The 115,525-nt window shown below is 42.2% G+C and overlaps 6 protein-coding genes and 11 non-coding genes across 27 annotated transcripts; 14 read left to right on the top strand and 3 right to left on the bottom strand.

Moving 5' to 3' along the window:
• Nucleotides 1-11,195: 11,195 nt before the first annotated feature.
• Nucleotides 11,196-29,903, bottom strand: usp20 (ubiquitin specific peptidase 20). 4 transcript variants are annotated; one of them, XM_034238868.1, is made up of 25 exons: nucleotides 29,738-29,903; nucleotides 29,327-29,429; nucleotides 28,647-28,700; nucleotides 27,503-27,565; nucleotides 27,279-27,419; nucleotides 27,064-27,166; nucleotides 25,538-25,607; nucleotides 25,329-25,442; nucleotides 25,129-25,207; nucleotides 23,748-23,844; nucleotides 22,268-22,417; nucleotides 21,599-21,711; nucleotides 21,176-21,348; nucleotides 19,774-19,868; nucleotides 19,609-19,642; nucleotides 19,438-19,483; nucleotides 19,163-19,343; nucleotides 18,365-18,491; nucleotides 18,106-18,275; nucleotides 16,195-16,276; nucleotides 15,800-15,908; nucleotides 15,602-15,704; nucleotides 15,137-15,205; nucleotides 14,650-14,818; nucleotides 11,196-14,361 (listed from the first exon to the last, which is right to left on the bottom strand). In XM_034238868.1, exons 2-24 carry the CDS (start codon nucleotides 29,402-29,404, stop codon nucleotides 14,661-14,663), a joined length of 2,409 nt encoding a protein of 802 aa, XP_034094759.1. In that variant the 5' UTR covers nucleotides 29,405-29,429; nucleotides 29,738-29,903; the 3' UTR covers nucleotides 11,196-14,361; nucleotides 14,650-14,660. The 4 variants fall into 4 exon arrangements, with proteins under 4 accessions (XP_034094759.1, XP_034094757.1, XP_034094758.1 ...); XM_034238866.1 differs by having other exon boundaries at nucleotides 23,316-23,844; XM_034238867.1 differs by having other exon boundaries at nucleotides 25,108-25,207.
• Nucleotides 29,904-30,464: 561 nt separating this feature from the next.
• LOC117561532 (60S ribosomal protein L7a) lies at nucleotides 30,465-33,886 on the top strand. The gene is made up of 8 exons (XM_034239023.1): nucleotides 30,465-30,470; nucleotides 31,659-31,779; nucleotides 31,972-32,121; nucleotides 32,343-32,483; nucleotides 32,736-32,815; nucleotides 33,046-33,176; nucleotides 33,531-33,600; nucleotides 33,707-33,886. Exons 1-8 carry the CDS (start codon nucleotides 30,465-30,467, stop codon nucleotides 33,809-33,811), a joined length of 804 nt encoding a protein of 267 aa, XP_034094914.1. The 3' UTR covers nucleotides 33,812-33,886.
• Nucleotides 31,825-31,898, top strand: LOC117561550. Its single transcript, XR_004571391.1, has one exon. It is a non-coding gene; the product is annotated as a small nucleolar RNA SNORD24 (small nucleolar RNA).
• LOC117561553 lies at nucleotides 32,187-32,256 on the top strand. The gene has a single exon (XR_004571394.1). It is a non-coding gene; the product is annotated as a small nucleolar RNA SNORD24 (small nucleolar RNA).
• Nucleotides 32,584-32,651, top strand: LOC117561558. Its single transcript, XR_004571399.1, has one exon. It is a non-coding gene; the product is annotated as a small nucleolar RNA SNORD36 (small nucleolar RNA).
• LOC117561555 lies at nucleotides 32,859-32,932 on the top strand. Its single transcript, XR_004571396.1, has one exon. It is a non-coding gene; the product is annotated as a small nucleolar RNA SNORD36 (small nucleolar RNA).
• Nucleotides 33,887-37,114: 3,228 nt separating the features above from the next.
• LOC117561533 (60S ribosomal protein L7a-like) lies at nucleotides 37,115-41,310 on the top strand. Its single transcript, XM_034239024.1, has 9 exons — nucleotides 37,115-37,139; nucleotides 37,451-37,510; nucleotides 37,703-37,758; nucleotides 38,474-38,567; nucleotides 38,789-38,929; nucleotides 39,182-39,261; nucleotides 39,492-39,622; nucleotides 40,944-41,018; nucleotides 41,255-41,310. Exons 1-8 carry the CDS (start codon nucleotides 37,115-37,117, stop codon nucleotides 40,945-40,947), a joined length of 591 nt encoding a protein of 196 aa, XP_034094915.1. The 3' UTR covers nucleotides 40,948-41,018; nucleotides 41,255-41,310.
• Nucleotides 37,556-37,629, top strand: LOC117561551. The gene has a single exon (XR_004571392.1). It is a non-coding gene; the product is annotated as a small nucleolar RNA SNORD24 (small nucleolar RNA).
• On the top strand, nucleotides 38,273-38,346 carry LOC117561552. Its single transcript, XR_004571393.1, has one exon. It is a non-coding gene; the product is annotated as a small nucleolar RNA SNORD24 (small nucleolar RNA).
• On the top strand, nucleotides 38,633-38,702 carry LOC117561554. Its single transcript, XR_004571395.1, has one exon. It is a non-coding gene; the product is annotated as a small nucleolar RNA SNORD24 (small nucleolar RNA).
• Nucleotides 39,030-39,097, top strand: LOC117561549. The gene has a single exon (XR_004571390.1). It is a non-coding gene; the product is annotated as a small nucleolar RNA SNORD36 (small nucleolar RNA).
• Nucleotides 39,305-39,378, top strand: LOC117561556. The gene has a single exon (XR_004571397.1). It is a non-coding gene; the product is annotated as a small nucleolar RNA SNORD36 (small nucleolar RNA).
• Nucleotides 40,792-40,858, top strand: LOC117561557. Its single transcript, XR_004571398.1, has one exon. It is a non-coding gene; the product is annotated as a small nucleolar RNA SNORD36 (small nucleolar RNA).
• LOC117561548 lies at nucleotides 41,083-41,158 on the top strand. Its single transcript, XR_004571389.1, has one exon. It is a non-coding gene; the product is annotated as a small nucleolar RNA SNORD36 (small nucleolar RNA).
• Nucleotides 41,311-42,915: 1,605 nt separating the features above from the next.
• Nucleotides 42,916-50,294, bottom strand: LOC117561450 (phospholipase D beta 1-like). Its single transcript, XM_034238887.1, has 4 exons — nucleotides 50,239-50,294; nucleotides 49,613-49,698; nucleotides 48,804-48,897; nucleotides 42,916-46,531 (listed from the first exon to the last, which is right to left on the bottom strand). Exons 2-4 carry the CDS (start codon nucleotides 49,631-49,633, stop codon nucleotides 45,699-45,701), a joined length of 948 nt encoding a protein of 315 aa, XP_034094778.1. The 5' UTR covers nucleotides 49,634-49,698; nucleotides 50,239-50,294; the 3' UTR covers nucleotides 42,916-45,698.
• A 1,571-nt stretch (nucleotides 50,295-51,865) lies between these two features.
• On the top strand, nucleotides 51,866-67,002 carry srek1 (splicing regulatory glutamine/lysine-rich protein 1). 4 transcript variants are annotated; one of them, XM_034238880.1, is made up of 11 exons: nucleotides 51,866-52,135; nucleotides 52,284-52,417; nucleotides 54,406-54,521; nucleotides 54,611-54,757; nucleotides 60,831-61,009; nucleotides 61,177-61,307; nucleotides 61,398-61,512; nucleotides 61,597-61,704; nucleotides 63,269-63,340; nucleotides 63,467-63,581; nucleotides 64,756-67,002. In XM_034238880.1, the coding sequence occupies exons 1-11, from the start codon at nucleotides 52,008-52,010 to the stop codon at nucleotides 64,936-64,938; spliced, it is 1,428 nt and encodes a 475-aa protein (XP_034094771.1). In that variant the 5' UTR covers nucleotides 51,866-52,007; the 3' UTR covers nucleotides 64,939-67,002. The 4 variants fall into 4 exon arrangements, with proteins under 4 accessions (XP_034094771.1, XP_034094772.1, XP_034094773.1 ...); XM_034238881.1 differs by having other exon boundaries at nucleotides 61,600-61,704; XM_034238882.1 differs by having other exon boundaries at nucleotides 51,999-52,135; nucleotides 52,284-54,070.
• A 268-nt stretch (nucleotides 67,003-67,270) lies between these two features.
• On the bottom strand, nucleotides 67,271-82,597 carry LOC117561440 (interleukin-31 receptor subunit alpha). Of its 5 annotated transcripts, none has more exons than XR_004571375.1 (17): nucleotides 82,318-82,597; nucleotides 82,078-82,131; nucleotides 81,765-81,821; nucleotides 81,567-81,678; nucleotides 81,313-81,479; nucleotides 81,066-81,211; nucleotides 80,049-80,190; nucleotides 79,789-79,877; nucleotides 79,460-79,667; nucleotides 79,171-79,356; nucleotides 77,547-77,678; nucleotides 76,923-77,084; nucleotides 68,489-68,632; nucleotides 68,305-68,386; nucleotides 68,134-68,215; nucleotides 67,498-68,023; nucleotides 67,271-67,442 (listed from the first exon to the last, which is right to left on the bottom strand). XR_004571375.1 is itself a non-coding variant. In XM_034238870.1 (16 exons), the coding sequence occupies exons 1-16, from the start codon at nucleotides 82,397-82,399 to the stop codon at nucleotides 67,550-67,552; spliced, it is 2,304 nt and encodes a 767-aa protein (XP_034094761.1). In that variant the 5' UTR covers nucleotides 82,400-82,597; the 3' UTR covers nucleotides 67,271-67,549. The 5 variants fall into 5 exon arrangements, 3 of the variants coding, with proteins under 3 accessions (XP_034094761.1, XP_034094760.1, XP_034094762.1); XR_004571374.1 differs by having other exon boundaries at nucleotides 67,494-68,023; XM_034238870.1 differs by having other exon boundaries at nucleotides 67,271-68,023; nucleotides 81,313-81,464.
• Between the last annotated feature and the right edge of the window lie 32,928 nt (nucleotides 82,598-115,525).

Here is a 115,525-nt window from a genome sequence, read left to right on the forward strand (position 1 = left end):
GTGTGAGGGACGGGCGGAGGCGGTTGATGTTACGTATATGGACATAAGAAGACCAAATGACATTACTGATGTGAGTTTTGAAGGAAAGTGTGCTGTCTAGGATGACACCCAGACTCTTAACCTGAGGGAAGGGTGGGACTGAGGAGTTGTCGATGGAAATGGAGAAACTTTGGATTTGGAACCAATGAGGAGAACCTCGGTTTTATCACTGTTAAGTTTGAGGAAGTTGTAGGATAACCAGGATTTGATTTAGAACTAGAGAATGCAATTCCTGAAGAAATTGCTAGTGGGAATGCTTTATGCTGAAAAGCTGACGCTAAACTGCTATGCTGAAATGTAACGTGTAAGAAGAAAGTGAATAATTTAGATTGGAATGACACATGAACACTGGGGGCTTGAATGTGTGATGAGAGAAGAAAAGAAAGTAAAAAGGCTTGGAAAAGCAGCAGAATATTTGAACTGCAAACTTTTGAACTAACTTGATAGTGAATGATCTGTCGCCATGCCAACGGCATTTGATGACATTGCATAATACGCTTAGATGCGTTGATGGCTGCATCGTTACCAAACCTGTGAAGTTTTGGGCCGTTTGGAGCATTTTCACTGAAGTTATGAGAAAACCGTGTTTCATGGCGAGCATTGTGTTGCCATGGCAACGGCATTTGAAGAAATCTCAAAACTGTCCCCTTAGATGTCTTCACGGCTGAACTGTTAGCACACATGTGAAGTTTGAGCACTTTTGACCATTTTCATAGGAGTTATAGCGACATCGTCTTTTATGGCGAGGGATGCGTTTCCATGGAAACGGCATATGATGAAACCCCATAATTGACGTAGAGCTGTTGAGGGCTTTTTTTATCTTTCAAGCTACGAGATGTTTTCCTACGTTTCTCATGAACAATTACATCTCAGGAATGTAGGGTTTGGGAATTATGGCAGGTTTAAAAGAAAATATGAAGGCAAAATTAAATCTGTCCTCCACTCTAGCTGTGACATCACGCACTCTAAAATCTGAAGAAGGCCTCTTTACCAAGGTCTGAACAATGTTTAATATCTCTAAAAGTAAGAATCAGATTTAAAAGTTGTGTTACACGAATAATGTCAGAAAGATGTGTAACATTTTAAAGTTGGAATGAGGTTTCTGAGTGAAAGTATAAAGGAGCAGTTAGCAGTTGAAGTTGCATGAAGATTGTTGAAGTCTGAAGAGTTTCTCCATTGACTTCCATGTTAAAAATGTGATGAATTATGGGATATATCTCTGGAATTATGAAAGTTATGAATAAGAAAAGTAATAGCCATCGATTTCCGACCGAGCTGAACGTTTTGATGTTTGAACGGAGTTTCTGCGATGTTCAATGTGGGAGAAGAAGAGGCGCAAAATAACCTGGCGGAATAATAAAGAATTGTGTGCGTAGCATAACAGATAGTTGGAATGCTGTGTCAGCATTCCCACTAAATTAGGATTGGAGGATGAAACCCTCTTTAATTGTCACACATACATGCACAATGTCAGTCCGGTGCCTTGCTCAAGGCCACCACGGCAGGGCCCAGGAGGTGAACTGGGACCTCTCCAAGTACCAGTCCACACTACATAGTTTAATCTGTTCGGGGACTTGGACCGGCGACCCTACGGCTCACGTCCCAGTACAGACTTAAAATATGGAGTTCCTGTAAGCAATCGGAGAGGGAGAAGAGAGGGAGGATGGAGGACAGGTAGAGCTGGGTGTCATCCGCGTAGCAATGAAGGTAAATGTTGAAATGATGGAAGATACGGCTACAGAAGTATAAGTACAATAAACTTGAGTATTTTCATTTCATGGTACTTCATTCTACTCTTACTACTCCACATTTACATCAATGGTTACTGATTATGCATATTAAGATTTTACATACAGTACAATCATAGGATTTCATGTACTAATGCATATCATTTGGAAAATAAGAAATATTGTTATTGATTACTAAGCAGTATATAGTTCTATCCTGCATTATGTAAAAAGATCATCCAAACATTTTATTTTTAGACTATAATGTTTCTACTTTTACTGAAGATAAGTATCTGAGAACTTCAACGTCAAATATCAAATGATATGCACCAAAATCCATCGGAAGAATCAAACAGGTTATCTAATAAAGCGGAAATTGTGAAAAACAAGCATCTCTCACATCACATCCTATTTCTTATCAGATCGTATTGCAAAACACCATTATATTATAGTGAAATGTATCTTAGTGGTCAAAGCAGAACCATACAATTTGTTTGTAATAATATAGCACTGTCAAGGGAGACATGTTCTATAACTTTTGATAACTTTCTTTACTTTTACATTTCACTGATAATACTTTTCTGCTTTGATTAATTTAAAATGTTAAAGTTAGGACTTTAACCTGAAAGTATTTTTAAGAATATGGTATTTCTACTTGTATTTAGGATCCCAGTATGTAGCTGTATGTATAATCACATACATATTTTTATTTTAATCAGAATATGATGACGTAAAAAACAAACAGATGTCATAATTAGTTCACCACATTTATTGCAATTGCACACATCCTGCGTATTTCATCATTTAAACCTCAGAATCAGTGCAGGTGGAGTGTCAGCCGTCAGCGGTGTGTGTGTGAGCGGTGTGTGTGTGAGCGTCTAAAGACAGCGAGCTGCCGGAGCTGCTGTCGTCGCAGACGTCCTCTGCGTCGGAGAAGGAGGACATGTAGTGCAGTCCGGTGACTTGGTGGTACTCGCCCTGCAGCATCTGAGGGAACGCAGTGAGCTCCATCGCCCTGCGGCCCCCCCGCCTCACCCTCACCGTCCACCTGTCACACAGCTGCGAACACATGGTGCAGCCCATAGTGTGTGTGTGTGTGTGTGTGTGTGTGTGTGTGTGTGTGTGTGTGTGTGTGTGTGTGTGTGTGTGTGTGTGTGTGTGTGTGTGTGTGTGTGTGTGTGTGTGTGTGTGTGTGTGTGTGTGTGTGTGTGTGTGTGTGTGTGTGTGTGTGTGTGTGTGTGTGTGTGTGTGTGTGTGTGTGTGTGTGTGTGTGTGTGTGTGTGTGTGTGTGTGGCAGCCAGTGAAGTTGCTGAACAACAGGAGTGATGTGGGTAATGGAGGGGGTTGTGGTGATGATGCGGGGGGGCAGAGTTCTGGACCAATTGAAGTTTGTGATGGACTTGAGAGGGAGACCAAAACAAACAGAGTTGCAGTAGTCGATGCGTGAAGTGACCAGGATGGGAACTAGAATGGCGGAGCTGTTAGGTGTGAGGGACGGGCGGAGGCAGTTGATGTTACGTATATGGACATAAGAAGACCAAATGACATTACTGATGTGAGTTTTGAAGGAAAGTGTGCTGTCTAGGATGACACCCAGACTCTTAACCTGAGGGAAGGGTGGGACTGAGGAGTTGTCGATGGAAATGGAGAAACTTTGGATTTGGAACCAATGAGGAGAACCTCGGTTTTATCACTGTTAAGTTTGAGGAAGTTGTAGGATAACCAGGATTTGATTTAGAACTAGAGAATGCAATTCCTGAAGAAATTGCTAGTGGGAATGCTTTATGCTGAAAAGCTGACGCTAAACTGCTATGCTGAAATGTAACGTGTAAGAAGAAAGTGAATAATTTAGATTGGAATGACACATGAACACTGGGGTCTTGAATGTGTGATGAGAGAAGAAAGTAAAAAGGCTTGGAAAAGCAGCAGAATATTTGAACTGCAAACTTTTGAACTAACTTGATAGTGAATGATCTGTCGCCATGCCAACGGCATTTGATGACATTGCATAATACGCTTAGATGCGTTGATGGCTGCATCGTTACCAAACCTGTGAAGTTTTGGGCCGTTTGGAGCATTTTCACTGAAGTTATGAGAAAACCGTGTTTCATGGCGAGCATTGTGTTGCCATGGCAACGGCATTTGAAGAAATCTCAAAACTGTCCCTTAGATGTCTTCACGGCTGAACTGTTAGCACACATGTGAAGTTTGAGCACTTTTGACCATTTTCATAGGAGTTATAGCGACATCGTCTTTTATGGCGAGGGATGCGTTTCCATGGAAACGGCATATGATGAAACCCCATAATTGACGTAGAGCTGTTGAGGGCTTTTTTTTATCTTTCAAGCTACGAGATGTTTTCCTACGTTTCTCATGAACAATTACATCTCAGGAATGTAGGGTTTGGGAATTATGGCAGGTTTAAAAGAAAATATGAAGGCAAAATTAAATCTGTCCTCCACTCTAGCTGTGACATCACGCACTCTAAAATCTGAAGAAGGCCTCTTTACCAAGGTCTGAACAATGTTTAATATCTCTAAAAGTAAGAATCAGATTTAAAAGTTGTGTTACACGAATAATGTCAGAAAGATGTGTAACATTTTAAAGTTGGAATGAGGTTTCTGAGTGAAAGTATAAAGGAGCAGTTAGCAGTTGAAGTTGCATGAAGATTGTTGAAGTCTGAAGAGTTTCTCCATTGACTTCCATGTTAAAAATTTGATGAATTATGGGATATATCTCTGGAGTTATGAATAAGAAAAGTAATAGCCATCGATTTCCGACCGAGCTGAACGTTTTGATGTTTGAACGGAGTTTCTGCGATGTTCAATGTGGGAGAAGAAGAGGCGCAAAATAACCTGGCGGAATAATAAAGAATTGTGTGCGTAGCATAACAGATAGTTGGAATGCTGTGTCAGCATTCCCACTAAATTAGGATTGGAGGATGAAACCCTCTTTAATTGTCACACATACATGCACAATGTCAGTCCGGTGCCTTGCTCAAGGCCACCACGGCAGGGCCCAGGAGGTGAACTGGGACCTCTCCAAGTACCAGTCCACACTACATAGTTTAATCTGTTCGGGGACTTGGACCGGCGACCCTACGGCTCACGTCCCAGTACAGACTTAAAATATGGAGTTCCTGTAAGCAATCGGAGAGGGAGAAGAGAGGGAGGATGGAGGACAGGTAGAGCTGGGTGTCATCCGCGTAGCAATGAAGGTAAATGTTGAAATGATGGAAGATACGGCTACAGAAGTATAACTACAATAAACTTGAGTATTTTCATTTCATGGTACTTCATTCTACTCTTACTACTCCACATTTACATCAATGGTTACTGATTATGCATATTAAGATTTTACATACAGTACAATCATAGGATTTCATGTACTAATGCATATCATTTGGAAAATAAGAAATATTGTTATTGATTACTAAGCAGTATATAGTTCTATCCTGCATTATGTAAAAAGATCATCCAAACATTTTATTTTTAGACTATAATGTTTCTACTTTTACTGAAGATAAGTATCTGAGAACTTCAACGTCAAATATCAAATGATATGCACCAAAATCCATCGGAAGAATCAAACAGGTTATCTAATAAAGCGGAAATTGTGGAAAAACAAGCATCTCTCACATCACATCCTATTTCTTATCAGATCGTATTGCAAAACACCATTATATTATAGTGAAATGTATCTTAGTGGTCAAAGCAGAACCATACAATTTGTTTGTAATAATATAGCACTGTCAAGGGAGACATGTTCTATAACTTTTGATAACTTTCTTTACTTTTACATTTCACTGATAATACTTTTCTGCTTTGATTAATTTAAAATGTTAAAGTTAGGACTTTAACCTGAAAGTATTTTTAAGAATATGGTATTTCTACTTGTATTTAGGATCCCAGTATGTAGCTGTATGTATAATCACATACATATTTTTATTTTAATCAGAATATGATGACGTAGAAAAACAAACAGATTGTCATAATTAGTCACCACATTATTGTCAAGTTGGGCACACAATCCTGGCGTATTTCAGCATTTAAACCTCAGAATCAGTGCAGGGTGGAGTGTCAGCCGTCAGCGGTGGGTTGTGGAGCGGTGTGTGTGTGATGAGCTGTCTAAAGACAGCGAGCCTTGCCGGAGGCTGCTGTCGTCGCAGAACGTCCTCTGCGTCGGAGAAGGAGGACATGTAGTGCAGCAGTCCGGTGAACTTGGTGGTACTCGCCCTGCAAGCAATCTGAGGGAACGCAGTGAGCTCCATCGCCCTGCGGCCTCCACCGCCTCACCCATCACCGTGCCACCTGTCACACAGCTGCGAACACAAATGGTGCGTGCCCATAGTGTGGGTGGTGGTGTGGTGTGTTGTGTGGTGTGTGTGTTGTGTGTGTGTGTGTGGTGTGTGTGTGTGTGTGTGTGGTGTGTGGTGTGTGTGTGTGTGTGTGTGGTGTTTGTGTGTGTGTGTGGTGTGTGTGTGTGTGTGTGTGTGTGTGGTGTGTGTGTGTGTGTGTGTGTGTGTGTGTGTGTGTGGTGTGTGTGTGTGTGTGTGTGTGTGTGTGTGTGTGTGTGTGTGTGTGTGTGTGTGTGTGGTGTGTGTGTGTGGTGTGTGTGTGTGTGTGTGTGTGTGTGTGTGTGTGTGTGTGTGTGTGTGTGTGTGTGTGTGTGTGTAAAGTTCAGGAGAGATTATACAGGTGTACAGTTATTCTACACCCAGGTGATGGATGTAGGGCTCCCACAATTGATTAGAATGTTATCGAAATATGGACTAGTGCAATATCCACATCATAGGAGGTGCAATATGAATCATTGTATCCTAAATCTCATTATTATCATTGATATTTGTATTTTACATACAATTATTTCTAAATTGAGATTGTAAATAAGGATTAATTACCTATAATAGTCATTATGGTCATATGCAAATGAAATTTCAATCAATATAAGATTAGATTATACTCTATTGATCCCATATTGGGAATTTTCTATTTTTTGTTATAATTTCTTCTCAATAAATATATGTTTTCAATTGTGCAGCCCTAATAGCATGCATACTCATCCTCATAATGCAACAGCTTCACCAAGACATTTTGCAGGCGAGAAAAACATCATTGCAGGTCTCCCTTGAAAAAGAGATCATTGATCTCAATGGGATTTTACCTGGATAAATAAAGGTTTTGAATTGAATTGAATCATTAACTTAACCAAGGAGGGTCATATATGTCACTCTGTTTCTTACACTCAACTATATTTTGACTGTAGACAACACAAAATACAGTGACAGTAAAAGAAGTGCATCTTTACCTCTTCATCAAAGCGTATAAATATGTATATTCAGTGGACATATTTGTCTATGTATCTGTTTCAAAGAGGTTGCATTGCACCAGTCAAGAGTCTCATCAAGTTGGAGGACTAAGGAGGGACACCTTTTTAATAGATTGGTCTATATCTAGGCAGGAGAGGACAACATGTGCAACCCCCAATAAGTTTGTTGTTGGTTAGTTTGTGGGTAGTATTACAGAAAAACTACTGGCCTGATTGTAATGAAACTTTGAAGAGGGTTGTGGATTCAACTTTGAATGGCAGATCAGCCTTGGTGGAGTTCTCTTCTAGGTTATAATATATACGGATCTAACATTTTAGCTTACATTAAACAATCCAGTGTAATTGTACTGTATTGTAGAATGTACTGAATAGTATACCTAACCTTTTATGTTTAACATATTGCTGTTTGATACATTGCAAAAACATGATCACACATTTATCATATAATTCCCAGCTAAATATAAGATGTATGACTGTGAAATTGTGCAATTATTCATGTAATAGCAATGTTGGCACTACATGAAAGGTGTTTCCCAGGAATGTGGGATTCCTCCTATAACACAGTTGCACTTAGAAGACAAAAAATAGACACGCGAAAAAAGGGAGGTGCAGCACGAATTACCACACAACAAGGAGCTACTGGATGTTTCCATGTGTTTTTAGCAACCGAAAAACCACAAACGGCTCACATCCAGCCCTGCCTGCAGGCCTCAGCCAGGATTAGCATGAGTTAAACAGTTCACACAGTCAGATCATCTCAAGGTGTTCTCCGTCTCTAACAGCTGCCAGACACGGCATGTCAATATTTACAGCCGCAGAGAGAGGAGCTGAATCAGAGCGGACTGCAGTGCTTCTTCCAGGATTTCTTTGTGGTGACTCGCTCCTCTGAAGATACTGCTGCAGCACTTTGATCTTCTGCTTTAGATGTGTGCAGGATCACCTTCAGGACTGCTCATGTCGGAGCTTCCATGAATGAATTGGCTTCTCTGTCATGTTAGTTATCCTGTCTTCAGCTTGATGAAGCATGGCTGTCAGATAGGATGCAACATATTCCTGAGGAAAGAAATGGAGGTTAGATGGCAGCAGATCAAGACATTGCACTGTCACTTTTCCAGAAGTTAAAGGACATGTTTCACGAGTCTGATGAGAAGACAGTATACATGTAGAAAGCATGCACTCAAGAAGTAAAACATTTACAAACAACAAACAATTAAATAGATAATGGTTAATTAAAACTAAAAACATTTTAAAACATGATTACTATTAAATAAGGCCATATAACATTCTAAATGAAAAGCCAGGCTGCAGATTTTGTTTTTAAATGTAAAGATGCCAATCATTTGAGCTGCTCTCAGATCCCCTGAGAAGAACCTTTTTTAATTTGTTGAAAGAAAAAGATTTAAAACTGCCTCACTAAAACCCTATCTCCTGCACTTTGAAATAATAAAAAGCTTTGTGCAAGATCATACATTGAAAATATGTCAAGTAGGCAAGTGCAAGACCATGAAGAGCTTCAAAAACAAGCAAAATACATATATTTTCTCTTACATATAGTACTATTTATCAATCATAGTTGTGGTGTGAGATAACAAGTGTTGGTGCTATCCGCTGTAAAGATGTCTACCTTCACTCTACGTGTTTTAAAACACAAAATAATTTGAAACTACTCGACATCAACATGTCTTTTCAGAAAACCCGGCTAATCAAGATAATCCACAAACCTTGTTTCAAGTAGGAACTATTTTCTGTCTACCAAATCCTGAATGCCATCAAGTTCAATTATATTGGCGACAAAGCAGACTTTTTTACAACTTGTTTATTGTTTTATGGCCTCAAAATGCATCTAGCGGTTGAAAAACATCCCTGTATACATTCAATTGAAACATAAATCAATCATTCAAATATTTGAGAAGTAGCCATAAATGAAGTAGCACTAAAGTTAGGTGTAATATTAAGATGGTGAACTGTCCCTTTTAAAAAACAAGTGTAATGTTCTCCATTTCTACTCTAGTCAGCACTACTTCATGACTCTAGCTCACAGTGATGTGAGCTCAGCAGGAGAGAGAGGGGTAACAAGTGCAAACTGAGGTAAAACGGGGGAACCATACAACTGTCCCTAATCTGGAATATTAAATATGTATAAACCCTGATACAATCCATCTTTTTTTTACTGCCGGAGGGACACACAAATACTTATTTAGCAAATACACTGAAGAAAACCCATGCAGCTGATTCACATTAGCACAGATATTTCCATGCATGATTGGTAATTATTCCACTTCATTAGTGCCAATCTCAACCATCCCTCCTACTGTAAATCTGTGATGTTGACCTTCATCACACAGGGCTGAGAGCCAGTAGCAGGAGTGTGAATGACATTAATGAAGAGGATGGAGTGGTCTGCCGCTGCCCGCCACACCCATCCCTGTCCTGGATCCTCCGTATTCAACGTCCTATAAAACTACTGCTCTGGGATGATGAATTATTAAACAGTATTTATGGTGTGTCACCAAAAGCATCCCTTAAAGCGTCCAGTTTGCCGAAACACACACACAGACTAGGAAACATGCCATTGTTTTTAGGTAATGTGATGTACTGTAAGCTGCAGCTGCATTTATGTCCTCTCAGCCAATTTTAGTTTTGGTCTCTTACCTGCACAGATTGTCTGCTGTCCTGTGTTGCAGAAGGCTCTCAGTGTGCATGATATCCTCCCATCTGCCGGCTGTGTTTTCCTCTCCGTCTGCCTCTGTCTGGATGCAGCTCGGCATACGTACGGTGGACTTGAGATGACATCACAGCTGCACACTGGAGAGTTGTCCCCACTCCTTTTAAATAACAAGTAAACCCTGTCACTCTGGGTCTAACACTTAACTATAGGTCTATTTGGACCGTAGACTAAATAAGTTACAATAACAGTAAAAGAAGTGCAGCTTTATTTTTTTTTATTCTAGAGAAGTAATGATCAAACTGAAGTCAGTGTCTCAAGGGAAGTTGATACACATTTAGATAGTTATATGATTTATCTGGAGACTTTATTTACGTATCTATTTTAATTGCACCAATGAAGAGTCCCGTTAAGTTGTACGATTCAGAAAAACTGATTTCATTCTTTTTTGTATTGGTTCAAATCAATGCAGCACAAATGTATGCCATTTTTAAGACAAATGTTTTTTTATCAGTAGGATTATGGAAAAATTAGCTGCCTGATTTTTGTGAAACTTAGTGGAAGGATGTATTGGCCAATGATGAGTCTGGAATTTTTGGATTGGATCCAAAGTATCTTCAGCAATTATTATCGTATACACAAACAGCTTAGACATTGTGCTTATTAACCTTAATGTATAGAGTAAGATGATGAATTTGATACCACTCTTGTGTCTGCATGTTAAATATGGAGCTGGAGTCAGTTAGCTTAGCTTAGCATAAAGACTGGGTTCAGGGACAAACAGTTAGCCTAGCTCTCTGTCAATACATTTTTGTTTTTGTATAGATTATAAAAAACGTATCTGATATGTAAACCAGAAGGACTCTCAGAGAGTTTAGATGTCTACCAAGTCTGATTTCATAATTGATGTTTCCTCTCTGTGATTCAGATCTTCTTCAGAATTGTATCATTTATGGGCCCTTGCTGCATCCTTCCAAATGTTACGAGCAGTAGTTTTTCCCAAATGCTGCTGACAAACAAACGGGCAAACCCAAGAAAATAATGTCCTTAGGGGAGCTAGGTAACTGTCACCTTCGTATTTTACACACACTTATGAATGTTTTCCCTCTTCTTAACTGACTTTCAGCCAGGCAGTGCATGATCACATTTTCTGAAATTACTATTACAATTTTTCCGCCTAAACTCAATGCCCCTGGGTTATAATGTATGACTTTACATAATTAACATACTTCATAAAGTATACTTTGCAAGGTAGCGGGGTATAGGAGGCAGCCTGTTGCAGCAGCTCCAGGTGGTTGTTTTCTTATTTGTTTGTGTGTAGCCTACTATTCCTATCCTGTGTATGAATGACGATGGCCACTTGTTGTCCCAATTTGGGATGAATAAAGTGTGTCTAATCCAATGTTATTTATATCACAGCAAAAAGAAAACGCAGATGAAATCAAAGACCAGGCAATTTTAATCATTAAACCAGTCATGAGTAATTACATCAGTTACACAGACATTAAGACATATCATTTAAGACTTAAGTCCTGTGTTATCACCATGATCATGACACAGCCACACACTGTAAAAAATGGGGAAAACATGAGTCAGCGGAAATCTGTTGGGCTGTCTCCGGGCTGTCACGATATTCCTGATGAACGTTCTCAAACTACAGCAATGCTTGAATTTCCCTGTGAAATAGAAATCTCACACGCATAGCTACGTGTTGTAACAGAAGCAAACAAACTCCCGGGTGGGGATAATTAAGTAATTACCACGCAACGCTTCTTAACACCACATTGCACAAAGATTTGTCATTTTTTTTCATTGCACTTAATCCCCCAAAAATCTAAACATAGCACACACTCACAATTCTCTATAGCATCAATATCATCTCTGCTGGATACAGACTGGACACGTGTAAAACGAAAATGCTACAAAACAGTTTTTCTTAAGACAAATTACTAAAATTGGTGAATTGCTCTTTGGACACATCAACAACAACAAAAGAAAACATGGAGATCATTTTAGACCATGGTCTGGAATAAAGTGAAAATAAAGGAACATTTGAAGTAGAATTATAATCATGATGGCTTTTTTCCGTTAAGTATTAAATGGTTTTGCTCACAGGATATTCAGTATGACGACTCTGTCTGAACTATGAGGATTTTCCTTTTTATTTAATGTTTTTTTTCTTTCTTTGAAAGTAAAAATGATATTCCTAAAGGTAGTGTATATTTATCTTTGTAATAATATGAATTAATAAGAAAGGGGTTGTGGTGATGAAGCTAAACAATGTGCAGCTTCACTCTGGTTTACGCAGCTTTATAGTTCTAGCTCATTGTTTAGCTTTCTGTGCCGCTATTTCACTTTTTCAGGGTAAACGATGTAAAAATCATCTTTAACTACCTGTTCCTAACTAAACAGACATAGTAAGTGACTAGCTGATAAATATATAGAAGGATTTGGTACATGAAAAGGCAGGTATTTCCCTAAAGTGTTTAAAAACGGAGCCAAAACAGTAAACATTGCTATCCTTTTTATCAGAAACGTGACTCTATATGATTGAAAATGTTCGTATGGGACGTTTGAATGTGTCAATTAGCCACGGTTTGCTAACATCAACTTGAATAGTTATGCCTGTCTTTTGTTCCCAAATTGTTTTCCATGTCTTCAAGTGACCAAAAAGCAGTTATTTAAAATGTAACTTTGCAAAAAACTGAAAAAACAAGAACCAAAAACTGTCAAATAAACCAAAAAGTAAAGTTCACTCGCAACATCAGCTTCTGGTGTCAGCTCCTATATCTGTCATACTTTAATTTATTATATATAGATTGTAAATGGTACTCGTAACTTTTCCTGCTAAGACATGTCAAAATATTTACAGTGAGAAATGTCTGTTGGGTATTTTTAATTACCGTCTGCTCCGAGTCATTTTATAAACAGTTTAAAGTAATTGTGCTATTTAAACATAATTTAATGCAACAGAAAGATCATTTAATGGGTACTCTAGATTGGTATGTTTTATAAAAATAAGAGAAACACTCGACATTCTTGTTTCCCATCGCTCACTCTACCACAACAGCAGGCTTCAAATGTGTCGGCACACTCAGCAGGTCTGTACAGTAAAAAAAGGCAAGCATGTGATTCGTCTACAATGAGAAAGAGGAGGACGTGTTTTTTATGTATTTTTCCCCCAAAGTTTCGACTGGCTTCGTGCCATTTCTCCTAGATTTTACCCTGGTACTTTAATCGCAATTTATGCTGTAAAAGAAGGAATCTGCAGAACAATATTTAGTGTGATATTTCAGATTTAAACAAAGTAACTGCTCTTAGCAACTCTGCATGTTCGCTGCTTTAAATGGAAGTCAGAGGCTGGTATTTGGAGGTCTTTGTAGTGTCTCATTGTTTTTAAATTGCACAACACACGGTTTGAGTAGTATCTGTGATCCAAGGATATAAAAAAAAAAGCAAAAAATCTTAATACATATTTCTCGATTAAAGAGTGTTGCGGTTAGAGGAATGTGTTGATTCATCGCTTCCTGTGTGGGTGGAAGTGTTCAAACATATTAAGATTTAACGAGTAAACGAGCTATAGTGAAGACGTGTGTTTTTACATATCATTTTAAAATGCATCTTCAAGAAGAATGCAACTTGCAGATGCACAGATATTTATAGCAGTGTGAGTATAGCTTATTTTTCTGATGACAAAACATGCACAAGATTGTTTGTGGAAATAAGAAATATACTTGATCAATCAAATAATCATAACTTCTGGATTTGTGCATTTTGTGCTGATCATTTTTTAATTTTGAAATGATTTTTTGCAAATGTACCGCTACTGCATCAAATGTATACTCATCCTCTTCCTGCCCTTCTGCCATGTTTTAAAATTGTTCTAAAAAATCAGCTATTTCTGTACTCCAGCCATTTATCTTTATGCCCGTACTCTTTATGGGTAGTGCCGGACAAGAGGGACAACACATTTCAATCAATTTGACCACAGAAAATAGATTGGGTTGAACTAAAGGAATAGCAAATTCATGCGTTTTGAAGCTATTGAAGTGTTTGTTTGTTTTTGGACACATGCATGTTTCCTGGTACCTGCTGCGGTATTTTCTTGAAGATCTGATCATTTCCCCTGGCTTAACCAAACAACAGACCTCCATTCCTGAGGGCTCAGTTATACTGTGTATTTAAGGTTGGGGGTGCAAGAGTATGATTTATGTGACATCTCTCACATGATGCCTGAATGTGTTGCTATGTAACTAGTAAACAGGCAAACAGAAAGCTCGTTAACGTCTCTTGGGTCTTTGCTTCCAGTGAAGTCCTCAGTTCTCCTCCTCAGCAGTATCTGACAGCTACTGACACACCATAGCTACCAAAAACACCTCCAGAGATGTGACACGACAGCTGTTTTTGTACACATCTTAACATTGAGGATCAGAGTTATCCAATAAATAATGTGACATTTAAAGTACCGTTTCACTCTCTTTGCAACACGGCGTCAGAGTAAGCGTTGCTACATTTACAAAGTGCTCGCGACGACGTTTCTCCACCACGGTGCAAATTCCGCAGCTTCCTGCGAGAACAGGAGTGGAAAGAGAATCAGAAGACCTGTGGGAAATGAGAAGCAAAGAGAAAAATGGACTCTTAAACCAAGAAGCAGTGTCGATTGGAATCACATATGTTTGGCCACATGTGCTATCTTACTCTCTGCTGACCAAAAGGAATTTATGAGCTTATGTGGGTGGAAAAAAGGGGCCTGATCCAAGACCGGCTTCCAGGAAAGTGTTACACATCTCCCTGCAGTATATTTATTGTATGGAAGTCTGTGTATATGCCTGGTGAATGTTAGGGATTATAGTGATTTAAAAGTGTTTCCCAACAAGTAAACATTCAGACCTGTTTTTATCTCAAAGTGCTCTGGTTTCTGCCTCGATCTTCCTCTCCCCGTGGAGGCTGTCGGGGTCGGCCGGGGCCACCGTCTGCCTCACTGCGATCTCCGGCCCTCCGCCATAAATTCCCAACAAGTACTGCCATGTCTCCTCTGAGATCTGACCGTAGTCTGCACCTAAATGAGGAGAGACGCACATAAAATGGTTTATTGACTAATTTGTTTATTTCATTTCCACCTTTTTCTTTATTTTGATATACTTTATTAATCCCCGTGGGGAAATTGTTTCTCTGCATTTGACCCATCCTAGTGTTAGGAGCAGTGTGCTGCCATTTTGAACGGCGCCCGGGGAGCAGTGTAGGGAACGGTGCCTTGCTCAGGGACACCTCAGTAGCACTTGGTCTTGCCGGGACTTGAACTGGTGACCTTCCAGTTGCCAAGCCAAGTCCCTATCGACTTCGCCACCACCGCCCAACAACCAGGGCTGAGATTTACCTTGCTTGAGTTGTATGTGCCCTCCTTTCATAACACCGATTTTGCTGTTGTCGATGGGACCAGGTGGCTCTGAGAAAACACAATTCAAATATATATAAAATGATGATGTAGTATTTTATTTCTCTGTACAGCATTTCATTTTACGTTCTATTTTTAGCTCATCTTATTCTAATCTACTTGTATATAGTTAACTTCTTCTGCATTACTTCACTACTAAACATTCACTTGCATTGTTTTATTCCTCCTATGTTTCTTTTATGCACTATTTATATTGTCTTTTAATTTTTTTAATGGTTTTATGTCTTATATTTATGCTGCATTGTTAGTGGAGCCTGGGACTAACGTTTTTTACTACACTGTAGCTATTGTGCATATCCCAATAAAGCCTTTGAACTTGAAGATATTTTGTAAAGCTAGAAAATAGCTTGAATTGATGATTGTGCTTGTGTTCCTGCAGGGTCGTACCGTTGTCTTTGCCCTTCACGAAGCCCTCCCACTCTCTGAACCACTGCATGCTGATGCACAGGATCACCGTCGGAGCCTCTTCAGCCTGAAACTCTTTGTTCAGCTGCAGACAGGAGAAAAAGTGCTCGCTCAACCCCAAACATGGAGATACGTTTATGCACAGGTACCGGTAAACTCATGCAGAATACAGGCTGTTACCTTGATGAAGGTGTCTATTTCAGTTTTTCTGCGTTTAGCCAGAGCTTCAATCTCTACCTGGCAGATGGCGCACATATACAGGTGGTTCACTGCAGGGCCCCCTCCAAAACTGAGGAACACCAACATTAAAACAACACAATATAATGTGATGTAATGTCAACAAATACAAATGAGTTAATAAAATGTCAGCTAAGACCTTTGTCTATGATGACTTAATTATTTTCCTTTATTATGACATGTTTTAGCTACATATGTTCCGTCTGCAGGGACATTTGATACATATGTCTTCAGCTGTGATTAAAACTATATCACTAGAGCAGCAAAAGTGTGCCATTTGATCCATGAGTGTACACATTTTGACACATTTTAAATATCAAATATTGTTGCATATTCACCTGTTGTAAAGATACTCCCACACATTCTGAGGAACAATCACAACCAAGTCATCCACGTAGTTGTATTTATTAGGAGGGATTCCTGTGCAGAGGTGAAACACATTTAAGTTAAAGCATCTATTCACTTCTCTCCTCATACACAAACTCCACAACCTTCTCCCTGCCAACTATCGTTCAAATCTTAACAGGAATACTTTTTTCTATTGCTGAAATGCCTTGAGAGGCCACAAACCTCCTCCATCATTTAACAGCTGAATAATATGGTTAAAATAAACAGCTTTTGGGAAACTGTGAGTGGGTTGAATACAGTGTTGGCAGTAACGCGTTACTGTAACGCCGTTATTTTTGGCAGTAACTAGTACTCTAACGCATTACTTTTACATTCAGTAACTCAGTTACCGTTACTACATGGTGCGTTACTCCGTTAGTTTTTTTTATATAGGCAACAGCCAGGCGAACAGAGATGAGAACTGCACTTAAGTACAGTACTTGAGTAAATGTACTTAGATACTTCCTGTGTCACATGCGGAGACGGGCTGTGGGCGTGTTTGTGTTGTTTACTAACAAGACTAGCATGGCGGCGGCGGAGCTCAAGTCTAGTTTCTCCACCTGGAGATATTCTCACTATTTCACTTTTGTCGAGCACAAAGAAAAGAACGTTTTAGTTCAATGTAAGTTGTGTCCTGGCGGGTCAAAGATCCTATCTACTACCCAAACCAGTAATTCAAATCTCTTAAAACATCTGCAAAAACAACATGCTGGGACGAAGCTAGTAGCTAAGACCACAGAGACTCAGCCGACGCCACTCCACCTCCACCTAAGCAACAGCGGCTGGATTTTAACCAAGGGACTGCTGGCCAGGGAAAAGTCGATAAAGCCATTGCACGGTATGTAGAACACATGCAGGCTATTGCTACAGTGGAGTCACCCGCTTTCAGGGAGCTAGTTAGCATGATAGCATGTCCGGGCGGCACACGGCATATGGGACGGAAAACTTTTTCCAACTACCTGGAGAAAGAATATACAAAAATGGAAAGCCAGCTAATATCGATGCAATCCAGATTGCATATAATGCATGTCAAGTTGATCAACAGATTGTATTATTCTCCAATGCAATAACAGTACTGAAATGAAGGCTATAAGGGCAGTAATGGGAGCCCTATTCGTAAGTAACTAAAACGTTAACAGTAACGCATTACGTTTGGGTGTAAGTAACTAGTAAAGTAACGGAGTTACTTTTGAAATGAAGTAACTAGTAATGGTAACTAGTTACTGGTTTTCAGTAACTAGCACAACACTGGTTGAATATATTGATTTGTCCTAAAACTTCATGTAAAACCTTAAATTCAACACCTCAAAGAATTAGAATGATTCTTTAATGTTAATATGACTGTTAACATTACAAATGAAGCGTCCAAGTTACAAGCTCTTTTGTACAGCTCTTTAAGAAACTTTGGTTTATTTTAATTGGTAAAAAATTAAAGAGTACATATTCTGCTCATTTTCAGGTTCATATCAGTATGTAGTGTCTCTACATGTCTCCATGCTCTAATGTTCACAAAGCTCTTTATTTATCTCATACTGCCTGTGCTGCAGCACCTCTTTTCACCCTCTGTCTGAAACCAGAGACCAGCCTGCTCCGATTGATTAGATGACCTGCTCTGTTGTGATTTGTCAACTGCTTAGAAAAGTCCCGCCCCTTAGACTAGCGCTAGCCAATAGAAGTGCTAGTGTGACATAGTGATGTCACTATGTTCCGGAAGTAAACAAAGGAGTCCAATGGAGGCGTTTCAGGCAGGGGAGTGTGAAGGAGAGAAAGTCCCTCTGGAGGGAACACAGGGATTTTAGCCTTTGCAGACCATTTACATGCATGACACACTACAGGAAAGGGAAAGCTCTCTTGCCACCCACCTCCGTGCTGACAGAGGAAGGTGTGGTTGCTGATGGGGCCCGGTTCGGTGAAGGTGTTGAACTTGTTCAGCCACTCTCTGGAGATGTAGAACTGCAGCAGGCTGGGCTCCTTCATGCTGGCCAGAGCCACCACCTTCTGCCGCTCTCTCACAGACTCCTCGCTGCTTTTCCTGCAGGAAATAAAAACAGTCAGTGACAACATTTAGAATAAATAGTCTCAGTATAAATGTTTGAAATGATGGGATCTTTGAGTGCTTACCTATAGAACAACACGTAGGCCTCTGCATTCTGCACCACCGTCTCATGGACCTCTGTCACATACTGGTCATCAAACTCATACCACTGACCATTAATCACGTTCTGACAGTACGCTATGTAGTGTCCACCTGCAACAACAGAAAACATTTAGATACAGAGAGTGTGAATGCGTGACCCATAGTACTGTCGGGCCTATTAATGGACATGGAACACTTTTGTATACAGTTGGATTAAACTTGTTCTGAAATATGTTCATGTGCAAATGCAACTTTAATATTTAGTAGGTCAAGTGACGGTTATAATAAGTAAAGGAGTCCTAGCTAGGAGTCCTAAAGGTGAGACGCAGAAGCACCAGATGCATCATGCATTAGACCTAGCCTACAGTGTTAAGCTACATTGTAGTGATTTGCCTTTTTTTCCTGTATTTCCAGGTAAGAAAAAGCAATGACAGATTTAAAATGAACGTGTAAGTGTAACAAACTAGCGGTAATGCTAATATGATATTTACATTACATTTTTTTATAGTTTAAACAGTGAAATGACGAGTGTGTCATGTGAAACAGTGCGTCACCTAAATATTTACAGATGCATCATTTATTAGACCTAGCCGACAGTATGACGGCTACATGCTTTTTTTTGTGTGTGTGTTTTTGTATTTTCAGAACTATACAAAGTATAGCATGGAAGTCCTTTTTGTGTGCAACATGAAGAAAAAAATAAACACCTCTGCTGATTCTGACTCTACATGGAGATAACTTTTGATGTGCTTTTATCTGTAGGAAATGAAGTAACTTCGTACTTCCTGCAGTGCCGTGGTGACAGATGACTGACAGCAGGTCGTAGGTGGTGACCTGGGACGGACTCTCTTTGGCCAGGAAAGGCCTCATGTCCAGGCCCTCCAGCGGGAAGGACACGTGGCTGCTGATCTTAAACGAATACATGACCTCGTGCCGGAAGCGTTTCAGGTGAATGCAAAGAATCTACAAAAGAAAGCACACGTTATGAAGCCAAACACAAGCCAAACTGAACTTGGTATATGCAGAAAGAAGGAGATCAGACAATAGAAATGCGTACCTCTGGAAGCCTAAGTACTTTGCAAAATTTGACACCATTTCTCAACCTGTAGAAAAAAAAAAAACCTTGTCAATAATTCTAAATGGAAAACACCCTTGGTTAATGCATTAAATAGGATCATTTCTCAAAGAAATACTAAAGTATTCTCCTAGATTTACTATGCATACTCACTTTTTACATCTCTCACAGCTGTACATGTTGTCCCCTATCAAAAGAAAGGATTTACATGTGAATTGTGACACATTTTCACAACACAACACCGGCTGCTGTCTTCTCTGCAGTTTCATTTTCTCGACAAGAAAGCATAGTACATTTTGCACAGTGTAGCCTGTTTACCTTTGAGCTCATCTGCAGCAAAGAAAGCAGCGAGGCAGTCCTCCAGGGTCACCATGGGCCCCCAAAACCATGTGGGGATACATGAGACTACGAACCTGTTATAACATGAAGAGACGTGATCATTATGGTGACAGAGACCCCTTAACTTCGTTCCCTCATGCGGAGAAAAAATGACCTTCATGAAGGTCAGAAACCTGTAATGATTAAATGACCCTGAAAGCATCGCTGCCTGGAGCTCCTGAAAGGGTCTTTGATGGTAGGTTTAAAGGGCGGCTTTTACCTTTAAACAGTGTCTTGAAAGCGTTGCTCCTTAAACGGTCGCATATGCACACATAGTGCACCCTTTTTTTCAAATTGAATATGCCCAGCAACCAGGCTCTCTGACAAAACAGGGAGGTGGGAGGAGGATACATGGTGGTGATTGTTAAAGGGGGCAGTTCACCCACAAATCTGAAATACATGTTTCTTCTCATAACTCTGGTGCTATTTATGTTATTTAGCTAAGAGTCCCCAAGGGTTGGAGATATCTGCCACAAAGATGTCTGCCTTTTTCTCTAAACAAATCAAACTACATGGCACTTGACTTGTGGTTCTACAAGCACAACAAAATCAATTTGAAGAACTAAACAGATGTGTCTCTTTCCAGAAGTCCTGACACTGGAACTCAAGATAATCCACGGACATGTTGTGAGCAGTTCATGAAGTAAAATGATCTATCATCACATCCACTCATTGACGATCAATGCATAAATGCACACTTCCCTCTGTGCGGTGATACGGCTAGTGGGTGTAGTTGGGTAAAAGGAAAAGTAATTTCTACATGAAGCTGCTCGCAACAAGGTTTGTAGATCATCTTGAGTATCTGGGTCATAATATCTGGAAGGAGACATTGCTTTAAAAGTGTGAAACATAACACTAATGTTTGCATCGAAGGTATTCCTGATTCTGTCAGGGCAGAAGTCTAACAGCAGCCTGCCTCATCATGTCATTGGACCATATCAAACAACTGGAAACATGAAACCAACAATAGGGACATTCACTACATATATTCAAGAGAAGGTGATTTCACATCGAAGGAAATTAATCATGGTATCTCTTTTCCCTGTTAATAGCAAAGTCCCAACATGCCCTCAAACGCATCATTTGCACTTGATTTTCAGAGCTAATGTGGAGTGATAATCAAGTGAGCATCACTATCTATTACTCATGATTCCACTTGCCTCCTTTTACTGTAAGGAACTCCCTAAGTATATCATACAGTGATGAAATAATCTGGATTACCATCTAGATGTATAACCTTGAATCAGAGACCTGCCTAGAGATGATCTCAATGACCCCAGCATATCAGTGTGCTATCAGACAACTTCTTTTCAAATCATTTGTTCTAAAGTGCTCCACTGACCGGCGTATGGAGTCCATGAAGAAGGTGACCCAGCCCTGCGAGCCGTAAGTGTCGGGACACACCCCGGTCTTTACCGGGAGGTTCTGATGTATGGACGAATGGAGCTTTGCCAAGTCCTCTTTACCCGGAATAGGGAGGGACAAGTCCTGGAACGTTTCCACTGTAGTAGAGACCTGTCATACATAAAACATAAAGGATATGTTAATACTAGGGCTGCATGATTTGGAAGAAGTTTTAGTAGACAGATATTGCAATTGCAGTATTAAAGCATGATCATTTTTTAAACATCGTCATTCAAAATATAACGAAACGATCATGGTGGCCTTTTTAAATCTCACATGGAAACGTAAAAGTAAATATACTGTGGTTTCTGACTAAATATGTAGCCCCCCCTGCTGTTTAAACAGCTGAAGTGCAGCTCACCCTGTCGCAGGTCAAACACTGGACCAGACTGAGGATGGAGCCATCGAAGATGTCTGAGATCACACTACGGAAGTGAGACTGTTTCTTCTTCTTGGCACTGAGCAGCAGCTGAGCTGAAAGATTCATGTAGGCAAGGCAGATAATAACATTAAACTGTTGATTTAACAAAGGCATCTTAATCATTGCTACCTGCAATACTGTGTTTGGATAAAGGCAAAGCAAGCAAGTCTATAGTATATTGTGATGGCAGGCACACTTTATGAAATAGAATTAAATTCCCTGATATACTGTGTGTGATTCTGAAATAAAATAAAGTTCTCCAGTACAGGCTATTTCACAATACATAAATATATAATTGTAAATGCATATGTATAAAAGAGGCGTGCTGTATATGTGAAACATAAGGAACTCTTACTGAAGAATCAAATTCACATCAAAATCAATAAGGATCCTAGCAGGTGGTGCCTTGACTTCCTTTTTCACTAAAACTCCAGCATAGATCCCACTGTCTGTAACAACTCAATTGACTCTGTCATGCAATTGCAAACATCCAATGCAGAGGTTTAAATAACTGGAACTCCCCAGGAGTCTGTAGAAATGATAGTGTGTTATCAAGTGTGTTATATGGGCAGTGAAACGTATTTTCTCTTCTCTGGGATGTGTCCTTGCCTTTTTTGAAGGCGTACGCAGGCCCTGCAGAGCGCAAGGGGCTGGAGCGAGGCGGGCTGGAGGACAGTTTGGGATGCAGCTCCTGAAGCGTCCTCACAGGACTGCAGGGAGTGGACTGAGTCTGGCTCATTGTCACCTCATTGTCTGGCTCTAGAAAACAGTATGTTAAAGGCAAAAATTGACAGTTCAGAGACAAATGATGCACATGTTAGATATAAAAAAACAAAACAACAGAAAAATCCATGTTAAAGAGATAGCTTGCATTGTTTTAAGTTGGGTGACATGAGGTACTTATTACTAGACAGTGGAAGTTAATGTTGGTCGGCACCGCTTTAGTTTGGATAAGCAGATAGGAGTACTAGCATGGGCTCTAAACAATACAGTATATGCTGCTATGGAAGGGGGCAACAGCAACAATTAAAAATAAAAAGACGGTTTAAATGAAAACTGTATTAGGAATATTTTCCCTGCCTTATCTTCTGTTCAGTCGACAACTATAGCCGTTATCTTTCGTCTCGTCAAAGCCACCAGACTCCATTGATAAAAACAGTACCACACAGAACTAAAAGGTAGCTGGTCTATCACTCCATCTATCGATTAGTTCTTTGTGTTATTCGATTACTTTCTGGTGTATTTAAGTTGTTCATTTGGATTAACACAAACAAACTAATCAATGCAGCGGTAGACCAGCAACTCCCCCAGTATGTGAGATAAAGATTTTGTCCACAGAGTCTAGTGGATTTGAAGAAAACATAGAAAAGGTTCAGTTCCTCATCAAAAAGGACCGTCTAACTGCAAGGTAAAGCACTGACAATATTATAAATAAAGCGTAAACCCAATCTGATATTGATTCTCTTATGTGGCTTGAAAAAGTTTTATCCGGCCCCCATCCACAGCAGAAAGTTGCTTCGCTTCCGTGCCGGTGCTCCTGTCTGTTTGTCCAATCTTGGGGTGTGCCGACCATCATCTACTGTAGGTGATACACCGACTATGAAAAAGTGACTCACACAGCCCCACTTCAAACACTCCGAACTATCCCTTTAATAACCTGAGGTGCTGCTGCTCTGGCTGCTCTGCCCTTGCCCAGTATCAGATAACTGGTTGTTCTCTTGGTTCTCGGCCTCAGTGTTTGTGGTGGGCGTTAACTCCTCTTCGTCTTCCCGCTCGGGAGCCCCCTCCTCCTCAGCGGCCGTATCCACATCGGCGTCTTCGTCCATCTCCTGCGAGCCTCCGCGAAGAGGAGAGCCTGACACCCTCCTCTCCTTCAGCCTCTCCTTCTCCGAGATCACCCCTCCGGTACTGACGCCCACCACCCCTCCTCCGGTCGGCGCCCTCACCCCGTCGCACTCATCCTGCAGGAGCAGCTCTCCGTCGCCCACGCCTCCCCCCCCCCCCTCCCCCCGGTCACTGCTGGAGCCAGAGTCACATGATAGGAATTCATCCTCAGATGGGGAGCGCTCTCCATCTCTTATCTCCTCACCATCACTGCCCTCCCCGCTCATGCTGCACTCTGTCAGCGGCTCCTTCAGTTCCTCGTGCAGCTGGTCCATCAGGCAGCGCAGGAACTCCTGAGTGTCCTGCAGCAGGAAAACATATTGCATTCAGTCAGAGGCAGGATGCATTACAGCTGATGCATAAACACACAGTCAGGAGCTTTGCAAAGAAGTTCATTTTTGGACAGAAATGTGAGTAATGGTGCATTTCTTATTTACAGCACAAAAGCATTTTGTATAATGGTAAGAAGTGGTACAAGGAGAACCTAATCAGACGCAACAAACACTATTATTGTCAACATTTTGCCAAGGTAATTACAATACAACAAACCAGATAGGCTACTTTCAATCAAACGTGCACTTAGCCTGAACCAAATTCAAAACATTTCTAAACTAGAGTGTCATACAAAGAATTAGACCATCTCAAAGGCTTGATTTTAGTTGTTTATCAAAAATTATGTTTTTACTTCAATAGAGCTACTTCAAAGTCACAGATGTTTTTTAATGTTTAAGCGGGCAGTTTGAAGGTATGTTGAGGTATCAGTTTAGCCTCTTTTAGCTCAAGTAGTGGATGCCACCTGGATCAAGTAGTCTCTCTTAAGTTAAAGGATATTGTATGTGACATGGGAAATAAACTTATTTTTGTTTTCTTGCCATGGTTAGATAAGAATATCAATATCATTCATGTTGTGCACAAAATATAAAGCTGCAGCCATGGGTTCAGTTAGCTTAGCATAAAGATTGAAAGCAGGGGGAAACAGCTCAACTGTTGAAAGGTAACAATATTAATATAACTCGCACATTTCAAGCTCACTAATTATCACCTTTTATATTTTTATTGTGTAATGTACAAAAACTGAATTAAAGAAATGACATGTTGCGGCTAGCTAGCTTCCCTCTGCTGTGCTAAGTTATGCTAACTGCTTCTCTGCAAGAAAGCAACAAAGTGTCAAAAGTAGCCTATTATATAAAAACACTAATTTTAAGAAGGTTGGCTGGATTAAGAAAAACAAATTGTAGTTTAAGCAATTCAAAAGTCACTAATGCAATAATATCCAGATAAAAAGTATCTAACTTCTCCTAGAGTTTCTCTCCACTGTTTTCTACTGAGAGACTTAGAAATACATCTATGACTTTGTCTGGTTTTGGGACATGTAAGAAAAATACTTCACTGAAGTAGAAGTAAACAATCTAGTCAAGCCTTTGATTAGTATTAAAAAATGTAGTGGTTAATAGCAGATAGAAGTCATGTTTAGGGAATGTGTGAGGAACATACACAGGGGTTGAGAGTTTAAAAACAAAGGACAAGACCGTGTCAGGCTGTAGAGTGATGCCAGGTGTAGTTACCTGCTGGGTGCTTGCCCCTACCTGCTGAGCGTAACCACGAAACATGGGGTTTACTAGTTTGATGCCATGAGACAGACTGGTAGGCACGACATAGCTGGGCCTGCAGGAGGGAGCCATGACAGTTAGTTAAATAAACAGTAAAGGATTCATTAGCACACAATCGTCTCGTATAGCTGCATTCTGTCTGTGTCGATTTATGTCTCTTCTCGTGTGTTTATTACCGTTTTTTATGCCAGAGTTCGGAGATGAGTTTCTGGTAGCTCTTGCAGAGAGCGGGTTTCTTATCGGTCCGGACCAAGCCACTGCAGTCCAGGAAGAACTGAGTGAGAGGAGGACTGGGGAGGAAAATATGCATCAGCACAAGTGTTTAACTCAAGAGGAGACACTTCCCCAGTAATGGATTAAACGTAATGACAGGAAGTGACCTCACCAGTTGGACAGAGCTTGAAGAGCTGCATTCATGTAGCAGGAGTTACCTATATTTTTCATTCCTGTCAGGCCTACAAACAGTGGAAACAAGAGCCATACAGTTATTTTATCCCCAGAAATACAAAAGTTTACAAACCAAGCATATTTCTTTTAAAATATGTATTTATTAAAGGTGGGGTAGGTACATTTGAGAAACCAGCTCGAGATACACTTTTTGTTATATTCCATGGAATGCTCTTAACGTCCCGATAGCAATGAATATATTAAATGCTTTGACAATAAATACATTAAAAAAATGTCATCTGTGGAAACCGTAGTACTGTAAAAAGCACGACCAATCATTTTAGCCGGCCCGGCTAAAATAACTGGATGGCCTACCTGCCTGTCAGCCTTCCATCTGTGCACAAACTTATCTCGTACCCTTATAGAGTGGCGAAGTCCCTCCCCTTCCGGTTGAGCTCATGGGACCTTATTTCGGAAAAGTTATGCATTGAAGTCAATGGAGAGAGAAAGATTATCTTTCCATCCCGTTTGAATTGTGCCACGAATTACACATATGATGTTTGTCAATTTAAAAGATAATTTTGCAATTAAAAAAATAAAAATGTGTCGTAAAACTGTGAAGTAACACTTTTTTTGTGAAAGCTCCAATGAACTACATCTTCCGTCTCGCACCACACACCAAGACGGCCGTCACGTTGGTACATTTCACTTCTTTCTTTCAGAATGAGGCGGAAAGTATTAAAAGAGGTGAAAATCACTACAAGTCTGGGCACGTTGAGAACTGTACATACACACAAGGGGAGTTAGTCAGGACCGGGATTCTGGGATTTGTAGTCTTTCTAGTTGCGTATTTTTCATAGTCTTATATTTCAACAGTTTTACGACAAACTGTGACTTTTTTGACATGGAAATTATTATTTAAGATTGACAAACATCATATCTGTAATTCATGGCACAATTCAAACGGGATCAAAAGATAATCTTTCTCTCTCCATTGACTTCAATACAAACTTTTTCCGAAATAAGGTCCCATGAGTCCCACCGGAAGGGGAGGGACTTCGCCTCTCTATTGGTCATGTGCGCGTTTGTGTGTGTTGGAGGAGGGGCTCTGTAAGGAAGTGGCAGATTTTTTCCGGCTGTGTATTTTCAAATTCTAGCACACCCAAACTGGTTTCTCCAAAATTACCTACCCCACCTTTAATGCCAATCTGGATTATAGGAAACAGCTCCAGTACCTAGTTTTAGGACTCAAAGCAATTGTATCTACAGATTGTATTGAAGATGGCCCCTATGACCTAATTGAATGAGCTCTATCTACAAGGAGTTTGATAATACAAATAAAAAGATTTATTCCGAGCAGAATAATGTTTACGGAGTAATTTGACAGTGTATGAGGGCAATTGTAAGTAAATCAAAACAATTGTAGAAATGGGGGGGATTGAAATTAGAAAATACAAAATTATTGGAAATGTTAGGAAATGTATGTTTACTGGAGAAAAAGTGTTCACAGCACACATTTTGTACCTCTGGGTTTAACCTCATCCTCCTCTGACTCTGAACCCTCATCTTCAGCCACAGCAATCGGTACTCCTTTCAGTGGGTGACTAAGTGGCTGAGGAGGCGCTTCCTTTGAGGTTAAAAGATACTATTAATATGGTGGTGAGTATGAAACAGGTTTGGCATCAATTGCACTTGTTTTTTCCTTTTAAATCAAAGGATGTTGATGTGCAAGGTGTTACCTGCTCTGAGGCTTTACAGGTGTGAGGAGCAGCGTGGACAGGCAGCAGCGCCGGCCTGTGCTCCAGAAACACCTCCCGCTCACACACATAGCACCAGATCCTGAACGTGGTCAGGTTCACCGTCAGGTTGTGCTTCTCAGCCTGAAGGAAACACACTCACAATCATTCAAGGGACATTTTTCCAGGAGGAGGTGAAATGTTATATTCAATGTGAGGGGTTTTACCTGAGCATGCAGGGTGCTGTGATCGGAGAACGACTCTCCACAACCAACATACTGGCAGTCGCTCTACAGAGAAAGACTTCTTATTTTATCTTGAAAGGAATTACATCTTCCTGTCTTATCTCTATGAATCGGCAGTTCCCTAAACAATACATATTTATTTATCTTACTTGCACATATTTGGTAGTTGCTTACCTGCCTTAGTTCAAAAGCTACTTCATTTATAATTACATTTATGCCCCACATAATCATGAATTATTAAGCATCCACCTGGCCTCCACCCACAGTATCACTCAACTATTTTCCCGAGTGGCATCTTAACACTCTCTCACCCTACGCTTGGTATTGCTTACTGACATTTCCAATAACGCCATTTGCATACTCTGTGCATAAGGTAATTGTTTAATTGTTTCACAAAACTTCAGGTCTGCTGCAGCTCTTTAAAATCAAGACTGAAGACTTTTCTGTTTGCCACTTACTTCAAATCATTATTTGTTTTATACATCTAAACAAACTCTTTTATAGTACATCCGTTGGTTTTGTTTAATTTGTTTTACTCGTATTGTGTTGGGTTTCGCAGTTCTGCACTGTCTTGATGCGTTGATGTTTTATGTAGAGCACTATCAAATGCCTTGTCACTGAAATGTGCTTTATAAATACACTTGCCCTGCCTTGCATAATAAATGGATCCCTGACAGAATGTTGGCAGAATGTCAGACCCATTCTTCTTCTCAAAGAGCCCTGAATGATTGATCACTTATTTGAGCAACATTAACTATTACTTAATGTTTTATAATGTTATGTTGTTATGACCATTAAACATGTATTTTGTATTGTAATATTAATTCAATGTATGTATCAATGTCATTGTTCCCCTGTTGTTTTGTACTGTTTGTCCCATGTTTTGTCCTCACTTGATTTGGATTGTTTTCATATTGCACCTTCACCATTGTACTGTGTTGACCAAATGTTAATGTTATTTTATTATTTAGGTTGAAAAAAAACTAAAAACATTCACCTAGCCTTCTTATTTAAAATGCAGCAGTACTAGCACTTGGTCATAATTTATGGGACAAGTTGCAAAAGCCTCACTGATTATTACCCTTCAGAAAACAAAGATTTAAACATGGTATATCGGGTTTTTTACCTGCAGACAGGCCCACAGGTTTGGGCCACCCGCTCCACAGGACTGGCATGTTCCCTGCAGATGTATTCAAATAGAAAGGAACAGATTAAAATATTGCAAAACATGTTGGGTCACTTTGACACATCAAGGATGCTTCCATAGATACCTTATTAACAGCAGTAGTGGAGGAAGTATTCCGCTAATTAAAAAATACTTAACACTTTGATAGTATACTGTCACACATAAAGGTCCGTGTTTAAGTAAAAGTGTGTACTTATAAAAGTAAAAGTACTCAGATGCAATGCATAACAATCCAAACTATACTAATATCAGAAATATTTAAACTAGATTTAAACAACTAATAGAAAGACCAACCAGATGTGTGAATCTGGAAGCATAAATATAACCAAAGTACTTTCCAAATAATTTCAAGTCAATGGGTGTTTAACCAAACATACCGTTTTTTATAAGCTATTTTGATGTTTAGCGGACAAAATTCTCTATTTTTAAAGTATCCAAAAGCTTTCAGGTAAATGTGTGGTAAAACTACAACATAACAGAGCATAAATTCCAGCTCATGCTTTTTTATTGGAGTGGAATAAGGCTGCTACAACAACCTTATGGGATGTGTAGGCCATGGAAAACAGCCAATGACCTGAACATGGCATCTTTTATTTCCCAGTGAATGAATAAAAACCCACCTTGGATTTCTCGAGGAGGTCCTCCTTGGTCACCTCTCCTATGGAGTCCAGGTGTGGACACATTTCTGGTTCAGCCATAGCTACTCTTCAGGGGAACGTCTTGCTAATTTGACAGGACAGTAATAATAAAACTGTAGTGATACAGATGAAAAGCTGTTGTAGCTAAAGCTAGCTTTATACAATAATCTAAACACAATAGCAGGATATGTGCATCAATCACATGCACCTCTTCTATGACTGATAACTGGAGGAATAGTTGGATACATATTGTTTTTTTAGCCCATCTTTTCACAGTAAACCCCCACATAATGTAACATCTGAAAGGCCTTATGTTTAACAAACGAGAGCTCAGAAATCATCTCCTCACTGCAGCGATGACAGCAGCACATTTTATGAATGAGTCGTATTTACCAACAGAAGCAGCTGACACGATGATCATCCATTTTTCTCGTTAACAATCCATAGTGGTTGCGGGGCAGGCTATAGTATGCTAGCAAGATATTGGAGAAGCCGAGCCGAGAGACGGACGCGATACCCCCGGCCCACCAACCCCAAACAACTCGCCCCCTCCTCCAATCCTCCGCACCGCACGGCACGGAGCGGAACGACGCAGGTCTGGAGGAGGAGGAGCGACACGGAGCGACGTCAGTGTAACAAATCCAGCCCATCCAGTATCTTTACAATGAAGGCATATTTGTTTCATTTAATTTAATACAATTAATTATTATATATACGAAAAGACGTTTATTTATTGTGCTTTTGCTAAATTGAACGTTTGTATTGATTAACGTTAAAAAGAATACCTGTTTACGGAAGTGACGCAATATTGTACGTCGTTTAAATGCCCCCCCCCCCCCCCCCCCCCCCCCCGAGCCCACGGATGAACACAGAAAACACTTATTTAATACATAGAAAACCACCCAATATATGGTATGTTTCGTCCCGTCCAAATATAGGAAGACTATCATGACAATACATGTGTCACTTATTTTAATGTATTCTTATTACTGAACGATTTATTCTGTTTCTTTGTATTTATGTTGCCCGTTGTCATTATTTTATTATGATCGTCAATCGATATCAGTAATATGTCGTATGAATGCAATTTCCAATAATATGGAAATTATTAAATAACAAAATGACGGTAAAAACGCATTAACACTGTTAATTGTAACACTGATCCTGAGTCAGTAATTTATATTTTAAAACATCAAAGCAGAAGCGGGTAGGCATCCGTCACATCTGACTCCAGATCGGTGCGTAAAGAGGCCGCGTAATCACGGCGCAAACCTCGCGGTATTTAGGCTACCCAGAATCCCTAGGTCTTCCTTTCTGTCTGAACCAACATGGTGGGTGCATAGCTGATTCTTCTGTTGCTGTTCTATCTGTTTGCATCCTTTAATGTATGCATATTTCAACATCGTATAATGTTACAATGGCTTATATGAAGTATGTCCGTTAGTTTAATGTAAGAATTGTCCGTCGATGTTTTGTTGTTTTCGGGTAAAACTTGGTTAAGTGGAAGCTAGTCTAGTCGGTACGAATATCACCACGACAGAAGCTAACGCTGGTTTGCACGCTTGTTTTTAGGAGCAGTTTTGCTGTTATTTAGCATTTTCCAAACACGTTTGAACTAGTAGTACTAACCTTGCTGACTTAAATTTAATATTGTGACTAAAGTAATTGCACTGGGACGTGTAACTTTTATCCTGGTGATATACCCGGTAGTGTTGAGATAGCTTAAGGGCCTGAGAAGTGCTTCTGTTTGCTTGAATGGTAACGTTACAGTTAATAGTCATGGGTCAACTCTAGTCCACGTTTTAGTGACTTTGGTGTCTTGTTAGTGATGCAATGTGAGGTTGTCTTTGTGTATTTTTAGTGTCTTGGTTGTTTAAAGTATAGCTCTTCAGTGGTGGCGGCTAAGCTAATAGTATCCACTGTAACTGTATGGCATGCTGACTGTAGACCAGTCAACATGGAGATTTTGCTAACTCCATTCAGGGCACTGTTTTGGAGACTAACTCCTACATGTAGACTTAACATTATTGACAACTTGCTGGTCTTCAGATTTGGCTTAAACTGTATAGTGGAGAAAATAGTTGTAAGGAGGATAACCTGCATGCTTAGCCATTGATGCAAAAGCCATGTTATGTTAATCAGAGCTGAAGTTATTGCTCGATTTTTAAAGCTGAACAATGCCTAAAGAGTCTAACGACTGTCATAGTAGGATGATGCACTTCAATCATTGTAGATGCATATCTTGAGGCTTTAATTTTGTGTAGTTTGTATGTTGTACTTCAATGCATCCTATCACTTGTTTTCTTTTTGACAGCCTAAGGGAAAGAAGCCTAAGGGGAAGAAGGTGGCACCTGCCCCTTCAGTGGCCAGGAAACATGAGGCCAAAAAGGTAGTCAACCCCCTCTTCGAGAAGAGGCCAAAGAACTTTGGCATTGGTGAGTAATCATAGGTTGAGTTTTGTAAGAACTAGGCTACAACTGTGCAGATGATGTAAAGAATATTTGCTATCTTAAGAACATTGAAGACAACTTTAATCACCAAGATCGCTGATGCACTTAAGCTTTAGAACGAGAAAAAGTCCTTCGCTTATTTCCAGATACTGATCGATATTGCATTTTTTCCCACAGGCCAGGACATCCAGCCCAAGCGTGATTTGACCCGCTTTGTGAAATGGCCTCGTTACATCCGCCTGCAGAGGCAGCGCTCCATCCTCTACAAGCGTCTGAAGGTTCCCCCTGCAATCAACCAGTTCACCCAGGCTCTGGACCGTCAGACCGGTGAGTTGAGAACGCTTTCAGCTAATAGATGGCTGCTTGGCCCTTAACAGTACCATTTGTAGCTTTGCAGATGATGTTAATAATATTTGCTATCTGAACGTCTGTGCTGACATTCCCACCAAGATCACTGATGCAGTTACTCTAAGTTATATCCACTTGTGATGCTGAACCAGCTGTGGATGGAGCTGCTGTTTTAAATGTTCTCTAATGTTCCTCCTCAGCCACACAGCTGTTCAAGCTGGCCCACAAGTACAGGCCAGAGACCAAGCAGGAGAAGAAGCAGAGGCTGCTGGCCCGCGCTGAGCAGAAGGCTGCTGGGAAGGGAGACACCCCGACCAAGAGGCCCCCTGTCCTCCGTGCTGGTGAGTAACACAGAGTAAAGGTGTAGATGAAGACACAATCAATTATAGTATTATTAGTTGGTTTGGACTTTCCTATGAGGTCTTCTAAAGTGTGGCCTTGATGCAATGATGACACAACTTTCTTCAACTGATTACCTGATGCTTTTGAGCTTTTTAACCCTGAGCATTGGCCAAAGTAAAACAGAATGTAACTGATGGGGATATAAAGGGTGTTTTCTGGTTGGAAAGGTAAATGTTCCTGTTACTCTACAGGTGTGAACACTGTCACCTCTCTGGTGGAGAGCAAGAAGGCCCAGCTCGTCATCATTGCCCACGATGTGGATCCAATTGAGGTAAGCATTTTTATTTTAACAGTTGAGTCTAGAAAGTGGTCACTAGCTATGATGAATGAATTTCTTCACCTGAATCCTCTATGTGGATCAACCTTGAGCTTTTTAACCCTGAGCAGAGACCACAAACTGCAATGTTGACATTTGTCAACTTCAACTTTTATGAATTCTCAAGCATAAAATAAAAGTTTCATTTGTTCCTAAAACATTCCTGTTGCTCCCTGCTTTTCCAGCTTGTCGTCTTCCTTCCCGCTCTGTGCCGTAAGATGGGCGTCCCGTACTGTATTGTGAAGGGCAAGGCTAGACTGGGCAGACTGGTGCACAGAAAGACCTGCACTTCAGTCGCCTTCACACAGACAAACCCGTAAGTGTGCACATGTTGCGTTTAAAATATAAGATTTGCCAGTTTAATCGCACAGCTGACTAAAGCTGCTGCATTATAGTAACGTTACTCAATCATTTCAATATGGATGTATCCCTCGTTATTGTTGGAGTAGTTCATAGTTTTTACTACAAAATAGTTTGATTGCATTCCTCTTTACCAGTTGGTTTCCAAAGTAGTCTTAACTGCAAATGTTGATGCATTTTAAGTTCTTACATGTTTATAAAAGAATAATGTAGATGAATGTACCGTATTTAAGTCGACATGATCATTAAATTGGTCATTATTTTTAGCGCTCTAGTTTCAGCTCCGTATTAACTGACTGTTCTCTTCCAGTGAGGATAAAGGTGCACTTGCCAAGCTTGTGGAAGCCATCAAGACCAACTACAATGACAGATATGAGGAGGTAAGAATTCAATTTAGTACACTTTTAAAAGTCTATCCATGAGTGAGTCAAATTGCACTTTAGTATAAAGAGCACCTTTTAATCCTTATTCTAACTTTTTTTCCAGATCCGTCGTCACTGGGGAGGTGGCATCATGGGCCCCAAATCCACAGCCCGCATTGCCAAGCTGGAGAAGGCAAAGGCCAAGGAACTGGCCACCAAGCTTGGTTAAACTATTTGGAATAAAAAATGTATGTCCTGAAAGACTGTCTTTTGTTGTTGTTACTAAATATACAGTACTTTGGAATCCAAATGCATCTGTAGATTCATTTACTGCACAGTGCTGTGCTGGCTCACCAATAAGATCCTTATAGCATTTATTTTTCCTCCGTAAGGCATGAAAAGATAAAATTGGGACACGTGATGATTTTTACAAAGCGGCAAAGGCAGCAATGACTTGATTCATTGGTTTTAAAAATGTATTTAAAGGGGAAGATGAAACTTAATACGATGTTAAGGATTTTTAATTTTAGGACGGGATGCATACAAATGTGCCTCTTCAAAATCCTAAACGTTTCCAACTTTCTTGACATGGTAAACAATTGTCTTTTTTATTGGGCGAAATGGTGGGGGGCAGTTTCATCATAGCGTTCGATGGTTTTTGTGACTGCACTTGAGGATACGTTCAAAGGTCTTGACATGTTCCGGATCGACTGGCCTTCATTTCTTAAAGTGATGATGGACGGTCGTTTCTCTTCACTGAGTTGAGTGGTTCTTGCCATAATATGGATTACAACAACAGTCAAATGGGGCTTTCCACTGAGCACTAACCCTAGCTCTACACAACACTGATGGTCTCAAACACATTAAGAAGACAAGTCATTCCACAAATGGACTCTTGACAAGGCACACATGAAAACCATTCCAGGTGACGACCTCATGAAGCTGACTGAGAGAAGCCAAGAGTGCAAAACGGGGCTGCTTTGAAGAATCTAAAATAAAATCATATTCTGGATCTTTTTTTTTATTTACAGATAATTACATGTGTTATTTCATAGTTTTGATGTCTTCAGTATTAATCTACAAAGTAGAAAACGATTAAAATAAACAAAAACCATTGAATGAGAAGGTGTATCCAAACTTCTGACTGGTACTGAATGTACAAGCTCAAACTTTCCAGCTTGAAGCATGTTTGTATTGCAATAGTAGATGAATGTACCCTTTTTAAACCCTTAAGCTCACTGGCAAACATGCTGTTGATGCTACAAATGACTCACTGGAAAACAAATGTATATTAGCCACTGTAAATTAACTACACATTTTTTAAAAAGCAAGAACTGGGGAAATAGTACAATAGACTGTACATGTACAGTGGAGGAAATAAGTATTTGATCCCTTGCAGATTTTGTAAGTTTACCCACTTACAAATAAATGAACAGTCTGCCATTTTAATGGTAGGTTTATATAAACAGTGAGAAAATCCAGAAATTGACATAAAAGATAAAAATTGATTTGCATTTAACTGTGGGAAATAAGTATTTGATCCCCTTGCAAAACATGTGTTAGTACTTGGTGGAGAAACCCTTGTTGGACGCACAGAGGTCAGACGCTTCTTGTAGTTGGTCTCCAGGTCTGTGCACATCTCAGGAAGGATTGTGGTCCACTCCTCTCTGAAGTTCCTCTGCAAATCCTTCAGGTTTTGAGGCTGATGCTTGGCATCTCAAAGCTTCAGCTCCCTCCACATTTTCTATGGGATTAAGGTCCGGAGACTGGGTAGGCCCCTCCCTCACCTAAATGTGCTTCTTCTTTAGCCTCTCCTGTGTTGCCTTGGCCGTATGTTCAGGGTCATTGTCCTGCTGGAAGACCTGTCCATGACCCATTTTCAGTGTCCTTGCTGAGAGAAGGAGGCTATCGGCCAATATTGTACGGAACATGGCCCCATACATCCTCTCCTCGATGCAGTGAAGTGATCCTGTCCCCTTAGCAGAGAAACACCCCCAAAGCATAATGTTTCCACCTCCATGCCTGATGGTGGGGATGGTGTTCTGAGGTTATAGTCAGCATCTCTCTTCCTCCAAACACTGGCTGTCGAGTTGATGCCAAAGATCGCAATTTTGGTCTCATCTGACCACGTCACCTTCTCCCAAGCCTTCTCTCTGAGTCATTCAGATGTTCGTTTACAAACGTTCAGACGGGCCTTTCATGTTCTTCTTGAGCAGGGGGGCCTTCAGGCGCTGCAGGATTTGATCCATTATGGTGTAGTGTGTAAAACCAATAGTTTTCTTGGTGACTGTGCTCCCAGCTGCCTTGAGATCATTAACAAGTTCCTCCCGTGTAGTTCTTGGCTGATCCCTCACCTTTCTCATGATCATTAATACCCCACGGGGCGAGATCTTGTGTGGAGCCCCAGATCGAGAGCGATTGTTGCTCAGTTTCTGTTACTTCCATTTAGAAACACACACATTATTCTTCTGAATAATCGCACAAACAGTTGTCTCCTTCTCACCAAGCTGCTTTCTGGTGGTCTTGAAGCCAATCCCAGCCTTGTGCAGGTCTACAATCTTATCCTTGAGGTCCTTAGACAGCTCTTTAGTCTTGCCCATGGTGGAGAGGTTGGAATCTGATTGATTGATTCTGTGGACAGGTGTCTTCTATACAGGTAACAAGTTGATATTAGGAGTACTTTTTTAAAAGAAGAGGACTTATGTTACCATCTGTGGGAGCCAGAATTCTTGTTGGTTGCAAGGGGATCACATACTTATTTCCCACAGTTAAATGCAAATCTATTTTTATCTTTTATATAATGTCAATTTCTGGATTTTCTTTTTGATATTCTTACTCTCACTGTTTAAATAAACCTACCATTAAAGCAAATACTTATTTCCTCCACTGTCATTAGTAACATGTCTATCGCAATGACGTGTGTACACCGATAGGAGGCAGCAATGGACTAAACTGTGCCTAGTCTGCCCTAATTAAAAAGTAGAAGAAGAAGTGGGTATAAATATGACTCAAGCGAGAAAAAAGAGGAAAAGCTTGAGGTGAGTTTAAACTGACGGGTCATCTGTGATTTGTAATCTGTGTTCATCCTTGAATATGTGATTATTTTAACAGTTTAAAATGTATCTATGACTTAAGTGAAGTTTTAACGGTTCATATTGTTGCTATTGGTTTATTTTGGGTTAAACGTGGTTAAGTTTAAGCTAGTTTTTCCTTCACGAGTAGCACCGTGACTCTATCAGAAGCTGAAGCTAACATTTGTAAACTAACTTGATTTCAGAAACAGCTTTTTCACTCAAACTGCCAGTATTTAACCTGGTAACTCAACTTTACACAGGCTAAATTAATGTGCACCAGGACATGTGTCGTGTGGTTTATCGACTACAGTTCCTCTGCACTAAATACTTAAACACGTGTTTGTTTTTTTCATCAGTTTGATTTTGGTATTAAAAACGTATTTTCTTTTTCCGCAGGCCAGGATATTCAGTCCATATTTCGTTTGACATGCTGTGCGAAATGGCCTCGGGACATCCGCATGCAGGCTCTGGACTGCCAGACCGGTGAGTGGAGATAACCTTTCGGGCTTTAAAACAGAGCCTCTCTTAAGGCTGGCATAGTAGTATAAATGCCAAAGCCCATGCATACTTGTACATTTGATAGGTGCAATAATTCATTTGATGTTGTCAGTGCTGAATGTAATGCTCTTAAAAGTAGAATAATTGCCTCAAAGGGTCTCATACGTTTGGCATAGTAAGATAACACATTAAGAATACATTGTGGAGGGAAATGGTAAGGCTTGTGTTAAGAAGTTTGTATTTTGATCTTTCATGCATCCTAACACTTGATTAATTTTGTACAGCCTCAGGGTAAGAAGCTGCCACCAAAGAAGTCTACCCCCTCTTCGAGAAGAGGCCAAAGAACTTTGCCATTGGTGAGTAGTCATAGGCTGAGTTTTGTAAGAACTAGGCTACAACTGTGCAGATGATGTAAAGAATATTTGCTATCTTAAGAACATTGAAGACAACTTTAATCACCAAGATCGCTGATGCACTTAAGCTTTAGAACGAGAAAAAGTCCTTCGCTTAATTCCAGATACTGATCGATATTGCATTTTTTCCCACAGGCCAGGACATCCAGCCCAAGCGTGATTTGACCCGCTTTGTGAAATGGCCTCGTTACATCCGCCTGTCCAGGATATTCAGTCCACATTTCATTTGACATGCTGTGCGAAATGGCCTCAGTACATCCGCATGCAGGCTCTGGACTGCCAGACCGGTGAGTGGAGATAACCTACGTCTTTTCAAGGCCTTTCGGGCCTTAAAACAGAGCCTCTCTTAAGGCTGGCATAGTAGGATAAATGCCAAAGCCCTTTTTTTTTTTTTTGATAGGTGCAATAATCCATTTGATGTCATCAGTGCTGAATTTATTACTCTTAAAAGTATAATAATTGCCTCAAAGGGTCTCATAAGTTTGGCATAGTAAGATAACACATTAAGAATACAATGTGGAGGAAAATGTTAAAAAAGTTTGTATTTTGATCTTTCATGCATCCTAACACTTAATTAATTTTGTACAGCCTCAGGGTAAGAAGCTGCCACCAAAGAAGTCTACCCCCTCTTCGAGAAGAGGCCAAAGAACTTTGCCATTGGTGAGTAATCATAGGCTGAGTTTTGTAAGAACTAGGCTACTACTGTGCAGATGATGTAAAGAATATTTGCTATCTTAAGAACATTGAAGACAACTTTAATCACCAAGATCGCTGATGCACTTAAGCTTTAGAACGAGAAAGTCCTTCGCTTAATTCCAGATACTGATCGATATTGCATTTTTCCCCACAGGCCAGGACATCCAGCCCAAGCGTGATTTGACCCGCTTTGTGAAATGGCCTCGTTACATCCGCCTGCAGAGGCAGCGCTCCATCCTCTACAAGCGTCTGAAGGTTCCCCCTGCAATCAACCAGTTCACCCAGGCTCTGGACCGTCAGACCGGTGAGTTGAGAACGCTTTCAGCTAATAGATGGCTGCTTGGCCCTTAACAGTACCATTTGTAGCTTTGCAGATGATGTTAATAATATTTGCTATCTGAACGTCTGTGCTGACATTCCCACCAAGATCACTGATGCAGTTACTCTAAGTTATATCCACTTGTGATGCTGAACCAGCTGTGGATGGAGCTGCTGTTTTAAATGTTCTCTAATGTTCCTCCTCAGCCACACAGCTGTTCAAGCTGGCCCACAAGTACAGGCCAGAGACCAAGCAGGAGAAGAAGCAGAGGCTGCTGGCCCGCGCTGAGCAGAAGGCTGCTGGGAAGGGAGACACCCCGACCAAGAGGCCCCCTGTCCTCCGTGCTGGTGAGTAACACAGAGTAAAGGTGTAGATGAAGACACAATCAATTATAGTATTATTAGTTGGTTTGGACTTTCCTATGCGGTCTTCTAAAGTGTGGCCTTGATGCAATGATGACACAACTTTCTTCAACTGATTACCTGATGCTTTTGAGCTTTTTAACCCTGAGCATTGGCCAAAGTAAAACGGAATGTAACTGATGGGGATATAAAGGGTGTTTTCTGGTTGGAAAGGTAAATGTTCCTGTTACTCTACAGGTGTGAACACTGTCACCTCTCTGGTGGAGAGCAAGAAGGCCCAGCTCGTCATCATTGCCCACGATGTGGATCCAATTGAGGTAAGCATTTTTATTTTAACAGTTGAGTCTAGAAAGTGGTCACTAGCTATGATGAATGAATTTCTTCACCTGAATCCTCTATGTGGATCAACCTTGAGCTTTTTAACCCTGAGCAGAGACCACAAACTGCAATGTTGACATTTGTCAACTTCAACTTTTATGAATTCTCAAGCATAAAATAAGAGTTTCATTTGTTCCTAAAACATTCCTGTTGCTCCCTGCTTTTCCAGCTCGTCGTCTTCCTTCCCGCTCTGTGCCGTAAGATGGGCGTCCCGTACTGTATCGTGAAGGGCAAGGCTAGACTGGGCAGACTGGTGCACAGAAAGACCTGCACTTCAGTCGCCTTCACACAGACAAACCCGTAAGTGTGCACATGTTGCGTTTAAAATATAAGATTTGCCAGTTTAATCGCACAGCTGACTAAAGCTGCTGCATTAAACTGGCCTCTGTGCTGGTGAGTAACACAGAGTAAAGGTGTAGATCAGGGGTGGGGAACCTCCGGCCCATTTGAGACCATTTGATACGGCACTCGAGGTAATTTATAAACACACGCAAAAAATTGAAGAAATCTAGACCGCAAACAAATTAAACAAGCGCCTGTTTTTCCTTGCCACGGTCCTTGAACACAACACAAGCCTAACGTGTCATCACGTATATGTCGTCTGGGGTGGGAGAGTGCCGGAACGTCGCTCTGGCACTTCCAAAATGTCAGTACCCACAAGGAGCCGTACACATGCCGCAGTTTCTGCGTGGCTGTGTCTTTAGCTGAAAGCCCAGTGGCGATCTGTTCATCTGTCATTCTGATCATTCAGTCAATAACTTTGTTGTTATTAGCATCTGGTTAGCTAGCTATGCTAACGATTATAAGAAGCTTTTTCTACAACCAGTGAGGTAGGCACATCTTTATATGATTTATAGTTATAAAAAAATAAGAGAATAAAGTAAACGGGTATAAAATACTATATGACAGTAAAAAAAAGTTGTTATTAATAAACAAGAATACAGTTTGAAAGGAGAGTGATTTGTCAAATATCCATAAAGAAATCTGCTTACAGTTCTGTTATCCATATATCTCCTAATGTTGCTCTCAAAGTGCACCAGATTGATGCTTTTAACTTCAACATTTAAAAAAAAATCTTTTCAGACCCCCCTAGAGGAGGTTAGGGTCCCCCCCCCCCTTAAATCATGTTCACATGGATAGGAAACTAAATACATTTGCACACATGTTGTGTCCAATATCTTTCTGTTTTGGTGGTCATGCCACACCGTGCATGAGTCATGGTGAGATATCTGGATTAAGAAGTTTCTTTTTCTTTGCACAGCATGAAAGAAAGACCAAATGAATGGGCTGTGATTTTAGTATTTTTAAGCAGAGGTCAATCATTTGTACGGCCTTCGGAGGATGTTGGAAACATGTAAATGGCCCTTGAGAGGAAAAAGGTTCCCCACCCCTGGTGTAGATGAAGACACAATCAATTATAGTATTGTTGGTTTGGACTTTCCTATGAGGTCTTCTAAAGTGTGGCCTTGATGCAATGATGACATAACTTTCTTCACCTGATACCTGATGCTTTTGAGCTTTTTAACCCTGAGCATTGGCCAAAATATTTTAAATATGTTGAAGAAAAAGGGAAGGTTGTTTGCAAGGAAGAAAATGATTGTATTTCTACACTATTTTGCAGGTGAGAACACCGGCACCTCTGGAGAGCAAGAAGACCCAGCTAGTCATCATTTCTAACCATATGGATCCACTCGAAGTAAGCTGATTGTGACTCATTTCTTTGGTACTAAAACAGTTGAGTCTGTGGGTCTAGTGGTCACTAGCAATGATGTATGAATTTCTTCACCTGAATCCTCCATGTGGATCAAGCTTTCAAGCTTTTTAACCCTGAGCAGAGACCACAAACTGCAAGCAAACATTATTTTGACATTTTAAGTTGCTGCTTTGTTCTTAAAATACTAAAGTGTTCTCCTGTGCCCCCTGCTTTTTCAGCTATTCTCTGGTCCATAGACTGGTGCACACAACCTTACCATCAGTGGCCTTTTACAGAAAACCTGTGAGTATGCTTTTTTTAACAAATGTGCATGCCTAAATAGATCTGCACTTAAGTCAACAAATTGGCAATTCCATCGACTGCCTATTTATTGACCTTTTTTATAGACCAAATGAATCTGGTAAAATGGTTAGTTGTAGATATAAACAATGTATCCCATTATCATTTTTAAGTTGACATCATCAGTTTAAAATCTGTTTACTGTGTAAAAAGTTTCTACGACAGTGACACTTTATTTTTTATACAAGGAACACTATCCATCATTTTTAATCATTTATCCGACTTTATTTCCAGATCCGTGGTCACAGATGAGGTGGCATGGAGATCCTCTTCTGTGAAACCGGCTCCAGTGTTTGTTTGGGAGGCGCTCTACATGGAGAAGACTTCCCTTCGGATAAAGCTTATGGTTGGGGCTTGCCACAAACATCATCCTAGATTCTTTATTTTATACATTTCCACATTATGGTTTTTGTCATTTGGATTGTTATAATTCTATGCCTGAACATTTTGATGTTAAACTGTTTGCATTAATAAACAATGTATCTAAAGGAAACTTGTCGTCATTTGAATATTACAAATATTTTGGTATCTAAATGCTATTCTACATTTGTAGGTGAATGTTGGAGGAATACTCTTCAGATTGAGCTGCAATTAGGAGTGTAAATGTATTGCATATCAAATTGCCCTTTTAAATAACGTTATACTTGAACCCATACCTCAAGAAAAGGGATAGCACTGCCTGAGCATTTTTAAGACATTTAGAATGTGTTGCCACTTAAGACGCTATTTTCAAATGAGGTTTATTGTCACTGGATTGGTGACATTTACAAAAATAAAAATGTCCAGATGTTTTTGAAGTGTGTAGCATGCTAACATCTCTTCCTGTCTCTTTTATACAGAGGTTGTATTTTGTCAATTTAACACTGAACCCCTTTAAACACAACATGCTGATGTTTCCATTGTAATATGGATCTCCTGAAGCAAAACATATTTTCTCTATACAGAGAGAAATGAACTCTTGTGTAACCACATGTTCCTCTGGCGCCACCCTCTGGTCAGACTTCCTCTTTTCCAGCGGTTCTCCTGCCTTGTGATTTATATACACAATCTGCTTGTGATCCAAGAAATCTTCACATCCTCAGATGTCTATAATTGTTATTGCATGTGTGCAGAACCCATCCTTTTCGATTTTCATTCAAACCAGAAGTGCTTGATATTATATTACACAAAACTGAACTGCTTTGTTTCAGGCCAAACAACCGTTGCTATAATCACAACATACCACAGCCTGTCAGAGCCGTTTCCTCACTATACTTGTATGTGTAAACTACATTTCTACATCTATTGATTCTTATAGTATATCTAGATTTGTGTTGATGGAAAATGTAGAGATAATATAGTGAAGTGTATCTTTCTCTAATAGTTTTATTTACTTAAAGGAAAAAAACGTGTTCTGTGTTTTACAAATAGTCCAAAGACTCTTAGCTGCATTTCAGCCACTATATTTTATGAGACCAGCGATCAATACACCATTTTAAAAAGCTTCACAGTATACCCAACATCACTGAAGTTAAAAAACAAACATCTGACAACAGAAAGATTGACTTTAGATTGGTCCGGGTGTTTTATTGAAGTCAACAACAAACAGAGATCTTGACGACAGAGCTCAGTGGAGCGCTCTGATGATGGCTCTGGTCTGCACCCACTCAGACCCAGGACTTCCAGAGACAAGAGAGGAGTCCTATCCTGAAACAAGAAGACAATGTGTTTTCTCTTTGCATTATGTAAGAGTTCAGCATATGTTAACTCTTTAAGTGGCGATTGCTTTTGTTGTAATGTTAAAATACTTAGAGCTCTCATGTAGAGGTAAGCCTGGATTTTCTGGAGGAACACTGTGTCTGTATGAGAAATGAATGAAAGGTGTTCAGAGTCAAATACAATGAGCAACAATCTGAATTATAAAAAAGCTAAATTGAAACTTATAGGAAATGTCTGAATGTTTTTATTGATTGTTACCTCTGTCTGTTCTCTCCTGCAGGTCTGCATTTCCTTTTGAGTCGTCAAGGTAACCCTGCATGTACTGCACTTTATGTCAGTCTGAAGCTCACACTCACCTTTACTGCACGGGGAACAGCAGGAGTGCAGAGAGAAATATACATACTGGTTAGTTCAAATAAAATGGCTGAATATCGATGCATGTATGAATGAGTGTAGCTTACAGAATGCACATAGTTTACATAAAACGTTACATTTGCTGTTCTTTTTGATATCCTCCTACTCTACTGTGTTTCTATCCTCAGTGTATCGCAGCAGCTCAGGTGGTGGAGGAAAGAAAGGAAAAATATATGAAATGATGAGTAAAACATATAATATTTCAATTTTGAATCAATGATATATCACATAGAGAACTAGTTTACACAACAACATTATTTCTCTATGTTGAGTCAGAAGCTCGTTCTTACCTTGATGTCCACAGAATGGCTGCAATCTCAAAGAGAAACTTGAATTAGTGATGTTCTAAAGGCAAACAAGAGAAGCATATACAGTGCATTTCTTTTTAGTTTGAGTCAGCGTTTATCTGTGTATTACTGAACAAGTGATATTATATAAACAATTAGATTTCGCATTCAGTTTGTAGGAACGTTACATGATAATACTTTCTGTGTTTTTATAGTATAGACTATTCCAGGACCCTTTCTCTACAGGACAGAAGCTCATACTTATCTTTGTTGTCTTCGGTGAACAACAGCTCTCAGTTAGTGGAGTTAGAAAAGAGTGAAGTAAGGAAAAAGATGGTTAGTAACACAAATGATCTCTGAATTATTGAATATTAAAAATATAATATATTGTATATGGTTACTGCACCTTTTTCGGCCAAATTAAAGGGACAGGAAGGATTGTTTGAGGTAATTCCCCATAGTCAGTGTATTACTTTCAGTAGATGGGGGTCGGCACGTCCCGAGTTCGTAAAATGAGGCAGAGTTTGTGCATGGAAGTAAAGTCATGTACTGCCGTGTATAGGGGCTGCTTGGTGAATCCAAACTAGCGAGTTTAAGTCACACAATTACATAAACTAACTAACAGACTGTGGCAACGGTAGACCAGCAGCTCCTGTGTTCTGTGAGTGAAGTGTGGTGGCTTTTAAGAAAGAATAGATAGTTGCTTCACTTTCCCGTTGGAAAGGGAAGGTACACTGGGTTAAATATTTCTTTCAGGTGGCTAAAACATATTTTGCTGTTGTCCCGGCTCCATATAAACACTTTGCTTTGCTGTGGTGCTGAATGGCCTTTCTGTTTCTTCAAACAGGGTGTGTTGACCACAATCTACTGTAGGTGAGACCCTGACTGTCCGTACATCCCCACTTCAAACTATTCAAACTATCCCTTTAATAATTTGGAGCTGTGGAGAAAAAATATTCAGGAGGCATCCAAATGAGATGCTGGCTTAAATGAAATCAGAATATCGCGACGTTTGATGGTGTCCAGTGCATTGCCTAACAATTGGTGAGTAAAGGTGCTATGAGAGTCAAGTGCCATGTGTTCTCTTTGGTTTTGTTGCCTTTTTCCTGCTTCTTATGTCAGTGCAGTGGTTTCCAGTGATTTATTTTCGTGTTGACCTTGAGAGCAATAGACAGCAGACTGCAGAGTCTTCTATGACACACAGTGTTGTCAGCTTCACTGTGAGGGCATGACATTATTATTATTATGGTTATTCAAGCAAATCCACGATCAAGGTGAAGGCTCCAAGGTCCAACGTCGATCCACCGTGCAAAAAAATGAGGAGATGGGACTCCTAAAACCCCTAATGCAAGACGCTTCCTGGGTTGTTGGCAGCCCCGCAAGACGCAGAGACTACCTGGGGCTTTGCTTGCCCAGCCAGACGCAAAGGCCAGCCCCGACATTAAGAAAAAGGTCAATCAAATCAGAGCAAGACACTTCCTAGACCCGCCCTGCCAGACGCAAAGGCTACCTGGAGCAGTGTCTGCCCACAGAATCAAAGAAAGAAAGATTGAGCTACAAATAATGAGATGGTACACCAAAGAAAATCCCATGGCAAAACGCGTCCTGGGTTGTTGGCAGCCCTGCAAGACGCAGAGGCTACCTGGGGCTATGCTTGCCCAGCCAGACGCAAAGGCTACCTGGGGCTATGCTTGCCCAGCCAGACGCAAAGGCTACCTGGGGCTATGCTTGCCCAGCCAGACGCAAAGGCCAGCCCCACTATTTAGAAAAGTGTCAATCAAGTAGGAGCAAGATGCTAACTGGATCTGCCACGCAAGACGCTAAGGCTACCAGCTGAATAATGTGGTCCTGCTGTGAAGAGGAAGAGATGGAGGGCAGGTATTGCTCTGATGTTACAAGTAGGATAAACCCAACCATGGCAGACTCAATCCTCGTCGCTGTCCTCTGACCACCGCGGCCTCTTCGCAGCAGACTCCTCCTCACTGTCTTCCCTGCATCTTCTTGTGGAGCAGCCGGAGCGAGAACTTGAGGGAGATCCAGGAACGAGAGCGTCTTCGGGCTCCTCGGAGGAATCTTCAAGGAAGAGTGGCCCGATTTCCTCAACATCAAGAACAGGGATGTCGAGTCCGACGACGTCGATCTCTTCCTCTTCATCCTCATCCTCATCCTCAGACGACTGCTCGTCCAAGTACCTGTGAAGATACTCATCAAGACCATCGTTATCAACATCATCTAAAGGATGTGCATCATGGGGAGGGTCAGCGTAAAGGGCAGTATGAGGGTAGGCAGGAGCTGCAGCAGCTTGAGGGTAAGCATAAGGATCAGCGTAAGGAGAAGGAGCAGCAGCGTGGGGGTAAGCATAACGATCAGCGTAAGCAGAAGGAGCAGCGTGGGGGTAAGCATAAGGATTAGAACAAGGAGCATAGTAAGGGGAGGGAACAGCATAAGGAACAGAATAGGGAACATAATAGGGAACAGCATAAGGAACATAATAGGGAACAGCATAAGGAACAGAATAAGGAACATAATAGGGAACAGCATAGGGAAGAGTGTAATAAACAGGAGAAGGAGCAGCAGGAGGGGGCTGCTCACTGTCTCCATTACCTCCATGAGGCTCAGCCTGAGCCTCATGAAGCCCGTCCACAGCGGCCACCCCAACTGCGCCGAGCTCTTCCTCATCGACCTCAGGCAGGACCGGGTCATTGAGAGGAGTCGCAGCATCAGGGCGAGCGTTGGTCACAGGCCACAGGGAGCCACCTGAGGAACAAGACAGGTATTTGAAAAAAGTCACATTCTGCACTTCTATGAAACAGACCTAATCAGTTGGTCTAAACGCATCATTAATCAGTTAGTAGAAAAGCCACCACTTAACACTGCCCCCTCTAAGATTATTATCAAATAGTGTGCAATTCAGCTACTGGTATTTGTGTGGTTTGATAACGCATGACGAAATACAGGTAAGGTGCTGTTGTGTAATTATCATGTTATTTCTAAAAAAATGTATTATGCAAATTGCTGTTGCATATTTGCCAGCCAAATCAGACGGGTGTAACTGAAAACTGTAATGAAGGCCAACTATTTCACTATTTATCTGGTCATTTAAATAAGAGCAAATTATGACAATGCTATATTTATACATTTGTATCTTCCCTATATGAGCACAATAGCTGTAACAGGGACTGTAGAGCATAAGTGAATAAGGTTGAGTTGTATTCAGTTGGTTTGAGTTGTATGACATACTGTCGCCTACTGTCTCTAGTGAGGCAATAATAAGTCAATTTAATAACACAATAATCCTGCTCATCGTTAAATTACATTGGCTTCTCCAAAATAATCACATCCATAATGTGTGTTTTGGCAGGGCAAATGAATTACTAATAATTGGTAACTCTCTTTAATTTTGAGATACAAATAATGATGTGCGGAAACAGCATATCGGAACACTCTTCAGAAAACACAAACTATATATTAACTTTAGAATATTTAAATGTTAGATGGAAATATAGCAAACAAATGTGATATTGTTGAACTTAAGAAGACCACAACATATATCCAGATACATTTAACACAAAACTCAACTGTCCCTACAGAGAAACGACCTAGACCTGTACGTTCTATTATCACCATGGTGCTGGTCGCCATTTTGTTTTGTTCATTTTCGACACTTAATTCGTCAATATGAGGCCGTTAAACAAAAAATAACCAGGTTTCAAATCACTACAGCTTTGTTAACCCATTCTACAACTGTCCCGCCAAAGTTCTCCCAGTTCTATCGTATATTATTCATTTTATGCCGAAAAAACGTTGAGTGACCCCAAATCTTGTTTTTCCAACTTTCAAGCCAACATTCCATTATGTCTGAATCTTAATATTTAACAATTTCACGTAATTGAATGCACATTTCTTACTTAAAATAACTAAAAGTGACTAAATAAACATTTATAAATATATTTGGCATGAAATTAAATGATGTATTACCAGCAAAGCCATTGAACCACCGTGTGACACGGGTCAGCAGGTGTTCCTCCGCAGGGGGTCCTGAAGCCATGTTAACAGCTGGTATAGTTTTTTTCTGTAGATTTACTTAAGGTGTTACTGATGCTCAGTTATCAAACTGTTGGTTATTCTAGAAGTTTTTGGGATCAAAATTCAACTCTCCAGTTTTCGCATGTGAACTTGTGTCAAGTCTGAGTGCAAATGACTGATTGAAGCTCTGCAGCATTTTATAGCCTCGTCGTTAGAACGTAATGCTCTGTTGCCATGACTTTCACTGAAGCTCGTGCTTGCCTGTGCATGAGCAGTACATTTGATTATGTAAATGCAAAAGTTGACTTTTTGTTTCATAATTGAGTAAATGTGGCGTTCTGATCCCAGGGGCGGACTGGGACTAAAAATGCTGCTCTGATAAAACGTTTTTTTCTCACTGCTAAAGTCAACATTATGCCCACTTTTTACTTTTATTCCACAGGAGCTGGAGGCGGTCTCACGATGAAGAGAAATAAATAAAGCCTCCATGATTATGTCTGCTCCTCAGTTAATTCAATGTAGGCCTACACCGGGTCCGTCTGCGCCGCGGTTTTGGTCCGACCTCCTCTAGCGCCATAACCCACCGGACGCGTCCCAGAAGCGTACGTCGTGCGTGCAGGCTCGCAGTTTTGTTATTGATTCGGGCATCCTGGACATTTGTACTTCTACAAGAAAGTAAGTATGCTACGTAGTTAAATGTTTTATTTGTGTCTGTTTAAATTGTGTTTATTGTTGTTATTGTCTACAGACACAGTTAATAATAATTGTAATAGTCTCGTTACATGAATCAAATATGTGTTGCTGTATTTTAGTGGTAAACAAATGCATTCATCATCATAATTATTCTATATATATAATTTACAGTGCCTGTAAACCGGAGGAGAACGCTGGCATTTATTCTCCTATACTTGAAAGACTACGGGGGGATGGGGGGAGGAGAAGGAGCCGGTTTTGGGTGCACCCCCTCAACCAGCAAAGAAGACAACAAGGTGATTTTCATCACCTCGTGGCTGAGCTGAGGCTGGACAGCCAAAGACATCATCGATATTTTCGGATGAGTGCAGAGCAGATGGATGAACTGCTGTCCCTCCTGGGCCCTGAACTGACCAGACAATCCACAAATTACAGAGCTGCCATTGAACCCAAGCAGAGACTGGCTGTTGCACTGAGGTAAAATGCACATTTCACAGACAATAAATCACTGACCACAAATTTAATAAACGTTTTATTTTTAACAATTTCACCCCAAACAACATTTTAAACAGAAACATCAAATATAAACAATCAACACAAAACAAGGAACTATTTACAGTGAAAAACAATGAACTCAATTGCTCAACTACAATTGTTCGTAAAAAGACTCCTGCCATGCTGAGCTACTGCTGGAGGACAGAATGTCTGATGGCCCTGTAGGTGTTGATTGGGCGCGTGGGGGTTGGGGTACACTTGGCCGAAAGGGTACTGGCCTGGAGGTGTGAATGGAATGTTGAGTGGCGGGGGGATGGTCAATGGGCTGCCAATGTTGCTGGTGTATATTTCCAAGTTGTGGATGGTGTTTAAAATAGAGATTTTTGCCTGATGTTTTCTGTCTTTGTCCAGTCTTTGCAACATGGGCACAAGACTGAGAGCAAAGTGGTATGACTCCTCTAATTCTGAGTCTGGCATGTGTGGTGCAGTTGGAGGTTCCTGCATGCATTTATTAGCTTTTCTTTTTAATGACTGATTTTAAATGCCATTTTCTTAATCTCTTTCATTTTTTGTAAAGCACTTTGAATTGCCTTGTGTTGAAAAGTGCTATATAAATAAACTTGCCTTGCCTTGCAGTAGAGACATCAGCTGCTCTCCAAGGTCTGTGCTCTGTGGCCTCCTCCTTGTGTCCCGTGTGGAACGCTGGGCCGCTGCACACAACAGTTATTACACTGACAAATTGATGAACAAAAAGGTTATTGTACTGTATGTTTTGTATGTAATACAATTTATAATAAATTGTTTTGTCTGACAAATGACTGCCAAATTATTCATGTCTGTCCTCACAATTTATCTGACTATAAATGCAAGGTTTTCCACCACAGCATACTGTATTTAAACATTATTGACAGTACTTTGGTAGTTGTTATAACACATGAATAAAACATATTATAATACAAAAATATAATATCATTATAAAGGGTTAAACACAACTGTATTGATCCCTGGGCTAAATTCACAAGATAAAGTATAGTTAAAAAAACAATATTTATAAAAATATAAATACAAAATAATAATAATATAATAATATTATAATCTTGATATAGGAAATAAGATCTTACTTTATTGTGAAATGCAAGTTTACTGAACAGTTTTTTTAACGACTTTCACAAGATGTTAAACTACTGAATGGCTCTGTACTGTACCTACAAGTATTAATTAACTTTAAAACATTAATATGTAGTTGTTACCTTCCACTCCACAAACTGCAGCGACTAAAAACCAGGCCTTGTCCTTTCTGATGTTGTCCTTGTAGTAAGCATTGGTTACATCATATAAAATAGTTTGTTTTTCCACTTCCATGATGAAAACCTCGTCGTCCATTGTGCGTATCGTAGTGGAGGTGTTGTGATGAAGGAGTCTGCTAAATTAGTATATGTGGGGGATGGGCCTGGCCCGGATGCTCACCTTTCCACTTCCTGCGAGGGGGGGCTGCCTGCCCGACCTTATGTTACGGCTGCGCCGCGGCAAAAATAAGATTCATCCTAATTTTAGAGAAGCGCTGCGCCGAGCCGCTTCTGGGACGCGTCTGAGCCAACGCGGCGCGTGTGGTGGAATAGCACCCATTGACTAGAGTGGCCGCGATCCTCACCGCCGCGGCGCAGCCGTAACGCGACGCAGCGCGGCGCAGACGGACCCGGTGGAAACTGGGGGACCTTTACCCCGTAAAATAGAAATAACCAGTTAACTCTTAACCCGTTAATCGATCCAGTTTTTTCAACTTCTCCCCTCTTGAAGGCGCTACAGGTCCATCACAAAAATGATTTATGTCCCTATAGCAGTCAGTTCACTAAACTCCCCTCAATTTACCCCTACCACAAGTTCCCCATACATGTGATGAACGAACAGCGGTGACATGTAACCAATTTACTCAAGTAGGCTACTCTACATAAGTAAAACATTGAGGTATTTGTAGCCTTTACGTGAGTATTTTCACTTTCTGACATATTTAGTTACTTCGCAGATTTAAAATATAAATCAATTAATACATTATTATGTATTATTTTAGGTTAAGCTACCCTATAGTGTATAAAGTAATTCAAACAAACCTGGGGCAAGTGCAACATTGAAGTGAAGAAAACATAAATGCACCACGAATTTTAATGCAATAATTAAAACATATTTGGTACTAGGCTACTTTTACTACTACTTTTTAAGTACAATTTTGAATGCAGGACATATACTTTTAACTGAGTATTTGTACACTGTTTGCTACTTTTACTTAAGTAAATAATCTACAGTAGCCTACTTATTCTACCTCTGGCAATGAACCATATTATATTGTTTAAGTAGGCCTGAACATGATCTTGATATCATAACATTTCAATGAACTATTTTAACATTCATGATTGTACCAACTTGAGGAGCATTTATTTATTGAATTTTCCTTCCGTGCCGTCATTCTTCTACTTCATGACAATTCAAATGTAAATATTGTACTTTTTACTTATTTATTTATTTTATAAATGTAGTTAGCTACTTCATCAATTCAGATTTTTACACACACCACTTAGGAATAACTTGTGTAATATGATGCCATCCAACATTATATTCAAGTAGGCTACCTGAAACAATAAGTGTGTTGAGAAACATTACAGTTTCAGCTTCTCGAAAGTTAAGATTTAATTTTTTATAATTTTGAGATTTTTCTCCTTGCAAATATACTTCAAGTATATGTTTCCTGTTTCATACTTTTACGTGTACTATTCTCAATGCAATACTTTTACTTGTAATGCAGTATTTTTAGTGTAGTTAGTACTTTTACTTTCCACACAATAGAGGGCAGTAGTGAACCACAGAGTTAATTATCAACCTGGTTTTAAAAATAAGAAGAAGCCCGTGAAGCCTGTCGCTCCGCCCGCTTGGATGTAAGCTGCACGGCGCCGAGCGGGGTGACAGAATTAAAGATTGTATATAAACACCATTTATAGGTTTTCAACGTTTTCTAACAGTTTGCACAATGAGCGGGATACCAGGGACTGCTGTCGTCCAGGTTACCAACCTGTCCTCGGCCGTGAGCAGCGAGCAGATGCACACCCTGTTTGGCTTCCTGGGAGACATCGACGAGCTGCGGCTCTACCCGCCCGAGTAAGAGCAGCCTACCCCGGCATGTCTAGCTATGCAACACCGTGGATCTGAGGCCTTTCTGCAACCCACTAAAACATGCAAATAATGATATAACGGATGAAAAATATAACTAACCCGCCTTGTTTTCTGTTTATGCTTTATTTCACAGCAATGCCCCTCTGTCTTTCTCGTCCAAAGTGTGCTATATAAAGTACAGGGACCCCTCCAGTGTTTGTGTGGCGCAACATCTCACCAATACTGTTTTTATTGACAGAGCTTTGATAGTGGTGCCATGTGCGGAAGGTGAGTGAAAGTCGGTTTCTTTAAAGTAATACAAATGCAATGTACGAATTGCTATGAGGTCGTCCCTTTTTGAATCCAACCGTTTGGTGTTTTGGTTGAATTATGGGTTGTTTTCTTTTTCTCACATAGAGTTGTGCCAGTTGGGTAGTCTTGATTTTAGCCACTGATGACGCTAGTTTTGTACACAGGTGTCTGGTTGTATCACCCTAAAAAACCTAGCCATCTTATTTCCTGTAGTGCCCAGCCAAGGTTTCTGTTTGCTGTCACAAGGTGGTTGTTTCTATCATTAGAGCAGTGGTGACTGTTTTCGAAGCTCCACTACATCCTTTACTCACTGTAAACACTGGATTATGTGAAACAAGTAGCTTGTGTATTTTCTTTAATAAACTGCCATTACTTGTTTCATGAAAATAAGTATCACAGTTGAATTAATCCCCTTTCTCTCTCTTTCATTTTTGGTGCTCCTTTTTCTTTAAACCTGCCTCCCTTGTGTACAGTCAAACAAGTGATATCACCTCTAACTTGATGCTTTTTGTCCACCTGACTTGGTGCTGGATGGCTACTGAGTTTATTAATTTGGTTTTGTATGTTTTTTCTGTGTGATTATGTGTGCATATCAGATGACTAGACTGGCCCAGCTGTTACACTACACTAGCCTGAGTCAGGCATTGTTTTCCAAGCCACTATCCCCGATCGGGCCAACGCAGCCTTCAAGGGGGAATGTGACCAGGAGAATAGCCTGCTGAGCCTTCCAAGATGGACACCTTGTCTCTTTTTATTTATTTAATTTTTAATTTTGGTTTGTTTCCTTTCATACTTTCCCATGTTGTCCACTCTCTACTGTCTCTATCTAGAAACTATAGTACTGCTTATCTCTAGCTTTGTGTTTATATTTGTTATTTTGGTTTGTTGTTTTGATTATTGTCCAACCCCCACCCCCCTCTCTCTTCCTGCTACAGCTGCAGCTTGTGTGTGATTGAATTCTGTCCAGGTTGCTACGGCATACCGGTGGGATGTGTATCACACATGGGATGCTAGGAGGATCACTAACACTTTACTCTCTTGTCGCCTACACCTGTTCACATAGTGAGGAGCTAGACATTATGAATGTGAGAACTAGTAGAATATTTTAAATTCTATTTACACTCACATTACAGCTCTGCTATGGATGTTTAATACATTATAATAGCACAAAGTCACTCCATTCAACATCATCTTTTCTTTTCAACATGTGACACATGATTTAAAGCTTTGCGTCGCTATTTGTTTTATATATTTCCAGCACTAGAAGAACATTTCCTGTGGTAATCATGCTCAGGGCTTCCAGCTACAATGAACTGAATTTGAATATGTTGTTTCTTAGTGGTCTTAACGTAGCTCTCTTCTCCAGCTATAAAAGCAGCAACCCTTAATGGAAGTGGAATCGGAAACAAATAAATCCTAATTGGTTGTTTTTAGTCTTGGCTAACATTTCCTACAGTTCTTAAAATTGTTGTTCTTCTCTGTATCTGATGTCCTGTGTGCTATTAGTGATGCAGCCATTGGGGTTGTCTTGTGTTGCACACCTTTCCAACACTGCGAAACGATCGCCCCCACGGAAAAGCGCCCATGCTTGATATCGTATGGTTCATGACCAATATGTTTCCAGTACAGGTGACCCATGCATCAAAGTGTTGACTCATTCTCTGCATTGTGTTTTTTCTTATTCTTTTTTGATCTATGAAAAGAGACCAAGGACAAAACAAGAGTGTTTTTGAAAACAAAGTAAAGATTTTCATTGACAATAATAATTCAGATTGACTGAAATGAATAATTTAACAAATGGAAGTAATGCTGCTCGGTCTCCAGTAGTAGACAGTTGTAGGCTGTATGGGGAGGTGTATGCTCTCTTTCTCTCTAGAATACAGTGGGCTAATTGAGCAGACATAGAGGAGACATAGAGACGAGTCCCTCTAATGCCTTCACTAATATCTGCTTCTGTCCTGCAGGGAAAATCCCAGAAGAGGCCAAAGCCTTGTCTCTTTTGGCGCCTGCCGCTCCAGCACCTAGTCTAATTCCTGGTGGGGGGCTGCTGCCAATTCCTACTCCCGCTCCCCTTCAGAATGTGAGTCAGCACCTCTCGTGTCCTCTTTTATGTGTCTCCTTTGAGCTTTCATCTTAAGTAAAACCTGTGTGTGTGTTTGATACCTGCAGCTGAACGTCCCCGCAGTGAGTCGGCTGTCAGCTGCTCTGGACCCCACAGCATCATCGCTCACCCAGACCCCCCTCATGGGAAATGTGGACCCCTCAAAAGTGGATGAGATCAGGAGGACCGTCTATGTTGGCAACTTGAACTCACAGGTAACAAACCTCATGTCAAATGGTGTATAATTACCTAGCAGCAAAGTGGTGTATCTTTTCGTTGCACATGTAACCCAGTATGGCCCGTTTGTGTGTTTTCAAAGAACAATGGAGCTATACGGCACAGAAATAGAGTAAATATTAGGATGTGGGTACTAATTTATTCCTCAATAATTGTCATTTTAGGTCATCTTGAGATTTGTCTACATAAGAAAGATACAGAAAATCAACAGACACATCCTTTAAATGCACAAAATGTAAATGTTGGCCACTACAGGTCTCTCAAAATAAAAGCTTGGCAGACATTGGATAGAGGGGCAGCTAACTAACTGCTAATGTTTGCTTTGCTTGTTTCTCTAATAACATAAGATCAAGACATGCGATGACTAAAATACTTCCCCCAGTTAAAATATATATTTAACAACGGCTAAGATCTAACAAGTGTAATGTAAAAATGAGGCTCACTGGATACAATTCAATTGATGAAAGATTCTGGCAGACAACCACAACCCTGACTCATCCTCCATTTTTTTTTTTGTGTGTTGGTTTACCATTTACTGCTGATGGTGTATGATAATCAACCACTAAAATAGGTCCAGACTAGGGGTGGGCGATATGACGATATATATCGTCGTGACGATATTAGGTCTCCATGATATGCTTTTTCAGAGATATCGTATCTATCGTGATTTAAAAAAAAAAAAAAAATTAAAAAAAAAACTGATGTGAAAGACATGCTCTAAAGCTGTCTAGTCAGGATTAAGACAGTATTGCACTTCATTTATTGTCTTGGTTGATTCTGTTGGCTTATATTTTATTTGATTTGCGTGCATATGAAACGCTAACCATTCCCATTGAGATCATTAAAACTGTCATTTGAACGGCAATCAAGCCTGAAGCCACAGAGACGGACACGATCCCCTGTCCGGCTAGGGTTAGCCAACACACTCTCACTCCATAATCGTCCAGGAGCGACGTTTGGTCAGTGTCCGTGGTGTGCAGTTGTGACGCTCCTATGCTCCTTCAGCTTCAAAAAGGGACGCAAATAGCTTTCAACTGATTGCAATGTATTCCCATCTGCGGCGGGATTTGACGCTCATGGAAGCACGGCATTCGTTTGTGTCGGCTGCCCTTAAAGGCAATGTGAGCGTCCATTCTCATTGGATAACGGAGAATTGTACACCCGGAAGTAAGTATTCCCCTTACTGTCGATTGATTTGACAGTGATATCTGCACTACTCATCGACTAAAAAACACCAGATTTTCCTTGTTAATTACACAACATTGATTGGTTTAAATTGTGTGCAATGCTTTTGTATTTTTCCCCTTCGATTCGGAGAAACAAATATTTTTTCGGAGTAAAGGATGGCAGAAGACACTACACTACCCAGAATCCCCAGCTATCGTTTGGACTACACCATGTGCTCTGTTTGACAAACCCCTTGATAGTCCTCAAGCTCTGTGATTGGAGAGTGTGCTCCGAGCAGTGGTTGCGTTAGACTTTTTCGTTGTCCGTCATGTTGACGGACAGGATCGTAAAATTTCCGTCATAATCCATTATTATCCGTCATTTTATTTTTCATGTTTTAATGATGAGATGAGACCTATTTAATATTTATGTTTGGGTACTGAGCAGCAAATGCTCATTCAATCATGTTTTAATGATTCATACAGAACTTTTAGGGGCATGGATAAACAAAAAGATAAACAGAGACACCGACCGTGGTCACTTTTCATGTCAACACGAACATGAATGATTTATTTGTTCCTGCACTGACAGCACAGCAGAGGCGGGCAGAGGCCGCTAAAAACACCACGACCATTGTCCCTAAACAGGCAAATATGAACAATACCATCGTTTTAAATGAGACAATTACAATCAGAAATATGAACAAAACATTTACAAGAACAACTCAATTGACCTGCTGTAGCCAAGCCTGAACGCTGATTTCTGCATCGTCGTGCACCCTGGACAAATCCGTTACTCATCTTAGCTTTTCTACAGATCTCGCAGAACATTTTGCCATCTTGCCTCCTCCGCCACTTAAACTCTTCCTCCCACTGAACCCGGTACTCCCGCTTGAACTCCTTAGGCGCATTCACACTGCGGTACTTTTCCCATAAAGGTTAATGTGAACTTAGTTCATGTGAACTCTTTAGTTCGCATGAACTAAGTACAGATCGCGTTCACACTGGAAAAAGTCCCTGGGGGTGGATTAGGCAAATGAAGCCGCTGACGTCACTTGTACTTCTTCTGCTTTGGGTTTACTGGCAGGCCGCAAACCACTTCACGGCGTATACTGCCGCCCAAAGTCCCCGGCCGGAAGTCCCCGGAGTTGGGGACTGGCTTCAGTAGAAGCTGCTGGGACTCCCAGCAGCTTCTACTGAAGCCTTCCGAGTAAATCGCCAGAACGCCGACACCTCCTCATCTCCACCGCTCCCATGTTTTATTTTGTGTTGCCATAAGTTAGTCTCTCTGCGTTTCTGCGCTGGGCTAATGCTAATAATGCTAATGCGAGGATAATAAAATGGCGGCTTCACAAAACTTTTTGGGAGTTTTACGGGGCGTGGTTTGCAATCCGCCCAGCCAATCAGAAATATAGCTCTTTTCTCACAAGAGAGCCGCACGAAAGTCCCTGCTCTCTAGCAGGGACTTTCGTGGGGGTAAAAAGGTTCACATGAACTAATTTTAGTACCGGCTCTTTTTGGTGTGAACGCGATAAAAGAGTTCACATGAACTAAGTTCACATGAACCTTTGTGGGAAAAGTACCGCAGTGTGAATGCGCCTCTTGCCACTTGCTTGTCCCTCTGCCGTTGGCTGAACGTTGTCAGTTTTAGTCTAACCCCCAAAACACACCAGGAGCGTCTGCGTCGTGTTACGGCCGCACCGCGGCGGTCGTAAGGATCGCGGCCACTCTAGTCAATGGGTGCTATTACACCACACGCGCCGCGTTACGGCTCAGACGCGTCCCAGAAGCGGCTCGGCGCAGCGCTTCTCTAAAATTAGGATGAATCCTATTTTTTCCGCGGCGCAGCCGTAAGGTAAAGTCGGGCAGGCAGCCCCCCCCCTCGCAGGAAGTGGAAAGGTGAGCATCCGGGCCAGGCCCATCCCCCACATATACTAATTTAGCAGACCCCACAACACCTCCACTACGAAACGCACCATGGACGACGAGGTGTTCATAATGGAACTGGAGAAACACACAATTTTATATGATGTAACCAATGCTTTTTACAAGGACAACATCAGAAAGGACAAGGCCTGGTTTTTAGTCGCTGCAGTTTGTGGAGTGGAAGGTAACAACTACATATTAATGTTTTGAAGTTAATTAATACTTGTAGGTACAGTACAGAGCCATTCAGTAGTTTAACATCTTGTGAAAGTCGTTAAAAAACTGTTCAGTAAACTTGCATTTCACAATAAAGTAAGATCTTATTTCCTATATCAAGATTATTATATTATTATTATTTTGTATTTATATTTTTATAAATATTGGTTTTTTAACTATACTTTATCTTGTGAATTTCGCCCAGGGATCAATACAGTTGTGTTTAACTCTTTATAATGATATTATATTTTTGTATTATAATTTGTTTTTATTCATGTGTTATAACAACTACCCAAAATACTCTCAATAATGTTTAAATACAGTATGCTGTGGTGGAAAACCTTGCATTTATAATGGAAATATTCCAAAATCAACAACAACTGCGAGGCTGCACACACGACGCTCCGCTTCCGCAACGTTTTGAAACGCGTCTGGTGTGTGTTGTCGCAGGAGGAGGTCGCAGCGTGGCGCAGCCGCAACGTAACACGGCGCAGACGCAGCGGTCGTAAGGATCGCGGCCACTCTAGTCAATGGGTGCTATTACACCACACGCGCCGCGTTACGGCTCAGACGCGTCCCAGAAGCGGCTCGGCGCAGCGCTTCTCTAAAATTAGGATGAATCCTATTTTTGCCGCGGCGCAGCCGTAAGGTAAAGTCGGCAGGCAGCCCCCCCCTCGCAGGAAGTGGAAAGGTGAGCATCCGGGCCAGGCCCATCCCCCACATATACTAATTTAGCAGACCCCACAACACCTCCACTACGAAACGCACCATGGACGACGAGGTGTTCATAATGGAAGTGGAGAAACACACAATTTGATATGATGTAACCAATGCTTTTTACAAGGACAACATCAGAAAGGACAAGGCCTGGTTTTTAGTCGCTGCAGTTTGTGGAGTGGAAGGTAACAACTACATATTAATGTTTTAAAGTTAATTAATACTTGTAGGTACAGTACAGAGCCAGTCTACAACACAACAAAATAGGAAATAACAACAATAAACACGATTTAAACAGACACAAACATAAACCATTTAACTACGTATAGCCTACTTACTTGTAGAAGTACAAATGTCCAGGAAATATTCCAAAATCAAAATCAACAACTGCGAGGCTGCACACACGACGCTCCGCTTCCGCAACGTTTTGAAACGCGTCTGGTGTGTGTTGTCGCAGGAGGAGGTCGCAGCGTGGCGCAGCCGCAACGTAACGCGGCGCAGACGCTCCTGGTGTGTTTTGGGGGTTACCCCCTAATCGCACCAGGAGCGTCTGCGCTGCGGCTGCGCCGCGCTGCGACCTCCTCCTGCGTCCTAACCCACCAGGCGCGTTTCAAAACGTTGCGGAAGCGGAGCGTCTTGTGTGCAGCCTCGCAGTTGTTGGATGAACATTCCACTTCCTGCCTGCGCCGCGCTGCGCCACGTCAAAAATAGGATTCATCCTATATTTTAGAAATTCCTTGCGGCGAGGAGCTTCTGGGACGCTTCGAGCCGCGGCGCAGCGTGTCTGGTGGAATAGCACCCATTGACTAGAGTGGCCGCGATCGCTAAAAACGCCGCAGCCGCAACGCAGCGCAGACGCTCCTGGTGGGATTAGGGGGTTACTGGCTTGTCCTTCATCCTCCACCGCATCAATCCCTCTTTTCACCTCGTTTATCCACACCATCACAATTACTGGGCTTATTAAAAAAGCTTCGGACGATCAGCTGCCGTGACATTTTGCGATTGCTAAAGCCGGTTAAACAACAAGGTCAAAAACAAGACTAGACAATAGCTACTTGATATACACACACTCGCCACCAACTGGACAGGGGTGTGAATGACTAAATAATAGTTACAGACTACAGTAGAGTAGATCGCCCTCAGTCGACCTGGCCACTAAGGATGTAATATAATGTGGGCCGCTGGTGGACATTTTGGCGCTGTTCCGAGTTGTGTTCAATCTGTCAAAATGACGGACTGCTTTCAGATTTTTCCGTCATTGTTAGAAAAAATCCGTCATTGACGGAAAATATTCGGTTAACGCTACCTCTGGCTCCGAGGGTTACGCCGAGCCTCGAACAGCACTTGAAATGGGATGGAACCACGGCAGACTGTCCAAAACTGAATTTGAACGGCTGGGGGAGCGGGAGGGGAAGAGGCTCTCCGTGCGCGGCGCAGGGGGCTATGACAGCGGACGGAGAGCCTCTTCCCCTCCCGCTCCCCCAGCCTCACCTACTGATTTTAATTTCACCATATATCAAGCCCGATCGATTTCACAATGTCAGCGCACCTCTGCTTTCGTGTTGGTAGTTCAGTCCGAGTTGTTTGACACGCTAGTGCTAGTGCTACCTCAGAAAGTTCATTTTTATACTGAGAAACTGTGCCTTGAAGCCATATCAAAATGTTGAATTGTTCATTCAGGGATTCATTTCAGAAATAAAACCAGCTTGAAATGCTATTTTGGTCTGTTACTCCTTTTTGTTTTAGTTTCTGTTACCTTGTAGGTGCTTGTACTGTTAAGTAACTTGAAAAATAACCATAATAACCGACATGAAAAAATATCGTGATATATATCGTCTATCGTGATACTGCTTGAAAAATATCGTGATAATATATTTTTCAATATCGCCCACCCCTAGTCCAGACCCTTAACCACATCAAGTCAGGCTCAATAAAAACAAGCTGTTACCTATAAGGCACCAGTCACGTTCAGGCAGAGGATCAAAGCTTTACATTCTTTACATTCTTTACATCCTTCATTCCACAGACCACCAATGCAGACCAGCTGCTGGAGTTCTTCAAGCAGGTGGGCGAAGTGAAGTTTGTGCGAATGGCTGGAGATGAGACCCAGCCGACACGCTTCGCCTTCGTAGAGTTTGTTGGCCAGGAGTCCGTCAACAGAGCCCTGACCTTCAATGGAGTCATGTTCGGAGACAGACCGCTGAAGTGAGTCGTTTTGAGAAAAAGACAATTTTACTGATCCAGTAGCACCGAATTTCTCTTAATATTGTTCTCAAATAAGAAGCTAGGTGGTCAAAATGACATGAATCATCACAAAGAACCAGATATCATTAGTAAGTTGGTGTTAGTTGATATTGTTTTATGTCTTTCAGGGTGAATCATTCCAATAACGCCATAGTCAAACCCCCAGAGATGACTCCACAGGCTGCAGCTAAGGAGCTAGAAAGTGTGATGAAGAGGGTGAGGGAAGCACAGTGTACCATTGCTGCTGCCATAGATCCAGGTACAACATCTTGATTTTCTGCATGTTTAAGGGATTTAGTAACAGATAAGTGAAATTGTCCTGACACTGAGACTGCTACTCTTCCTCCAGCTGACTTAAAGAAACGCTCCCCCAGTCGCCCTCAGAGATTATGTCGCTCCCGCTCAGGGTCAAGATCCCGCTCTCGCTCAAAAATGCACAGGAAAAGATCCCGCTCGAAACAAAGGTGATGACTAATACACTCTTGCATGATGCTGTGATCATATGATGGTAATTGTTTCAGGTCAGTGATTTTTTTTTTGTCCTGTAGCAGACCAGCGCCAAAGTTGTGTCCCAGGATTGACTCCCACAATTCCCGGAGCAGCCACAGGAGGAGCTCTCTCTCCCGAGACAAGAAACATAGTCGCAGTCGCTCTAGGTATGTTGGGAAAAAACCACAATGTTTAGCTTGAAATATTCATCGAAACAGTGTTACGGAGCGTCCACACAGCAGCGTGCGTTGACGCTTGGAGGTGGGCGTATCTGAAGCTTGGGGATTTTTTGCGAGCAACGCGACCAACAACCAATCACATGAATCTCCCGCCCCCGACATACAAAGCAATAGCAATGTTAAAACGAAGTAAACTGGATATAAAATCCCCAAACAGGCGAAAACCTACCAGATTCACCCACTGTCTCTGCCACCTCCCTCCATGCCTCGCTCCTCCGGTTTGTATCCCGGTAGATCAACAGAGACTGATCATACAGCACCGGGTGATTCACTACCGCTATAATGTATTTTCCCTCCATTTTTTTGAATATGAGGAAATGACCTGCGTAGTCTCTCCCAGCATACACGCGGTTTGATTGGCTAGTGCTTGTATTGGCAGATTTGCATAAACGGGATTTCATTGGCTGACGCCTCTGTCGAGGCGTCAAAAGTTGAACATTGCTCAACTTTTGACGCCAGCTACGCCAGCAACGCTCCACGTCGCTTCCCAAAATGCAGTTCGGCTAAAAGTGACGTCACCCCATTCAAAGTGAATGGGCAGAAGCGTTGGAAGCTTCAACGCACGCCGCTGTGTGGACGGGCCGTTACAGCTGGATGTGAGGCACATTCTGCTGCTGTAATTTCATTTTAGATTTTACAGTGCTGTAAAATTGGAGTAGAAATTGGCCCAATTCCAAACCAAACCCTACACACTACCACCCACAGGAGTGACACTCGCAGCTTTGGGGCGACCTCTCCAGCAGAAACAGGCCATAACTTTCCATAACAACGGTTTCAAATCAGCAAAAAATAATAACTAAAATGAAACTCTAAAAATCTTAAATGGCATTTATTTGATATAAACGTATTTTTGGTTTAAAATCTGATGTTTATAAGCTGCTAAGTTTTTGCAACAGTCCCTGTAAATGTATACTTTATAATCAAATGCACACATTTACCGTTTTCTTGACTAAACACGGGTATATGATCCTTTGTTAAGAAAAATACGAGCTAACCATGACGTTGTTAACATCTGAATGAAATGATTAAATGTCTATCTTGTTGTATCAGTAAATGTTTGCACGGAACTGTTTGTAAAAGTGTCTCATGACGGACACACACAGCGTTGGGTGGGTCAGGCAGAGCAGCAGGTGAAGTCAGGTGATGCAGACTCTCTGTTGGAGGGCTTGTAACCCACCCCCCCTCCACACTTGTTGGTTTGGAACGGCACTTTGGAATTGGTCCCAAATCTACTCTAGCGCCCTTCTGTTATCCTTTTCCTGAACAGCAGGGGTCCCCAGGCACTTGAGTCAGTTGCTGCCAATATTTGGCTCCTGTTGTGCTGCATCTGGCACCAATGAGGACAACATCATCTTATTAATCCTTTAATACAATACATTTGATGTTTTTTATGTTTCTATCAATGTTTTGTCTAATCTCATGTTCCTGCTTATCCATAATTGCTCATATTGTTTCAAAAATGTATTAAATCCTGGTAATGTGGTGTTCTCAGGGGCCATAGGAGGAAGAGTAAGGATTGCTCAAGGAGCCCCCGGAGGAAAGCAAGGTCACCCTCCCCAAAAAGGTAAACTCATCGTCTCCTATGCTAACCGTTGTCTTTTTTTTCAAGGTGTATTTACTGTTTACAATATCAGTGATTTTGTGTGCATGATTATGATGTTTGTCCTTATGTCTGCATTGGCTTTTTCAGAGGAAGGAAAGACAAGAGGAGGGAGCGCAGCAGGGACAGGAAGGAGCGCTCAACATCCAGGAAGAGGAGCCGCAAGGACGAGGAGAGGATGAAGAGCAAGGCCAAGCCAATGAAGGTAATAAAGCTGTTAATTAAAACACCTTGCTTTAAAAGACCTCCCTCTGCAGATACCAGAATCTGCTGTTCATTTCCTCCTGCTCAAGCAGCCAAGTGAAGCTGTTGGACTGCTGATATTTGAATGAGCTGAGCTTTGTAACACTGACAGACATGAGGGGGATGAGATGTCTGTCCCACTGCATGTCTGCAAATCTCTGATTTCCTGTCCCCTAGAAATCCCCCCCGAGTAATCTGTTTTTTTTTTATCAGAGGTTACAAAACTCAAGAATCAAACCTTGTGAACACCGACCTACTTTCTAATTTTGAGATCACACAAAGGAGATAGCCATCAGATAAAGGTGACACATTTTAATCCTATCGCGCTCCATCTTTGCTTCCGATAACAATCAGAACATTTGTTCAACAAATGGCAGCGGTTCTTCTCAGAAACCACTGCTAACCTGCAAAGTGCCTGCATAGCACAGTCTGTGTATTCATGACAAGTTTCAAAGTTCAAAGTCATTTAGACAGATACAGCCAAAATGCGTTTAATAATACACATTCACCCTGTAGACATATCCGCAGTAATCTTTTTTATTTACCGAGTCATTGAACACAGTATAACGGCAAACATTTAAGAATAAAGTCTGTATTGGAAACAAGTGATGGAAATGGAAGGCAGTGCAGGTTCGCTGTTCAGTGTGAATCCTCCTGTCTGCAGCCAGGAAGGATTCTGTAACTGAATTTGGAACAGAACCCACACTTTATTTCTCGACTGTGGAAATGTGATATTTTTTCACATCCCAGATGAACAAAGGCATTTAAACGTAAGTTTTGTTAAAAAAGGAGACATGATTTCACTAGACTGAACTATAACTGGGATTTATAAATGAGTCTTAATCCTAGTTTATAAAAAAAAATGTTTGAGAATGAATTGAGAAAAGCTGAACCCACTACTTGCACATAAGACACATTGAAAATACACAAGATATTACTTGCCGTTGCCATCGTGTATTGAGATATATAGATAACGTTATATATATATAGAATTATTGAAGGAATCAAAATACTTTTAGCAAGATGCTTATTTTAATTTAAGTTACCTGTTGATGTTCTAGTAATGTAAATCTTTGACCTTTTAGTACCTGAACTTTGAGCCGACCAGGTTTGATTGTTACTCGTTCAAATTCCAGGTGGAAAGGGACTACGACAGGGAAGAGAAGGACGAATATGAAAGTGACAGAGAGGACACGCTCAGTGAGGACATGATGTCATCACCCTGCGCCCAGCAGAACGGCAGCTACAAGACTCACAATGAATATGCATCAATGGGTGCGGACAACAACAAGGGACTATTCCATCGCCATGGAAACTAACCCTTTTTTTTGTCAAATTATGGCAGCACCCATCACATGAGTATAACCTCATAAACAGCAGATAACCACTAACAACAGCATGTTTGTCTCATCATCATCATCATCATCATCATCATCATCATCACCACCATCATCATCATCATTATCATCACAACCTGATTTCTACAGCACATCGTTGCATGGACGCTGTTAATCATTCTCAATATCACACTTTAAGGGCACTCGTAAGATTTTGGGACTTGCAGCAGGTACACTTGATACAATGTACAAAATCAGTACAACACTAAATAATACAAGCTTAGGAACACCGCAACAATAACTGGACTTTAGACGTATTGGATTGCATAACCCAATATAAAAATGTTGCTCTCTATTCCTCCAGTAAACATCTCAACCACACTTAGTTGTTCAAAAAGCCTTTATTGCCTTCAAAATGATCAGTATTTGTGTAATAGTGTAGTAAGTATTCATAGTTCATAGTAATGGTCTGCAAAGGCTAAAATCCCCACTAACGGTAAGCTGCTGTTTTCTCAATGCATAGACAACTCACTTTAACTCTGACTGATCTAATGCTTGGTCAAAAAATGGGTGCAGCTCTGTTAAAAAGGCGCTTTTATGCTTTTTGTATATGGATCAGCAAAGACTAAAATCCGAAAGTTCTCACCAGAGGGAGTTTCTCTCCGACACCCTCATTAATAGGGCCATTTTTCATAGAAACTAAAACATCCCTCTCTCTGACTGAGGTCTCATGGGGTGTAACTGTTTTCTCTAAGTCTGCTTCTCTGGCCTGGGTGTGGCTGTGACAACAACTTCCCGTATTCTGCTGGCTTATTTACCGAGTGAAACAAATGGTAACTTTTAAGGTGTAAGAACATGAAGGAGTGTATTGAAAAGTTGCCCTTTGTGTGGCGTTAAAGGGAGATTTGACAACCAGGTTTGTGAAATGTCCTTTTCTTCCTGCTCTGCCTCCCGGTCAACTGCTGTTGAGACTTGAAGTGTTGTAATGTGAGAATGCAAAATGGTGTTATTCTGTTCCTCTCAACATGTTGCTAATGTGTTTTATAAAAAGAAACATTTCTGATATGGTCACCATGAATTCATCATTTTATATTTTGTTTTATGAGTGTACTTTCACTTGCTTTTATATATTTCAGGTTAGTTGCTAAATCATAGCTGTCACAATGTTTGTTTTCCCTGTTGTTGTTGTTGTAATGCTGTGAGATAAAAAAAAAAGAAGGTATTTACTGTTTTTTTAAATACTAAAAAAGCCTATACTGTAAACAAGATGATGGTGGTGTGCACCATGTGTGTTGGCTCATATTGCTCTAAAGAAAGTGAGACGCAAACAGAGCCTGGATATGTCAAAGGTCAAATACTTGCCCGCACAGAAGGGTCAAAAAGTGCCTAGACTAAGATTGTACAGAATATTCTAATAAAATATGGAGACTTATTGACAGATGCAACTTGGAATTATTGTTTAGGATGTTAAATACGTGAAGTTATATTTAAGTATTGTCAGCTGTCTTTAGTAATGAATAGAGTAGATTGAACCTTCAGTGAATTTGTCTTTTTATTTCACAATCTGTTCTATCATTTTTAAATTTGCTGTTCAGTTTGCATAATTGTGATTGTGTCAAAGATGTGTCCGCAAACTGGCCCCGCATTAACATCATTGCTTTTAGGAAAGCTTTCATTTTAAATGGAATTTAAATTCCACCTTTATGGCTTTTACAAACCGAATAGGTTCTTTTCCCGCTTTTTTCATTGACACAAAGCTTCAGTTTGTAGTGGTGAAGTTGTGATGTTTAATAAAAAATAAAAAAACATTTTCGACACAATAACACAAACCATGTTTTGTATCCACCATGTATTGTCAATATGTAGAAAAGATTCATGGTTTGTTCTGGGGGGTAAGGCACTTGATATCTGTGTTTGGGACTTCATCTGAAGGTTTGGAGAAAACAGTTTTTGAAGAGCCTGTATGTATGTGCTCATCCTCAGTTTGAAACTGACAAAACATCTGATCTGTTTCCAAAAACACTCAATAAAGACACTTTTCATTCAGTCATTTGGTCTCAATTGTGTCCTTCCACCAAGTAATTGCTGATTTCGACCTTTACTTTCTTGGTCATTTTACTGTAAAATGGTGCCGTTCCGAAAAATTTGAATCATTAGTGAAAAAGTTTCTATTTAAATGTTGCATGTTTTTCTTTTTGTTTAAACTCAGCATCTCTGCACAGTTGCAGATATAGAAAAGGCATTGAGACGATTGTTCAATTGAACTTCATTTCAAAGTGATTATAATCATTTCACTAATGCTTATGAAGCCGGAGCATTTCAATTAGGTCTTTTTTGCCCTTTTTATTCAAACGTCAAGGTTATCCATGTACAGATGAAAATAGCATACTTTATGTTCAAAGATGTATCTCAAGAAATGAGCAGAGATGTTAATGTGCATTTTCAAGTAGCGTAGAAATACATACAGTATAGAGTTTCTGGATTTTGTGGAATGGCATACTGTATGTATGCCATTCCACAAAATCCAGAAACTATATGTATGTGGTCTGATTCAGATGTTCATGGACAATGGTTCTTGTGTTCCAAACTCTTTTCACAAAATCCTGGATATCTCCTTGCCGTCCAAGATTGGACTAGTACTAAATTGGCTCATATAGTCCAATTCTGATTTCACCACAGTCCACTCTGTGTCCTCTGGGTCGCTTTCTGTGTCTTGAGAAAAGGACGTCCTTGCTGGCATGCTCTGAGGAATCCCCTGCTGAAACATTTCTATTGTCGTATAGTCACATGGAAATGTGAAAGGAGAGCTCTGGGGGTCTATCCTGTTGATGTCTGGGATGATTTTTCCAGTAATGTCAGATGGGATTTCTTCAGTTGAGTCTCCTGTGTCTCCCTGGATCCAGTTACAAGTCATTTCTGTTGAGTCTTCCTCATCATCTGAGGCGTGGAGGAGCGGCAACATTGATGGCAATGGGCTAGCAGGGATCACTTCTTGTTTTTCTACTATCTTCAGGCTGTTTGTATCCCATTCTTCCATCTCCAGGTGGTTTATGGATCCTAGTAGTTCCTGAGTGAAGTAAAAACAGCTCCTCATTAACTTAAGCTGTACTTTGTCTCAGACTGGCTGGATGTTGTGTTTTGCTTCATAATGTTAAAACTGCAAAAACAGACACTCACCAGTTCACAGGGCTCTTCTATTTTCTGCATTGCGTTGCTTTTTCCAGGGTTAGGTATGCTCGGCCACAGAATGACTTTTGCTCTAGTTAAAGTAGGTAGTGTAGAGTAAGTATTTACCAATACAAACATGTAGGGACAGCTTGTTCAGCATATGAAAGAAAGTGACTGTACCTTTTTATTACCGGAGATCCAAATATAAGCACAATGCCTATAACTGCAAAGATTGTGATGACACCAATGAGTTTAGAAAGTTCTACGGAAAGAAAGACAGCAGGAAAAACACATTTAGTGAGGCAGTCTAACAAATTACATTGTATAAATGTTTAGTGATGAAAAGATTTTTGATTAATTTAACCTTGATATTTTGTTGTAAAAAAGATTGGTGTGCTTCGTACTCCAACTCCCGCCTCAGTGAAACCTGATATCTTGACTCCATATGCTGTGCCATCTTTGAGATCCCCCAATTCATAGCTGTTTGACATTGGATCCATTGTAATATCTGCAATGAAAGAGAGACAGGTTTTGAGCACGTGATTTGGACACATCTGCCTTCAAGTTAGGCTGGATTTCAAAATACTAAACCATCATTTACTTTTGGCAAAACAGATAGGGATGGTGACATAAATCAGTCGGTTGGTCAACAACTTTTATCCAGACTGACATCTCTAAACAACCTTTAGGTGAATTTGTACCAATAATCATTGTCCCCGTAGAGCCCCATGTTTTTGTTCAACTTCTGACTTTCTTAGTTGTGCCATTAGCTGGTTAAATGTGTCTTTATCTAGTTTTTAACAACTGGATTTAATGAGCTAAACTCATGTGGTGATTCCTGGTTTTTGGTGAAAATGTGCAACTAAGGACTTTCCTATCATCCTCACCTGAACAACACATAATGCTAATTCGCTAATGTTTGCATGCTACCAAGGTACAATAAGATGGACATGGTAAACATTAGGTCTGCTCAATATCAGTATGTTAGCATTATTGTTTGAGCATGTTAGCATGCTGACATTAGCAGCTAGCACAAGCTATTATGTGCATGAATATAATCGTATGGAGCTGCTAGCAGGCTGTATGGCTAAATTCAAAAACAGAACTTTCACAAGAGGAAATGCTGTCATCTAGGTAGAGCTATGTTGTTGTAGAGGTTTGTGATTGTTAGCAGTATGTTGTTAGTGCTTTTGTCACACCACATTGACAGCGTTCTTGTCTTGTCAAACCATCAAATTCCACTTATTAAGTTTGTAAGAATTGTCAGCTTTCAATTTCAGTCTATCAATATTGTTAATCAACCAGAGACTGAGACAGTGGTAAACAAACTAGCTGGTAGACAGGAAATCCACTGACAATAATAGGCTCGCAGTGTTTCCTACAGCTTTGAAATATACTTGGGGGGGTGGTGGTGCCGGGGAGGAGATGTGCAACAACATTAACATTAACCTTTCTGTTAGTCGCTTGTTAGCAGACCCTTCACACCATGGCAGAGCGAACAGGTACGGAAAGGGCCCATAGTGGTAGCCCTATAGTTTAAATCTACTACCCACAAATAAACATATGGACATGGGTTACTATTTTTAAAAAAAATGGTAAATGTATTTAGGAACCTATCAATGTGATTTTAAGTGGGGGTGGACCTCAAATCCTCTAGGAAGGTCCGGGGGCATGTTCCCCCAGTAAGATTTGTTTTAAAATGTTGGAGTTAAATGCATCAATCTGGTGCACTTTGAGGGGAAAATAAAGAGACTAGATACAGTGGGGCAAAAAAGTATTTAGTCAGCCACCAATTGTGCAAGTTCTCCCTAGGTATACCTCAACTATGAGAGACAAAATGAGAAAAAAAAAATCCAGAAAATCACATTGTCTGATTTTTAAAGAATTTATTTGCAAATGATGGTGGAAAATAAGTATTTGGTCAATAACAAAAGTTCATCTCAATACTTTGTTATACCCTTTGTTGGCAATGACAGAGGTCAAACGTTTTCTGTAAGTCTTCACAAGGTTTTCACACACTTGCTGGTATTTTGGCCCTAGGTACACTTCAACTATGAGAGACAGAATGGGGGGAAATAATCCAGGAAATCACATTGTAGGATTTTTAATGAATTAATTGGTAAATTCCTCGGTAAAATAAGTATTTGGTCACCTACAAACAAACAAGATTTCTGGCTCTCACAGACCTGTAACTTCTTCTTTAAGAGCCTCCTCTGTCCTCCACTCGTTAACTGTATTAATGGCACCTGTTTGAACTCGTTATCAGTATAAAAGACACCTGTCCACAACCTCAAACAGTCACACTCCAAACTCCACTATGGCCAAGACCAAAGAGCTGTCAAAGGACACCAGAAACAAAATTGTAGACCTGCACCAGGCTGGGAAGACTGAATCTGCAGGTAAGCAGCTTGGTGTGAAGAAATCAACTGTGGGAGCAATTATTAGAAAATGGAAGATATACAAGACCACTGATAATCTCCCTCGATCTGGGGCTCCACGCAAGATCTCACCCTGTGGGGTCAAAATGAGAACAGTGAGCAAAAATCCCAGAACCACACGGGGGGACCTAGTCAATGACCTGCAGAGAGCTGGGACCAAAGTAACAAAGGCTACCATCAGTAACACACTATGCCGCCAGGGACTCAAATCCTGCAGTGCCAGACGTGTCCCCCCTGCTTAAGCCAGTACATGTCCAGGCCCGTCTGAAGTTTGCTAGAGAGCATTTAGATGATCCAGAAGAGGATTGGGAGAATGTCATATGGTCAGATGAAACCAAAATAGAACTTTTTGGTAAAAACTCAACTAGACGTGTTTGGAGGAGAAAGAATGCTGAGTTGCATCCAAAGAACACCATACCTACTGTGAAACATGGGGGTGGAAACATCATGCTTTGGGGCTGTTTTTCTGCAAAGGGACCAGGACGACTGATCCGTGTAAAGGAAAGAATGAATGGGGCCATGTATCTTGAGATTTTGAGTGACAACCTCCTTCCATCAGCAAGGGCATTGAAGATGAAACGTGGCTGGGTCTTTCAGCATGACAATGATCCCAACACACCACCCGGGCAACGAAGGAGTGGCTTCGTAAGAAGCATTTCAAGGTCCTGGAGTGGCCTAGCCAGTCTCCAGATCTCAACCCCATAGAAAATCTTTGGAGGGAGTTGAAAGTCCGTGTTGCCCAGCGACAGCCCCAAAACATCACTGCTCTAGAGGAGATCTGCATGGAGGAATGGGCCAAAATACCAGCAACAGTGTGTGAAAACCTTGTGAAGACTTACAGAAAACGTTTGACCTCTGTCATTACCAACAAAGGGTATATAACAATTGATTGATTGAAAAGTTTATTAACAGCTTGTATATTGGGTACAGTACAGTACAGCTCAAAACATACAATTGTTAAGGGGATGCAGACCAGAGAAAGACTTTCGTCTTGTTTACATCAGGGTCCCCCATTTCCAATTCATCATATCATTTAAGACATATAAGACATATTTGACATACAGATGGCTTATTTACAATTTACATACAGGTGGTTTTTTACATACAGATTGCTTATTTACAATTTTCATTTTAGATTTCGTTCTAATACATCCTAACCGGACATTTAAGACATACCAAGTCTACAGATATACAGTTAGTAACAGAGTCTAAAATGCGAGTATATACATAGATGGGGGGGGGGGGAAGCTGTCCATTGTACGACAGGTTGAGATTTGTACCATTACCGGGGCCAGTTTTGCAATGCTCTCCCCCGAAGGTGCTCTTTAAGAGAGGTTTTGAAGGTAAGTATAGTTTTACTTTCCTTTACAGTTGTGGGAAGAGCGTTCCACTTTGATGTGACTTATTGCCTGAGATCGCATGCTGTGGTTTTATTAAATGTGCCAAGTGCTAGGACTGTCTTAGGGAAGAAAGCTTTTAGATGTGCAGCTCCACTAACATGGAACAGTCTGCAAAAAGAATGGAAAATTACCAAGCTAGTACCACTACATGTTTTTAAAGCTCGGTTGGATGCTACAAAATCAGATGCTGTTGGTACCGGTATGTGGTTAAATATGTAAATTGTAATCCCTGTACATTTTGCTGTATGATGTCCTTTTGTTGTTCTGTTGTTTATGTTTTTATGTCTTCTTGTGGAACCTACTGCTGCAGGTCTCCCTTGAAAAAGAGATCATTGATCTCAATGGGATTTTACTTGGATAAATAAAGGTTTTCTTGAAATGTGGCATAATTGCGAAACGTGTAATCCCCCTTTTTTTGTGCCAAATCTGGGTTTTACATGATTTGTGGAGCTCCCTCTGGTGTTATGATCATGGTATTTCTTGACCTTTGGGAAGAATTTTGACATGTACATGGGTACCATAGAGGTGTAGTGGATCTTGTAGACCAGGCCCATTGCAAGTAGCTGTACTCTGTCGTCTACTCTAAGCCATCCTAGGTTGTCAAAGTGGGCAGAGGTGAGGTGGGTTCTAGATGAAAGGTCAAGCAGTAGTCTGACCAGTTTATTTTGCGATGTTTGAAGTTTTATTTTTAGCGCCTTGGAGGGGCTATGGTACCATGACGTGCAAGCATAGTCATAGTACCCTTGAATGAGTGCTCCTGCCAGAGTTTTCAGGGTGTTTTTGTTTACCAGAGAGGAGATCCGGTACAGGAATCTAGTTCTTTGATTGACTTTTTTTTATTACATTGGATGCCATTTTGTCACAGGAGAGGTTTGCCTCAAGAATAGATCCTAGGTATGTAATTTCCTTCTTACTTGTGACAATAATGTCACCCACTGCAACTGAGAAGTCGTCGGATTTGCTGAGATTATGTTTCGAACCGAAGAGAATGGACTCTGTTTTACCCAGGTGTAATGATAATTTATTATCGGCGAGCCAGGTGCAGGTTCTGCCGAGCTCGGAGCTGAGGGTTTTTTCAACCTGCAATCTGCTCCTGTCAGAGACCAGCAGGGCTGAGTCGTCCGCGAACAGGAACAAGTTGCAGTCACATGCTGATGACATGTCGTTTGCATAAATTAGGAACAGTACGGACCTAATATGCTTCCTTGTGGAACACCACAGCTCACTGGGGGGGGGGGGGGGGACAGAGTACCGTTTACCTCCACCATCTGTTCTCTCCCCTCCAGGTAGGATTGCATCCAGCTCACCGATAGTTTATCAAAACCAATTGCTTTTAGCTTGTCAATCAGAATGGGGTGATTGACAGTGTCGAAAGCCTTTTGTAGGTCCAGCATCACCATGCCGCAGTACTTGCCCTCGTCCACCTCTTGTTTGATGTGGTCGCTCAAATAAAGAAGGCATGTGTCAGTGGAGTGGGATGTTCTAAAGCCAGATTGAAATTCATAGATTAGTTTCTTTTCCGCGAGGTACTTTTCGACCTGTTCATATACTATTTTTCCATGACTTTCGAGATGGAGGTAAGTATAGAAACAGGGCGGTAGTTGCCTGGGTCCAATTTGCTGCCCTTTTTGTGCAGGGGGGTTACTCTTGCAATTTTGAAGTCTTTGGGTACTTTTCCCTGTTTTATGGAGAGGTTAATTATGTGAGCTATGACTGGTGAGATGGCGGTTGCTGTGTCTCTGAGGAATTTGGAGGGGATATTGTCGTGGCCAGTGGCCTTGTTAGGTTGGAGGGCGCTCAGTTTAATGAGTACCTCTGCTGTTGTTACCCTTGCTAGACTGAAATCATCTTTGCGTACCCCTAGGTTTTTGTAGTAGGTCATGATGTGATCTACTCCAAAAAGCCCTGAGTGGGAGGGTAATTTATTTACAAGAGTTGTGGCTATGTTTGTGAAAAAAAATGTCAAGTACTTGGCCACATCCAGTTTGTCTGTGATGAGCCTGTTATCTGTCTTTATGTTTAAGTTAGAAAATCTCGTTTTGAGTTTTTTACTGCAGCCAAGCTGGTTATTGAGTAATTTCCAAAGTTCACGGGGTTTATTTTTGTTTTCCTCAGTTTTGACATTGATGAAATTCTTTTTGGCAGTTTTGATCATGGAGCTTACGTAATTTCTTAGTCTGTTTCTTTCAATTTTTAGTTCAGTCACGTGTGCCTGGAGTTCACTGCTCGTGCTTTTGGAAAGCATTGACTGACTTTTATGAAACTCAGAGCATTTTTTGTCTCTGGTTTTCATGGCGGTCAGTATGCCGGAGTGCATCCACGGCTCAGCGCGGTTTTTTATCCTGGTTGTTCTTAGGGGGGCCAAATCATTGAGTATTGCAGAGAATTTGTTTTTGAAACCAAGCCATGTTTCTTCAACTTGTGTACCACTGAGCTCATCTGACCAGTCCAGGCTCTCCAGTTCTAGGTTAAAGGCCTCGCTAGAGTAGTTTTTGAGGTCTCTAGATATGACTGTTTTGTGACAGCCGGCCCTTTGTTTTAGCTTTTTGCGGGTACAGAATATCATATAATGATCACTTAAACCGCATGCTATAACCCCTTTACTGGAGATCCTGGACTTGTCAGAAGTCAGAATGAGATCAATGGTAGTTTGTGTTGTTTCACATACCCGGGTGGGTTGGGTGATTAGCTGGCTGAAGCCGTGCAGATCACAAATCCTACTGAAGGACTTGAAGACGGACGTGTCTTTACGTTACATATCCGTGTTCCAGTCTCCAATAATAATTGTCTCGACATCCCCCACATCAGCCAAACACCCATCTAATGTATCATAAAAGTCACTCTGTTCCGGTGGTCTATAGATTGTCCCGACTATTACAGATTTAGCATTGTCAAAAAGAATTTCAACCCACACAGATTCAATATTTTCATGATTCAGGTCAGTACGGTTTTTGAAATTGATGTCTTTATGTATGTACATGCAGACACCACCTCCATTCACGTTCCTGTCCCTTCTCACTACAAGATAATCGTCAATTTCAATCTCTGAATCTGTAATGGAATTGTCCAATTTGGTCTCAGAAAAGCATAATATGCTTGCCTTACCGTTCATGAATAGCTGCCTGAGTTCAGCCAGTTTGTGTCTCAGGCTGTTAGTGTTCAGATGAAAAATATGTAGTCCATTTTTGTTGCTTAAATGCACAATGTCGTCAGCTTGCAGATATTTGTCTTTGTATGTTACAGCAACCGGCTTGCGACCTGCCGTGGTGTTTGGAGCGGTGGGGTGGTGGGGGGAGGGAGGCTCCGTTGTAGCTTTAGCCGTTGATATGCTAGCAGGGTGGCTAATAACATGGCGGATATTTGTTCCCTCGGATCTCGGTTCTCTTCCTCTCGTCACTGCCTCATGCGTGTCTGTCTGCCGAGGCGTCCCCGGGGGAATGTCGAAGTCTCCGTTCATTCCTCGGTCTCCGCTGTCTCCACGGTCTCTGTTGTCGTCGCGTAGTTGTTGCTGCAGCGGAAGAGATGCTAGTTGTGATGCTAGTTGTGATGCTAGCTCCTCGAGCCTGCAGGACTGGCTTCTTGTCTGCACCGGGCCCGGATTCAGATGGATATCTCCCGCTAACAATAAGACCAAGACGATCATACTTCTTCGGTCTAGTTTGCCTGACGGGGGTAAGTACTTTCGCGTCGGGTTTGCAGTTAATAATGCATGAATGCTTGCACTTCCAAAAGCGAGGTGTTTCCGTTCCCAGCCGTTGAGAAGGTAAAAGTAATTGTGGTTCATTTTATCCCCGCTTTCATTACTCTCCTTCTCTAAGTGATGTTGCCTCATTGATGAGTTGAGGTAGGAGTCCATAATCCATATTGTCAGGAGGATGAAATATGTAAAAAAATCGTGAGGAATAACCTCCAAAGCAGGAGCTCTCGAAAATGCGACCACTCATAACAATGCCGATGTAGGGAGAGTATTGAGATGAACTTTTGTTATTGACCAAATACTTATTTTCCACCATCATTTGCAAATAAATTCTTTAAAAATCAGACAATGTGATTTTCTGGATTTTTTTTTTTTCTCATTTTGTCTCTCATAGTTGAGGTATACCTAGGATGAAAATTACAGGCCTCTCATCTTTTTAAGTGGGAGAACTTGCACAATTGGTGGCTGACTAAATACTTTTTTGCCCCACTGTATATGGGAACACCTATATGAAACAGAACTGTATACATTTCAATAATCATAAAATCAGGGCCATAAACAATAACATATCCAATATGAAAAAACACTGACACCCTCAAATGGAAATATGTGTTTACCCACTGTGAACTGAGAACTTAGACTAAGTTAACTATCTAAGAGAGTCCTTTACCTCACCTGAGCTGAGGTTATCCCAAGCTTGAATGACACACAGAGACCAATCAAGGGCTTTGATTTATGATCTGTATGACAGTGGCCATGTCGGCAGGCCACATCATGTAGACAGCCAGTCACCCTGTGTGAGGCAGGCCACTTAACAGGCCAGGCCATCGAGAAACCCCCCGGTCCTCCCGATGGCCAGTCCGGGATTGGGTACAGGAGGCGTAGAGCGAGGGATCATTGTCCACAAGTTAATCGATCGCAGATGGCGTCGTGGTCACGGACGAATAAAAAAAAAAAAAATATATATAAAAAAAATAAATAAAAAAAAACCTAAATGGGTCGCGAAATATACTTGGGCGGCCGTTAATATACCTGGGCGGCCCGCCCAAGTATAGTCTATGTGTGGGAAACCCTGGGCTGTGTGTCACTGAGGGCAAACAACAATGCGAAGCCAATGATGTTACAGCTGATACAAAGTTATTGTACATGTTTTATCTGGACTTTACAATTGAAACTTTGTTTTGTATTTATGGTTTGGCCAAAATAACGAGTATAAAAGCTTGTAAGTGAATTAGGACTTTATTTTGGGTGGATAATACTTACTTCTCTCTGTAGTGGCGCCTCCATGGTGGTACTCAGTGCAGTAGATTATGTAACCCAGAAGGAAACCTCTGATGTCGTCCTCTGGGATGGACAACCACTGCAGCTCCGCTGAATTCAGCGATACATTGTCGAAGCTGAGGTTTGTGGGAGCACTGAGCGGAGCTTTGGGAGCACAATATCAAGAAATCAGTCTGTTTGGTTCTTGATAGGATAAGAAAAATCAATATGTATTGGCCTATTAGATGTGATCTTTATCCTTGGTGTTAGCTACTGTAGGCTATCCGTGTAGCTTCTGTTGTGATTTCAATATTGTTCAGGCAGTCCACAACTGAAACAGACTGAAGCATCCCAACAACAATTTGATGGATTGACATGAAAATGTGTATATTCATGGTCCCCAGAGGCTGAATCCATATGACTTTGCAGATCCCTTGACTTTTCTCTCGAGCACTGCTAGCAGATTGTTTGATTTACAAGCAGATTCTCAATTTCTCAACCAATGTTGGATGGATGGAAATTCAATTTGATGCAGACATTCGTGGTCTTTGCTTTATAGCATCAGAGTAATTCATTTATTCCGACAACATTATAAAATAGTGGAAAAGTAGAAGGCCTGTGACTTACATCCTTCTATGGAGTAGAAGTGTGTTCTCCCATAGGTGCTCTCACTGTTGTTCACCTTCTTCATGTTGCAGGTGTCCTTGTCTGGCCGTGTGTGCAGAGTGATGCTGTATCTCTTATAAGGCTCCAAAGGCTCTGGGGATTTAAAATAACCAAATATATTATCTTAGAGGAAGGAAACTGAAACTGAAGATTGTATTTTCATTAGGAATGCACGATATTGGTTTTTTGAAACCGATACCGATACCGATAACTTCCTGCTTCTCAAGACCGATACCGATAATAAAAAAAATTGTACGCCACTAATTATTTTAACGCGATTAACGCATGTGTATTTTCTTTCCTCGGCCGCCCCGTAGTTTCAGAGCGCATCGAGTTTAAAATACCATCTACAAGCTGATGCTGACAGCCCCGCTCCTGCCGCCCGCTTGTGGCAGACCACACTTCCACGCTCACCGGCAGGCACCGACTGGCCATCTGGAGGACCGGGAGGGTGTGTGTATGTGTGGCCCGAGCGAGCGAGAGAGAGACCTTACGTGCATTGTTGTTGTTAGCATCTGGTGCTAGCTAGCTGCGCTAACGGATATAAGGAACTGTTTAAATGAAAACAGAGGAGCGACATTTCACCACAACTGCGCCGAGCACTTGACTTTATGCAGGAAACCAGACAGTGGGACATTGTACGAAAAGTCAGCACACTCAGCACGGATAGTGCGCAAGATGATTGCAGCGTCCAGGCAGCTCCGGTTCGAGCATATGCCTTGAGTTGCAGATAGCTCCAACGCCCATACCACCGACGACATGTTTGTTTACTGTCCTGGCTTCACGGCCGCACACCATTTACGTCATGAGTTAGGGAGCGCTGGATTTTTGAAGAACTCCCCTCTTCCTAAACCACTAATACCACAGTACTGGCAAAACGGGAGGAGCCGAGTGAAAAACAAGCGCCCCTCATCCCAATCCACCCACACCGCAGTATTTTTTTCTTTTTTTTTACCCAAAAAATATATTGTATATTATCGGGGCTATTAATACTGGTATCGGGTTTATCGGGATGACGTCATAATTCCTAATATCGGACCGATAATTATCGTGCATCCCTAATTTTCATACTACCTATTCAAATTAAATGAAAAAAAACAACGTTCTATGAGAATCATAAGGCCACCTAAACAATGTTACTAGCAACAAAATTAGGAAAAAAAACGTTTTTGAACAAATTATGTTTAAACAGAAGATGCAAACATTTTCACTGAAATGAATTGTATTTGCTTATCCTTGCATGTTTTCTGTTTTTTAAGTGGGGGTTCCTGGCACAACTTCACATACGTCCAATGTGTATGGAGAAGGAAAAAGTCTAAAAAGGTTTAACTCTCCAACAACATTTGAAGTAGTCCGAAATACACTTGAAGTATATTAAAACAACCTGAGGACTCTACAGGTTGAGGCTGAACCTTCAAACAAATCCTTTCCCCTGAAAGGTCCTCTGCTTTGTACAAAAACACGTATATCCTTTAACTTCTGAATATGACACCTATTAACTTTTTTGAAAGTGTACGTGGCAGAACACTTAAGTAAAGACATTGAACGGGACAGGGTTGGTCAATATCTGTACATTTTTCCTTACCTGGTAAAGACGTTAAAGTCCTGTGGTTGTGTTCGTCCTCAAAAAAAGACATGGACCCTGCTTTATGTCCCCTCTCCATCCACTCCACAGAGTAGCAGACATAGTTTTTGATGAGATCTTCTTTCCAGTGGATCGTAAAAGATGTATTGTTGTCGACTGTCACATTCAGCTTCTCAGCTCCCGTACCTGTGTGGACAAATTAATAGAGCATATTTGTAATCCTTTTATTGTACAAGGAATTATATAGATCATATCTCCAAAATAAAAATAAAATGAGTTGACAACTAACTTGGTGTGTCTTCTCGCTGTGGTATTGTCTGGCTCACAGCTGGGGATGTGCTAGCGTTGTTCACAGCACTGATGTTGAGATGATATTCTGAATATGAGAGAACCAGTCTGATTTCTGGCTCAGTGGTGATCATCCTCTGACGTGGGGCCTCTCCTGATGCTTTCCCAATGATCACATGGTAGCTATCATGCAGTTCTTTAGCAGGAAACTAACAGACAGGGTCATTTAAATATTGTAATGATATCAGCCATGATTAAACAGAAGACATATTCCCCAATATATTTTGTGTTTCTTGAAAATGTAAGGAGATACATTAAAGAAGAAAATACCTTCCAGGTTAGAGAAATCAGCCGTCTGCCTTTTGTCTTTGCAATGTCAGTATCGTTCATGTTGACCATGACAGGCTGTGTAGTCAGTTCTGAACGAGGACATTTATTTATTAAGAAACAGTTCTTGCAATTTAACAGTTGCATATTCTTTCAGCATGTATCTCACATTTATCACAATTACCACAATAGTATAAAAAAACCTGCTTGTTTTTAATGTTATATTCCGTTTTAAACCAATAAAAGTAAAAAATCAAACGTACCTGCAGGGACACTGTAAGTTTCACTCCATGGACACTGTGGACATCTATCATTAGTGACGCACTGTATCTGCATACTGTAGACCAGTGAGGAGTTTAAATTCTCCACTGTACATTTCTTTCCATTTTTAGATTGCATGAGAGGCTGTGAACCACAAAGAAAATATGTAAGGCCTTTCTTCTTTCCTGTTATATAAATAGTTTGTAGATGACATCTAATCATCTTAGCTCTTTGAGATCTTGTCTGCTAGGGAGACTCAAACAACGACAGGTCCTTCTGTAGTTACATTAAAGGGGAATTCCACTAATTTCACACATAAAGGTCAGTTTACTCGCCATGAAGTAAACTACTCAGTCGTTAAAAACAGCTGTATAATGTATTTCCTTTCTTCTGGAGCGCGCTTTTTAAAGTTTGAGTACTTTGTTTTGTTTCTAGTTAGCAAAGTTTAGCATGCTAGCACCATTAACTTAGACGGTGAACATGGTAAACATGATACATGCTGCATTTTGGCATGTAACAATGTATTTGGGAACATATTAGTGTGCTGTGCCTAAGCCTGTAAAATGTTAGTCTTGTTCAAACAGTCCCTAAAGTTTATTGAAGTGTAGTACTCAATTGATCTTGTGTTGTTTATAAAGTGTAGTTGTATTCTTGTTGCTAAAGAAGCCAAACCTACTCTTCAATGTAGTACATGCAATAATACATTGGAAATGCATGGCACAATAGTAAACTGGATAAGGTTGTTTCGAAATGGAGAGTAGTACGTGTGTTGTCAAATGTAGATAAGGGATTTTGTAACCTCAAGAAGGAATCTTGCTGCTTTATTCAGATAAGAAACACATTTTTAGTTTTAGTTTCCGTCCAAGTTATTTCACATGAAGTTAAAGTAAGACAGCTACCATACCAAATTCTCAGTTAATATAAGATTTAACTTTAATTTCAGTAATCTTGACCTCCCTTTTAAACATTTAGAATATGAAAACTGATTTATGTTGTGTTAACAGGTGTTTGATACTGACCTTGCTCCATGACAGGCTACCCAGTGCTTTATATCTCACTGAGTAATACTGAACATCTTTTATATCCTCATTTGGCCAGTTCCCACTCACATCTAGTTTTCCTGAGTGGCGACTGAAGGAAGCATTATGTGGAGGACCACATCGGACTAAAATAAAAAAAATAAAACATATTCAGTCAGAGATGAATCATCAAAAAGAGAGAAATTATCAGGTTCTTTCTCTTATAAATAAATGTTTTTGGACTTACACAAGCTCATTGGTGACCCTCTGAAAACTGATTTTGTGCAATTGGTTGATGCGCTGTTTTCAAAAACCTCAGCGGTCATGTTGTACTTTTCATATAAAAGTATCCCCTCAGTGATGTTTGTTTGCGATGTGTAAACTTTGCAGTGTCTTATCCTAGAAGGAGAAGAGCTTAAAAAACGGTTTAATGTTAGAAATCATTACAAATGGTACGAACAGTTTCATGTTAGATAGAAAAACTCAAGAAAGCCTACTTACGGTTGTGTTATGATCAGTGTGTATGTATTTTCTGATGCGCTGTTTCCAGGCTTCCACACACAGCGATAGGATGTCGGATGTTTACCAAAACAATCTAAATCATGCACTCCAGCTAAAAGAGAGGCAGTGTAGAGTCACAGTTAAAAGTAAGTCTCCAATCTAATGATTCAATCTGTGATGACTCAAATGTGTTTTTACCTGGGTTTATCCCACAGTGCTGATATTTTGAAGAAAAGTTCTTTGACTTGCAGGGCACTGGAACATAATCAATAATTGGTCATTTTACAAGAATGCTCTGTGCAGAACACAACTCTAAATATGATGCCACTTTTTATTTTATGGTAGGACACGTATCTTATAATAATTACGATTTGCTATCATAGTTCTTGCAGAGAAATAGAGCTATTCATCCGGGAAAGTTATTTACTAAAGATACAATGAACATATGTTAAGTAAGCAGCAGTATGAGGATTTATTATCTGAATTGTTGAAACAAAATAACATTTCCTACCTTTCAAAGCTTGAACATGAGAGGAGAGTGCTGTGTAGTAAACAAGGATCACACCTTTAATTTGAAAAACAACAAGAATCTTTAGGGAGTGGTTTGATTTGAGTACTGTATAATGATAGAGCAGTTCACAAACTGCATTCGTAATACATTACAAAGAAAAATAAGGCTAAAAACCAACACAAAACATAGAAATAAAATAAAGATAGCAAACTTTTAAAGGAAACAATAAAAAACACTTACCAAGGAGGAACACATATGATTTGATTCCATAGGAAGTGCATTTTGAGTCTAAAAAATCTAAAAGAAATCCGCTACCAACCATCTCGCCTGGGACTGACTGAAGACTGAAACCAAGAAACCAACAGACTGGGTTGGAGGCAACCTCACCCCCACATTCTGCTCTTATTCACAATCATGTTGCACACACTAGCTGCTCACTTAGTGACTGAGAAAAAAAAAATATTTTTGTAAGTCATACTATACATTCAGTAGAGGGGTGGCAACACATTTTGACACAGTTCATAGGACTCATAGTGACAATAAACTGACATCTTCTTACTTCCTTTTTCCATAAATAGAGCTGCTTAGCATGCAAGGTTGTAGACTTTCTGATAACATTGATATGCTGTCGCTTTGAGTGAATTCTTTCTTTCTAACAGCGGTTACCGAAAATACACTTTCTCAGACCCGCTGTGACTCAAAGCATGAACACATGACTTTCTGTTAAGTGATTTCATGAGTTCTTCATGCTTATTTTTGCTTTCAAAGAACTGAATGTAATTTTCAATTGAAAATCACAAATTAACGACAGTAACTGACAGATTTGTTTGACAAATGTTTTAATTTTGAATCAGAGATGGGCTGATCTGAATGTTTCAAATTTGAATGTTTTAGTGCTCAAATTGCTCCTGTGTGGACTGTCCACAGTATTGAGTAAGTCGCTTTGGATAAAAGCGTCTAACAAGTAACATGTAATGTAATCTTTGTAAGGACACATACTGCTAAGTTTTCTTATCTGTTAAAACAATTGTTTATTTTTTGTAAATGGAAAAAGAAAACGTAAAAATATCAACAGAAAATTGTCATCTTTTAAAACAATATTTAAAAGAGGATTTTGTCCCCAAGTAAATCTTAAAGTGGACCTATTATGCTATATTGGAAAAATATATTGTAGGGCCATACCTATACAAAACATGTCTGTGAAATTTTGCTTAAAATACCAAACAGTTCACCCATTGTAGCCATCCCTCATACTGCTCATACCCCTCTTTTGCAGCCCTGTTAGAGAAACGCAGATTTTGGGTCCTTAGCTTGAAAAACAAAAAAGAGGAGGCGGAGCTAATGCCTGATCAGAATTCTACCGGAGATAAAGTTAAATTCTGCTGTGATTAAATGCCATCCTGTTCTAAACCACATCAAGGATTATTTCTGAAACAGTATGGAGCTCAAATGCTTTTTCTCTTGCGGGTTTACCACAAGGTGAGTTCCTTTTTTTATTTCCCGCTTTTTAAACACATGTGCTCTACAGTACAGGTTAGCTCTGAGTGTTAGCGAGGCTTGCTAATGTAAACAAAGACGAGATTACGTCCAAAACACGTCAGCAGGGCCGGCCCTAGACTTTTGGGGGCCCTAAGCGAGCTTTGGCTTGGGGGCCCCCCTCACTCTAGCGCGTTCTCACTACACACAACACAGAACCAACTTTTGTCTTATGATGTTAGCATAAGCACACATATTGTATAAATAAGTATGTAAACACCATGGACCTAACCTCCTCTAGGGGGGTCCGGGGGCATGTTCCTCCGGGAAGATTCTTTTTTAAATATTGAAGTTAAAAGCATCAATCTGGTGGACTTTGAGAGCAAAATTAAGAGATCTATGGATACATCTCTCAACACCCATATACAACAGAACTGTAAACAGATTTTTCTTTATGGATATTTTACAAATCACTCCCCTTTTAAACTGTATTCTTGTTTTGTCATAACTTTTTAGTTTTTTCACAACTGTTTTTCATTTATTCTCTCTGGCTGTCCATCTCATAATGTTCACATAGAAACTAGCTGTCAATAGGAATATCATTCAGAAGAATTATAATTTCATGCAAAAATCTGTCACAAAAAGAGGTTGCACATTTAAATTCAGGTGTTGTTATGGCAACGTCAGTGGCCAAACAGCCACATTTACTGCTGCAAATACGTTCAAACATGCTGTCGACACGTAAAGCAGTGGCAACTATGCCACCATTTCAGCTGACTTTTTCTCAGAAATACTGTCACATAACATCCATATATTTCAGTGCTAGGTTGATTCTTAGCTAAGCTAACTATGAAACACTTTAATTGACAGGACTCAGGATCAACTGTGTACTGTAAGGTAGCTTCTAGCTTCATGTCGAACAGTAAGTCAACATTTTCCAGAGAACTTTCTTTGAAATCAACAGGTAACGCTAAAAAACATAACATTTAGATTGTATGACAAAGTGTTTATTTAATATATCTGGCTAGCTATAGCTACTTGCTTTCGGTTTAGCTTACCCCCGCGATTCAAAGTAACGTCAATGTAGCTATAATTTATGCTTTGCTTACATGTTGACATAACTTGGAAGTTTACTGACATTTACATACCTTGTTTACCTGGCTCAAGTGGTGGCTCTGGGGTTGTTGTGTGAGCCACCACTTGAGAATTGCTGTATTTTTTAAGATTTTTTTTTTTATGGCCATCTTCAAAAACTCAAGAGTCCGACTGACAGTTTAAACATTGTCACAGGATAGATAGATAGATAGATCGATCTTTAATTTTGTCATTGTACAGGTACAACGAAATTACAATAAACTCAAGGTGCTAACACGCAACAACAAGACAATATAAAAACAACAAGACACTATAAAAACAAGAAATGGGACTTAAATAGACATGATAGGGAATATGTACATAAATAAATAATAAATTACATATAGAATAGGATTATTAATAGGATAGGATAGGTACCTGTCAGCCAATAAAACACGTTTATTTCCATGCAACTCTCTGGTGATTGGTCTGGTGTCTTGCCTCTGTTGCATTCAATGAACACAGGAAATTACAATCCTGCCGTCCTCTCTAGTGTCATGATGAGGTTCAGGTAAAGCACGGTTAATGTATTATATTATTGACTCAATAATATAATACATGACTTTGAGAGTAGGCAATCTAGGCATATTAACAAAATTGATTAAACATACTTATCACGGCAACAGTGTATGAGTTTTTTTTTTTTTTTCATTATTTATTTATTTTTGCTAGGGGGCCCTTAGTGGCTGCGGGGCCCTAATCGGCCGCTTATGTCGCTTAATGGGTCGGGCCGGCTCTGCACGTCAGGCATTGTTTCTGATAGCAATTTTCTGTGGGTCCGCCACCGACTTGACGTCAGATCGGCAGCAAATCTGTATCCGCTCGTTGTACACCCGTTTTTAAAAGCTTTGGGTACAGAGGAAAAGAGAGAGGGTTTTATTTTCTGACGCAGCGTGAGTTCCCCGACGCACCGGGGACACATATTTATGTATAAAAGATATCACAAAGTGCATTTTGCATGATAGGTCCCCTTTAAATGATGTGCTGAGCTGACCCTCCACTCAAAAAGCATGTACAAAGTTTGACATTAGAAACGCTTTTTTCTCTTTGCTCATCTTACATTTAAAGTATAAACTGTATATTTGTGGAAGCCAATTATAGTGCAATTTGCTACTTTTCAGTGATATAAATGACATCTTGTTTGTAGCTTTTGAAGCAAAATATATTTGCATAGTTGTGGTTACTAGATTTCTTAGTGGTGGAAAAATAATGAGATGCTATTAAAAGGAAACTAGTTGATTGAAGTTTTTTTTAAACCATTCTGATTCCTACTTGTATTAAACATGCAGGTCGATGAAACAAACCACCCATTATACACAAATTATTTTTTAAAGTTGTTTATAATTAAGGGGAACCTTAACTGAGAGTTTCAGTGGAAAATTAGCAGAAGGCATCTGATGTGATCAAAAGCTCCAGAAACACCTCCCGCCGACCTTATGGCGAGGGTTTTTCCAAAATACAAATATGACCTTTAAACCAGCTATTAATAACTTAGTCGTTTTAGACCAGTCAGTTCCTCTATTCACAACCCTATCAGACAATTTAGTGCTGATCTGAAGTTCCCTATTACACAAGCTTCACATAATGTTCTTGACAGTATTGCAATATGTACGTTTTTCGTACTCATGTTCTTTAATCTGCATGTTCCTCCTTCAGTGCTGAGTGCAAACACAGGAAGTTCACTTCTCACCTCACTGACTTCACTTATACGCCTGAAGAACAACATAAATGATGTTTATCATGGTCTGGATCTTAACACTGTACTTTAACTGTGAACCAGCTGTGAGGCTGTTTGAACCTGTTGTTGTTGTGTATGGTCTTCATCTTGTACTTAAGGTTAAATGTCGATGAACTGGAAGTAACAGACAGATACCACAGACATGTTATGCTTTATGTGTTCACAGAGTATGATTTAGGCGACAAAAATTGCAGGTGGATTTCGATTTTTTTTAAAACAAAATTAAAGCAGTAATTATTACATTTGAAAAAGATCCTTGTGGCAGGAAATTCGTTTCCGTTTGATGCCTGTACTCATGCTTTTTCTCTCACGTAAATTTCCCCACCTTTACTCTTATCATCCCTAAGATCAGTGTCGCACTTTGGGCTGAGAGAGTTTAAAGACTGTGTGGGTTTCTTTCATGGTGTTAACTTTGATCAGAAAAGAGTGTTGCATCAAGGGCACAACTTACGGGCACAGCACGTATTAATCATTTCTACCTACATTTCTGTTTTACTCATTTATTCTGTGTTTACGGTAACATGCGGTTCATCATTGATGAAATGTTCTGCATAAGACATTTATCTGGAAAATGTGGTTCAAAGCAAGATATTTTGAAGGCATAACATAAATATGAGAAATAAGTTTGATTTGAAGTTTTCATTAACTATAGTATTTATATGAGTATATACAGATAATCACATTAACACACAAGATATTTACTATACTTTATTTATTTTGGTCGGATGGAATAAAAAAAGGACAGCTGCATCATTTTGCATTTATTGTAAAAAGACTGTACAAAAACGTGTAAAAGTGAAACCATAATTTGCAATAATGTTGTTATTATCACATTATCATGTTTGAGATGATGGTCCTTAAAAACATCAAATATAGTCTGTGAGGATCTTTGTTCCCACTTTGAACCCTCACTCTACCTTAAAAGCACAACTTCTTGTGATTGTATCTGTTTCACATCTTAAGCTCACAGAATCACTGCAATCTTGCTTGATTTGTAACAAGGCTAAATACAAAACAAACGGTCAAATAAAAGACAAATATTAAAATTGTAAAAAACTAAGAAAAAGGAGGAGATCCTAAGATTTTTACCAAATTGTCCCTCTTGAAATGTGTTTTTATTCCACTTAAACAACTATTGACATTTTATATAAAACTGCAAAGAGTCCCCAAAATCAGGACTGGTTCATGATTAGGAGCCTTTTTATTTTAAGCATATTGAGCCTGTGCATACAAATGGGTTGCCTGTTGAAGTGCTGTAACATTAACAGCAGGGGAGCAACAACCAGTACACATTATGAGTGTATCACAAAGTCAGTTGCTAACCTCTTTCATTCAACACCAGCAAACAGTACCATCTAGTGGAAACAAATAATACATGCAATTGAACAAGAATGAACAAGTTTAAATAAATAGGCACATTCTGAATGTTGACAACATTAAGTAGCAACAAAAGCAACTGATTGTAACTCACAAGAAAAGCATTCAAAGGCATACCATTTAAATAAAGAAGCAACCACATTTTCATACTAGGAACAACAAGTCATATCTGAAGTTCTCTGGAATTTTTCCTTTTCAAATGTTTTCTGTGAAACTACTAACCAGGGACGTGCACAGACATTTTGGGGGGCGGGAGCTCAAGTGAGAAAAAAGGCACTTCCCATAATCATTTATAAAAAAATATTTGAAAACAAAAAGTTAAATATAGTTGCACATCTCTGACTTACTGACCAATTTATTTGAATACCCTCACACTCACGCAATTGTTTAATACTTAACATAATTCTACAAAAATAATCAGCTAACACAGAGACAATGGTTTTCTTTAGTATTCACTAAACACAAGAGCAGACAACAAACTAGTACAATTCATAGTTATTAAATTAAGTTATTAAAGCCAACAATCTAAATTATGAAGTTACTGTTTATAAAAAGATCGTTTTTTCATGTAGCCTACTTGTACATTTTGTTATTTTGGTCTATTTTGCTTCCATGTTTTCTTTCACTCTAATGGAAAGAAAACTTCCAAAAACACAAATAAATGGTGTTCGTTTTACTGCACGTCTGAATTCATCTATAGATTTAAAGCTAATCTGCATTTAAACATAACATTTCAGGGGAAAATACTGACTTAACGTAAGTAACTATCTGGGGAAGTTGTGAGGTGATATGTTTTTTTGTTTGTTTTTAGTTGTATCCTTTTCACCTGCAATGCCTCGGGAACTGCATGCAAATTAGCGCATTTTAATTAGGCCTATAGTTAACGCCTAATTTGCATATCAATGTGGCGATTGTGATTGTCGTGTTATTCAATAATACACGTGAGTCAAACTGTCACAATTACGTGTCTCTTTATTAGTAGCCCACATGCTAGCACACACCTAGCTCAAATGCCCCGTTACCATAACATCTCGTCTCCCTATGACGTCACTGAACCGTGCCCGTAAGGCTTCACTCCTATTGGCTAACACACACACACACATATACAATAACACCACATCTCCCTTTTTATGAATCAATGGGTAGACTGCTATTGACTCCACAGACCTTAGAGCAGTGATCACCAACCAGTGGATCGCGTGGTGCAGGTAGATCGCGGACCGTTAAAAAAAAAAGTAACAAAAGAAATAAAAATAAAAATAATAATGTTTGAAAAATACGTTTTTAGATGTAAACCTATCATCCACCACCCCGTTAGCAGGTGCCACTTGATTAACGTATATTTGAGACACCTCAATAATATAATACATTAACCGTGCTTTACGTGAACCTCATCATGACACAAGAGAGGATGGCAGGACTGCGATTTCCCGTGTTCAGTGAATGCAACAGAGGCAAGTCAACAGACCAATCAGAGAGTTGCATGGAAATACACGTGCGCTTGTGTCATTCAAGCTCGGCTCTGTGTGTGTATTGGGGAATCTTATGTTGTGCGATGTTTGCGCCGGAGCCGCTTCATCCAGAAACAGCACTCCGTTTAGAGCAGGGGTTCTCAAAGTTTTGATGAGTGAGGGCCAATTTAGGTACCCAATATTGGATTGAGGGCCGCCCAAGAAAAAACGGAACACAAAATAATTCCAAAACAAATCCTTTCTTTATTGTACTAACCAATTACCGCAACTCGCGAGATGCCTAGTTGCCATGCAACCAGTAGTCTAGCAAACTTTCCACAAGCTGTCATTCATAATTTAGGAATGACAACCCAGGGAGTGCAGTTTTACCATTCTTAACCCTCTGGAGTCTAAGGGTATTTTCTCGATTTTTAGATGTTTTCTTAAATCACATTTTAAATGTATTTTTTCTAACATGGCACCCCATGTGTTAAATATCAAAAATGTTCAGGACAATCTCTGGTCTTGCTATATATGCATATTGCTCACCTTAGAGCACTGTTTGATGAGATAAGTAGCTAAAAAGCTTAAAATGTGAAATCCGAGTTTTGGAAAATCTTCAAAACTCTTGTGAAAACACAAATTTACTCATGTGATCGAATTGTTTTGGTGTTTTAGATTTGGTTACCAAAGTCCTAGGATCACAAAAGCAGTGAAATATTTGAATTACACTGTATATAAATGTGTTATTCATGTCTAAAATGAAAAACATTAAATTCAAATTTTGAGTAAAATAGGTGTTTATCACTCTACTTTCACCACAGCAGGGACTGAGATACATTAGGACTGAATAATGACTTCATATCACATACCAAGGTTCATTTGATGTGTACAAATACAAATTGAGCATTCAACCTTTTTTTTTCAACCAACAATTTATTATAAATATGTTTTTTTCAACCAATTATTTATATAAATATAAGACACTGGAAAATCTCACTACTTACAATATTGAACATCAGAACTTTCAACCAACTATTCATTATAAATGTCAAGACAGTGTCAAGGTCTTTGTCTGTCTTCCAAGACAGTGGGTCTGGCTGCTGTGAAGATGGGGGGGATGGTGCATGGGCTGCTGTGTAGGTGGGGTGTACAAGTGCTATACGAGACCTCCTTTCTGGCTGGGTTGAAGGTGATGGCTGTGGTGGAGCCTTTGTGCTGAGGTGTATCTTGACCTGGTGGCAGCCGCAGATGGAGGTGGAGGCAGCTGTAGTGATGCTGGTCTGCTGGTCCTTGGTGTTGATGGCTCTGGTGAAGGCCCTTGAGCCACAGTAGATCTTGACCTGGGGGCCGGCACAGATGGATGTTGTGGCTGCTGGATAAACGCTGCCTGTGTAGGACAATAATTACAACTAATTTCATTGAAATAAAGTTCAAGTAAAATGTTGCTCAAGCACAAATAACAATTCACACATAAAAATAAAGTTTGGGAGGTTGCAGAAGGAGTCTCTCTCGATCTCTCTCTCTCTCTCTCACACACACACACACACACACACACACACACACACACACACACACACACACACACACACACACACACACACACACACACACACACACACACACACAGGTATTTCCAGTTACTTTACATTCAGTATAAAATCACAGAAACACATATACATAGGCTACATCTGATTACAAAATCTCATCTGTACAGGATGGTAAAATAATAACAGGCACACATATAAATAAATCTATGACAAAGTCTCATCTGTACAGAACAGTATGATAAAATAATCGATGGCAAAAACATGTCACTGTAAATGTCTCCGTTGTGGGACGAATACATGATTAATTTAATCATCTATACATGTAATCTCACTCACCAAAATAACGTTAACACAGAGTAAACGTGGAGAGTCTATTTTGTTCCAATAAAAAGTTAATGACTATCGATAAAAAATATATATCAATAAACCTATTGTTCATTTTCGCGGTATTCCCCACACATTGCCAGTACACTATTACTGTAATATTTACACTTACCCATGTCCAAATGGATCCTTGTTGTTGTCTTTGTATTCTTCTTCTTCTTCAGAAGAGTCGAATAATTCAGGTTCTGAGGCTCTATCTTCACTGCTGCTAGCGAAAAAAATCTCTAGCGAAGTCGGCAACTGTAAAGTTTTTTTTAGCCAATTTATCTGTCTCTCTCTCTCTCTCTCCTCACAGACCTAAACTGATGGGAGACACGTGGTTTATGTTTTTTTTACTTGGTGGGTAGGCCCTTAGTGATTTCTCGATGTCCATTGGTCATTTCAGACCATGATGGCTGCCGGCCGAGATTTCCTTGACGGACACACAAATCCACCAATCCCACACAGTGTAAAGTCAAGCTGCTTTGAGCGGCCATATTGGCTGCTGTGCCCTGGTTACAGTCTCACAGGAGATACCGCTGGAAAGCTACTCATTCTAATTCTTACTAGATACAACCATGGAGGATTCAAATATAACGTATGCATTTCAGCGTGTCACATTAACTATCGCGGGTCGCCAGAAACATTTCCGAGGGCCGCCATTGGCCCGCGGGCCGCACTTTGAGAACCCCTGGTTTAGAGAGTTCACACGGAGACAAGGAATACAGTCTTTGGACTTTAATTATCTTGAATGCTTCTTACAACAGCTATAGCAGTATTGAATCATGAATGCATGGAGAATGATTGCATCATCTATTCTTCACTGACGCACATAGTAAACAAACCCCCCGAGGACCCGCAGCCGCCCACTTTAGCTGTCCCCAAATGTGCCCGACCAAAAACACAAACGATACAACGCAGACTAAAGAAAACAAGGGGAATTTACAACAGAGTAGCATAGCTATTATGTAAAATAGAATAAATTCCCTAAGGTGTAGCGGAAGTCCCTGGATCAGCATCGTCGTCCGATAAAGCGGGTAGCTGCACAAGGCGTGCCACGGGTCGCAGGTACATCCTGTCCCCGACTTGAACCTCAGCCAACCGGATGCATCCATCAGCACTGGCCTTCAGCTTGACGACCTTCCCCACTGGCCAGTGGGCACGTGGAAGCTGAGGATCAACTATCATCACGACAGTACCTTGAAGAAGACCATCAGTGTGCTGCCGCCACTTCTGGCGGACTTGAAGGGATGGCAAGTAGCTTCTGATGAACTGCACCCAGAAGTGGTCAACCATCATTTGACAATGACACCACCGCCTCTTGCTGAGGGTGTCTGTAGCGTATGATACTTGTTGAAGGGAGGCATCCCGCCGCCCCATCAGCAACATGCTTGGCGTCACAGGATCTGGATCTGCGAGGTCTCATGACACATAGCCTAAGGGTTTGGCATTTAAGATACCTTCCACCTCAACTAACAAGGTAAGGAGGACTTCTCCCTGGAGAGACTGAGTGCCGATCACCACTTGTAGAGCCTTCTTGACTGATTGTATCTCGCGCTCCCACGCACCACCAAAGTGGGGAGATGCTGGAGGGTTAAAGCGAAACTTGATCTGTTTCTTGGCAAGTTCCTCTTGCAGTTGGGGCATCATTCCAGCAAACGCCTCCTCAAGCTCCCTAGCTGCTCCCTGGAATTTGGCCCCTGATCTGAGAGAATCTCGAAGGGGGTGCCGCGCCGAGCGATGAATCGCCTCAAGGCCAAGAGGAAAGCATCTGTATCGATGCTATTAAGCAGATCTAAGTGGACACAGCGAGTGGTGAGACATTTAAAGATGACTCCCCACCGTTTTTCACTGCGTCGCCCTACCTTGACGGTATACGGCCCAAAACAGTCGACCCCAGTAGGGAAGAATGGAGGCTTGAGGAGCCGCAGACGGGCAGAAGGCAAGTCGGCCATAATCGGTATCACTGGCTTCCCTTTCCACTTCCTGCATCCAGTGCAATTCCTCTGATGATGCTTGACGGCCTGTCTTCCACGCAGGACCCAGTACTGGCGCCTAGTCTCAGCAAAGACCCTGTCGGGCCCTGGATAGAGAAAGCGCTCGTCCATGTCCTTAATGAGGAGTTTTTTGACTACATGACTGGGATCGAGAACAATGGGGTGAATTTCCATATCACAGGAAGTCTCCAGGTGGCGAAATCTTCCACCAACGCGGATCAGACCCATTGCAGGATCCATCTCCGATGAAAGCATACTGAGCTTACTGCCAGGTTTTACTGGTTTTCCAGCCTTAAGATACTCAATCTCCTCTTGGAAGCATTCTGCTTGGCTGCGCTGCAACAGGAGGCTTTCAATCAATCAATCAATCAATGTTTATTTATATAGCCCAATATCACAAATGTTACATTTGTCTCAGTGGACTTTACAGTTTGTACAAAATATCAGTATGACAATACGACACCCTCTGTCCTTAGACCCTCACATCGTACAAGGAAAAACTTCCGAAGAAAACCCACAGTTTAAAGGGGAACATGGGAGAAACCTCAGGGAGAGCAACAGAGGAGGGATCCCTCTCCCAGGACGGACAGATGTGCAATAGATGCCGTGTGTAAATTGAAAAGATAATACATTTGCAACATAGGTAGTCCAAATGTTTGGAAATGCATGTGTGTATAATAGGAAGATGAATCCACGAGGATATCCATCCAGGACCTATGATCCAGGACCACAGCCACGACTCAAGATCCAGGGCTCGCGATCCAGGACAGAGGAGCGCAGGATCATCCATGACTCAGGATCCCGGCGTATATAGACACCAAAAAGAAAGACATTTGGGGAAGCTGGGTTAATCGGAACATGAGAGTACACAGGTATAGACAGAGAGAAGGAAGAAGTAAGATGTCCCCCGACAAACTAAGCCTATATCAGCAAAACTAGGGGCTGAATCTAATCAGCCCTAACTGCTTTATCAAAAAGGAAGGTCTTAAGCGCACTCTTAAAAACGGATAGGGTGTCTGCCGCCCGAACACAAACTGGAAGCTGATTCCACAAATGTGGAGCTTGATAAGAAAAGGCTCTGGCTCCCATTGTACTTTTAGAGACTCTAGGAACAACCAACAACCCTGCATTCTTGGAACGCAATGCCCTAGTAGGACAGTAGGGTATAATGAGTTCTTTAAGGTAAGATGGCGCCTGCCCATTAAGGGCTTTGTAGGCGAGAAGAAGAATTTTAAATTCTATCCTGTGTTCTATAGGGAGCCAGTGTAAGGCAGCCAGAACAGGAGTAATGTGGTCCCTTTTCCTAACTCTGGTTAGTACACGAGCTGCAGCATTTTGAATCAGCTGAAGCGACTTGACTGACTTCTTGGTACACCCTGATAATAAAAAGTTACAATAATCCAGCCTTGAAGTAACAAATGCATGGACTAGTTTCTCTGCATCGTTTTGAGGCAAGATATGCCTGATTTTTCAGCGTCTGTTAGGGAAATAATTGTCCTAGACTCCTAGATATGACGTACAGGACCAACCCTGACGTCTGTTTATCTCCTTTAAGGACATAGGCTGCTTGAGCCATCATGTTATTGTTCCCATTCTGTGACCGGTCAACACTAGGTCACAGATGGTCTGTTGTTGTGGGTGCACTGGGACACTTCCTTCTTTGTTGCTTATGGACTCCAAGGTATGACATCTTCGAGGCCATAGGTGACGGACGCAAGTGACTCAGTGTGCCCAACTGTCTAAAGCTATCTTATAAAAATATGTTGATTACTCTCTGTGAAACCAGTTAAATGGGCTAACAAGAGAGAGGCGCTCCAGAATTGACGTGGCAACCCACCCGTGCAGTCTCACCGTGACTGCTGTGATTTGTGATGTGAACTCTCCGGCCGTAACTCCAAATAAACCTCTAGTGTTTGACATCAAAGCTCCTGCTCCACCGTGTTTCCTTCCTGAGTCGGTGACTCCCACTGCATTGCTACACAGAAGTTTCCTCTACAAGCGTCACGCAGGTCAGACTGAGGCAAGGAAAGGTCAGTTGCCGCCCCGTGAAGTAACTGTTTGGTGGCCTCGACCAAGTCTGTCCATGTGTCAAACTGTGTGACATCTGGTGTTGGAGGTACTGAACTGGTTCGTGTTAGGCCGCAGAAGGTAGCTCGTTTGTGCTCGTCAGTATCTTCGGGCTCTGTGGGGGCAGGACGCGACGGCCATTGGTCAGACAAGCCACGTAGGAATATTGGACCTTGAATCCACCGATTTGGTGCCGCCAGCTCGGCTACTGTCTTGCCACGGGTGAGGTCATCGGCTGGATTATTGGCTGTGTCAACATACCGCCAGGTGTGCTCGGCTGTCAATTCCTGGATCTCAGATACCCTGGTTCCCACGAAGACTTTGAACCTACATGACTCTGACGTCAGCCAAGTCAGGACTGTGGTGGAATCAGTCCAAAGATAGGTCTGGGTGATGTTTAAGGTGAGCTCTCGATGGAGGAGAGAGGATAGCTGAGCTCCTGTCAACGCTGCACAGAGTTCCAACCTTGGCATCGACTGCTGGCGCTTCGGGGCTACCCTAGACCTTGCCATGACAAATGACACATGGACTTTGTCACCAACCTTCATTGCGAGGTAAGCTACAGAACCATATGCCTGTTCGGAGGCGTCACAGAAGACGTGCAGAGTGTAGTCGGTGGCTTCAGTTGCAGACTCCAGTGGCGTGTAGGTTCGTGGCAGGGTGATGTCCGCCAGCCTGGGGAGTTCCCTCTCCCAGCTGGACCAAGCCTGAACAATATCAAGAGGAAGGTTTGGGTCGTCCCAGCTCCTCTTCTTCTCCCACAACTTCTGAACAAGCACTTTGGCCCTCGTAGTGTAAGGAATAATGGCTCCGAGAGGGTCATATTGCCGGGCAAGCACCTTATATATGTGGCGCATAGTGGGAGTCGCGCTCTCCATTGGCCTTGACCGGTAACCAAGTCGATCAGTCGGACAGTGCCACATCAAGCCCAGAGCTGGCTCTTGAGGGTCAGCGCTGGTCCGTACTGTGGTTGATATGGTGGTTGGACAGGTGCAGCCGGAACATATTGGTTTGCTGCGGATGTCGTCGTCATAAACTGATATGGGATTTGTGTTGCCGCCTGCATGCTGCCATACATGGTTGCCACAGGAGGAGGTACAGGCTGGTATGGCTGGTGAGCAGGCTGGTACCCTGTAGTTGTCAGCAGTTGTTGGCCAACGTGACCGGCTGCCTGCATCCCTTGGACGATAGGTGACGACATGACCGTGCTTCTAGCCAGAAGTGCTGTTGTCTTAGAAACAGCTCCCAACAACCGTGCAGATGCGACTGTTGGTGGTAGAGATTGAGTCAATATACTTCTCTCCTGATTCTGACTTGGCATGAAGGCTGGGAGGGCTTGAGACTGGAATGTCGCTGTAGTCGTGCACAGCAATGTTGTCATTGGCAGCTTATCCTGATGCTTGGTGGATAACGGCTGCTGCTTTAAGGTGCGGTTATCAGCTTGTGAGTCCAACCAGTGTGAGTGGGTTGGAGGTGGATGTGACGAGAGGGGGCCAGATCCATTCTCACTGAGGCTGTATTCTGACGATTGGTGACTGTCGTGGCTCTGCTCTGAGGGAGATGGCAGTCGAGGCCTCACACACATATTCTGCAGGTCAGGCATGCTGCTAGCATAAGGTGCCATGTCCCACACATTTGCCTTATTTGCTGCTCCTGGCAAGGAGTAAGAGGGAGGGCGTCCAATTGCAGTGTGTAGCTGGTCACTCTCAGCTGCTAACCCGGTTTGCAGGCTAAGTGACCGCAGCTGACGCGCACTGTCATATTGGAGGGGGGTAGGATTAGGCAAGAGAGACTGTGGTAAGCTAACCTTATAGCCTTGCAGGTGTGTTGGAAACTGTCGCTGTCTTCCTCCATGAGCTCCAATCGTAGCTGTTGGTGTTCTCTGTACATCCATGGCGCTGTTGTGGGTGAAGCTTTCCGGCTCGAAGGACCAATATTGGGGAATCTTATGTTGTGCGATGTTTGCGCCGGAGCCGCTTCATCCAGAAACAGCACTCCGTTTAGAGAGTTCACACGGAGACAAGGAATACAGTCTTTGGACTTTAATTAGCTTGAATGCTTCTTACAACAGCTATAGCAGTATTGAATCATGAATGCATGTAGAATGATTGCATCATCTATTCTTCACTGACGCACATAGTAAACAAACCCCCCGAGGACCCGCAGCCGCCCACTCTAGCTGTCCCCAAATGTGCCCGACCAAAAACACAAACGATACAACGCAGACTAAAGAAAACAAGGGGAATTTACAACAGTGTGTGTGGCAATAGCGCATTTAGTGTGACAGAGAGAGAGAGATAGAGGGAGAGAGAGGGACCGGTGATAGCGGGGACCGTGATGTTAGCATCCGGTTAGCTAGCTGCACTAACGGACATAAGAAGCTGTTTCCACAACAAGCTGGAGGAGAGTCCTCCCCTGTCAGACTGAGGGGCTCAGGTGAGCTAAAGGACTCTTTGAGTGTTTAGAACAGTTTTGTCACAAATTATTCAAAAGATTATTTCCGCGGCACACCTTCATATGATCATTATAGTTATACAAACAATAAGAGAATAAATTAAAAACAGGTATGAAATACTATATGGCAGTAAAACAAGAATACAGTTTAAAAGGGGAGTGATTTGTAAAATATCCATAAAGAAAAAGAAAATCTGTTTACAGTTCTGTTTCAAATGGATGCTGAGAGAGGTATCCATAGATCTCTTCATGTTGCTCTCAAAGTGCACCAAATTGATGCTTTCAACTTCAATATTTAAAAACAAATCTTCCCGGGGGAACATCCCCCCCGGACCCCCCTAGAGGAGGTGAGGACCTAGAGGAGGTGAGGTCCGCCCCCCACTCATAAAAAATAGCACTTTACCCTTGCCTATATGCCGTGAGCTGATTATGGAGCCTTCATTGTAACAGTAATTCAGATGCAATTAGCCTATATAAAAGGCCTCAAATTGGAAGCACTGTCTGGGCCGTCTTTTTCACTCAATTCTGCAATAGGTAGATCTCGCCTTTCACCTAGGCCGAGGTCGGTGATCTTGGCCTTAAAAAGGTTGGTGACCACTGCCTTAGAGGATTATTCTGCCTCTGTAGGGTGGAAGGTATGTTCCTATCTGAACCAGATATAAAATAACAGTTAACTCCAGACCTTCATGAACTATATGTAACCCTATGATATTTTGTGTATTACACAACATTAATGCACAACATTAATAATAACCAGTTTTTTTTTACTCTCTTATAAAACTCTCTCTAATATCACTTCGGCTTCTGGTTTGTTTACAAGTCCAACCTAGCCGGTCTCACCACGGCTCTCCCAGACCTGGTTCTCGGGGTAGGTGGCAGATCTTGAGCACCGGGCAAGGTGATTCCTGCCTTTTGGATCTGCTCCAGCACAGCATACAGATGAGCGTCGTGCTCCTCCTGTGTTTGGCCCCACACCAGTACATCGTCCATGTGACAGACAACCCCCTCTAGTCCCTCGGTTACCTCAGTTGTCATCCTGTTTTGGAAATGCTCAGGAGCTGAGGCTATGCCGAAAGGTAGCCGATTGAAGTGGTATCGGCCAAAGGGTGTGATGAACGTTGTGTACTTGGCTGAGCCTTTTGTTAAAGGTATTTGCCAAAACCCCATGTCTGCATCCAACTTGCTGAATATTTTGGCTCCAGCCAGCTTTCCCAGTGTTTCTTCCACTGAAGGTAGAATGTACTTTTCTCGACACACAGACTCGTTCAGTTTAGTTTGATCCACACATATGCGAACAGCCCCTGTCTTTTTAGGTGCCACCACCATGCCAGCGCACCACTCTGTAGGCTCCTCAACTCTGCTGATCACCCCCAGGTCTTCCATGCGGGACAGTTCCTCTTTGACTTTGTCCATCAGTGGCAGTGGAATCCTATAGGCGTCTTCAGAGAAAATGGTTGGGCCCCTGGTTTCAGCTTAATGGCATATGGCTGCCGCACCTCTCCAAGACCGCTGCATACTGTTGGGTAATTAGTCTTTAGCGTGTCCATAGTGACGTTGTCTAGTCGTGCCACTAGCTTCAGCGCTACACTGGCAGGCCTCCCGAGCAATGCTGTTTGCAAGCGTCGAATGACATCCACATCCTCCATAAGTTCTCTCTCTCCTTTCATCAGCAGCATACTAGCAAAGCCCACTACGTCTAAAGGATTTTTCCCTGGACCCCAAAGTGGCTTCCTTGGCTTTTTAAGAGCTGGTGGAGCTTTGTGCTTATAGACCTCCTTAAATACGGAGTGAGGAATGACTGTAACATCAGCCCCAGTGTCAATTTTGAACTGCACACTTTTGTTGTTAATATCAATGTCTGCCATCCACGGATCATTGTCGGCCTCAATGCTGCCTAAGAGCAAGCTTTCCTCTTCTTCATTAATCTCATGCACACTTTTAGCTGCTTTACACACACGCATATAATGTCCCATTTTCCCACATGCATGGCATTTTACATCCTTGGCTGGACACTCAGTCTTTACATGTGAAGGAGAACAACCACAGTTATAACACTTTGCATCATTACCCTTGTTGTATTGTGGCTTGGCTTGGTAGCTATTAGCAGATTGAGCTTTGTTTTTAGCATATTTGCTACTGCTCTTAAACACTGTCTAGGGATGCTCCGATCGCCAATTTTGGGGCCGATCGCCGGAATCAGTATCGGCCGATACCGATCGCCGATCCGATCGAGTGGGCGGGGCCTAAATGTAAGATTTAAACATCACTTTAAATATTCCATTTAAAGTGATGTTTAAAACTCAGTTAATGGGGCTCACTCACTGGAGCTTCCACAAACAACAATCAACTTAATTATTACATTCAAATGATTATTCAAGTTTACATTCACTTTGGATAATAACACGGGAGAAATGAGCGGAAGCGCCTGTCAGTATCTCATACAGCTCACTGATCCAGTAATGAGTGACCCGACAGTGAATAATACATATATTTATAATGACTAGTTTAGCTTGTTCCAGAGGTAGATAAAATAGCTAAGTGTGTTAGGTCTAACTCTTGTGTGTTTCGCTCCGCTTACCGGTCCGGCGGGCGGAGCTGCAGGATTTCTGCTTCACACACGTTGCATACCGCTATTTTACTGTCTTTTTCGGACACCTTAAAATAATGCCAGACCGGTGAAGCCATTTTGCCGCACACAGAGAAAAGTGTCATGTATTTTACGTCATGCGATCGGCTCTCGCGATCGGCATGTTTAGAGAGCACCGATCGATCGGTAGAGAGTGAGTATCGGCCGATCTCGATCGGAGCATCCCTAACTCTGTCCACTAATTTAGCATCACATGCCTCAGTTCTATCGTCACCTCGCAGAGAAGATTGTTGCCGTTTCACCTCTTCACTCTGCTGAGCCATGGTAATAGCTTTTCCCAAGGTAAGGTCTGAGTCCAGTTGCATTCGTTCAGACAGCCGCTTATCCGTCAATCCGACAACAAGCCTGTCTCGAATGAGTTCATTATGTAGCACGCCGTAGCTACAATGCTCCGCTAGTATAGAGCTGTGACGAACGAGTCCACTGGTTCACCTTCTCCCTGTCTGCGCATATTAAACTTTGCCCGCTCATATATGACATTTTTCTTGACAACGAAGAAGCCTTGAAAGCCATCCCGCACACCTTGGTAAGTGTCTCTCTGAGCTTCTGTGAGAGTCAATGCACGTAAATATCATCTGCTTCATCTCCCATGCAGTATATCAATGTGTTGACTTGTCTCTCTTCTGAGCTACTGTTCAGATTACTTGCCAGGCGAAATCTCTCTAACCGCCGTATCCATTTGGCCCATTCCTGCGGTCTTGAAAAGTCGAAAGGCTCCGGTGACTGGGTGCTAAACGCCGCGGGTCGCGCTGCATCTCCGTTAGCATTACCCCCAAAACACACCAGGAGCGTCTGCGCCGCGTTACGTTGCGACCTCCTCCTGCGACAACACACACCAGACGCGTTTCAAAACGTTGCGGAAGCGGAGCGTCGTGTGTGCAGCCTCGCAGTTGTTGTTGATTTTGGAATATTTCCTGGACATTTGTACTTCTACAAGTAAGTAGGCTATACGTAGTTAAATGGTTTATGTTTGTGTCTGTTTAAATCGTGTTTATTGTTGTTATTTCCTATTTGTTGTGTTGTAGACTACAGACACAGTTAATAATAATTGTAATATTCCAGTTATAAACGACAGGAATCAAAGATGTGTTGCTGTATTTTAGTGGTAAAAAAATATGCATTCATCATCATAATTATTCTATATATATATCATTTACAGTGCCTGTAAACCGGAGGAGAACGCTGGCATGTATTCTCCTACTTGTGGGGTCTGCTAAATTAGTATATGTGGGGGATGGGCCTGGCCCGGATGCTCACCTTTCCACTTCCTGCGAGGGGGGGGCTGCCTGCCCGACTTTATCTTACGGCTGCGGCCGTAACCCCCAAAACACACCAGGAGCGTCTGCGTCGTGTTACGGCCGCGCCGCGGCGGTCGTAAGGATCGCGGCCACTCTAGTCAATGGGTGCTATTACACCACACGCGCCGCTTTACGGCTCAGACGCGTCCCAGAAGCGGCTCGGCGCAGCGCTTCTCTAAAATTAGGATGAATCCTATTTTTGCCGCGGCACAGCCGTAAGGTAAACTCCTCCCCCCCCATCCCCCGTAGTCTTTCAAGTAGGAGAATACATGCCAGCGTTCTCCTCCGGTTTACAGGCACTGTAAATGATATATATATAGAATAATTATGATGATGAATGCATATTTTTAAACCATAAACCATTTAACTACGTATAGCCTACTTACTTGTAGAAGTACAAATGTCCAGGAAATATTCCAAAATCAACAACAACTGCGAGGCTGCACACACGACGCTCCGCTTCCGCAACGTTTTGAAACGCGTCTGGTGTGTTGTCGCAGGAGGAGGTCGCAGCGTGGCGCAGCCGCAACGTAACGCGGCGCAGACGCTCCTGGTGTGTTTTGGGGGTAACGCGACGCAGACGCTCCTGGTGTGTTTTGGGGGTTATCGTCTGCCATGTCCTCTTTCTTCCCTTTTCACCGTCAATTGGCTCCAAACAATACTTTTTCCAGGTCACACTCCACGTACTGTCGACAGGACTTCTGACATCATGTTGTGTTATTCAATAATACACGTGAGTCCAACTGTCACAATTACGTGTCTCTTTATTGGTAGCCCACATGCTAGCACACACCTATCTCACATGCCCCGTTACCATAACATCTCGTCTCCCTATGACGTCACTGAACCGTGCCCGTAAGGCTTCACTCCTATTTGCTAACACACACACATATACAGGGCCGCCCCTGGCCAACTTGGGGCCCCAAGCAACATTGTGAGATGAGCCCCCCCCCCCTCAACCGACAGGAGTGATTATTATTTTTTTGGAAACAAAGTAGACTACTTTGCAAATATAATTCCTGTTTATTATTATTATCAACACAGTTACTTTTTTATACAGTGAGGTAAATGGTAAATGTGACTACGTCTGCATTTCCTGCCAAATACTAGCCTCAAAGAGATTAAAATATAATTAATGCAAATAAGCTACTTCTACTAATAATAATAATCATAATCAATTCAATAATATAAATACTATATTATTTTATTATAATAAAATTGTAATATAGTCAAGACAAAACATGCTTATGACATGCTCAAAAACTGATATTTCTTAAATCTGTATTCAAATGTAGTTCCCTCTGTCAGCAATGTATCAACAACTACACACACATTTCTATCAGTATTTCTCTGTGTTGTGGTTGACATGATGATGACTGTTAGGAGTTAAGGGGAGAGGCTGAGCATCACCATGATGATGGCTGTTAAAAGTTAAGGGGAGAGGCTGAGCATCACCATGAAATGTGCAAATTGACATAAAAAATAATAAAAGGGGAAAAAATGCTCCATGTTTTTTAGGCTGTAAACTTTAACTGTTATGTAAGCCAACTAGACAGACAGTGTATCACTCTTCCTCTCATTAGCAGATACAAGGCATAACATACTTGAATGAATGGTAAATAAAGAATGCTGGAAATAACTGCATCTCCATTAGCCTATATGCTTCATGTTGTGAATTGCAGCTGATGTTTTAATATGGCAAATGGCAATTTGACTTATACAACATTCGCGAGTACATTTGACTCATACAATAACCCACCTTCGAGTGATGCTCGTTTCTTCATGTTTTGTTTTTTTCCCTCTCGGACTGAAACTGTCTTTTCACCGACATCTCTTCACCTGCACTAGTCAGATCAGATGTCGATTCATTGCAACGGTGTCGAGTTACAGACGTGCTCCCCTTGTCACCTATCACTCTCGCGTGTCAGCCCTCTGGACGGGGCCCCCTGCGCAAGGCGGGGCCCCATGCAGCCTGCGTGATTGGCCTGTAGGGAGGGGCGGCCCTGCACATATATATATATAGAAATATTATTCATTGGGATAAACCCCTTGAGATGCACCATCTCGTTTTCAAGGGGGTCCATATTCAATTCAATTCAAAACCTTTATTTATCCAGGTAAAATCCCATTGAGATCAATGATCTCTTTTTCAAGGGAGACCTGCAGCAGTAGGTTCCACAAGAAGACATAAACAACAGAACAACAAAAGGACATCATACAGCAAAATGTACAGGGATTACAATTTACATATTTAACCACAAGTACAGGTACCAACAGCATCTGATTTTGTAGCATCCAACCGAGCTTTAAAAACATGTAGTGGTACTAGCTTGGTAATTTTCCATTCTTTTTGCAGACTGTTCCATGTTAGTGGAGCTGCACATCTAAAAGCTTTCTTCCCTAAGACAGTCCTAGCACTTGGCACATTTAATAAAACCACAGCATGCGATCTCAGGCAATAAGTACTTTCAATTCGCAGAGAGATCAGGGAGCAGATATAAGATGGTAGTTTATCCAACATGGCTTTGTAAATGAAAAAGTACCAGTGACTGAGCCTCCGTACAGTAAGTGATGGCATAACCGCCTTGGTATACAGGGTACAGTGATGCGTAAGTGCTTTACAATTTGTCAAAAAATCTCAGTGCACTGTGATACGCAGCATCTAACTTGCTCAGGTAATTGGCAGGTGTATTCATATATAACAAATCACCATAATCCAGCACAGGTAAAAAGGTCACAGTGACTAGTCTTTTCCTGGCCTCAAGCGAGAAACAGGACTTATTTCTGTAAAAGAAACCTAACCTAACCCTCAGCTTTTTAAGCAGGTTATTGACATGAAGTTTAAAAGTGAGACAGTCATCAAGCCAGATACCCAAGTATTTGTAACAGGTAACCACTTCAAGTTGTATTTCTTGCGTAGTTACAATATCCAAAGCAGTCTCTGGTGTATTTTTAGCTTTAGCTTTAGAAAAGAGCATTACCTTGGTTTTATCCACATTTAAAAGAAGCTTAAGCTCAGAGAGCTGAGCCTGAATAATGTTAAAAACAGCCTGTAATTTAACAACAGCCTCGTTAATCGAGGGACCTGCACAGTACATAACGGTATCGTCCGCATAAAAATGTAAGGTTGCTCCTTCGACATTTTCACCTAAACTATTAATATAGATAGAGAATAATAGCGGACCTAAAACTGAACCTTGTGGTACACCATTAGTGATGTTTAACCACTCAGAAGACAGCCCATCAAACTGAACACATTGGGATCTTTCAGAGAGGTAGTTTACAAACCACCCTACTGCATGGCTGGACATGCCTATACTGACCAGCCTTTGCTTCAAAATGCAATGATCGACAGTATCAAAAGCTTTGGATAGGTCAACAAATAGAGCTGCACAACTCTGCTTATTATCTAAAATACTCGTAATATCATTTACCACTTTCATTGTGGCAGTGATGGTGCTATGTTGCTTTCTGAAGCCTGACTGATGTTTAGACAGGATGTCATTGTTACATAAAAACTCCTTTACCTGTTCACTCACTAAGCATTCAAGAACCTTGGCCAGAACTGACAACTTAGAGATGGGTCTATAATCAGGGGTGCACATCACTTTTTTGCCCTGGTTCTCAAAGGAGCACCTGGAGATGTTGCTTGGTGCTCATCCTTAAAATGAAATAAACCGTAACTTTTGAGGGGGTCTTGACTTTATTTGCCAGACACACGGCACTGAACACACATGCAGAGGTGAACACAGAACACACATGCAGAGGTGAACACAAGACAACATTAGCACGACCAGTAATCCTAAAAGCTGTCATCACTACCCTCCTGACTGTTCTCCTCACTGTCTTCCTCTCTGTCAGACATGGTAGCTTATGATGTAGGCCTACTTCTTTCTCTCTGGTTGAGTCTGCGATTAGATGCTTGCATCCACAAGTCAACAGCTGGTTTTGGGTCGAAAGTCTCTGTTGTCATCTTAGACAAGTGGATGTAATCAAATAAGTATGTGAACATAACCAATAGCCTACCATAGCCAATAACAAATGAATGTAACTTATTTTATTTGTGTTGTTCATTCATATCTTATTTTACCTTAACATTTATTTATTTATGCATTTTATTTTTGATTACTGTCCTATAGTATACATTGGAATGATTTAAAACCTGTTTATCCCAATAATTACAAAGGAGTGCCTTGGAAATATGTGTTTACATAAATTGTGACCAAACCGTTTGAACTTAGACTAAGAGTCCTTTACCTCACTGAGCTGTAGTTAACTTATCAGCCTCTCAGTCTGACTGGAGAGGACTCTCCCTCCACATTATTGTAGAAACATCTTCTTCTTATCTCCGTTAGAGCAGCTAGCACGGCACCAGATTCTAATAACAACAGCGCTGGTAGGCTACCTCTCTCCCTCGCTCACTCGCATTTTGTCTGTGAGCTGCGGGCGCCAGATAAACCAACATCCCCCATTTTCATCACTTACAGCGCCCATCGTACAGGGCAAATGAAAGGTGGAACCGGGGTGAAAAGGGTGTTACATTTACTTAATTGTGAATATTGTTACATCAAGGCCGAAAATTAGGATGAGCCCCAACGGTCAAAATGTTTTTTTCCCTCCCAGAACTGCCAGCGCAGCACCTCCCCAGATCTGGCGCCCTATGCGAACATCTAGCCAGCGCTACGGGCCGGCCCTGAGTTCATATCATGGTTCATATGCAACTCGCAAATATCTTTCTCTCATCTCTCATCTCTCCTCTATTTTCTCTTTTCTCTTCTCTCTCTCCCTCTCAATGTTGGTACGCAAATGCGCTTTGTTTCAAATGACCCGGTGCTCTTTGTTTGGCGGAGGTGCGCATGCGCACCTGCGCACTAGTTATGTGCAGCCCTGTCTATAATTGTTTAATAAGGTGGCCTCCCCTCCTTTTAGTAGTGGCAGGACATAAGCTGACTTCCATACTTTTGGGATTTTGTTCGTGCTGAGGGAGAGGTTAAAAAGAGTAGTAAGAGGTGGAGCAATAAAATCTGCAGCTATCTTTAAAAAGAAAGGTTATACGTTGTCCGGACCAGCCGGCTTTTTAGGATCTAGCTTGGTTAAGACTTCACGAACAACATCAACAGTAAAAGGAGTAAAACTGAAGGGGTTTTCCAGACCACATTGTTCTGAGTCACCGACTGTGGTGTTCACAGAAGCAGAATTAGAAACAGAATGAAACAGAGAGCCACAGGACACAAAATGCTCATTAAAACAATTTAGTATGGTAGTCCTATCCGATATAGTGCCAGATACTGTGGTAAGGCACGGAGGTAGCTCATTACGGATATCACCGGTGGATATCGATTTTATGGCTTTCCAGAATTTTCTAGGGTTGTTCAGGTTCTTTGTGGTAACTGACAGATAATACTTAGATTTAGCACTTTTGACATGTGAAGTGAAGCTATTTCTTAGCTGCCTAAAACGCAGCCATTCTACCTCTGAGCCTGAATTCCTAGCCTTAGCCCAGGCCTTGTTTCTCTCATGTAGGAGAATAGATAATTCAGCAGAAAACCAAGGATTGTCTCGTCCCTTCACTCTAAATTTATGCAGGGGTGCATGTCTATCTATAATTTCCATAAAACCAAGATAAAAATAAGACCATGCGGTTTCTACATCAGCACACAGATCGATTTTTCCCCAATCAAACCCAAACAGATCATGCACAAAACCCTGCTCCACAAAATGTTTGATGTCTCTCTTGATGATAATACGAGGTTTAACCTTTTGGACCTTAGTGTCCCTAATTGTGGCTACAACACAGTGGTCACTCAGATCATTCGCAAATACTCCCACAGCTGAGTATTTATAGGGAACATTAGTTAAAATGAGATCAATTAGGGAGGATTTATTTGGGGACTTAATATTAGGGCGAGTAGGACTGTCAACAATCTGAGTAACATTTAAAGAGATACAAAGGTTTTTAAAATCCTCTGACACTGCAGTTAACCAGTCCCAGTTAAAATCTCCAAGTAGCACTATTTCCTTGTAGTCTAGTTGCGATAAAATATTTGCTAGTGAAGACAAGGAGTCTTTGACAGCTGAGGGGGGTCTGTAACAGCCCACGACCATGACCTGTTGACCCTTTGCCACTTCTATATTTAAGGCTAAAAATTCAAATTGCTTACTGATAGATTTGGAAACTACAGCGGTTACACTGAACTTATTCTTAACATAAATGGCAACGCCGCCACCTTTATTAGGCTGGTCGGTACGATACACATTAAAACCATTTAAGGCAATGTCAGAGGCCAAAATAGATTTATTTAGCCACGTCTCTGATAAGACAATGACGTCAGCGTCAGTCGAGCTCGCCCAGATACGGACAACATCTAGTTTACCTAACAGACTGCGCACATTCAAGTGGATGAAACCCAACCCAGATCTAGCTTTAAAATTAGCAGGAGTAGCGATCTGACTACTACTACTGGGCGGACCAGGGTTAGGTTGTACATTTCCTGACAGTAATAACAACAAAAAAACCAGGCATCTTTTCCTCTTAAGCGACACACATACATTGTCATCTACTTTAGAATCACCGGAAAAGTCTGCGAGAGTGTGATTAGAGCTTAAGAAGCAGTCCTGAAGAACCATCATCGCAGGAAAACAAAAAAGACAAACATATTTTGTTGAGCAGATTGACTGTGACAAGGCAACCGGTAATTGTTTGTGTAATACATCCGAACCTTTGCAGGGGATGCCCACTGCGGGTGGCAGAACAGACCTGAATCCAGTAGACTCCTCAGAATGATTAGAGATCTTCTCATAGTCCAAAATAGTTAACAGGCACAGCAGAATCCCGATATGGGCCATTTTCCCAGACCAGGGAACCGCGATGTTCCTGGAGCAAAATCAGCACAGCAGCAAAGGACAGGCGAAAGCAGCAGCGTGGTATCCCCGGGGTGAAAGCAGGCCTCTGCTACAGCAGAACCAGGACAGGTGGGAAGCAGGCCCCAGCCGTGGTAAAATCCTCCTCCGTACAGCAGCACACGCCCGGTGGAAGCAGGCCAAGCCCGAAGCGTGGATCCACTCCGTCTCTCCGCGACGACTCCGGGGTAAAAACCTCTCCAGTGCAGCCGTGCAGGTGGGAGCAGGCCTCCGTAGATCGCAGATCTCAGGCAGCAAACAGGTGGAGCCGCTCCGTCTCTTCGCGACGAGCAGGCCTCCGTAGATCGCAGATCGCAGGCAGCAACAGGTAGAGCTGCTCCGTCTCTCCGCGACGTCTCCGGGGTAAAAACCTCTCCAGTACAGCCGAGCTTAACAGGTGGGAGCAGGCCTCCGTAGATCGCAGATCCCAGATCGCAGGCAGCAACAGTTGGAGCCGCTCCGTCTCTTCGCGACGAGCAGGCCTCCGTAAATCGCAGATCGCATGCAGCAACAGGTGGAGCCGCTCCGTCTCTGGAGGAAAAACACCTCAGTACAGCCGTACTCACAGGTAGGCCTCCGCAGATCGCAGATAACTAAAACTACTACTTGTATAAGCAGGGATGGCTAAAAGTTTGTAAGCAGGAGAGCTAGATGCTAACAGATGCTAACAGGTAGTGCGAGCCTGACATATACAATAACACCACAGTGATGATGTTATTAGATACACATTTTACTGTATTCACCTTAAGTGTCTCCCCTTAAGTACAGTAGGCTACATTAGCCTGTGTGCCCATGATAAATTGCCTTAGCTAAACCTTGAGCTAACTTAACCATTATCTAGTAGCCTACCTTAGTTAACTATGGCCCAATCCCAAACCACTCCTTCGACCCTACCCCTCCGTGACGGAGTGAACTCCGTCTGGAGCCACACTCTCAGCTCAACGAGGCACCCTCCTGTCAGATGGAGGGAGTAAATACAGCGGCAAGCTTTGGGACGGCCTCCCCTCTCTCCGGCAGAAACAGGAAATGCCGTAACTGTATGTAACAACGGTTTTAAATCAGCATCTCTTATAAATTAATAACTCAGGTCAGCCCGTGCATTAAGGCGGCCCTGGGTGTAGGGGGCGGTTTGGGAATGGCCTATATTTGTTTTTGTCTTTTGGCGAATTAGCTGTAAACTCGCAGTTTAGTCATTTGTTCATCATCACTCACCTTCAAACAAGCCAAGAAAAGCCGGCATAACATGGAACAGTAAAGTGGGAGGTGCTGCTACCTGTCTGTCTGAAGTGACTGCCGATGACTGTCCGCACCGCTGTGCAGGAGACGTGGAGGGAGGGTAGAGAGAGAGCATCGGAAGGCCCATTCCCAAACCTCCCCACACCCTACCCCTCCGTTTGCGCGTTCACGCGGAGGGTCCACCATATTAAGGAACTCCGTCTGTAGCCACACTCGCAGCTCAACGAGGCTCCCTCCTGTCAGATGGAGTAAATACAGCGGCAAGCTTTGGGACGGCCTCCCCTCTCTCCGGCAGAAACAAGAAATGCCGTAACTGCAGGGGCGGCGGGTGCTGTAGGCAAGGGAAGGCTAAGCCTTCCCAAATATTTGTGTAACTGCATCCCGGTAAAATAAAAATATAGGCCCAATCCCAAACCACTCCCTCGACCCTACCCCGCCGTGACGGAGTGAACTCCGTCTGTAGCCACACTCGCAGCTCAACGAGGCTCCCTCCTGTCAGATGGAGGGAGTAAATACAGCAGCAAGCTTTGGGACGGCCTCCCCTCTCTCCGGCAGAAACAGGAAATGCCGTAACTGTATGTAACAACGGTTTCAAATCAGCATCTCTTAGACAAAAAGTTTAAATTAATAACTCAAATAAAACTCCAAACATCTTTCATTGTGTTTCAAAGCTCTTTTAGTTTTAAACCTGATGTTTATAAGCTTCTTAGTTTTTTCTAAACTTCTTCCTCGGCTGATGAGTCCTGAAGAAACACACTCCTCAATGTCAGTTTCGGTACTTTATTGACAAGGATGACGACACCCTGAAACAGAGCAATGCCGCAGGATAAGCTGACAAAGTACTACATACATGCATGTCATGACCAATACACATATATTCAATTACATAGAGTAAAGACACACCAAACAATAGTGGAAACAGTCTTACATGAGTGAGTGGATGAACGTCTCAACTCGAGGCGGAGTGAATGAACAACATGTGAACTAAAATGGCCGCTCGGCTAGGGTTGGGAACCGAAACTCGGTTCCAGATGAGAACCGATAAGAAAATGCCGGGTACCGGGTACCCATACAAAATACACAATTTCGGTTCTGCTTAACGGTTCCTAAACGCGGTAGACCCTGTATTCCAGCGGGTCCGTCTGCACCGCGGTGCTGCGGTGACCCGGTGGAATACAGGGCGGACCTGGAGAATCACAGAACGGCCGGTCGTCAGCGGGCCGTTGACGGCCGGCTCGGTACGCTGACGGCCGGCACCGCCCTTCATTTTTTTAAACGGCATCATGTAAATTGCGCTGACAGGCGACAGAGGTCCACAGTTGCCCCGCAGCGATGCTCCCCCGCCCTCCCGTAGACATTTCACGAGCTCAGTCACTTCATAACACCAAAGATAGGTCGCGGTAAACACTCTGAAGTGAGGCTCCACTACACTAAAAAATAAAAATAAAAGGCAAAGTGTAATGCCTGTTAATAGCTTGCCACAGGCATAGCTCAGTTAAAATAAAGCACAGCTATTGTGCAATAATATTTTTTAGTAACAATTTCAGTTAAAGCTTTTAAGAATACATATATTTTTGTTATCTAAACGTTTGACCTCTTTATTTTACAATTTTGGAATCGAAACGGGGAATCGATAAGAACCGGAATCGATAAGCAGAACCGGAATCGAAATCGGAATCGATAAATTTCAAACGATACCCATCCCTACGCTCGGCACTTCCGGGTCAAAGCACGGCATATCCGGACAGCGACAGCAGTGACGCTGCCCTCTAGTGGCCGGCGATAAACTCTTCATCCCCCCCAGACCGTAAAACTATGGGCCGGAATAGATTAACGGTCTAAATCCAGCTGCCGGACTCGGGCTCGTAACGTGCAGGCGGCCTCCTCACGCGGCCTGGCCGAGTAGGCTGGGGCAACGTCGGCGGCGACTGCGGCACCGGTGCGCCCAGGAAGGCACCCGTAGGAACGGTGAGGTCAGAGGACGCCTCACCGGCAGGTGCCGGTGGGGAAGCGTCCATAGCCGAGTCGCGGGGTCCAACAGCCGGCCACTGAGCAATCCCCTGGGGCGTCGCCCAGCCCGGGTGGTAGGTGGGGGCTGATGGCCCAGAGCAGCGGGCGGCGGCAACGGCGCAGCCGGCTGCTCACGGGCGCAGGGTGTGCCCGGCGTATAGGCACGGAGGAAACGCCGGTTGCGCAGTGTCAAACGTCCCGAACCGTCAACCCTGACCCGATACTGGTCGTGGCCCGGCGACTCCACCACGACCCCTGACCTGTCCCATTTGTGGGGGCTCGGGCCTTGCTGGTTCTGGAGGAATACCCTTTCGCCGAGTGCCAATGGGCAGAGCGGTCTTGAGTGAGTCCCCAGAGATTCGGTGGTACGGGACATACGGGTCCGAAGGGCGTCCTCCTTCGCCGCCCATGCCTCGCGCCATAGCAGGCGGATGTGCGGGTTCGAGAACTTCTTGAGGCGGTTCACGAAGGAGAGCGAGCCCCGAAGGGGGCGGCCGAAGATGATCTGCGCTGGCGAGAGGTTGCAGTTGGGGTCAGGCGTGTTTCGCAACTGCAGCATAGCACGCAGGAAGCGGTCCTGATCAAGGCCGCCCGACGGGCCAGTGTTGGACATCAGGAGGCGCTTAGCGGTCTTAATCGCAACTTCCGCCGTCCCATTCGACTGCGGAAAGCAAACGGACGACACACGGTGTTTGACGTGCCATAAGCGGAGGAAGTCCTCAGTGTGGCTCGCCTTGAATTCCGGACCACCGTCGCTCGAGAGCTCCTCCGGTACGCCGAAGGTGGCGAAGAACGAACGGAGGTGTTGGACCAGGCCAGCTGAGCCCGCCAGGGCAGTACCCGCCGTAGAGCTCAGGACCTCTACCCAGCCCGAGAGACGGTCCCCGACAACTAGGTAGTGGCGGCCCCCATAGTCGAAGAAGTCAGCAAACACCGCCTCGAATGGCGTGGACGGGGGTGAGGACGGCAGGGGGGGTGTAGCCGCCTGTGACGGAGCATTGCGGTTGCAGTCTGCACACCCGTCCCTGGTGGCCTGAATGTCCCCGGACATCCCGGACCAGTAAACTATGGCTCGGGCATGCTGCCCCATCGCTGAGGTCCCCTGGTGAGCGGCATGGAGATGCCGAAGGACTCTCCCACGGAGGGATGGGGGGACCACGACGCGGTCCCGATAGAGCAGGACGCCGTCCTGTACGTAGACGGACTCACAGACCGATGACAGACTCGCCATGGGCAGGGTCATTTACGTCAATCCCACCCTCCTGCTCGATGAGTTGGAGGAGGTGGCCGAGGCATCCGTCAGCCGCTGTCTCCCGTGCGAGGAGGGGCCAAGAAACGGCTCCGAGCTCCCGTGCGTAGTCGCGGATGGAGGCCATGAGTGCTGACTCCACGGCGTCAGGCCCGCTCGGCAGCCCCAATGAGAGGCCGTTTGCTGAGCCCGAGGGGGAAGGATGCCTCGACGTGGCATCAGCGGCATAGTTGCTCTTGCCAGGCAGATGCACAATGTCAAAGCGCCATGGGAGGGTGCGCTGCTTGAGTCTAAACAGACGCAAGTTTGTTATCTCATCCAGCGTACGGTCGCCAAAGATCTTCACCAACGGCTTATGGTCGGTGACCACGAGGAGGTTGTCGGACCCCTGCGTGAAGTACCGCGTCTGTTCCAGACCCCAGGCCACAGCTAGGGCCTCTCCCTCGACGGCCGCATAGCGTTGCTCCGCAGGGGACAGGAAACGCGAACCCGCGAGGGTGATCCTCCATCCACCTGGACAGCAGTCCGGTATGCCCGAGGCACAGTGACAATGTTGCTGGAGCAGGAAGTAGCCAATGCCACGCATGGACCAGTCAGGGCGGAGGCAAGTACGCTTCTGCATGTCGTAGATCTCCACGCCCTCGCGGATGGCCTCCATTATGGCTTGCTTGGACGCCTGGAAGGCCTCCTCCAGAACGGGGGACCATAGGAACACACAGCGGGCTGAGGAACGGCTTAAATGGAGCCATCGTGTCACGCAACTGGGCGTAGTTGGCCACCTGGTTGACAAGGCCGAACCAACTCCTGATGTCCGTCGTGGAGCCAGGGGTGGGGAAGTCCCGGATGGCGTCCAAGTATTTCGGGAGCGGTTCGACGGTAGATTCCGACACCCTGAAGCCAGTGAAATCGACACACCTCTCCGCGAACTGAAACTTGTCTGAGTTCAACACGATTCCCGACCGGCCGACACGCGTCAGGAAGTCGATGGTCCTCCACCAGTGTTGCTCCAGGTCGGTGTCATAGTGGATGGTGTCATCCACGCAACGTTCCTTGCGTTCATATTCCGAGAGGACGGCATCAAACCGACGGTTGTAGCCATCCCCTGATGACAGGAAGCCCTGTGGTGCCCTGTTGTAGCGCCAACGGCCGAAGGGTGTGATGAAGGTAGTGAGGTGGCGATCCGACTAACGCAGGGGGACACTGTGGTAGCCGTTCCAGGCGTCCGTGACGGTCTTCCAGGTGCCCTTCGGGACGCCGCGTGCAAGGTGGAACGGGGACTCAGTGGCGAAGGTCTCACGTTGGCAGAACTTGTTAAGGGGGGAGAGGTCCACGGTCCTGCGTGGGGAACCGTCGTTCTTCCGAGTGACTACCATACGATGGCACCACGTCACTGGCTCGCCGTATGGCACACGTTCAATGACCCCAAGGGCTTCGTCCCGCAGGAGGTCATCGTGGACCCTCCGCTGCCAGTGTAGAGGCACTGTAGCCGCGGTGTGACATGCCCTAGGCGTAGCTGCGGGGTCTACGTGCATCTCGATAGGTGGCCCCTCCATGCATGGTAGTGCTCGATGGGGGCAAGTATTGAACGTCGACGAGGCATATCTCCCGAGTAGCCAATCTTTCATCCTGTTATTGTTCTCTGGCTTACAAGGGAACGGCAGTGCTACGGGGCGCGCCGGGGGGACCGTACGCTGAGGACACGCAGCCTTCGTTGGCTGACCTTGTCGCATTAACGGACAAGGGCTGGTCTGGCGTGTCAGCCGTGTCAGGGCTACGCCTGTCCTTGTGCCCCCCTGCAACGTCGTCCGATGGGAAGTTCACGGGCAAGAGGCCAAGGTTGAGCAACGACTCGTAGGAGAGGTACATGGCCCGGACCGAGCTGCTCACATATACCATGGAACGGCAGGATGTGACACGCCCCCCGCTGCAGGTTGTCGAGAGCCTAGCAAAGAACGCTCCCTCGATGGTTATGGGGGAGCAGTTGGCGGCCGACAGGCTGAGGCTGACAGGTCGCAGGTCGTCCCGCGAGAAACCGCAGGCCAGGAACTCCTCCAGCGACCAAAGGTCCGACTGCGCGCCAGTGTCCGCGACGGCGGATATCCGAGCTCCATTGGCCGAGCCCCGGTTGCCGGTGCCATCCCTCAGCCCGACTGGCATGTCCATCGAGATGGTGATTAATGCTCGGGTGGTCTCTCAGCCTGGCCCGTCTCCATTCGCCCTTGGAGAAGATGTGGTGCTCGAGTCTGATAGGTGCTTGCCTGTTGACACATCCGTGCGACGTAGGGGCGCGGCGTCGGCGATGGATCCTGTGACGTCGGCCAGGGCGGGCCCCAGCTTGCACCGATGAGACCTGGGAGACCGGCTCCGACCCCATGGCGGCCTGTTGACTGTCGGACGACGGCTGTTCACGCCTCTGTCGTCGGCGGGCCCTGTAGCAGCCGATGCACACCTGGTGAGGCTTAGGATTCCACCCGCGAGGCCCCTCCGTGAAGACGTTAAAG

Source organism: Gymnodraco acuticeps, unplaced genomic scaffold (assembly GCF_902827175.1).
Source record: "Gymnodraco acuticeps unplaced genomic scaffold, fGymAcu1.1, whole genome shotgun sequence".
Taxonomy (NCBI): domain Eukaryota; kingdom Metazoa; phylum Chordata; class Actinopteri; order Perciformes; family Bathydraconidae; genus Gymnodraco; species Gymnodraco acuticeps.

What these genes read in the sequence shown, in the direction of transcription:
- LOC117561533 (XM_034239024.1), top strand. Translation starts at nt 37,115, where the DNA reads ATGCAGGCTCTGGACTGCCAGACCG. An exon ending in TTGTGAAATGGCCTCGTTAC is followed by an intron (nt 37,759 to 38,473) that starts ATCCGCCTGTCC and finishes TGGCCTCGTTAC; the next exon opens with ATCCGCCTGCAGAGGCAGCG. An exon ending in ACGATGTGGATCCAATTGAG is followed by an intron (nt 39,262 to 39,491) that starts GTAAGCATTTTT and finishes CTGCTTTTCCAG; the next exon opens with CTCGTCGTCTTCCTTCCCGC.
- LOC117561532 (XM_034239023.1), top strand. An exon ending in GGCTCTGGACCGTCAGACCG is followed by an intron (nt 32,122 to 32,342) that starts GTGAGTTGAGAA and finishes GTTCCTCCTCAG; the next exon opens with CCACACAGCTGTTCAAGCTG. An exon ending in GCCTTCACACAGACAAACCC is followed by an intron (nt 33,177 to 33,530) that starts GTAAGTGTGCAC and finishes GTTCTCTTCCAG; the next exon opens with TGAGGATAAAGGTGCACTTG.
- usp20 (XM_034238865.1), bottom strand. Translation starts at nt 29,404, where the DNA reads ATGGCTGAACCAGAAATGTGTCCACACCTGGACTCCATAGGAGAGGTG. An exon ending in AGTGTTTGACCTGCGACAGG is followed by an intron (nt 21,349 to 21,598) that starts GTGAGCTGCACT and finishes TATGTATGACAG; the next exon opens with GTCTCTACTACAGTGGAAAC. An exon ending in CGTGAAGGGCAAAGACAACG is followed by an intron (nt 15,206 to 15,601) that starts GTACGACCCTGC and finishes GTGTTTTCTCAG; the next exon opens with AGCCACCTGGTCCCATCGAC.
- LOC117561440 (XM_034238869.1), bottom strand. Translation starts at nt 82,399, where the DNA reads ATGGTTGGTAGCGGATTTCTTTTAGATTTTTTAGACTCAAAATGCACT. An exon ending in CTTCTACTCCATAGAAGGAT is followed by an intron (nt 77,085 to 77,546) that starts GTAAGTCACAGG and finishes GTGCTCCCAAAG; the next exon opens with CTCCGCTCAGTGCTCCCACA. An exon ending in TAGAAGAGCCCTGTGAACTG is followed by an intron (nt 68,024 to 68,133) that starts GTGAGTGTCTGT and finishes TACTTCACTCAG; the next exon opens with GAACTACTAGGATCCATAAA.
- srek1 (XM_034238880.1), top strand. Translation starts at nt 52,008, where the DNA reads ATGAGCGGGATACCAGGGACTGCTGTCGTCCAGGTTACCAACCTGTCC. An exon ending in TTCGGAGACAGACCGCTGAA is followed by an intron (nt 61,010 to 61,176) that starts GTGAGTCGTTTT and finishes TATGTCTTTCAG; the next exon opens with GGTGAATCATTCCAATAACG. An exon ending in AGATCCCGCTCGAAACAAAG is followed by an intron (nt 61,513 to 61,596) that starts GTGATGACTAAT and finishes TTTGTCCTGTAG; the next exon opens with CAGACCAGCGCCAAAGTTGT.
- LOC117561450 (XM_034238887.1), bottom strand. Translation starts at nt 49,633, where the DNA reads ATGTCTCTACTGCAAGGCAAG. An exon ending in TGTCTCTACTGCAAGGCAAG is followed by an intron (nt 48,898 to 49,612) that starts GCAAGTTTATTT and finishes TGGTCAGTTCAG; the next exon opens with GGCCCAGGAGGGACAGCAGT. An exon ending in AGCCTCAGCTCAGCCACGAG is followed by an intron (nt 46,532 to 48,803) that starts GTGATGAAAATC and finishes CTTGTTCCTCAG; the next exon opens with GTGGCTCCCTGTGGCCTGTG.